The sequence below is a fragment of the Grus americana genome, chromosome 6, assembly GCF_028858705.1.
Source record: "Grus americana isolate bGruAme1 chromosome 6, bGruAme1.mat, whole genome shotgun sequence".
NCBI classification, from domain to species: Eukaryota; Metazoa; Chordata; class Aves; order Gruiformes; family Gruidae; genus Grus; species Grus americana.
In genome coordinates, this window is record NC_072857.1 from 41,812,749 (window position 1) to 41,954,800 (window position 142,052).

The window sequence follows — 142,052 nt, forward strand, 5'->3', positions numbered from 1 at the left end:
GCGCAGGCGAGAGCCCATGCGAACAATGGGGAGCAAGCTTGGGAGAATTATTATTATTTTTTTTTTTTTTAAACCCATTAAGGGAGTCACCTAGAGTTTTATGGTGCTCTGGTTTTAAAACTGGGGAGAGCCTGCATTTGATGTGGAACGTACAGCCTGCAGGCATCATTTCACAAAGCGTTCACTTTTTACCCCACGCTGCCATGCCAGTCGCCAGTTATCTCGCTTCGCTTTGATGTCTTCCGCGCCAACGCTGACAACGTGCGTGAAAGAAATCTCAGGAGATGCTTCATTACGAAAACAAGACCCAGAGATACAGCTGATGTCTTAAGATCATAAACATCCTAAGGTGAACAGGGATATTTTCCAACTTCAAGGGCTCTTGGGCTTTTCTACTTTTCAACTCACCAATTTCATCCGGGAGCGATTTGCAGCAATGCTAATTGTATGTTTTCCCTGAGCTGTGCAAAGTTACAGGCTAATTATTTCTCCTCCACCCCTGTGATGCATGTGGATTGCTGAAAAAAGTATGAAGGAAGAAGCCAAATCTTTTTTGACCAAGTGACAAATCAGCATAATTCCTTACAGTCAATGAAAAAAAACCAAACCAAAATATAAGCAAGGAAATGCAAGGTAGAAGCAGTTTTATGCTGCCATTGGTTTCAGCAGGAAAAGAGTTAAACTGATGGCAAACACTTCTGGAGATGAGGAGGCATGAGGGGACTTTGCAGCAAAGCTACACACGCGTTCTCTGTGTTATTAAAAATACAGAGTAGCTGCATGCAAAGTAGCTGTCAGAGAAACATGGCAATTTGTTCAGCTCCCTGTAGTCTCCTGTTTCAGAGTTAATTGTGTCTGCTGCATTTATAATCCCAAAACGTTGTTATGCTTACAATTTAACTTTCCATTTATAAATTATATTTCTTCTGAGTAACAAGAATACAATTTTACTCACATGAAAATTTCGGAAAGTCTGCATTTTCCCATTTTAGGATCCTTTGGGACACAAAAGAGGGTCCCAGCTTCAGAGAAGATCCGATTTGTAAAATGCAGGTGTACTTGCAGAATTAGCTAGGATATCCACCCCATTTCAAAGCTTTAAGTTTGAGGAAGATAATCCTGGGATTTTGCCCAAATCTAGGAAGCCAACTCCTTACTTTGAGTGGGAAATCCAGGTCTGCTTTAAGTGAAGATTCAGAATTTTAATCGTTACAGCTAAGTAATGGAGAAGGGAGAGGTAAGGGCTGTGAACATCTCCTAGGTCCACCATAAGGTTTGTGAACTGGCGTCTCCCAAATCTGTTTCCCGTGTTACACTAAGTGTCCTGAACGGCTCTGATGTGCAGCCAAAGCCAGGCTAATGGACTTTTACGACTGGCATAGAAATACGGTCCAGATTGTCCTAGGGTCACCCAGAGCATGGGTTTTACAAGGTTAGCTGATCTAGAAACTAAAGAAAACATATGGCATGTGCTATCATGTGGAGGTAGTAAGTACACCAGTCTCTTTCCCACATTGTCCCCTAACATTCCTGAGTCCCAGCACGTTGCACCGCGATTGCCTGGGAAATAGAGAAAAAAGACCTGCAGAGCCCCGTGTTCACTGCAGACACAAGTTACTCACTGGAGAGCAGTCCCATCGGAGGCAAACTGCACGTGGTTACAGTGACAGGCAAACAAACTGCCCACAACAGAGATAAAGAAAAATGATAGTAGAATATAATGCAAACATTATAATTAATATTTTCTGTATTGATTAATATAGCATATAGCTAACACAAACTCAACAACCTCTCCCCTTCCCCAAATCCACACTCTTTGGCTACAGCCTCTGGTGCATTAACGACCTCAAATCCGGATGCCAAGTTAATAAGCCTTCCCCCAGACACGCACAATTTCAAAGACCAAGCCTCACTGCGGAATTCTTTGAGGTTTTCCCTACAGAGGAGAAGGATTTGACCACAACAGCTTGCTAAAGCCGCTCACCTATGATAGGGCAACCCATCCTGTTCCTGCTGAGATCACAGTCACCAGTTGCTTCCAAGCTCAAACCTACAAAGACGCCAGACTCCTCCTCTCAGAAAAGAGACCCTTTTTCTCTGAGATAAATTTTCTGTCACCTCCTCCTTCCCAAGGAAGGCAGATACACACCTTTTACACTGGCAGAGTGTTCATACCTGATGCAGCTGGGCTCTAAGACCAGAGGTGATATACAAAAAGGAAGAACAACCAGTGCTAATAAAGCTCTGCAAAGATCTAATAGCATAGAGGATGCTCTCAAAAGGACAAGGCTGAAATTCCAGTACTATAAACAAACAGCACCAGGAAAGGAAGAAAGGCACAGATAATACAAAAATTCAATGCTTGGCCAATGGCAAGCCTGTTGATCAGACCTCTGAGAAGTCACGCTTGCGTCGCAATACCAAACAGCACCATCACGACATGACTTCTTTCTGTGTTGCAATGCTCTATCGGCTATTACTCGGGTCCCAGCAGAAGAGACGCCAAGATAAGCCATCTCTTGGAGGCCAAGGGAAGGGAGCGTGTGCCTCCCCACAGCATTTCAACCAGGAGAGCCTCTCTGGGTGAGAGGTTAGATGCTCCAGCTACACCGGTGCAACCCTGTTGAACCCAGTGACGTCATGCCAATGCGCATCTCATGCCCTGACAATTCCTTGGCATTTCCATTAAGATCACAAATCAGTTGCTTCTCTGCCATGACGACTCACTACAAAAAGCAGCAGCCAGCCAGGCTCAGAGAAATGATTTGGAGGTGAAAAGCTCCTTAACCTGCTTTGAAAACTCCACAGCCCTGAACTGCGCCATCTGAGATACAATATTTATGTGCAGCTTATAGATCACAATAAAAGCAAGTAGGCCAAAGACCTATCAGCCTTTTTATGTGTACTTGGCAAGGTTACAAGACAGCAATTCATTTCCCTGGGACCTTTTACTTGCCTATAAATTCCAAGAGCCGCATTTGAAAGTGAATTGGCAGATGCAATTTTTTATTGTAAGGAAATTTGTTTTGCTTCAGCAATAGGCAAGCATCTTCAGTCATAAACAATGAAAGGGAGGGTAGATTTCCCCCAAAGTCAGCCTTAGTAGGCTAGCGGCATCTTCATGCAGAAAAGTTGGATCGTGTGGTGAACTACAAAGAAGTTCTGCAGAAAGCTGAATAACAGTTTTTGTCCGGAAACCCGAAAGTGCAGGCGCTTTTGGAAGGCTATGGAATGTGTTACAAGCTGTAATCCTCCCAGCAGAACCTCAAAAGCCTTGGCTTGTTCTGCTCTTTTGAATTCAGAACTTGACAGCTATTTAACCAGAACCACAAGTGTTAGAGGTGGAAAAGGCCTAGGGATTATCTAATCTATTCCATGACTTGAACAGAGAACAGCAACATTAAAACTGTGCTGCAAAAGTGATGTGAAAATGCCTGCAGAAGAAAGAATCAGCAAAACCGGTGCTGGAAGTCCAAGGAAGGACATTCCCCTTGGCTTTCAACTCATTAATTAATCTTTTAGCTTGAGTAGCTGCTATGGTGTTGCTCTTGACCAGAAGGATGATGGCATTGTAATCTGCGCTGCTTCAAGGCTGCCAATGAATGCCCACCCATGGAGAATTAATCCTTCCAAGTGGCTTTAACCCACTCGGCAGGTTCCCAGCTGGGGAAAAAAGGTAATGGCATTCATCCACTACCAAAACACGCATCTTTTATACTTTTATAGCAATGTTGCTGTGAGTCTTAAGCAACAAACTCTCTATAAATCACATCATAAAATATATCCAGACTGATGGTTTACAGGAAAGCTCAGCAATGTCAAAATTTTTTTGGGGGGATAATTCAGCTTAAAAAAAAAAAAAAAGGCTTTTTTTTTTTTCTGATGCTGGAGGTAGGACAAGTTTATTGTGTGTGGATTAAAAGCCTTGCTCACAGTTTAAGTATTTGAAGGTCTATCAGCCACTGGCAACTGAATTTCACCATCACTCCCCCCTCCTTGTTTTATTGGTATTAATATTTGTGCTTTGCAGGTCTGCTGTAAAATGGATTGTGGTTTGCTGAACTTTTCACCCTACTTTTTCCACAGGGGAAGAGCTCAGTGAAGTTACTTGTGTACTGGTTAAGAGGAGAAGGTGATCTAGGTCCTGACCCAGGACTTTCTGAGTCTTCTGAGCGATGGCTTGAAGACAGCAGTCTCTTTCTCCAGTGGGGCAGGTACCAGGAAGGTCGGATAGCGGAGGAAGAAAGTCAGGCAGAAGTCACATCCTGGCAGATCTTAATGCTCTAAGGGAACAACACATAGAAACAATCCCTCCAAACACTCATCTTTAAGGACGGTGCCCCTCTCAGCTTACGTAAAGAGCTCTTCAGAAGAATCGTGCTGGGACGGCAGCCAAGGAAAGCCATGGAATGAGATAGCAACAGGAAACAGCGAGATCAAGTAAAGATTCACACAGAGTTAGAAATCCCTTCAACTCCTGGCTGCCCTCAGCAATAGGTCACAGCAACTGGTGGACACAGGAAGCCCATGCCACCCTGTGCTGCCACCAGCTTACAGACCCCTCCCCAGTGTCTTCTTTCCTGGATACACAAGCAACATACTGACAGTATCTCATCTCTTGTTTGATCCTTTTAAGTCCTTGGTGGCCTGAAGCAGATATTCACCCATGCGGGATCTCCTGTGCTCACAGATGACCTCGATGCCAGAGGTTGAAGCTCCTTCATCTGCACAGTACCCTTCACACCCACACATCAAGGCAAGGGCAAAAGTCTGCTTTTAGGTGTGTGAGACATTTAATTCAAACTGGTCCCACCCATGAGCCCCAGGTTAAAATCCAAGGCCTTCTGTGGCCATCTACATCGGACTGCAAGAAAATTTGGTTCTTCCCTGTATTTTGTCTCTTTGATGGGAACTTTGGCACCTCAGCACAACATCAGCTAGGACACACATCTCCTGGAAGGACTCCTTGGATGTCCCACTGCTCCCACCAACATCTACTCCAGTAACAGGGAAGCTTAACTCCACAGTGGAAGTCCGTTAAGGCAGAATCAAACTCGTTTTCTGGGTCACTCCCATTCCTCAGATCTTCAAAGGGAGAGTGAAGCTTTGCTTTCAAAGCAGGCTTTGGGTATGGTGAAACATGCTAGTCAGGTGGCCGAAGGGAGCTTGGTTAAGACCACACGTTGCAGCAACAAGGCAGCCCATCGCTGAAGCCTGCTGTGCCACTGATGCCGCTCGAAATGTGGATCTGGAGGCTTTGGCGTTAACATCTGCACTAAATACACAGTGAACCAACGCTTCCACGCATAGAAAAATCTGCAAGCAGATGGCCACCACCTCTGGAGCGTTCGGCAGTCCTTCCTCTGGCCTCGACTTTGCGTGCCACTGTCCTTATCGAAAGGAGCAATGACACATCCCCAGCTGGAACACAGGCTGTGCTGGCATCCAGCAGCCCAGATGCTTTGCTGAACTCTCCCCATCCCTCCACTCAGCAAGACTGCGCTGGGAAGATCAGGAGCAGATTTCTCCCGAGATTTCTGGCACTCTTCCTTCCAACCATGGCCGGCAACTCCAAGAGGAATGCCTCTCTCTCATGTTTTGGCACTTCCAGTGTTGGCAGGAGGCAGGAGAGAGGAAAACAAACCTGAGGCTCCCAGAAACTCCATAAACAAACAAAGATTTCTTTTCAATGAGGTTCTGAAGAGAGCCAGAGATATGTGAAGCAGAAGAAGGAGGGAGGATTATAGCCTCAGCATCGGCGAGTGTTTCTCCCAAAGGCAGAACAAAAATGAGGCTGCACCTCTCCTGCATGTTACACCATCGTGACATCCAGCTTGGATGGCAAGGTGCTCTAATTGCGAGGGGGAGAGCCCTTGCAGAGAGCACGAAATGTGCTCGCTTGAGGGTCTGCCTTGCCCGAGGGCATTAGTCAGTGCTGGCAGAAACACGCTGCTTCAGCCAGAAGAAGGATGGGCAGGCTTGGGCACATCAGAGCAGATCAGGGAAGTGCTTTTCCAGGTGTGGAGGCACATCCAACATCCCTGCTGGATTATCACGGATGAAAACGGAGCAACTTGGACTCTTGCACAGGAGCTCTTCCAGAAGGAATGTTTTTCTGTTATCCCTCTACATACTGAGGTGGTCCAGACAGTAGCTGCTCTTTGCTGAGCGTGTTAATTATGTTCCCGAGCCCAGCGGGCAGCATAAGGAGAGTCCACGCTGCTCCACGTGCCTGTTACGCTGAGGCTGTGAGACAGAGAGGAATTCACTCAGAAATGCATGCAGGCTGAGTTTGGGAGGCCACTCAGCTGCTGGTGAGGCAAGGAAAGCAGATGAGGGGCTGAGAGGAAACCTTTCTTTGCGAGAGGAGCTCCAAATACCTGCAGAGAGCAGGTTTTCCCAGCTGGAAGATCTCAGCAGACCTGCAAGCTACTAGATGTTCAGGAAGAAACTGCTTAATAAAATAGTTTCCTTCCTCCTAAGAGCTGCTGGGATTGCTGCTATTGTGAGAGCATCCTCACGGCCCTTATCCAGGCTCCTGCCACTTTGAAACTGCCTTAATAGCATATTCTTCTGGGGACTACAGCTTAATTTTGTCCAGGGCTATCCTCCTCAGGCAGTGCGGTCCGGTTTTACGCACGGATTAATTAATGTGATGCTCACACGTGTCGAGCTGCACAACTTTTGTGAGTTGTACCGATGAGCAGCTGCTGGCTCTGACCCTAATCCCTGTTGATAGTACTATTTTCTCACAAATCTAAACCAATTAAACGGATTCACTGTCACATACTATCCGTGCAGCCTAACGAAGTGCTTCTATACAACTTGAGCTTAAATAAATCTGATTTCTTTCCCCCTCCCACCCCCCTGGAAACGGTCATACCCCACAGAACCGGTTGTTAAAAGATGATTAGTTTGCCACATTGGTTTAAGAATAAGGTCAGGCAACCACAATCTCAAACGCACTGGTTTAGTAAAATGCTGCCTCCTGGCCAAGCGTGCTGTTTGGCTGTGGAGTCGCTACTAGACAGATGTGATCTGAAAAATAGCCAGCTGGTCAGATAACAAGAGCTCAGCTCTTAATCCCGTCATTAATGAACAAGTCAGTCATGAATGAGTCACTTTTACCTCTCTGGCTTAGTTTCCCTTCTAATAAAAATGAATAACCTTTTCTTTTTTTTTTTTTTTTTTTTTTTAAATTTATCTACTTTGCTGTGAAGTTCTGCAGACTGATTAATGAGGTGTTTTTCTGTGAAACAAGGCAAAAGGATGCTGGTTCTGGGAACAGTCTCGTGGAGATGCTGCTGAAGAAGTGCATATTGTCAGGGGTGACACAGCAGAGAGGCCAGAGATTCAATTGACTGCTCTGCAGCCTCAGGGCGCTATATTGCCTCTTCCCAGCCAATAATTTTCCTATTTTGGATTGATTTTGTCAAAAACAGCTAGGGATTCTTCAGATAGGCACCTCTTGCAGTGTAATGAAAAATGCTATTTAATAAGACTAACTCTATAAGGGCTATTCTCTCCTTTTAAAGCTCTGCGAAATACAACGTACAACTTGCTGCACCACTATTTAGGTATGCATTTTCCAGGAAATGGATGCATATATTTATATGTACATATATATTCACTTTAACATTGGCTTCTCTCTGCTCTGACTCCAGCACAACAGCTCAACCGCTCTTGGAAGCAGTTCACACAAGAGCACAAAGGGAATATTGCGAACTTCCGCGAGAGCTTCGCACGACCGAGGGGGCTCGCTGTCGGAAAGGAAAGCACACATGTACCCAGCCTTCTGAAGGTTCGGCTGTGTTTTCTGAGCCACAGGACTGGATCCTGGTATAAATTAACATTTTCCATTCCCAGATGTTTGTTCCGCCTTGTTGCGACACCTCTTACCTACTTTCAGGCTGACCTTGCGCTGGGCTCGAGACTGTTCACGAGTTTTTTAGTCATTGTTAAGAACAAGGAAAAAGAAACAAACATCTGGTTAGCAGAGCTGCCAAGCGCGCATTCCTTCGTTGTTTTTCAACCTTTCAATCCCTTTGTTTTTGGCCTGAAATTCCATTTGATAAATGCACGGAGAGCCACGGGGCACTGATTAGATGCGATTCCGGTCCTGACCCACACCACCGCTCCACCAGCATTGCCTCAGTGGAAGCACCGCTGACATCCACAGACCCCAAACCAGGAGTAAGACCCGAGCGGATCCACCTCAACTGTGTTTATGTATGGGGGGCCTGATCCTACTCCCACTGAGGTCAATGGGACCTTTGCCACCAGCTTCAATGGGAACAGGATGGGGCTTTCATGTTGTTACTGCATTGAAATGGCGTTCAAGCCCATCCTCTGCCAAGATGTGGGCTTCTCAGTTTCTATAGCTGAAGTGTGGGCGTTTTATTTAAACGGAAACAACAACTTTTTTGAATCTTGGCCCACGGTGCTGGCACAGCCTGACCTGACCAGGTGGGGTTGTTCCAATGAAGCCTCATGAAATATCAAACACAAGAGTGGCCATGTGACAACAACTTCACTTCCTTCAGCTCAGCTGCACAAGCTTCAACCTGCTGCACCTCCGCACGGGTACATCCTCCTGGACCACAACTGCTCAAAGTTAACCCTGGGTCCACCCTCCCCAGCTATGGGCACCTCTCTAAATGAGCTAAATTGAGGAACGGAGCTGCCTTAGATTTCACCTGTTGATAGACAGACCCCTCCAGGGGTTGGTTCAGACCTTGAGCAGGCTGTACCACCTTCCAGATGCACCTGCCTTTTGCAGGAGCCAGCTAAAGGGAGGCTAAATTTTTAGTTGAAGCCGGGAAACCAGGATCAAAAGCTCAGTGTGAAAAGCGGCTTTGAATCCCTTCAGGGAGATATCGCAGGGAAAAGGTAAGGCACGAAAGGACCACTATATTCTCACTCAATGGGATGTCTTTGCTAGGCATTGCATTAGCTGTTGCTTGGAATAGCAAGCGTCTGAGTCTTTTAAAAGCTTCCCTCTGTTTTTTATTTACGTGTGAGTGAGTCTGTGTCCCTGAAAACCAGATTTGAAGATCATTAATCTGAGACAAGAAAGCGCCAGACTTATACAATGCTGTCCCACCCAGTTGTCAATCCTCACCGACCCCAACCTACGCAACAACTGACGCTGGGAAGCGGGATTGTACTGGACTGGAAAGCCTCTTTTTTTCCGTCAGACACCAAATCTGCGGTGTGGCTTGATGATCCAAGTTGACACCAGCCATGAGAACAATTCCATTTCCTCCCCGCTGGTCATTTCCATAAATGCCAAGTTTTGGGCAACACAATGTACGGCATTTCCAGCAAACCGCTCAATGATCTCATTTTCATTGCCGTTTTTTTTTTTTTTAATGCTTTTTTTTTCAGCCATACATTTTAGATTAAAAAATAATAATCATGCAATCTCTCAGGAAATTGGGCTTTCAAAATCAGGACACAAAGAAGCATGGTCCAGTGGAGATTTGAGCAGGCAGACTTTAACAGCCCTGCAGCTGCTTGTTGGATACCCTTTTTCATTAAGATTAGTTTCAGCTTCTGGCCCCTGCTCTCCCTTCACAAATCAGGTTTTAACCCAATGCTTTTCCAAGGGTTCCCTCATTCAAGGGAACTACAAACTCAACAGCCAGTTATTAATTTCACTTGTGAATGTACAGTCCACGTTGAGCTTTGATTCTGATTTAAAGTGATTTCGGAGTGAAGAAATTACAGCCCAAAAGAGAACTATTGGCTGCCCAGTTCCTACACACAGGAGGTCTGAATGTTATCAGTGAAGTTGCTCAGAGAGCCTCCAATCTCGTATCTCTGAAGAAAAGGGATTTGGGGTGAGCTTGAGAATATAAATGCAGAAGGACCTTGGCATGCCGCGCTTGTCCTGGCATTCCATAAGCCTAGATGGCAATGTCCTTTTATAAGCTGGAAGGAGGAACAGTGCCACTCACAGCTGGAAATCACACAATATTTGTATCAAGCAATCTGGACAAGTACTGGGAAGTTCAGCTTTGTGGAAGGCAAATTGTTAAAACTTCCCTAAGCTTTCTATCGGTTCCATCTATTGAGTCCTACCAATTCAGAGTGGCTTAACAGACTCTGCAAACCAGCAAAAAGCACCCATAAAATCTTTAATAAAGAAAATGTTTTGGAAAGCCAATTTGACCAGGTCTTCTCCAAATGAAGAGACTACATTCAAGCTTTGGAAATTCTTCCTCTGTGTTGTACAGATGCCCTCTCACTGACCCATAACTTCATTTAACTCTCCTCAAGAGGAAGAAAGGAATCCCTGCTAAAATTATTAACTTTCACAAAGAATATTTTCTTTGAGGAAATGGCCAGCACACGTGCTTTGCTTTCTCAAAGGACTCCCATGAATGCAGCACAAACTGTGCTCCTGCAGCTAGGAGACTTCTTTTACCAGAGGCAAACACATATTGGTACCCTGTAATACTCCATCTCTCCTGTTGCACTTTGCATGGAGATGCCACAGAGCTCAGAATATAGACCTCCTGGAGCATATAGACAGGGTTTCATCCTGTCTCTCACAGATAATTTGGAGGCTTGGTGTCCCGTGGTCCCATATCCCACTTTTCTCAAACTGCCTTTGCTTCTGCAGAATATGAATCTGTAGGTGCAAAGGACAGGATGTTTGGTGGGTAGCAAAGATGCCCAACACCTTTCATTCCCTTTTGTTCAGCTGCCTGCCCACCCCCCAAAAAAAGTGTCATAAAGCGGGAGATTTAGACCTGAAATGCAGCCCAGGGACGTTAGCTGGAACCCCACCACAGCCTCCTAAGACAACATCTGCCCTAGCCTTTAGAGGGGAAAACCAAACCAGAATGAGTTTGCGCAACATGTAATCGAACACAGTTCTCTGAAGTGAGGAGGAAGAGATTCGTGCCGTCCTCCTAACATCCACCCAGGGCCCTGTGTCCCCAGACTCCACCTAATGTGATCTTGTTCAGCTTTTTGGTCGTATTTTCTGCCTGTAGCTGGAGAATTTTCCCCCTCGTGGAGGTTTGCTAACCATAAGGGTTGCAAAGAGTGCAGAAATATTAAGAGCAGTTGACAGAAGAGCTCTCCGGGGGACGCGAAGGCTCCTGGCTTCTACTCAGTGTACAGGCCCTTAGGATAATGCATATCATCTTATTGTTATAATTATTATTACTTTCATTAAAAGTAGAGGAGATGAGAGACCCATAAGGGGAGGAGAGCCTGAAATCATGCATACCTTTTTTATGACACCCAATACAAACCGCGGCCCCAGCCAAAGCACCCAGACAGCCTATCGCATCAAGTCCAGCAGTAGTAGGGAAAAGAGACCTAGAAGTTATTTGATAAAATGCCACGTTATGAGGTATCGTGGCCTCAGACACAGGGGACTTCAAAGCTACTCCCAGCTTTGACTGTTACACAGAGTTGCTGCATCTCAGCCCACGTTCAGCTTGCTATTTCAGAGCACCCAGAGCTGCTCTCCAAACTCAGAAAATGCTGCCCATTTTGAAGAAAGTGAGTTCCCTTTTCATTCAAGACCAGATCAAAAAAACCCCTCAACTCTCCATCTCCCCACAGCAAGGAGGAAAAGCAAGGCATTTTCCCCATGCAAGGCAGTGCTTTGACACCACGAGCTCAGTCAATTCAAATATTCCACCCTGAGATCGACTAGTTTTTGAGCCGAGGTATCTGTTCCACTAAATAAACCCGACAGCTGCTGAAATGAAAGCATGAAGCTAGATCCCGCACACCAAACCCCACTCTGGTCTGTTCCCACCTCCCGATTTTGCAGGGATGCAGGTTTGAGAGCAGTGACTCATGTCTTCTGCTGGCAGAGCCAAAGGGAGGAGATCTTTGGCAGCAAGAGGAGTCAGGGTAGGCAGAGTGAATATCTGCTCATGGCTGAAGCAGGCACAGCAAAACCATAACCTGTCACGCTATGGGGAAGACACAGCATTTCTCAGACTACTACGGTATTGATTCCAATGAGCGCTAATTAAGCCTGTCACATCACCTGGTCAGCATGGGTACAAAGTGTTCCTGTTTCCTAGTATAGCCACATGCAAGCTGAGATGATCTCCTATCATTGCACCTGCCCATCGTACTTCAGACCAGAAATCAGTACAAACCACAGGTTCCCAAAATGAGAGGAAGTTCGTTCACATGGATGTCAATCTCAGGCGTCACAAAACGTCGCCTTCTCGCTTCTTGCCAACGTTGTGCAAGTACCATCACCCCCAAAACGGCTGTTTCTCCATCTTCAAAATGTTCCTCACTCTAACATGTTCTTGGCAGCTCCACGCGGAGAAGTCACGCGCATGCAACTGACCTTGAGCAAGACAGAGTGTCACCTCCAGCGCTGCGTCCATCCCACATTCTTCAGCTCTGAGGTGAAACATCTCAGAATCTGCAACAAAGAATAGAAACATATTCATCTTTCTGACCCATCTTCCTCTAATCCACCAAGGATTGTCCTATAGCTTGTGACTGCTGGCTTATTACCCGGTCCTCCCAGAACTCATTCATTACTAAAGCTTTCTAATGAAGAACAAACTACAGCTGTTAAGAAAAAGCAAATGCTACACTAGCTTTGGTGGGCACATCGTATAGCAATGCTACTATGGGGAACTTCCTATTTTGATGCATGCAACTGACATTAATTAGCACAAACAGAAGGTCAGCTTTATGACTGTTTTCATACTTTCATTTTGTTTGATGCGTATGAAACACTGATGCTAAAGAACAATACACTTGCTGAAATCTCCACCGAAGTCAGTGGGAGGCAATGGTTAGGCAGCGAGGTGAACTCTTCAGCAGACTAGATTTTAGCCTGGGTTGGTAACTTGAATTAGTTCCAAAACATTAACTCCACATGCTTTGTCTTCACCTCTCTCAGTTGTTTACAGCAGCTATGACCAAGCTGCGCAAAGCTATGTACTGCAGAGATATCCTTGCTTACCTTGGCAAAGGTGAGGTAGTTCATGTAGAACTTGGCGTCATGGGAGTTGGACTGTTCCTGGTACCAGCTTGGTCTGCTGTGACTACGTGACATCTTCAAGATGTAGCCCAGGAAAGGGAACGGCAGGAGATCGAGGACACATGACCTACGTGGAAAAGTTAAAGGGAACCATGCTAAGCCCACCATCCAAGTAAAAGGCAAAGAGGGAGACAGAACATGGGGACAGACTGTGGAGTCACAGATACCAGTGGAAGCAAGGGGAAAATCAGTTTGAACATTAGGAAATATCTTCTATTAGTAAGGAGGGGAAAGCACTAAGTGAGGCTGCAATCACTGCTGGCCTCTAAGAACAGGTAAGACCTATCTGTTAGGACTGAAAAGGTTCCACTGGCCATGTGTTAGGGAAAGAAGAGGGACTGGGTGGCTTTCTGAAGTCCTGCGCAGCCACATGGTCCACCAGGAAGGCATACAAAGTACATGACATATTTTGGGGATCTAGGGATTGGGGATTTTTTGAGATTCATTCTTTTGCAGCATAACTAATTGTCCAGCGGTACTGCATTGCTTCTGGCTGAATTATAGGACTATGACCAATGCGAAACCCCATGGGTTTAAAGCATCATGCTGATCACGCTGGGATCACACCTACTAAACCACCTGGTCAGGTTTTACCTTAGGTTTATCTGTGCCAATCTGAAAAGTAATTTATATTCATCATCTGAAATAAGCATAATTTATTCCCATTCTCTCTGCCCCCCCCAAATCTTCTATACTTAAACTTTTCACCTATGATCTCTGCGCACACATTCTTTTGCAGAAAAACTGTCCTAAAGATCAAGCTAGATGGAGAAATACACACTCTTGCACATGGAGCAGAAGACATCTCTGCCGTGCCCCTCTTAGGACTCATTCGTCACCCATTTTTTGACCATTGGGCCATGAAACTCAACAGCCTACCCAGGTCCTGCAGTCATGCAGACCGAGGGTAGCCCCATTCCTCCTCCTGGAAGCAAACCTGGATGGTGTGGGTTCACATCTGACCCACAGGGTTGTTGAATAACCCTGCTTCTCATTTCTACCCATAGTAGCTTACATAGGGTTGGCTTTCGTGAAACCCAAAGTGCTATCTTGTAATGCCCTGTAGCATGCAGCCTCTGGCTACAAAATGCCTTGTTACCACCTAAGGTCACCATAAAGAACCTACAAGAGCCAGAAGATGTAAGGGGGCAAATGAACCTGACTACAGAGTTTCTGCAGCTTCACTTCAATGCTAAGGATTACCGACAGAGACTTGTGTTTGTGTACGTAGAGGCCAAATGAAGAACCTGTTTTTTTTCATTTCTGTGTGTTTGTGTGTGGACATGGGGAAGTTTATTCTCTTTCTTTGTGGGTTTCACTGGTATTTCCACCAAAAAGGACAGTGCTTTGAAGCTGAAGGCTGGGTATGTTCTTCAGAACTGGGGGTGATTCCAGAATGCAATTATATTATTAGTACAAATAAAGCATGACATTTCCTACTACAGCACATCTAGAAGGAATTTTTACATAGTTTTTAAGACTCCAGAGTCACTTCAGCCCGATGCAGGCAGCCAGTCACTCTGGAATACCAGCTGCTCAGAAGAGCAAAGACTAGTTAAAAAAGAGAAGTGTTTAAAATTTCATTTTTTAAAAAAGTGACTTTTCTTTGTCTTGCTTCACTGATTTTCAGTGAGTTGAATAGATTAAGTTACTGAGTCATGAACAATAGCTGAATTACGATCATGAACGTACTTTTCTTTGGTGAACTTGTAGGGAAAATGAATACCATTTTTCCACATACCTGAGGAATAAAAGCACTTGTGGAGAGGAATCTCTCCCACAGGGAACCCTTGTGTACTTTGCAGTAGTATTTTATTAAGAGCTGGAGAGTTCAAGGGTCTCACAAATGTAAGTTTTCAATTAGCTTTCCATTGTGTCCCAAACAGTCTCTAAATACTCAACTAAACTTTAATCCAATCACTTGATTTGACTCCAAGCATGATTTATCTTTTAATCATCATCTGTTCAATGAGGGGGAAAAGAAAGCAAACTTGTTCTTGGCCCATCATGACTCATACATGATTTTACTGCGATCAGAGTTGTGTTTTCCTTTTGGCTGATGCCTTGGCAATTGCAAGCATTGGCTTTGGCTTTCTATTTAGGTACGATCATTCCTGCTCACTTCCCCACCTCCCCAAAATATTGAACAGCACTGAATGTTTGTCCTTTATACCTTTTCCCACCGAGGCATGCAATTTTAATTTTTTTTTTTTTTTTGCAATGTCTCAATGTTGCATTAATCAAAAGTGCCTGCTATTTGACCTGCACTCAAAACACAAAACATGTTTTAAAGAGGAGCTCGCTATTTTAAACAAATGGCATTTTTCTGGAAGGACATATTACACAGAGAGCACAACAGTAAGACACTAACCAGCCCGTACCTTCTGGGCATCCACAAAGAGCTCAACTGTTGGAGCTGGGGCAATGGTGTCTCCTAGCAGACGGAGCCCGATGAGGTTTAATCCTTCCTCCACGCAGCTGGCTTGGTGACCTCCTGAGTGGTACCCATGGCATGCCTCGGTTTCTCCATCTGAAAATGAGACTTTGATGCAGCACCTTGAAAACACCATTCTCCCTTTCATAAGTTCTCTGTAACAGCCGAATGTTATACGGCCAACGCAGCACATAGATAAACTCTCTGGGGGGAACTGCACGCTGCCAGCTGGCCCTCCGGGAGCTGCAGCCCTCTATTCACCAGCCCCAGCCACACCATTTAATGACACCTACCTCCCAGAAACATCCCAGCCGCGTGCTTTTGTCTTCACGCAGTAGCCACAATTAAACGTATCCCTCCAGCTACACTAAGGAATGGACCCAACCTTTGGCCGTGAATGGCATGAACTGCAGAGCCTTTGAGGTCTGATAGCGTTGTGCAAGGTCTTCCCGTGCGTTATTATTCATGTCAGTGGCTTGTGCAACCCACAGTACCAGCTGACAGTGGGGACAGAGTTTGCAAAAAGCTGCTCTCACCACAATTTGCTGGCTGCCCAGAACTGTGAAGTGGCAGAACTCCCCAGAACATACAGGTTTCTCAAGAGATTTCCCATTTAAGTCTTCCTCACTATGGCTAGAAATTTCAGACAAATTCCTTGAAGACCGACTCAAATTTCAGTGCAAGGCTAGTAGTGCTTGACAGTTTTCTCTGAGTGCCAAGTTTTGGAAAGAGAAGATTTCATGAATAGCTCAGGGGTTTTTTTGGTTTGGTTTTTTTTTTTTTTTCCCCCTTTTGTGGGAAAACCAGAATACATAACCCCTACAGACTAAAGACAACTAGCCTCCCCAAAATGCATTCAGATGGAAGAGAGAGGAAAGGCTTTTTAAGCTAACATCACGACCTAATTGACCAATTCTGCTAGGCAGTAACAGATATTTGTCTACAGGTTTCACAGGAGCAGCTATACTGTGCCTGGCCAGGAGTCCACACTTTCCTGGCTCTGACGTAGCCAGTACCGGACTCTCATGGAAAGAGCACAGAAATCTGCTCACGCTAATAATTCCCCTGCCACCTCCCCCACCTTCCAACAACCTGCAATTTAGGGACTTCTGGAGCTGTGGCTGGTTCATGCTGAGGTTGCAACTATCTGAAAAGTCACAGCTTCTTTCCTCATGGGTTTGAGATGCAGCCTGAATATCTGGGCAGCAAAGGAGACATACATAGGTATGCAGAAGGAACCATGCATTTGCAGAAAATCCCACTCAGGAAGCTTCAGTAAATGGATTCGCTTGTGGGCCTGCTGAAAAGACTCGAGTAACAAAAAAGACCTGGTTTAGCAGCTTGTAGGCCAGCTTAGAGAATGCCAGGGAGGCTGTGGTCACCCTAAATGACATTAACCTCCTGGAAGCTGGTGTGGAGGTGTCCTTCTCCCATTTATACACAATTCGTCCTCCCCATTGCCTGCTTCCAATCTCCTGCCAGCATCGGTAAAGAGGGTCCATTCAGCCAGTTCAGGTATCAACATCTAACATGAAGTTAGCTTTACAAGCTGACTTGTCATCCAGCTTCCTATGCAGGTCCTTAGCTAACAGGCAGCAGGAACTGGGTGCCTCTCTGGGGAAGCAGCACCGGACTGTGCTTCCCTGGTCCGTCTCCATCTGCTTGCTCCTACGGCTGCTGCTGTGCAGCCCAGTGGTGCTGCTGGCAGGGGTCCTGCCTGTGGTCTAGCTCTTCCCAGGGGTTTTGCTCCTGGGGAGGGTGTCCTCTGCCTCCAGGGGATTTGCTGGTTGGTCCCACCAGTGCCGAGCCATGCTTCAAACCTGAGCCTTCTGACCGGGGTGCTTGGCAGTAAATTCAGGCATGGTAAGATCTTCGATCAGGAAATCAGATGCACGCCTTCAGCAAAGACAATAACATCCTGCCAACATTTGCAGATCCTTTGGTGGTCTGTCACTCAGAGACTTGGAATCAAGATTGGATGTATCCTTTTAAAAATAATACCCAACTACAAGAAGAAGATCCCACCTGGCTTGGGGCCAAAGTTGCTGGGTAACAACCAAAGGCGCATGCTCTCGCAGCGATCAGACCAGAGCATGTTAGTGATTCCTATCTGGCTTTAAATCCTACGAAAACTCGCTTCTTGTTGATGCTGAATTCATAGAGCAGGAATTCACACTTGGGACCGTACCCGAGACAACAGGCAGCCATCTAAACGCTTTACTGTTTTTTTTTACGGTGGGACACTGCATCTGTGCTGCTGGGAATGGTTCTCAGGTCTTCTGCTCTGATGCTTGTTTGTTTGCCACTGCCTGTTTCTCTCATGCAGTCTGGTAATCATGACCTTGCTCTTCTGCAGACCTGCCCCAGAAAATGGTGCCACTGCTAATCACCACTGATGCAGGGAGGGAAGGATTGGAGATGGTGGAATTCAGCTTATTTCTGACTTAGGGTGATTCAACTGATCCGAATCTTCCCCAAGATGCTGGCTCCCTTCTTTCTGTTGTGAGGCACTTGTCTTTCACACAGAGACTGCTGGCTCCTGTCTTTGACCCAGCAATCACCTGCCAGCAGGAAAAAGGAGGAAACACAGAATAAGACAGTGATACCATCATCATCACCAGCTCAGCACTCCTGGAAGGGGACCGTGGTGCTGGTCCTCCCGAGGCAGGGCATGCTGGTGTGGGGTCCAACTGCAGAGCTGTGTCCTCACCAGCCACGCTCAGTAAACAGCCCATCCAGGTGGTTCCAAAATTGCTTTTTATGACTTAATCTTTGCATTTCCCATGGAGTCCAGCAGCCCTCTCTCAGTCCTTTGATTGTCCCCACCTTCTTCTGCCTTTGTCCTCATGCAGATTTGGGAGAGAGTTTTCTCTTGCAGACCAGTTTGTTGTTGTGGCTGGTATTTGATCTTGCTCCCAGATTTCTGATTTTTCTCTCCTGATTTCTTAGAAACATTTCTGCAAAACAAAACAACCTATTGGAAAAAAAAAAAAAAGACTCCTCTCTCCTCCCCAGCGCAGCATCATGATAACACGGTGTGACAGCTCTCCATTAGAAACAGGTTTTGTGCGTGCTTGGTCTTGCCACTGTGTCCTCGGCAACGGTTGTGGAGCCAAAGTGGTTTGTTTTTTTTTTTTTCTGAGAAAACTGCCTGAAGCCATAATTTCTGATCAGCTGGATCAGTAACAAATGCACAATGGTGCTGCCACACTTCAGTGCGTTCTTAGCTTCTGCCCTAGTCAACCGAGGCTACGAGGGACCGACATGCATCCAAAGCACATCTAAGGTGGCTGGTAGCAGCCAGGAAGAACCACCTCCCAGATGGAGAGCGGGGCTGGAGCATCTCACGCACACGGAGGTTTTCCCAAGCTACGGTTCCTGTTTTATAGCGAGAACATGTGCTGGGTTCCCATAAAGTGGCAACAGCTGTCCGTCAAACAGACATCACTCTGTAAATCTGCCCGGGTGACTCCGCTTTCAAACCCGAGGTTCTCCAGGCAGGTTTATGAGGCACTGCCTGCGTGATTAACAAGTCCCGAGGACCGCTGCGCAGGTGCAGCGAGCAGGAGGGGAGCGGGGCTGGGGGAACACGGGGAGCGGGTCCCAGCGCGGCCAGAGCCCTGCCATCAGCCATGCCAGCCTGGTCCTCAGGCTCTGCTCTCTGCTTTGGTGCTCAGCGAGTGCCTTGGGCTCCAAAATCCCACAGAGATGACACGTTAATGGGAAATGTCATGAGATTTCTGACAGGGGTGGAAGCTGGAGCCGCACAAGCATGGATGTCTCCTCTCCCTGCTATCTTTCTGGCTGGTCCCAGCTGTGTCTCCTCATAAGCTCTCTCCTTAGGAAAAGCAGAAAGACTAATGAAGAAATCAGCCTCAGTACAGGTACGGGAGACAGAATTTGTGGCCTTTTATCTTTTTTTTTTCTTTTCTTTTCTTTTTTTTTAATATTTCTTCATTAAACCGAGACTACAAACAATGCAGATATTCAGGATTGCCTGTACCCAAAGAAAGGGCAGTTGGCCGACCGGAACGTATAACCCACTCCTTTAAAAACTGTTCATGCACCTTGCGGAACACATTTTCTGCGATGCTTTACAAAGGGGCTGAGATTTGTTTTCCTCAAGAAAAAAAGTGGCAGAATGATTTTCTGAGTTCCGGACCGGCTGAGTGCTGACCAAACTCACTGCTCTGATGACACCTAGATTTTAAGGCACTTACCCATGAAGGGGAGCGAGGTACCTAACGTCACCGCGTTGGGATAGCCGAATAAAACCACTAACAGCAGCACTAGATGTGACACAAATGGCAGTTTTTCCTATCCCTGGAGATATTTCTCATCGGTTATGGAGACAGGGCACTATCTGTGTCCCCTGGAGCCAGTGCTACGCTAACCTTGCTAGGGGTATGTTTCGGATGGATGAAGACAACAGTGAAATGCAGCACAAGCAGCCTTCCTAAGGCCATTGCACGAGGAACACCACTTCCTTTCAGAAGTTCCCATGAGCGCTTCCATCCCCCTGAGATCAAAACTCAGCTAAGCACAGGCTGATGTGCATGTTGTCTCCCAAGGATGACCGTTCACTCAAATAAATAGTCACAGACCGCATTGCAGTGACTTGGATGAGGAACTATTTGGCAGTAACAGTCCAGAGGTCATCCCTCAACTCATAAAAAACTCTGTGAAAAGGGGGAAACCACGAGTGAGTGTTTTTATTAGAGAAAATACCTTCCTTCTCCTAGAGACTGGGATTAATTTTCTGTAACTTTGCAAACACCCGGCAGAAAGGTTAAAGCGACTGTGTTCACTTTTAAACACCAAAGACTTTTAAAGCCAAAGACTGTCTTTACTAGTTTATACTAATAACGAAATAAATCAAAGCTATATTAACAATCATTCACCAGTGCCTTCCTCCACAAACTTTGTCATCTGATATTTCTACTCTGCAAATAATAAAGGTCCTGTTACCTTTTTCACTTAAAATCAACATCCTGCATATGCTACGAAGGTTTCATTTCACAATTATTTGAGCATCTCAGAAATAGCCATTATCCCTTTGAAATTCTCTTGCCCTGGAAATCCTTGTTCTGCTTTTCATTACATCGTTACGTTTGCTATTCTTTTAGCTTAAGAAGAAGCACATTCCACTGTTAAATAATAATACTTGCACTTTTCTTGCCCCTAGCACTTCACAAAAAATGTGCCCAGTAGTTCAGGTATCCCAGGCATGGCATGTGGTTCAAAAGAAAGCTATAGGAGCTTGGTGGTCCACCCTTTAGCTGTGGCTGTGAGGAGCTTAACCAACCAGTTACGAGGCCAGCACAGGTCCTGGAAATCCCTTTGCGTAGCTGTAGTTTGCCAGTGCCATTACTAACACGTGTTGACTGAGCCACACAACCAAAAGCTGCACTCTCCCACCTGGATAAAGCATTCTCAAAGACTCTTGGCATCTTTCATCTAGTCTTCTCTGTTCATCTGGGACCCAAGTTCCCAGCTCTGATGATGAGCTGCACAGCATAACATTGGATTAGCAGCAATGACATGATGGACTTGTACTTTGGAGTCATCTAACTTGAAAGTAAAGCATCTGGTCCTTTCTACATCTGTTCTTTGTCCAGACCAAGGACTGACTCCCTTTATTAAACAATTAAAGATGATGGAAACGTGCTCAAATTACATTCCCAGGAAAAAAATTTAAAAAAAAATGCCATTTTGCCAGAACTGGGAGGTTTCACTGACTCCACTAAAAATATAATTGGGAAGGTTCCCCAAGCTGAGTCTGAAATAAGGCCAAAGGGACAAGAAGGGGAGAGAAAAATCTACCTCCAAAATAACCTCAGGAGACCCTGTTATCTTTGAGATACAGGTACAGGGCAACACCTTTCAGGCACTGTGAAGGAAAAAAACTGCAGTGGAAATATTCCCTGAAAGCTGGTTTGTACCCCAAATTCTACGAAATAGTCAAAATTGCAGAGTCTGCTATGGGTGGATTTGTTTAGATGACAGAGAAAGGGGGACAGGACTGAGGAAGGTAGTTCCCAGCATGAGCGGGGAAAATTATAAAGGGAGATGTAGATATCTAGACCTGGAAGAATTCAGACTCCATTGCCCATCATGGATGTAAATCCAGGACAGTTTCTGACTCAAGGATTTGCTTTCATTAGACTCTACTGATTAAAAATGACCAGCAGCCAAATGTTGTTTCTGGATCCCACTGGGTCTGAAGAGGTTTTGGGGGAAACGGTGGTTGAGCAGATCTTGAAATTATATCGACATGTTATAATCAACAGCACCCCCAACTCAGCGTGGTACCCATGCTACCTCGTTCCCCGTTGGACACTCCTTCACCCACATCTTCCAGACAAGTGCAAAATTAGCCCAATTAGTTGTACATTCCCTTCCTCTCTGATGAACAGAGTTGCAGAAAGACTGGGAGTGCAACGGGTCTGAAGTTGTGGTAAGGGTTTTTCACATGAGGGATGGGAACCTCAGCTTCTCCTCTGAGACCTGACCTCTTTCATAGCTGGCTAAGGGGAAATATTTTCTTGCTTTTCTCTCTTTCTTCCTCTACCTTCCCCCCTTCTGCTTTGTCCAGAGTCTCTCTAAGAGAGCCAAATTCCCCTTGAACATGCTAAAAGTAGGCTTGCTGGAACATCTGCTCTCCATCTGTGGAGCCAGACGTATCCCCAGGCAACACTATTAGCAGTGATGGATCTGGAAGGGAACATTAAGCACTGAAGAAGCATCTGCTGAGAAAGAGGAACCCAGCACATAAAACTAACCATGTTATTTGCAGAGCTTCCTTGTCTCTGCCCATTGCTCCCAGTGGACAGCAACTGTCTCCTCCAGAGCCCTGTTCAGAAGACCTGCTGCTCTCGTGCTGATTTCGGTATTTTTAAGTGTCTTATGTTTGTGCCTAAGGTGGCCAAATGAGCCCTACCAAATGCTCACTTAAACAGTGACCGGAGAGCTGCAGAAGCATCTAAAAGAGAATCTGAAGTCTGGGAACAGCAAAGCGTTCACGGGAGATCAACAATGCAGCAGCAGCACTGCAGAGGTGTTTTGGGTGGAGGTGGTGTGGCGTGCAGGGAGCTGAGGCAGGAAGGATTGTCTGCTGCCTGTTTTCTGCAAGGCTGAGCCCAAATCTGCTTACAAGGGTGTAGAAGGGACATGCAGTACAAAATTTATGCCCTGAGCTGACCAAAGAAAGCAAGACACAGTCTCATTATTTAACCACTATTTGCCGTGTATTGTCACACTTGGTATTTTCCTTCATCAAGCAGATTTACACATAATGGGTTTCTTGTTTAATTTGCACAAGAAGAAAAGGGATAGTCCTAGTGTTTCACACACTGCAGCCTTCTCACAGCTACTCTTTTCAAAAATCTTTCCTGCAACCTGTTTTTTGTTGCCTTAAACTTCCTGGAACAGGTAGAATTGCCACAAGGCAAAACCCCAGGTTACTAAGAAGAGTCATTAATAGCCTATGCCTTATCTTAGAATAAATCCCTCTGTTCACAGGGCAAAGCTACCAGGCAAAGCATCCTAAGTCATTGTTAGATGGAGGGCCTGATCATCTTTTTGGATCCATTGAAAATGCAGGTCATTTTCTGCTTTCTGGCTCTTTATCTGAAGGTACTGAGGTTTGTGCTTTCAGCCGTCCTATCAGGAAGCTGTCTGTGGCTCAGAAACGTCACGGTAGACATCTCTTGAAACTTCACACAGCAGCAGGACATGAGTGTGCGCACGAAGTCAAGCACTCGATTAAGTGTCTTGATAAAAGTTCTTTATGACATGCTTCACGAAAAGCATTTAGGCTTTCCCTAACTTAAACCACGTTTCCATTTCATTAATTTAAATCCTAAAATATCACTTAAACTACTTCAATTTAAACACTGGCTTAAGTATTGTGGAAATCAAAAAGACCAAAGCACCCACTTATATTATGCACTTGCTTTTAAGTTCTGGCAGTGCTTAACACCTTCCACTCCATTTGGCCAGCATCACAGGGATGCTGGACACCTGCTACTCTCCCAGTTTCCAACACTTCTCAAGATGTGGCCCACCTGGTTGACCATTCTAGGACTGCACCCATTGTGGTTATGACAGCTGCTGTTATTTTCCAGTCCTTAGGACAGTCTGAGACAAAGCACTGAACGTCTGCATTGCCCACAAAATGTGTAATTTAAGTGTGCGTCAGAAAATGCAGTAATCAAATGAGGTGGTGCTGGCTTACTTAATATGAGGTTCCAATTTAACACAGCAGTGCATCCCATGTCTTTATCCCAACCATTCTCTTGCTAGAAGTGCAGAAGATGCCACTAGCTTCTGCTGTCAAAGAGGGCAGAATCATGTGTTTCTGACAGCATTATAATAGGGTTTTGTTTCTCCAGCCATGGGAGAATGTGGGGCTATTAACACTTTACCAAAAAGATAAAGGACTGTATTTTGTTTCTTCCTCCAAACACTCCTAACCAAAACCAACAACAATAACAGCAAAATCCCTGCATGAACCCTACTCTAAATAGCAAGTGGAGAGACTGAACTTGTGGAAGAACTCAATAATTGCTTCAGTGGATTTTCCAGGAGAAAGTCAATAGAAAATTCATTCTCTTGTTACATTCATTCATATTGTTTTGTAGTCAACAGCTAATAAAAAGAGAAACACGTGTACTAATTAGTTTTGAGCGGAGAAGAATAGGATCATTCCCCTGCTGAGGAGCCATGAAGTATTTAAATTGGGAGAAACGCTTGGATTTGCAGCCGGGGAAGCTTGTGATAGTCTTCCTCAAGGACACAACCAGGAGCTGTCCCTGGTATTTTTTTGGGGTGGGGCATATTAATTAAATCAGAATCTCATTTTCCTGATCATCAGTTTAGCCTGAAGTTGCAAATTAGCTTGCATTCATTACTTCCTTCAGGTGGGTCAGAGGATGGAGGAACTTTGTTACAACTTTGAGCAGGAAGACTCCGCTCCTGATTTTCTCTTCTGGGATCAGGTCGATCCCAACACTCAATTGGACAACTTCCTACCGGACTGCTCTTCCCTGGTCGACCAGTTCTCCCCTTGGCCCTCCCCGGGGGAGGCGGCGGTGGGAGCGGCGGGGGGTGCTGAACTGGACAGCTCCCCCTCGCCGCCGCCCCCCGGCCACCCCCGCCAGCGGCACGCCGCCAACGTCCGCGAGAGGAGGAGGATGCTCAACATCAACTCGGCCTTTGACCAGCTCAGATGTCACGTACCGACCTTCCCGTACGAGAAGCGGCTCTCCAAAATCGACACGCTCCGGTTGGCCATCGCCTACATCGCTCTCCTTGGTGAGATCCTCCTCTCCGGGTGCAATCCTAAATCCTACGTGGAGAAGTGCCTGAAGGATGGTTTGCGAAGTCAACACCGGACAACCTGGAATACAAGCGGTGAGTGAAGGAAGGGTTGTATTTTCGGGGATTTCAGCGCCACTTTGAGTTGCCAGTTGGAGCAAATCGGTCCAATTGCATTTGAACACCCACTTGTCACATTCGAATACCTCTGGCAACATACAACTTTCCTTCAAAACAGAGTAGCTCAGTAATGTCACAATAGAAAAAAAAATATCCAACCTTTTCTTCTAACTTTCTTTGAAGGAGGATCTTAAAAAACAAACAAAAGAACAACTTACTAAGCTCATGGGAATGGTTCCTTTTACAAATAAACTTAAAGATTTTGTTTATTCTCAGAGTACCTTTTTAGATTTTTTTTTTTATTCTGTGCAAAGTTGTTCTTTTATAACGCAAGATGATGGAGCCTTTATTTTCTTTACAAGTTTTCTTTAGCTTGTACCTGACTGAGAAAAACACTTGGCTTTGAACATAAACAGAATCCCATTCTTAAAAATACATATGTTCAAGTAACCAAAACTTTCTTAGAGATATTACAGTTTAACACTGAGAACCAGGATAAACAAGACAGCGCACTCCAATTTCAGGTTTGTTTCAAAGTATAGGGGAAGAAATGCCTATTTGCAATTTACATTCTTATAGAAATATTTCTATTTTAAAGTGAAGGACTGTTATTCTGTTTTCTACTTGGCTCGTACTTACACCTGACTTAGGTGGGACTGAACTTTGTGCTTGTTTCCACCAGAATACGTCACTTCATCAGTCCACTGTATGGTGAAGATGGGAAATTGCCCAAGTAACAGGGGGTCAAGTCTCGGATAGAAAGCAAGAGGTCTTGTGTTACTTAGTGCAGGGAGGAGCAGAGGGGGATTTTCGGTAGTTCTTGGCGCTTTGCATTACAAGGTAATTAAATCCCTTTCTAACTCTGTCCCTTTGCAGTGTAAGTTCCTTTGGATTTTGTCACTTTTTGGAAATGGGTCTTGAAGCATATCAACCTTCAAAAAGTTCAGAATAAGTAGAGAAAAATCATTGCAAAAAAATATTCCTTTTTCATTTCACAGGGAAGTGTCAAAGGGACAAAGCCTACAGGGAAAAAGCAATCAGTTTACTTTAGAGGAAAAGTTAATTAACTCTCTTCTCCTTTCCTATTAATTTCCATTCGCTACATGTCTGGGAAAATGAATCCTGATATACCACTGGTCATAGCTCTCTTGACTACAGAGAACATTTATACTTTCTTTTCCAGCTGCCCCCACCTTTAATAGATAAATGATGTCTCTCATAGGTATCGCCTTTTTCGCCAGGCTTCCAGTTAACTAATATTTCTGAAGAGCTCCACTTGGAAAGATCTAAATGAATGAGGCTGCTTTTTTTTTTTTTTTTTTTTTTGAGAGGCTGAATAGTTGACTTGTTAAACTCTAATTTAAATGATTTTAAATTCATGCGGTATGTCTTTACTTTGTTTTCCTTTCTTCCTTCTGTTCTGCACAGATCTGACAGCCCGCCTGTCTTGGGTAAAGTGGGATTAAGTGGTACCCAGAAGGAAGATCTTTAGAGGCAGCATATTGCAAAACGTGATGACCTGACTGCTGGGTACCGGCTGTTAAATTCTCAGTACTGCAAGCAAAAGCATGGCACTTACTTCACGTATTGTCACAGATCGCTTTCTCGACGCATGTCCAGCATCCGGCCTCTTTTGGCGTTAATTCACGGCTGTGTAGGGCCTTCTGCTTCTCTTTCTTCTAGTTTCTCACACGCTTACAGACTGCTCTTGCATGAAAATAACAGCAGATTAAAAATCAGTGTCGTTACAATCACAGCAACAACATTTTCTCTTCCACTGAACGAGAACTGTGTCCAAATTACATTTCCAGTGCGTGGGAAAACCTACCCCTATCACATGGGAAAATGAAGCACCACCTGTTGCAACCTACTGCTTGGCTTAGGATGTCCGGGGCCACAACTGTAAAAGTCACCAGTGATTTAGACCACAGAGACCAAGAAAGGCCTGGGGTTCAGGAGAAAAGAGGTCTTTCTGTCTGCACATCTCCCATGCCTTCCACCCGACGTGACAACTTTGGGAGGTCTGAGTCCAAGGCATTTTGGTATGAAAAGGCTGATGACTGCCAGCACTTGGGCACCTTCTCCTCCAATGACCTGATGCTACTCCGGCAACAATCAGGAAGGCTCCGATAAACTCTCCCAACATGAAATGTCCTCCACGTTCCCCCTGCAACAAAAAAGAGAGGCAAAGCAGCGTGTTCACGCTTGGAAAATGATTACCAAAGGGTCGTTTCCACAGAATAGCCATCGTCTTCTGCAGTCCGTGGTAATAACGAGGGTTTTCATATTAGCAAAAAATAAAAAACCACGAAGAAAATCCTGTAGCTGTTCCTGACACAATTCTCCCATAGTACATGAGTGTCTCCCAAAGCTCACATTGTGTCTGTTTGTTGAATGCATTTTTTTCTCCTCTCTGTCCCATACAGTGAAGGCTCTGAATCAATTTGTTGGTAAAGAGCCATTGCACATCTTGCACACTTCTCTAATGCCCTGCTAGTGCACTCAGAGATCTGAAACCATTCTCCCTCCATGTACTTTATCGTGGCTTTTCTTAGCAGGTAGGATGCTAGATCTAGATAAAAGAGAGTATATTTGTTTTAACATACTGATTCGTTCTCCTCATGGCTTTGATCTCTACAAAGCAAAACCATGTCAGGAACGGTGGTTTTGCTCTGGTTGAACTCTGATGGTTGTGGGGGGAAGTGAAGATGAAGAGGATCCTTTGAGGGGAAAATTGAAAATAATTTTTTTACCTTTTCAATTTTTCTGTCAAAACAAAAGGGGGAATTTCATCTGAAATGCAACAACATATTTCAGTCAATTTAAAATAAAACATTTTGTCTCAAACTTTTGACACTCTCTGCTTTTTCACCCACTTACGACACTTGGATGAATTTTTACAGGGAACAGTGCCTGAAAAGGTGAAAACCTTAAAAGAACCACCTGAAAATGCAATTTTCTACTTTTACCTACTTCTCTACTCATTATCATTTTAAAAACAAAATGAAACAACAAAACAAACCAAAAACCCATCACAAAAATACCTATTGGATTTTACTTGAAAAGTAAATAATATAAATTTCTATAATCTCTAAAATACAAAATCACTGGTTCTTCCAAATCCGTTCCTTTCCTTTGCTAGAAAGGCAGCAGGACCTGCAGACACGGACCTGGCTGGGAAATCAGGGCAGGTGGCTGAGGCTCCTGTTCCCACCTCACTGCCCTCAGTGGGGCATGTCACTGATGTGCCGATCCACTCCCCTCTTGCTCCTTTGTCTACCCGACAGTCCCCCCGAGCCCACAAACGCTTCGCTGTGTGTTCTTGGGTGGTGCCTAGCACACAGGAACCCAGCTGGGATCTCCAGCTGCTAATTCTGAAGTCACCTCTGTTTTTCCTGCAAGGGTGAAGCGCTCCCGATGGGGCCACACAACACTTCACTGTGTGTCAGTGCAGCAATCCTGGTGCTTTGCTTGACCTTTTAGATACGAGTCCACCTTTCTGCATCCTGAAAGACCTCAGGGTCTGTGTTATCACCCTGCTTCAGCTCACCTCACAATCTGAAGCGCTGAAGAAGGTGAGAACTACTTTAAATACTTACTGACTATCCACTCACACAAAAGCAATATGAGGAGATCATCAGGATCCACAGACCTTGAGAGGCCCCTATGCAAGACCAGCAGGACAAGTGATGGGCATGGAGGGTGTCCACACTGTCCTCCTGGCCCACAACTACTCACCGATGGCCTCCGTACTCATGAAACGGTGGGAAAATAACAGAATCCAGGTCTGCCTGGCAGGGAGACAGAAGCAGGAGGGTAGGTTTTTTTCTAGGAGCAAGAGCACATCTGCGAGCAGTGGTCACATTGCCACCTTCCTAGCGAGATGAAGGCAGGCTCAGGCTCAGCAGTGAGACCACAGCCATCCTCCCAGGGCTGAGAGACCTCCATACCTATCTCAGAGTCACACTCAGTAACCCAGGACCCACGGTCTCACGGAGGCATGCAGGGGCAGGAACAGCCGTGTGCCGTTTTTCCAAAGCCAGACAAGCCTTTCCACAGCAGACCAAGGGTGGCAGGATGTCCTGATGCCACATCCCCCAGCACCTTTGGCCAGAGGAAGCTCTTTCAACAGCCCAAGGCATGATGCTCAGCCATCTATGCAGTTTGGTTGCCAGCTTGCAGCTTTGCGCCAATGGGAAACGCAAAGATCTGCATGTCCCCATCAAATGGCACAATCTGTGTCAACGTGGGAAGGGGAGGGCTGAATCAAGCCAGTTATTATTTAGAAAGTGTCCAAATAGACCCAACAGGACTTTCTGCAAGTTTTCATTAGGAAAAACTTTTCATCATATTTCTCCAAGGTCCTTAATGACGGCAACAGGGACTTGCCACTCATCCCTCCAAGATGCTTTCAGACAGACCCCACAGGTCACACACCGTAGCCATCGTGGACCAATAACTGCTTCTCTAGGGTTGTCATAGCTAGTGGTGGAAGAGCCTCCCATTGGGAACGTATCTCTTGTAAAAGGTCCTTCATGCCAAGCTAATTTTGGGTGTCCAAAATCTCTGGCTCCAGATATCTCCTGTTTCAATGCTATCAGAGATGGGACTACCTGCCTTGCTTTGCTTTACACTGCAGCAGAGGTTTGTGCTGGACACAAGACAATCATGCCACGTCATGAAACAAATAAACATTTGCTGCAGGCACCTGGTTACAAGCAGAAATCTCTTTCTCTGCCCTAGAAATCCAGCCTAGAAATCCTGGATAATGACTTCTGAGGCAGGCTGGGTGTGTGCAGTAGCAGCAGGAAAGCACACTCACATAAAGGTAATGTCAGGTAATCTCTCAGGTTCATGCACTTCTTGCCGTGGACAGACAACTAATCTGGAGATTGCATTAGCATCAAAAGCATCCTAATGACAAAAGCAGGAAGAATTGTCCTGGAACGAAGAGATTTTCCTCTATGTGGTGACTCCAGCTAAGGAAGGAAACTAAAGCTGAAGTCCTCCTCTGAGATGCAGACACCCACCACTGATGCTGCATGCTCAAACAGCGATGCAAGGAAAGACAGAAATATCTGCTGGGCTTTCTGCAGCCCAGTGCCACCAATGCCACCATGGACTTCCTATGGGATTTGCCAGCTGTTTGAGTGCAGCTGGGCTGTGGTCTGCAGGCTGGCAAGCTCTGCAAAGCGTCCTGCTGCAGAGGTGCTCCCACCTGTCACTGCTGCTGTCAAGGGATCGCTGCACAGGGCATGACTTTGAGCAACAGGCTGCTGGAATTTGATGATGACTCTAAACTTGGAAAAACTCTAGCCAATAAATCCTGCAGCAGGATATGTAAGGATTGGGGTTTGGGTTGAAGTCAAAACCAGAAATAAAAATGTTCCTTTCGGGAGTTAAAACTGTAATCCTGGGCTCTTGAGTCAGTAAGTAGGAGTCAATACATTTATTGCCACCATTAAAACTGATGAAGCTGTTTCTCCTCATGCACACTCTGCTTTGACACCGGTATCTTTCCATCGCCTTCAGTGGAGCCACATTTGATTTATGCTGGCTGGAGGGGACAGTCCACCTCTGTCCGACCTCCCCAAGCTACCTGGAGTCTGACAGGCTGCTACAGCTGATGCACCAGACAAAGGTGCTAAACCCAAGGATATTCTTGGGTGATGTCTTGCTAAATCATTTGGATGGAACTGGCTGCTAAAATGGTGAACGTGTCGTGCCACCAGATCAGCCTCTGTTTCGTCCTCTCTGATGATCCCACTCATTTGGGATGAATAAAAGCAAATAAAGAGGGGATCAGCTCTCACTGGCCGAAGGAAGCCAAGCTGGTGATGTGGCCCTCTTTCTGCCGAATGGTACAAAGGCAAATTGGGATTTTTTTTTTTTTTTAATAGGACAGCCGTTCCCTCATAGCTCCAAGTCTGGCCACATTTGTTCTTAAATAAGCCTGCATTTTTCTGACTGAACTTCAGCTCCTGGAAGTGGACTATAAGGTGGAAAGACCCAGGGGGGCAATGATTTCTGTGCACTGCATTTACACTCCACGTCAATCCAAGGTAACTGCTGTGTGCAGACATGCTCCATGTCCACCCTTATTCTCTGCTGCCAGTTCTGGCTCATTCCCTGTGTCACGCTTGACAGCAGTTTGCCCAGTTTTCTGGTCTCCTGTCAACAGGCTTGATTGGCAGCACAGTGTGATTCCCTACTACTGATATTTACCCTCATTTTTCTGTTTCTTCATCTCACCTTCTGAACCCTGAAATTTTATTCCAGGAACAACAACTATAGAGTTCCCATAAATTATACAAATTCTATCATACACACACAACCTAATTGTACAGCAGCCCAAACCCCGTAGATTACACCCTAGCCAAGATCAAGATTTTAAGATGACTTTTTGAAGATGGAGACCCATGCGAGGCTCCTCAGTCCATCAGCACGTTCCCAAAGGAGCACGCTGACTTTCAAAGCAGCTCTCAATGACCTCCCTGGTTTGAGAGCCAGGCTCCCCCCTCCTGGTCTTTTCAGCTCTGCTTCCTTCACAATGCAGCACAGATCAGCTCCGCTTTTTCCTTGTCCATTAACAAAGCAGCAGGATCCTCTCACCAGATATTCAGTGGCCAAACTTCCTATGGAAGGAAGCCAGGAGGTGTTGAAGAATGGTACCCTCGTATCTCAACCTCAGCCAGGAGGTGCTGAAGAATGGTACCCTCGTATCTGAACCCCTGAGGACCAGCTTAGAGGTCCATCAACAGCAAAAGAATTGTTAGCTTGAAACACGGTCCCTGCTGCCAGCTCACCAGGGTCCTTGCCAAGAAAAGTGAGAATGATATGTTACACCTTCCTTCCTCCAGAACTAAACTACTGACCCTCTCTGAAACAATACACCGTGTTCTCCTGCATCAATTTGGAAACTCTGAAACAAAAGAAATCACATCCCCATTGTGAAGAAAGGAATTGTTCTTTTGAGAAAGCAGTGGTAATTTCTTTAAGGGACAGACCTGGGGGTGAAGGTACAATTTTTTTTTTTTTTTTTTTCCACAGACACACAGTAGCAAGCTTCATTTCCAAGAGCCCTACTATGGAAAAAGGACTTTCATGTTTCACCTGAAGCAAGACTGGACAAGTGATTGGACAACGTCATATTGCTTCTTAAGTGTTGCCAGAACTCGGCCACTGAAGATCTTGTGATTCACAAGCTGCTGGAGCTGTGGTGTTCAAGATTTGAAAGTTATTGAGGCAGGCCTGCTTTCCAGTAACCCAGAGCCCTAACTTAAAGAGAACCCTCTTTGGGTCACTTCCATACTGCCTGTACAGAAGTCAGACACTTTGCAAGGTGTTCTTCAAGTCTCTGGTTGACTGCACTGAAATTTTCAGGACAGAGACTAGAGAAAGGAGGCTAGACCCCCAACAGCAATGTGTTGCAACATCCTGCTGCAGTTCGTGGCTGTCTTGCCAAATCCTACTCCAGCAATGCAAGATCAGCCACAGTGGCTGGTTCCAGTTTGCACATGGATAACAATCTCTGAAGGTCAGACATGGCTCCACAGCCGTTGTCATGATGATGGATTACCCCAGGCTATAGCTGTCTGCGCTCATACAACCATACACATCCTACTAGATCTGTTCAGGAGGACAAGGCTGAACTGCAAGGAATGGATGTGTTAAAACTCAGCCCTGAGCCGAACACCAAGCACCGTGTCTTCGTACCAGTCCCTTTTCAGGTGATCAGGAAACACAATGTTTTTCCTCAAATAATGAGAGCATTTAGTACCTTGGGAGCAGAGCAGTCAACAAAGGAGCTCCCAGGTAGTCTTTTCTTCACTGCCTTCCTGTTGCAGAGAAAAATAAAGTTTCTCTGTACCTCTCGTGCTGAAACTCCCTAATTTTGAGAGCGCCACCAACATGGTCTGCCCTGGATCTATTTGCAGGTGGGATGGCAGCCAGAGCTGGTGCCGTATGGTGGCTGGTGGCGGTTCCTGCATTGTGCTCGGACAGCTTTGCAGGTCTCTGAACCTGAATCTCAAGCCACGCAAGCCCAGCTGGAGAAGTGTAGAAGCAGCAGCAGACCTGCTATTAGCAATTTGTATTGCTTCCCTGGCTCCACTGGCCACTTTCTTGGCCCAAAAGCTGATGTGTTATTCACATGACAGGCACTTCATCACTACCCTCATTCACCTTCAAAACCGATGATCTTAATTTCGTTCAGGATTCCCTGAGCTGTGGGCCATTCTCTCATTGCGTTGAGCATGGGCTGGTGTAAAGGCATGGAAACAACCCAGGAAGCTTGCCCGAGGAGAAAGCAGGAGGAGATTACAGCAGCCTGAGGGTTTCTTATAGCTACTGTTGTCCTATGGATCCTTGGGATCCATGGCAGAAGGTGTTTGGTCCTAATTCAGACTTTGGGAGGGAGGCAATGAACCTGCTCCCTTCACATGGCCACAGAGCAGCCTGGCTAAAGCCAACTCCTTGGTGAAAGCTGGACCTTGGACTCTCCCTGTAGATACTCCTTGGAGCAAAGTAGTCGGTTTGCACAGGTAGGAAAGGAGGCAAACAGGCAGTCTGTAGTGGCTTTCAAGAGAAAGTTAAAAATATATAGTCACCATCCTAAATGCCTTGTGGAAGTCCTCTTACAGCAATCCAACGCTTTGCCCTCCTTTCCCAACTGGATACCGTCAATAAATCCATGTGTAGGGACGCGGGATATTGCCATAGGGGTTACCAGCAAGCCCTGACCTTTGGGAAGAGCCTCCCAAGCCACACCAGCTCCTTTTGTGGGAACAAAGTGCAATTACAACCACCGCGTCTAATTTTAGATCACTCCCACCCAGTCTGTTTGCTTAAGTCCAAGTACGTTTGAGCAGGGAAACCTCAGAGCCAAAACGATTCCAATCTCAAAGGTCATTTCTTGCTAGGAGAGGAGAAAAGGGGGAGTGGGTGGGAGAAGGAATAAAATCAGATATTATTTTGCACTGACAACCCAAGCCTGCGTACCGGGAGGGGGTTTGAGCGGTGGGAAATCCAGCTGCAGGCACTGCCCTCTCGTGGTACGGGATTAATGTCTCGCTCTTCCAGGAGTGGAGGATGACTCCTGCCAGCATCCCTGCTCCAGCTCAGCCCCAGCAAAGCTGATCACCGCGGGGAACAGAGCAAACAAATGGCTGTTAAAAAAATACAGATCAAGCGTATGCATAGCTATCTATCTCTGCAACTACATTATGGTTTATGCCTTGCCACCCCAAAATCCATACGTTTTATCTTTCTGAAGCCATTTTCATGCATCTGTCTGCCCTCTCTCCAAGTCCTTGTTTGCACACCTTACATACAGAAAGAGCCCAATATATTATTTAGCCTTGCAATGCTCCCGTCCACAGCACCTGAGCGCTCAGAAATATCGGTGTGGCACTTGCACAGCACCTGGGGGAGCCAAGGCGATGCGAGCTGGCACACGAAGCCTCACGGGCAGAGCATCCGCTGGTTGTGAGCATTCCCAGGAAGCAGCACGCTGTTCCCCACGCACCCTGCTTTGGTTCTGGAGGCTGCCTGCCCCGCGTCGAGACGCCTCTTTCTCTCAGCGCAGTCTCGCGAATGGCTAAGCCATCTCCTCCGAAAGTCCTTTCCAAAAATAATCAGGACACCGAGCATGGAAAATTTTAGCCCAAGCAGTTCCCGTTAGACGCTGCTGTACACAGATGAAAAGGGAGCAAAGCAATGGGAAGGGCAATCACAGGTTTGGCTATTCGGAGTGCGCGCATGTGCTTGTGTACGCGTCCCTGTCTCTTGGAAATGCGGAATGGGAAAAGAGGGAATAATAAAACTTCGCATACAGAGATCAGCAATTATTATCGGTCAGGAAGCGACAACAGCCTGGTAGACCTTTCCTTGCAGTAACTGTTTTCACGGCGTTTCAGCGCCCGGCAGGTTTCTCTCTCGCCTGCCCCTGCAGCGACAAATCACGCTCGCAGACGAGGTTTTATCAAAAACCCATTTCCCAGGTCACGGAGCGATGTTTAAGTTGGGATTCCCAGAGAGGGACTTTTCCTAAATAGCCACAAAGCTCCTCAGAAGGGAACCTGATCCTGACACCCCCGACGCTGAACCGCGCGCCGGCGCGCACACACGCACGCATCCTGCTCGAGCGTACAGGAGAGATTTCCCAAGCTAACATTTACACGGTTCTCCAGAGGACAATAAAGTTATATGAACTGTAGCAACCGTTATTGGATGTTATAGCACTAGTCCCGGCCAGTGAGCTAATCTGAGACCTGGTTTTCAACAAACATCAAATAACTCCCGTTATTCAGATACCTGCGCTTCAGACCTGCGATTCCCAAGGTTTTCGACTTGCACACCCGCTGCTGCAAGCGCCTCTCTTCTCATGCTGTCTAAATCACAGCAGATACTTCTATCACCGTACTCGTTTCCCCCATCGCATATTTTTCTCCTCCTGTGGAGGTAACACACCACCCCACCCAAAGTCACCACCGCCATTAAGAGATGCAGCAAGACAAGTCTGCAATAGCGAGGCAGACTTTTTGCCCACCTAACGGGCTGGTTTGCAGCATTTCCACTCTTTAACCCCACTTTAGCAATCCAGGAAAGCGATGAAGCACGTGCTTAAATATAAGCGGGTGCTTAGGTTGAGCTGGTTTCAGCGGGGGTGAGCCGTGATTAGTACAAAGGATAGACTCCTGTGTTTTGATGGATCGACACTTTACATTGAGCAGCTTAACAGCTTTCCTTCCTGCTATTAAAATGCACGCCGCACTCTTAAATCAACCTTTTCCAGGAAGGTAATTCCATATTATCAGTAAGTTTCCTACAGACGCTATCCAACTCTCCTTTCTGACACGGCGGGCTAGGATAGGAGTTCTGCGGCATCGTGACAGCAGGAAAGCCTCAGGCTTAGAAACGTTACACTGCCCCAGCAGAACGATGGATCTGCCCTCAGGGGGGGGCAAAAAAATATCCTCAAGCCAAACAAAAACCAGCAAAGGGTCTTTCAATAACTTTATTTTTCCTTTTCCACACTATATTCTTCTACTGACTCCGTGGGGTAAAACATCAGCAAAACATGCAACTCTGAGCCAGCGCAGAAACTGAGCTGCTTCACAAACTGAAAGTAATACACAGTTGGTATCTTCCCAGTGAATTTAATTAATAATGTTAAAAACTGACAGTAACTTAGCAATACTATAAAAAAACGCAAAATTAAATCAGGGAAAGAAGTTGGCAAACCCTTCAAAGTTTTGCTGATAAAAAAATAATAATTAGAAATCGCCAACTTTCGAGGTGTCTTAATTGCACCCTATCGAAATAACTTGCTCTTAGAACGTTCAAGTGAAATCCGTAGTGTTCTTAACCTTGGTTATTCTGATGTTAAAATCTGCTGCCCTTATCTTTCAACAGAGTTCAAAAAATTAGATGTTATCTAAAGAAGAGCTGAGCACTCTCTCTTCTGGTGTTTAGCACAAATAGTTCGGAGCGAGACTAAATTCATAACTCATAGGTGCTGACCTTTTCAAAGCAATAAAAAGTAGATAGAAAACGCCATTGAAAAACTATTCAGGGAATTTAATTCTTCACTAGCACATGAATACAAAATAAGTATTTCTCAAAATACTCTCTCACTGCTTAAATAAATTTAAGATCCTGACCAAACAGCGACGGAAGTGATTTTTGGCTTACTCAAATTTTTTTTCCCCTCTTCTTTTTCTTTATTATTTCTGTTACCTTGCTACTTATTGCTAGCTCAAGTTCACAGCTGCAGGGAGAGCTTTTTTTTTTTTTTTCTTTTTCTTCTTCTTCCCTGCTTTGTGAGCAGATCAGCTTGAATCCGGAGGGGAATTTCATGGTTGTGGCTGTCTCCCTGCCTCCAGAGTTGAGGAGAAAGCTGTCTAGCCTCCCTTCGATAAAAACCGTGGTGGAGCGGATCAGTACATTTGAATCTCAAACTAAAAAGAAAAACGAACAAAAAAAAGCACCCAGATTTCATAAACTCAACCAGATGCCTTAAGAAGGGCAAATATCTTGTTCCTCTTTAATTAAAAGGTATAGCAAATAAAAATCTGGTTTTAATTAAACAGCAGGAATATAAGATGTTATCTCCCCAAACCAGTCTGCCGCAGTGAATTAACTTTTGCTATTTTTTTTTTTTTGTTTTTTGGTTTTTTTTTTTTTTTTTTTTTTTTTTTTTCCAAATCTGCCACATATCAATGTCTAAACCCAGCACACAGAAGGAGAATTTAGTTTCTGTGAGAATATTTATACACTCCAAGACAACAAGGCAGCAGCTCCTGAGCGGATATAAACCAGTGGGGCCACTGGTTTGTACTGGTTTAGGGTACCACCAAAACAGGTCCTTTAGAGTCGGACGATGCCGACCGCAACGCTCCGTGCAGACGCTAACGTAAGCAATACACGCGCTCGCGTATAAGCACGCTTCGCCTTTGCTTTACGTACTGAGGGATACGGGGAATTTCATTATAGCGTTTTAAATCCGTTTTCAATCAAGACCCAACAAACGTCTTGCTCCAGTCCCTCCCCGGGCTGTCCTCCTCCTGCAACCAGCACCTTCAGGGACGTGGCGCGCCCGCATGCTTGCACACGGTGGCTCCTGGATCGCAGGGAAAAATCGCTTTGCACGACGGCTTCCCTGAGCGGGGTTAAGTCCTGGCTTTTCCCAGCAGCGTGGCATCCCAAGACCAGGACCGAGCCTGCTTGTAAAATAGTGCAGGTGTGTTTATTGTAATCATCTCCCACTAAAAAGAAACAGGTTCAGGAGGTTTAAATATAATTAGCATGAGCTACACTCCTGCCTTTAATCACTACCTTGCTGGTTAATATAATCAGGAAGGTAAACAAACAAGGATTAAGTCCATTAAATTAAAAAAAAAATATATATTCTACTGGGAAGCTTGCAAAGGAATTTTGTTTTGTTATGCTGCTGCAGAGCATCGCTTTATGTCTGCATTACAGATTATTTTTAACATGAAAGTACTCTCCTCTCCCTGCCTCCCATAAGGAAAAGCCAAAATACAGCACCCTTTATTTTAATTTTACATTCAACATAACCACAACACCTCTCACTAGAAGACAATCCAAGTGCTTAAACATGTTTTATCGTACGTCAAACGTAAGATAGCAGTTGAATGACACACCTGCTGCCCTGACAATTTATCCAAAAATGATATGTCAGATAAAAATACAGGTTTCAGTATATTTTGGTGTCCCCAAATGTTCGGCTCAGTATATTGCTGTAATTACTGTGGCCGGACCCGCTCGTTTGGCATCCGAGAAAATGCCTGAATCTGAAAATGAGCATTGGCTGTTTGGACCCAGGACGGGATATTTTGTAAAACACGCTTCATCACAACACAGGAATCATTCCCCTATGAAATCACCGTTTATTTCACATGGAAAGCTCAGTTTAAACCATGCCCAGACACAGGAAACGCTCTTATCAGTGTAGATCGAGCCATAACGCTTTACCGTCAGGCTCGCGGACCGCTGCGATCCTGAAGTTTCGCGTTGGCGAGAGGAAGCCCAGATAAATACGAGCACATGGATATAAACCCATTTGGACGCGTACGTATTGTGCGTCTCCTTGCAGAGATAACAAATACCTAAACGCGCTCTCCCCCCTTTCCTATTTCCACTGTAAACCAGCCCTCAGGGTCTTCCGTAGGTAGATTTAAAACAACCCTCCAGCTCTCCCCGAGAAGGGAAAGTCAGCTCTGCCGGCGTGTTTATTGATACAGGACATTAAGTACCTGACTGACCGGCTTTTGCTTATAATAAAGACACTTTTTGTGCAAATTTTATGGAATACAGAGTGCCAGAGTTTAAAGAAAATGGGAGATTGTCATGGTAACAGCACACGGGGGGGGCTGCAATTGGGAGAGGTCCCTTTGGGAACCACACCACCAGCAGAATTTTAAGCATTTGTGACTTTTTATTTTATTTTTTTTTTTTTAATGACTTCATAGCTGTGCCAAAAAAACATCTAGGGGAAAAAAAGAAAAAAGGAAAACACCACAGTATTCTTCACCAGTTTGCAAATAAACATCTGTCCTTTCCACTTAGAAACTGCAAGGAGAAAAAAAAAAAACCAAAACATGAGAAGAAAATATTTCTACCAAAACACTGGGTTTTAGAAGCAACTCCGTCAATGCTGCAGGAGTCAAAACAGGTTAAAAAGATGTTCGGTGGATAGCAGCAGCTAGCTGAGGCCAGGAGCCTGGAAAGCATTACTGCTTATGACAGGGCTTTACGCACGCCGAGCCCGATCCTGCAGCGATTTATGCTATGTGCTCCAGTTTATTCCCTCCGAGCAGCTCCTCTGAGCTCAGGGAATCTCCTTGCACCGCGCAGTCTGAGATAAAAACCTCAGCGGAGTCCCCGGCACCCCGGTAACGCAGCTCACGGGGTCTTAATGTGCTCAGCGCGGGATTAAGCGGGACCCTAAATTAAGCCTGGTTTAAGCACGTCCCTGCACTAGGTCAAAGGTGAAGCAATGAGTCGAGCTGCTTGAAAATTGCAGCTTTTGCAAGGGAAACGTCCCTCATCTTTCCCATTTTAATTGCTGGTGTCAGGCAATTTACAAAAACCGAATTGAATGTACCTGCCCCCCCTCCAAATGCGATGTTTTCCTTCACAATACCTGTATTTCCAGCAGCCAAACACTGGTTTTACAGCAAACTGAAAATATTTGATTAAAAAAAAAGGTTACTTTTGTTTGTAACCAATTTCTGATTTTTACATTCCTAATTTTGGAATCGAAACGCAGGGGTAAAAACCCCCACCTTTTCCCATGGAAAATCTAATTTTGATTGAAAAAAAAGATCATGAAGAACTGACCAACCATTTCTAACAGCAACTGGGAGAGGATAGGAAGAAACGCAGGTCCCGGTTCCGCCTCTCATCATTTCTTGCATTGCCTAAGGCCGTCAGAGGCTGCAGAAGCCCATCTGTGCCGGCAGACAGAAAGGTGACTTGAACAACATCTGTCCAGAGGCAAATTCTACCAGAGGAAATTCTGTTTCACAGCCACGGCCATACATGCCGGTGTATATCTTTCATTGTAAATGCATAGTGTCAGGGACAACTTAGAGACTTACGTCAAGTAACGAGACACAGCCAAGCTTGACTTTGAGGACAAGAAATATTCATGCACTGTGTTTTTTTTAAATGAAAAGATATTTAAAATTGAAACAATATTCAAATTATAGGCTGATCATTTGAAATAAATTACAGATATTGCTGTGCAATAGTCATACGTCAGTTCATCTGCCTTTTGAAAATTACTTCAGGTGTTTATGAGCTGCTTTTGCTTTTTGCATGGGTTTGCTCAATTCCTGGGTCGCTTTGGAAGGGAGGTAGCGCCAGCGGGGCCTGGAGGGTCAGAGCTTCTTGACTCGCATTCATCCCCACGGTGCGTCCCAGCGTGGGCCGGCGGCACCATCAGTCGCCGTGTGCCGAGCCAGATCCCCGTCTGCTGCAAATCAAGAGCAGGAGGCGAGCGACATGCCACCCGCTCAGCGGCTGCAAAGCAAGCACGCAGCACGACTCAGCTGCGGAAGGGACCTTTTCTGCTCATTTTTAGCAAAACCTGCATTTCTTGAAACAAAGGTGGGGGTTTTTCCAAAGTGCTCAGTGTGGAGCCCGGTGATGTGAGCACCGGCGATTTCAACAGGAGCAGGGACAGAGTGCGAAACATTTAAAAACTCCCGCTGTCCTAACACCTGCAAAATCCCAAGGCTTTCCACGGAGTGGAACCAAAACCAGCAGGGACTTTCAAACAGTGTTAAAATAGGGGACAGGTATAAGAATGAAAGCAACTCCTTGTTACATCAGATCCTTCTTTCAGCAATGTGCTTGAGACTCAAGAGCAGACACGTGCTGATAGCCCCACTCCCGCAGTTTCCTGGAGCTCCCCACCATGCATTGCCAAGAACTGCTGATGCGCTGGAAGCCATGAGCTTCCACAACGTGACGTGGAGGATGACAATGGCATGAAGGACGGCAGCAGAGCCAGAGACGGTTGGGGCATGTTGCAGCAAGAGAAGAGTAGGGTTGGTTTGGAAATTGGGATCACAGAGGGCTGCTGTTGTCACCACTTGACGATGGTGATGCCCATCTGTGAGCTTTGAAGCACCAGGATCACTTCCCACCTCTAATCCATTTAGCAAGCAGCTGGAATCAGGTGGAAGAATATGGCAATTAATAATCATTTCCAGAGCTCTGAAAATTCATGGAAACAGATAAATTAAGAGTCAGAGGAGATGGTATAGTCATATCCTTCACATGCTCATGAGAGACCATCACTAGCAGGAATATCACCATAAAGCATTGAAACAAACGCTCTTGTCTATCAAGACCATGACAGTGAAAGCAGATGGATCCATTCTTGGTGAGGCTGAAATAAACCAGTAGTATTTTTCCATGTATTTCTTCCCCCCTTCTGGAAAATGTTCACTTTCTGAAAGATTTTTTTTTCAGATTTTTGAAAGTATCCTTCTACTTTTGCTAACCTGACCTGTCACCTTCATGTGTGCCTCAAAGCAGGAAAAAAAAAAAAAAAGAGTGAAAACAAGAAATAAAAGGCATGTTAAAACAGAAAAAGAAATTAATCTAATGTATTAAAATTCTGATTTTTAAAAGCTATGTTGTGAGAAAAGAATATGTATAACCTATTTTGGTAGACTGGCAAACAGGAAATCAACAGGAGCAAAGGCAAATCCCTTTTCTGGGCTTTTCCAGGTGCTTCAGCAAGAGCTTTGTAAAGCATTTATTTTGGGAGTTGGTGGTTGACCCCACCTCTTTCTTCCTCCCCAAGAAAACTCAAACAATATTTATTCTGTCTTGGATTTAACTCAAACATTTTTTTTTCTTTTATCCCTTAAACCAGAAAACAGTAGGGAAAGAAATGCTCAGATCAAACACGACATTTCATTGTATCTGAAACAAAATGTTTCAGTTTTGGCTTGGGGTGAATTTTGCACTATTTAAAAAACACAACATTTAACCAAATTTAGTCTCATAGTATCCTATTGAAATCAAAACATTTCCCTTCTAAAGTTTCAGCAAAACCCCCCAGTTTTAATTAGGGAAAAACCCATTCTTTTCAGTTAAACCTAACTTATATTCAACACCAACTCACAAACAGTTTTTGTCAAACCAGAAAATGCTTATTTTGAGCACATCAGCTAAACGTTGACTGAGCTCTGGTTTGTGCAGAAGCCTGGGGCCCTGACATGCACTTTGAGTACTTGACTATTGTGACGGTTTGAACATCGCTCTCCTATCTGTCCTGAGAACAAGGCTGCTTCGTGCTGTAGGAAGACTCTGAGAAAAATACAAGTATCTGCATTATTATTATTATTACTACTATTATTATTATGGGAGCCTGGATGCTGCTGGCTTGGACATTCAACCATCAAAAAAATCCAGGGAACAAAACACACCCCCTCGTTTCTTTTTATTTAAGCTATCTTTGGCATTCCCATTCCCCATCGTCTTAGCCGCTCTTGCAACACTTGAAAGGTTTGACTTTGCGTAATAGGATCAATAGCTAAGGACAGCAGAAAGAGATGATCATCAACACAAGACTATAATATCTGCTTTGGCTCTTCGGTGGCTCTGAAAACGTGCAAGTATGGTTGGGGAGATGGAAAATAATATGAAACACTCACTAACAGCATGTAGCATAGAAACTTAGAAAACCACTGTAGTCATTGACTCACAGATGGTCAAATGAACAACATGTTTCTATTCCTGTATTTAATTAAATCTTAATTATGCCACCAACAGGGTTCAAAACAGCATTATGAAACAGCTTGCATGAATACCAAAATACGATTGGCTGACAAGACTTTGAACTCGTGTAATTATCTTCCCGAAAAAGCGCACACGTTGGGTCTATAAAGCGTCTTCGTCAAGCAGCCCCTTGCACCACAGTGCAAGATTAAAAATAAATCCATGTAGAACATACTCTGTTCAAGATACGGAGCTGATAAATGGCGAGGCAGATTTCAAATTACCAGTGAGCCCAGTTGAAAGATGCTGGGAGTCAGAGGGAAGACTTTCCCAGTCTCCAGCCTGGAGCGGGCCTCTCCGTGGAGGCTTTGCCTCTTACCTTTGTCAGTCTGTAGATAAAATAGACCCATAATAAAATCAAGCAACTCTAATTTAATTCTTCCACCAGCTGATCACGTGAGTTAATTAAAAACAGCTGCCTGAAATATTCCTTTGAATTGTCTTTTTTGTTGCTGTTGAAAGAAGGCCCTTTATTGAAAAGAAATATTTTTGGACAATCTTTCTCTTTCATTTTTAATATGGCAGCTAAAAACCGACAACTCATAAGCGCGTTTTCCCAAGGAGTTTAGTTTTTGCAGTTTTTCCCAGAGCCGGGGGCTGGGAAGGCGCCTGGAAGGGAGCTCCATCCTAAAATTCAGCTTCCAGGCTCTTATTCCACCTTTTAAAGCCATTTCAAGCTGCTTTTCAACTTGATATTTGGAGCAGGCATTGTGTGGTGCCCCTTTCCCACTTGCAAAGCATCGCGTGGAAGAGCTATGTGTATCAGAGCAAACAAGCACACGGTCCAAGGCGTGCCCACCCTACGAGTCCCGGGTTCAAGAAAAAGCACAAGAGAAGTTAAAAACCCCAAACCTTACTGCTTTCAACTTTTATGAAAGGTTTTCTACTTTGGCAACCTTTACTTTGGTGGACGCACACAACACCTATCCAACAGTCCTCCAGGCTTGGTCTGAAAAGACACTTTTTCTGTGCAAAGCAGCGTGGAGGGGAAAAAGAAGGACAATGAAAAAGTCATTGTACTTTTTTTTTTCCAACGGGGTACTAAAATTTAAGCCATTCTGTTGAAAAATCATTAGAAAAAATGATGTGATGCATTTCATGACTGGGTACGTGAACTCTATATGTTTTATGGAGGTGATCAGAGCAAATAAAACAGAGAGCAAGGTTCTGTGTGGATTTACAACTTAAAAAAAGCCCCAAACTGGCCCAGTCAAAATTTTCCACCCAAGATCCATAATTTGTTGAGAGTTAAATTTTCAGTGAAAATTATAAGTGTGCAATGGTTTTAAACTTCAAAAAATTTTACCTCCTCCTCCTCCCACCTTTGGAGATATTTTAAAAGATGAACTCAAGTTTCTAAGGAAAGCAGAGCCTTTTCAGAAAAACTTTTGATAGTGCAAAACGTTCCATTGGGTGGGGGGGAAACCACTCTGCTAGAAAACTCGAACCTGTTTGAACCTTTTGGTTGGACCGCCTGCGTTGAGAAAAAGAAAAATACATCCATTGAAAATACAAAGGTTCTTCAGGAAAACGGAGGATGGGAAACACCGTGGATGGAAGAAATCCTTGCTGGGGACACCTTTATGCCTGTCTCAGAGAGGGGGTAGACCACAGAAGTCCCCAAAGTGTCCTCGCACCCTGGGTGATGGACACTACTGGGCATCTCCCATCGAGGCGCACTCACCCAGGGATGGAGGCTACCTCTGCCACCACCTTGCTGAGCTAAAAGCCCCGGGAGAAGCATGCATGGAAGCCTTCGTTCCCTTGAATTTTCATTCTGAAATGAAATATGACACAGACACACACTCAGCAGACGGCTGGCAGCGCTCCCGCTTCCTATAAAAGCCCACCAGATCTGCCGAGAGAGAGAGGGGGAACGTCTTTTTCACACCCGTTACTTGCGCTTTTTTTGATTTTCGACCTAATTTGATTACTGATTCACCTTAAAAGGACAGCGGAGTTTTTCTCGGGCTTTCCTTTTTTTTCCCCAGTGAGGCCTCACACTCCCTGAAATACCCAAAATCGCTGACACAGAGCGCTCCTCCAGGAATCCAGAGCCTTTCCCACTGAGCTACAAGCTGCCAAGGAGGCTATATTATAACAAAAGAAGTTTTTATATCCTCCTGTAGGCAGAATACTGGAAACTACCATGAAAATGTGCATTATCTGAACGGCATTTGTTGATGGTTAGAATCAGCTTATTTAGGAAATTTCCTGCTGAGATGTAAACACATCCATGGAGAAGGACTGAGACAGCAACAGCGATGCAGGCAGTGTCTGAGCCCTCTTGGCCCCGGTCCTGGGACTTAATATCTTAATAACTTGTCCTTATGAGTCACTGCAGTGGAGGAGCCAGGATTACTCTTGTCACATTCAGTAAGTGGACTGAAACGCAGTGATGGACCGTGCGGCAGCTCAAGATGGGGCTGGGTGGAACCTCTCCATTGCCATCGCTCACGAGGGACCTTGCAGAGGGGTAGTGGTCAAAGGGTTAAAAGGAGAAATGACGCAACTGGGTAAAGTTGGGATGGCAAGATGAAAGAGAGAGGTAGGAATGACAAGTTTTAGGTAGACATGTCAGTGGACTCAAGACAGGTGTTGGTGACCAAAGTGCTCCAGCCCTGCCATAAACAGGAGGGCAAAGTGATGAGACAGTCCCTTTTGGCATTAAACTTCTGAACGCTTGATTAAATCAGTGAAGAGCGCTAATGGCTCCCAGGTGGCCAGCCTGAATTTGCACTGGATCAGAGTGATTTGGCCCACCCCACGTTTCCTGTGTTTTGCTCAAAAGAAGGCCGCTGTACAAAGCGGCACCTGCAAATCCTGCCTCTCGGTGCGTTCTGCACCCAGCACTAAGCTGGGAAGGGAAATGCAAGTGCTCACAGCAAAGACAACCGGCAGCAAACGTTACTATTGACCAGCCCAACCGATCAATCCAGAGCCTAAAAATTTGGGATGATGGATGCCTTTCTCTCCTTTCCTGTGCTGCGTAACTGCCCACGTGGGTTTTGCAGACTGAGTTACAGTCTAAGCACTGCTATGCGCGTCCACTGCATCCTCCCCTTTGCGCTGATTTCCCTGAGCAGAGGCTGATGAGAAAAGACAAGACGCAGGGCACTAGCAAATCTTCATGTCTCTGAAAACGTTAGGCGTCGATGGGCAAGCTAATCCGCATTTACTGATGGCACCAAAAGAAAAGCAAATCTGAGAGCAAACTTTTCTCTTTGGGGGAAAAACAACGCATTTTACACAGGGGGGGTGGAGGTTTGCAGGGTAAACCCAAACTCTGAGTGACTTTGTAGTCAGCAAAGCGTCCGTGAAAACAGCACCTCCTGAGTCATCAGCTGCGATCCTTGCACATAGATCTGCCGACTCCAGCAACAAAACCAGCTTTCATGCTCTTGGGCGTGTTGAGCTGCAGATTCAGGCCGGCTCTGCGAGAGGGAGCTCCATCCCCCTCCGGCTCCCATCTTCCCAGGACACGTTATCCGAAATCCTCCCGCGGAGTCTGATTCCTGGCACGGACGTGGGAACAGGAAGGAGCCCTGTGAGATGTTCGGGTCCCAGCCCACGTCCTGCAAAGAAACACCAGGGCTGCCCAGATGAGGGAGCAGATTTTTCCCACCCCTCAAAAAAAAAGTCCCTAGCATGCGGCTTTCATTTGAAATTCGCTGTGAATTCGATTTCCTTGCCAAGAGGTGAGGGTAAGAGGGGAGAGGGTCTGTCATGCACGGGTGTTCCCTACTACCTCTCTCAACAATTCCTTCGTCCGTCTTGTTCTCAGAAGGAAAAAAAATTCAAAAATGAGAAAGAATCAGGAATTGCTCAAATATACAATAATAATAAAATTATTCTCCACACCCTGATTTTCTCTGCTCTATCCCTTTTCTGCTGACAGGGAGACCCTCCCAAAGGAAAAGCAAAGTAAAGGAGTAAAAAAAACCCCAATCAACTTGTCCCCAGAAATATTTCCCTGGTTTTCTTCTAAACTTAGGAGACTTTTATGTGAGTATTTCAAAAGTGAGGGTTTGAGTGGGGTTCCCCTATTTTTAAGAGGCAAGAAATAAAAATACAGGAAGTAAGGCTTCTTCCAAATTTCACATTTAATTATTCCCTGGAAAAAAGTGGAAGTTTTACATTAATTTCCCCAATTAAAAATGTAGACATATCAACACTTCATTAGCTCCTCCTTGCTTTGAAACACTGAGGGGAAAATATTGAAAATCGTAACTTCTAAAAAATTATGATCATGATTTGTCCGAGATGCGTTTTCCAGCAAAAACAAAAAAAAAGGAAAAAAAATCTTATCAGTGACATGTTTTGGTCCCCGCTATCCAACAGCCTCTTTATTTTTAACCCCAGAGATTTGTATCTGGGTCAAGTGTACAACCAATCTCCCTCCTCCCCCAGTACAAGATTTAGCCTATCGCTTCCCAGGTTAGAAATGTGCATTTTGCAAAACTCTCTTTGGGTCAGTGATTAGACTGAGTTCAAGGCCAATTCATATTCCATATGAATCGGTTGGTCCAGTCCTAGCGACAACAGCCAGAATATCAAATACACGACAAAACTGGCCTACTTAATGATATTTAAAACATATGGCACAACGATATACTGCACATTTCCATAGCTTCACATGCACGCGTTACTGATACGCCTTGCCTTATAATGAAAATATTAGTACACGTTGGATTGCCGTCTCCCTCCCCCTTCCCTCCCCATGGAAGGATTTCATCATACGTCTGCTCTGGTCTGATTTTGTTATTCATCCGTCCTGAGTGCCTGACAGATGTGCGCTTGCAAATTTCTACATCGGTCTGTACCAGCCCCACTTTGCTCCTGCTGCCTTCGCTCGGTGTTTGACCCCGTTGCGGACTGGCAGCAGCTGTGTCTGCCCGCCGCAGGGAGGTAAACCCAGCATGGCAGCGGTGAGATGCTATGCTGGGAACATGCACTGGGAGGGGGGGAAAGAAAAAAAAAAACACAACAAACCCACCATCCCATCTCATTCCTCTATATTCTTGGTCTCCAGACACAAAGAATGAGATGCCAACACAAAATGGTGCCCAGGTTGGAAAGTTCCTGCACGAAGCCCGTACCTGGGGACGGAGGGCTGGGAGGAAGGTTCCGAGGACATCGGGCTTCATCGGTGGCCCTTCAGCATTGACAGACCGAGCACATCTGCCTTGCGGATTGACCCAAAAGCGCCACTGAAAAAGCCCGCTCTGCTGTTAGCAGGCTCGCATCATCACAAGGACGCACATGAGAGCCGTTTCCTCCAGCGTCCCGCGCATCTCCTCAATTGCACATTATGGTTTTTTATGCACCTTTGCCAACCTTGCAAAGATTTCAGGTTAAAACCTCCCTCCATCCTTGTCCACAGAAGTAATTTTGTACAGAGAAAGAAGACTATATTAAAAGAGCAGTCACACTTTGGGGCTTTCAAAATTTTTGTATCAGTGAGGTCAGGCTGAAAATTCATCTTTTGTAATACTGCATGTAGCCTCCTGCTTTCCCCCAAATAAAACGTTTTATGCTTGTGAAAACTTCCTTTAGGAAGTTCTCAACTTCCTTGAAAGCAAGTTATTTACTTTCAACCAACAATTTTTTTTTTAAAGTTGCTTTCTGAATCATTTTTTCAGCATGTGCTCCCATCAAAAAAAATCAAATCCCACTAAAAAAAACCAAACAAAAAACCAAAGCAAACAGGGAGCAACTCCAATTACAAAATATCACTGAGCTCTGGTTGCACAACACGCCATGAGACGCTGGCGTTTCTAGCTTTTAATTTAAGCTTTGCCTCGTAAGCTAGAAGGTATGTGTCCCACCAGCCCCGCCAAAGCTTCAGACAGTGCTGTTTGTGCATACGTGGTGTTGAACTGGAGACTTTGGCTCTTTATTAGCCACCCAAATCTCCCAGTTCCCAAGGTGAGGCTGACCCAGGGCAAATCAGAGTCAATGGACGTGTCTCCATCACCCTGCCCAAGGGTCCTCATCACCCATTTTATTTTTGGTGCAACCAAGATCTCTGATCTCCTCAGGCTTCTTTCCCTGCTTAGGGAGAGAGAAGAGCTTTCCAGGGTAGGACATGGTTTTACAGAGGTGAGGTCTGAGTAAATGGCTGTTCACGTGCCTGAAAGTAAATCAATGCTTGCAAGGGACTTTGCACAGAAATCAGGTGGCTTTACTGGAATTTATCAGAAATGTCCCACCCACTTCTGGGTGAGAGCCCGGAAAATAGAGTGTGACTGAAAGTATTTCCCCAGTCTCACTGTGGATTTGGGCTGTCCCCAGGATGTCAGTCTTGAACAGAAGCTCTTTTACATGAGCAGGATGGTAAAGAGCCCTCAAACTAGGGATGCCCGAGGGACTCCTGTCCTTCCAGCAGCTAATGGATCATCTGTCCGGCCACTTGGATGTGAGAGTGCTTCCACACAAAACTGGTTGCATCTCCCACTCTATTCTCTACCATCCTCAAGAAAACGACTTATCACACTGCTTTACCCTCCCCTTCTAATCAGCTGAACAATTCTGGGAGCCTTCAATGGCATCCTTGTCCCAACCCTGAAATAACTACCTCCCAATGACGGTACGACGACAGAAGAACTGCGCTACAATCCCACCAGACACGTCTATTCTCAGAGCCCACGGCAACTTCTACAGCTAGGTGCCTCCAACGCTAATTCTTTCTAAATGAAAGACTGCCTAGCAGCATACTGAAAATTGAGCCTTTGAAGCCAACACACAGCTCCCCGACCTATTATTGCCTTTTTTTTTTTAGATATACTCCACTATATCAAAATTATACAGATGGTTCTGCCACGAGCGCAGAAGCAATGGTTTCAGCGTCTTCCCCACGTACGAAATGTAAGCCAGCTTATACAAAGGATCTTCCAGTTATATTTCCTCCATGTGTTATTTTTATGTATCTTCCAGGGAAACGCAACTGGAGAATTTGAATTTAATAAGTGCGGGATACGGGGCGCTATTAAGTCTTCAAAGCATGATCAAGCAACAGTGATGGATCAAAGGCCTACAAAAATATTGCAAGAAATTATTGGCCCTTTAGGAGACTGAGACATGACAAATGCCTACTGGATTCGTACTTCAGCCCCCTTGGGAGGGCAGAATTATTAAAGGTCGCTCTAAAGCCTGCCGAGAGCAACATAAAGTTTTCTGCTGACTTCGCAAGTTGTGGATCAGGCTCCAGGTCACCTGATAGAGTATATAGTGGAACAGACAGTAAACTATCTTTGCCAAAAGCGCAAAAGAGAAGGAAATGAAACATCACAGTAGTATTGATGCCAGGAAAAAAAAAAAAGGAAATCACAAAGCTCAACTGATAATGAAAAAGCTGGGGGAGGTTCAGGCTGAGGACAGGTATGCTTTATAGCTCTCCTCCTTCAACAATTAAACACAAGTTAAAAGACCTCTTGAGCTAAAATACCCAAAAATGCAATACTTTGCAATCCATTTCAGGTTGTGGTGCTCATCCTCGTAGCAGTGAGAGCTACTACTACTCTTTTAATTCAAGGATTGGATAACACGGAAGCTAGACCACATCCTGAGGCTGCAGCTGCTGTCCATATCACCTCCTCAACTGGGCTGCTCCTGGAGAAGGTTTGAATACACACATAACCCCCTTAACTTCCATACAATGACTTATATGCTTGAAGTTGACCACATAGGACCTTGCTCTCTCCCACAGAAACTGAAATATGCCCCACCATGAAGAGTGCAGTGGTGCATCCAGCCCTGTAATGCACCTTAAAGCTTCACCAAAAGGAATATTTCTCAAGCCCACTTCTCATCTGTAATGCTGAGGGTAGGACATGGGCAGCTGGGACAGACATACTCTTCCTGTGCCTTTGAGGGGCATAACTATTTCCCTGAAAATGCCATTTCCAGTGCTTCAGCTACTACACATTCCTTTACACCAGCTTAGGTGTCTATACAGCGGTGTGTTTACACCCAGGTCTACATCAAGAAGGCTTCTGCTATGGTTCACGATGTCCCAACAGACAATACGGTCTACACAGGTAAAGGTTAATATTTCCGGAGCAACAGTCCCAAACCAATGACAGTAATTTATGAATTTATGATTGCTTCCTTTAAATTCTACCAACCTTAACATTTGAGAATTTGTTTGGGTTGGGCCTTTTTCACCTAATTGTTTTTGAAAGAAATGGTGGGCCTTTCCTGCTTTTTCTCCCCAGATCTCACTAGGAATGTCAAGCCTGGTTTCCCCTGGATTTGCCAAGGGTCCCACAAGTGGAACATGATATTTGGGGTCCACTTGAGTCTTTAACAAAGCTATCTTTTCTCCTCAAAGTTTATTCAGGTGCTTGAGTTAAACAGGTGTTGGTAAAGACAAAGAAAAAGCAGAAGTTTTAATCAGTCTAAGAAAAATAATTTCCTCTCTCAGCTGAGCAGGTTTGGCTGACTGTCCCTTCTGATGTTGTAAGCATAGCTGCTCAGTTTTTATTTTTTCTATTTTAAATGGAAGTTTTCCACCTTTCAGCATCAAATTAAATACCAAAGTGAAATCAAATCAGCTGATAGGCAAGCAATTTGATCAGGAGGTACCAGCACTTTGCTGCAGCAAAATTCTAAGCAAGGCACTGGCTTTCCACATCTACTTCATTTGTGGCCAGGCAAACTGGGACATGGCAAACGAGCTCCTGCTCGGCTGCCATGGTCTATAGGGGATGTCCAAAGCTGGGGCAGCAGGCAGCTAAAGTACCCGGACACACAAATAAACCTAAACTACAACATTTGGAGGTAAAGCAGTCAGGGTGCCTGATTTTCCAAAATAAATCATATTTTCCTAGGAACGTTGGCATGTTTCACAAAGCTTTGTTGTATTTAGAAAACAAACATTTTCCCCCTCAATAACTAATTCTGTCAGGTTTTTCTTTATCTGCTTGGTGAGAAGTTCACCAGTCACTCAGGGGATTCTCCAAGGTGATACCCCTTCCCTCTTCTAGGCCATTTAAATACATCAAAGCAAGACACAAAGGACCTAAAACCAGCTCATTTTACTTCTTGGTTGATATCCATGGGATGCTCACCAGGTCCCACCCTCCTGCTAAGACACCAAACCACTGATGACATTAAACAGCACCATCAACCTTCACAAAGTGTGAGCCACAGTTCTCCTGAGGCTACACCATATTCTTCAAACAAAAAGCAAGAAGCAGGCTGGGGACTGGGATGTCATATTTTGTCCTGCTGCTGTGGGAACACCAGTGATGTCTAAAGACACTGAGAAAGCACAGAGAAGCACTGTTGGAAATGAACTTAATAAAAAGTTAAAATGTGGTTAAAAAAGTTGGAGAAGAAAGGAAGAACGGCTATGATTTTTGAGCAGCGTTTCCAGGAAAGGAAAAGATATAATAGGCATTTGTTTTTTCCATCAAGGTACGGGAGAACAGCTGTAATTTGGCTCATAACTAGCTCTGTAGCCTTTGAGGCAGAAGATGTAGCACTCTGTTTTAAGTATATGAATATTAGGAGAGGTTAGTCCAATTGCTTGAGTTGGCCCAACGGTGACAATGACCCAAGCAGTAGAGCTCATTCTTTCTGGTGCAGGAAACCCAGGTCCCATCTGTAGGATCCCACTACCAGGGTGATGGGGAGCAGGAGCACTTCAAAGGCAGGACTTTCCACTGCTGGGAACCATGATGAATGACCTGTCACTCAGCAGTGACCCATCCAGCCCATCAACAAGTGCTGCTAATTAGCTGTCCAGTCTCTCAACCAGAAGACACATACAACATGATACATAGCCTCAACTATGGCTTAACCCCTGGAACAAGTGATTGAAGAATTATAGAGCTGTAGGATGAGAAAAGAGGAGCCTGTTTTTATCTGAGTAAAGGAAAGCTCCAGGATTTGCAAACTATGAGTAGCTCAGCTGTTAGCCAAAGCCAAGGTAAAGTTCAGACCTGGCCACAGACAGTACAAATGGTTTATTTTAACTGACCCCATCCTCTTCCTCTTGAAAATTCAGGTTTTCTCACTTCAGGAAACTTAACAAGTTTCCCCTTGTTTTGCCCTGGCATTCAAAATTGTGATTTTTCCAAATTCTGACAATTCAAAAGACCGCCATGGACTCCAGCACATCTGTTCCTGGGGCTGTAATGGGGCCACCAGCAGATGCATATCCAGCTCCTAGGAGGGGTTTGCCTTCTCTGGACAGATCTATCTTACAGCTCTCTGCGTCCAATTTAATCATTTTGGCTTCCACTCTACCCAACATCTGAACTGCAAGATGCTGTACCTCGGTGATTAAATTGCAGAGGTAGCCTCAACAGTTAAAACGTAGTTGGCTAACGTTCAGGGCAATGAGTCCCTCCTCCTACATGCATATCTGCTGAGTGATAACACCCAGGCAAACAAAGCTGCTTCTGGATCTGCCCTTGCGCACATCATGCAATTTTTGAGGTGGTGTCTGTACAGTTAGGAGGCATTTCTCTGGCCAGCAACAAGGAGACGTGTCACCAGTACCACGTGTCCCCCTGACATAGCCTTCAAAGGGGTTTAATTTGAGGGTAGATTGGGAAAGCTGATTTGTAACATGCTTTGAGAAAGATCCTTATGTGGACCTACAGGGAAAAACATTTATTTCAATAGCAGTATAATTGCCCAGGGCTTTGCTTTCCAGTAGCTTCTTGCTATCTTTTCACCTCCCAACGTAGTTAACTAGAAGGCTGAATTAACTCTCTTGGGTCCTGGTTAATCCTCAAAATTACTGAAAGGCAGAAATACAGGCAACAGTACTTTGAACTTTTTCACAGTGGGCTTCAAGACATGTGAATTCAGAATAACTATGGGCTTCAAGACACGTAAAAAGAGTCATTGCACCACAGAGTACTGTGCTCAAGAAAACACCACTACAGTCAGCAGCTGGATCCGAAACAGGAGATAGCGAAAGGAGCACGGTGTTTGTAAAGGCAACCTGCGCCCAGCAGGAATGGTTTTCACCTCGGGATCCTGCTGACCCCTTCGGAGGGGGCTGTGGAAGGTGGCTAAGCGAGTTACAAGCCTTAAATCTGCTTTGTGGGATCAGTGCCTTCCTTACGCTGTTTCTGGGGCTTCAGAGATTAAAGATGACAGCAAAGCACTGACCCGAGGCCACCAACTTCTGTGGACCTGTTTTGTAACCCACAGGGAGAGGATCCACCATGGGGACCCAGAAAGGACAGTCCCTCTCTCCATGGCCTGGACAGGGAGATGAGCTCCATCTCCTTACACTAGTGTCAGCCTGGCCAAACCCTTCCCAGACCAGTCTGCACTTGCACTGCTAAAGTCAACCAAGGGTTCATCTCAGGAGCAAGCTCTGGTTCCTCAGTGGAAGCAGTCCATCTTCCGGAGATGGAGCAGCTGTCAAGCAATGCTCAAAACCAGATGCCAAACTTGATGTTGCTCTGAATCTACCTGCCTTGAAGTGGGTGTTGCAGTCCAAGAAAAATGAACAGAAGCCCAACCCTTCCCAGCAGTGCCCGAATGTTGTTGGAACACCCAGCCTGGTTTTGGATTCTCCTTGATGTTGGTAGGAAGCCCTTCCTTCCCATTTTAATGAGGCTGGAGTTGGGGCAGGGGGAAAGGCAAGGAGAACAAAATATTTCACGTGCTTTGATTTTCCAGTTCATGAAACAATATTTTAATTTTCCCTAGCCCAGTTTTTAAGCTACAGTTACTACTGCTGCAGCCACAATTGATATTTCACCTTCAAAAAGAGGAAAAAAAATCTGTCTTCCCCACAGATTCCCAGGGAGACATTCTGCTCCGACCTGCAATTAGTGGTGGCCTCGGGTAAACGATCTAAAATAGAAATGTTATTTTTAGAATCATGATAGCCATTACTTTTTACTCCCCCAAATGCCAGTTCTGCTTTTTGTTTTGCACTATCATTAAGAATAGAATCCACAATTGCAAAGCCACTGCTTTTGGGTTTCTTCCTATAGCAGGAGACACGCTATCTTCCCAATACTACTGACATGAGAAATTATGCGGATTTCTAATCTTACTAGCAATCAGACCTGAAACACTGCACCCAGCATTCGAGGCAGAACTGTGTCTGGTCTACATTATCATTGTCCTACTTCCAATGGAGCTTGGATGACCAGGAGATGTGAACTGGTCCTCCAAAAACTTAATGCTTGAGACCCTGATCCAAAACCTGTCAAAGCCAATGAAAATATCTTATTTCAGGGAGGGTTCAGATCAGAAATTCAGACCTGTATTTAGCACATATGCAACTTTAAACACCTGCCTATGCCCCACAGAAGTCAGCAGGACTCCAATGCACCTCTCTTCTCCAAGGCATGCTCCAGTGCTTTGCCAAATCTGGGCCTCGTTTAGAAAAGCTGTGAATTACAGTGCATTTTAACAATCCAACTCACCATAGTATTTTTTGAAGACTGATTACGATTTGCGCATTTATTACACTGTAGACAGTTTCTCCTGGCAATATACACAGCAAATAAAGCGAGCTCTGGAAAGATGTCCCTTGCAATTCACACGTTGCTTGGTCAAAGCTCGGATGAAGCTGCCAGCTTCATAAAGCAGATGGACAAAGGGCCTGCAGGAGTTTCTCAGGAGAAAGATCTCCACTGGGAAAAATCTTTAAGCCCTTCCTTCCCTTCTCTGTTTTCTGTCATTCTCCTGTAAAGTCATCCCTAAAAAGGTCCTCTCCCAAGGGAGACCTGATCGCTCTCTACAGCTACCTCAAAGGAGGTTGTAGCCAGGTGCTCTTCTCCCAAGTAACTAGCAAAAGGACAAGAGGAAATGATCTCAAGTTGCATCAGAGGAGGTTTAGGTTGGACATTAGGAGAAATTTCGTCACTGAAAGAGTGGTCACGCATTGGAACAGGCTGCCCAGAGAGGTGGAGGAGTCACCACCTCTGGAGGTGTTCAAAAAACACGTAGACGTGGCACTCTGGGACATGGTTTAGTAGACATGGTGGTTGGACTTGATGATCTTAGAGGTCTGTTCCAACCTTAAGATTCTGTGATTTTATGTATTTCCAACTGCCTCAAGCACAAAGCTGAGGAAGCCAGATGGAGCCATCAACCCATGCACAGGGAGAAGATGCTACCTTGCTCCCCATGAGACCGACATCGGTACACCCAGTGGCCCCAGCAACGCCTTTGCAAATCAAAAGCACGCCTTGCCCTTGCCTGCATTTGTTGGCAGGATTAACAAGCCATAGGACTCAGTGTCCCCGGGGTCAGGCTCTCCTTCGCTCGTGTCTGCTGCTCTGAGGGTTCATAACTGAGGCAGCAGAAAGGAAGAGCGGGTGCATCAGCTGGTAACAGTTCAGAAACAGATGTACATTCCTGCGCAAAACTCCGACGTTAGCGTATCCAATTACTTTGAAACCGTGCTCCGCTCCAACCGCCTTATCCCTAAAGCCTCACTCACCGTACCTCCCGCCTCTTATCTGCCCTGCTCGCTCGCTGCTACTTTGCTTTTAATTATAAACTTGTCACTGCAGGGTGAATGCTTTGGGAAGCATCCGCCCACCGTGGCTGGACGCTGCTGCGGCGCAAGGCGAGGAATAAGAGAACAAAGCCCAGAAAGCAGAAGTGCAAGGAGAAACATGATGTTTGGTGGCTGCTGCATGAGCTCTAAGGAATTATCCCTTAAATCACACCAAAGGCAAGGGAAAAAAAAAATCAGCTTAATTAGACCTAGCTATAGTAAATGCCATTCAATGCTGGATGCAATTTGCAACAGGATAGTTACTGGTAGGACAGATGATGCTTTTCGCTATAGCTGTACATAGTGAGGAAGAGGACAGCAGTAAGCATAACAGCATCTTTCTTCTTTCCATTTGCTCTGAAAATTTGCATTCCTGGCAGCTCCCCCAGCAGAGAGGGGCTAGAAGAGCAGCCTGAGCATGTTGAAATGCTGTCACCCTTACTGCCAGGGCACCCAGCCCTTCCCGCTTCCGACTGCAGGCAGAGGGAAGGGTGGCAGGGGCAGAAAGCCAAACGCTCTCCTCTGCATTTGCTGGCCAAGCCCTGGACCACACGCTTCCTACGGACAACAAGCACTGCCCCCAAAGCTCAGTCTGTGCTCATCGTTTTCCTCTAAATTAGAAATTTTAGGAGCCAGATAATGGCAGTGCAATAGCAGCAGCATCATAGTCGACGCCACATTTAAACAGGGCATTAAACTTTCACCAAAGCTATTGTCTATATCGTAGTTTTTATTTCATAACCTCTTTTCCACCCTGCTGTGGCAGCAGAAAGGATGCATCCACCCCATCCTCCTTCGCCAGCGGTACCTTCGTACCACGTGGCTCCCCCACAAATCTCTCAAACTCCCTCTTCCTTCAGGACAGTCAGCTCACATTTCACCCAGGTCTGCGCACACGTAGACCGTGCCTTTGGTCTGCTCCGAGGGAAGATATTTGCAGTATTGTCAACACCGGACTTAGCTCTGGCACTAAGTACTGCCAGGGGACTCGGCGGCCGTAAAGAGTACACACATACACAGCAGCTCTGGAGCGATGCTCATTGGAGCCGGGCTCATAGCCTTTATAATTATGACACAGCCGAGTTCCACCATAAATTTCCCCTAATGAAGCCTGCCTGATACTAAAAAGCTTTGCACATTTAGAGGTTACGCACAGCAACAGCCCCCTTAGGGAGAAATCCTGCCTCGCTTGCCGTGGAAACGCTCCTTTGGGCTTGTTGGAAGAAGCCAAGCAGCGGGCTGGGGCTGTTCATTTATTTGTTCCATATAGCTGTGGTGTGCGGAGGAGCAAGGGGCTGCTCTGCCATGGCAGCCCGGAGAGGCATGGCCAAGAGTGCCAGGAGCAGCAGTGGCTCCTGGACCAACACGCCAGCATGATGCCCAGGAGCTGCACGTCTCCTGCCACACTTGTATGGGACGGGTCCCTTGGGTATCACAAAGGCAAAAAGCATGTGCCAGCTGAGAATTCAGCATTTTGAGATGCACCCACACAGTCCGCCCCCAAAACCTCTCTGTCCCCCACCCTTGGAAAGACCTCGCTCCCTGGGAAATCAAGTCCTGCCTTCGGTGGTCACGGCAGGGCAAAAGGAAGGTGCAGAATAAGTATTAGCGTGCATGTCAGCAGGGTGGGGGGGAAGAAGAGAGGCAGCAAGGAGCAGCTCTGCTCACTCTGGCAAGCTCGGGTCTGCTCCCCTTGCTCCTGGTGCTCTCAAACACAGCCCAAAGCGCAGCCCTGCTTCACCCCCAACAGCCTTTTGCAGGCACCTATAGCACCTTCGGGCAGTCCCCACTGGGCACGCAGCCCCACAGCCCAGCTGCCTTCCCATGCCCCACTCATCCCTGAAATCCACGGCAGCTCACCACCAGCAACGCGGTGCATTCAGTATGGAACCTGCTTGCTGGGAAAAGCGTGCTCTTTGCAGCTGGAAAGCGGAGGTACCCCTCTGGTCTTCGGTGACGGCTTCTCTTAATGTTTGGAAATGATCCCAAGCACTAAGAGGAGACTTCTAAATAACTCGAGTGCAAACCGAATACCCCTTACAAGGCGCATTTTGCCCTCCGAGGCGCGGTTTCACATCGACACCGCTATCAACAGCAGTTTATTTCGCTTACGGGACAAGCAAGGGGCTGTTACTGGGGTTTCCCCAGCACAAACATTGCACACCCTACATCAGCCAGGGGCGGCATCTGCCTTTGGGTCCGCGGGGCTGGCAGACACCATCCCAACCCCTGTACTCACGGACCTCCAGGTCGCAGATGCAGAGCAGTCGCCAACCCTTGGCCCCATCTGCCAGCCCCGAGCCCTTCTGGAAACCTGGCTTTGGGGTGTGAGTGGCAGAGGCACCCGCCCCGTCCGACTCGCCGGGGTCTTAAATTGGATTAAAAATCTATTTGCAGAACTGCCTCGCTTTCCGACTTCTGTGCTGCACCTGAAAACCTTTCCTTTTGAAAGCAAACACAGGCTGTCCCCAGGGGCTGCCTGGGGAAGTCTTTCCACTATAAACATTACCTACCAGTAGTGGAGTCAGCCCCAGGCAAGCCAAAATTCCTTCTCCTACCAAGGAACACTTTCCAATCAAACCAGACATTATTTTTTCCATTAATGAGTGTTGATACCTACTGGAAAACTTTGCAAAGAAATCTACTCCAAATTAATTCTTCTGAAACAACATCTACATTTTTTATGAGTTTCTTTCGTCTTATTTATTTTTATTATTATTGTTTTATTTTATTTTCCTGCTCTGTATCGAAAACATGATCTTTGCTGCTCAGGAATGCGTCTGTTCCTGCAATTTGGGCTGTAACTGAAATCAGAGGTCCAAATCTGATTTTTGCTCTGCCTTAGCTCCACGGAAGCAAGCAGAGTTTTCCCACATTTTCCCTGGTGTGATGGAGAGGAAAAAAGATCCCTTGTCTTCTGTTTGATACATCAGAAACCCCGGAGCCGCTACCATGATTTTTATGCCCTGGGATACCACGATTTCAGCGGCAGGATAGACCACAGGAAAACACGTCCTCCTACCTACCTCGGCTCTTGCTTCCCCAAAAAGTATTATTTAGTACTTAACGGAGGTGGGGGGTGTGTGTGTGTGTGGAAGCAAGGAGAAAAGCGGCAGGCAGATGGGCTGCGTGGCCAGCGTCGCCCCTCCGTGGGGTTTTCTACAAACTATTAGCTGTTTTCCAGATGACCCATATTTTGGGCTCCACTGGGTTAGTCTGGGGGGGCTCTTTCCATGCCCCCCATAAGTAGGGGGCTTGAAGGGGCTTCTCCTAGTTGTCCCCAAACCTCCACCTGTCCTGCAGCTCAGCATGCCCCAGAGGACTTCTGTCACCCCCGTGGGACAGGGGGGCAGGTCCCCACCCCATCTCCACAGGGGTTTGGGGAGCAGGGTGCCACGAGGGGGGTTTGCAGGACCCCCCAGGACCAGGAGGGCAGCAACCCCAGTGGGGGCAAGAGCAAAACGGGGTGTCTTCTTGGGCATGCAAGGGCTCGCACACCCTGCACCCTGATTCGGGCAAGATACCGCTGCAGCCTGGCCAGGGAGCTGGGAGCCGTCCCCTGGGCAGCACGGGCTGGGGGGCAGCTTGCAAGCATCAGCACCCCAAAAACCCTGGCTGTGCATATGTGGGGGGGTTACCCTGCAGAGATCCCTTCCCCAGATGCAAACTCAGCATCTACAGAGGTGGGGGAAGCGATGGCAGGAGGGGTGGTAACCAGCTATCTTTTATCCGAGGTGCATTCCCAAGATTTTAGTTAAGTGTAACATAAAACTGTGAAAGTTTAGCAGGGGAAAAGCTTTCCTCCCACTGACCTGGGCGGCCAATCAGAAGGGAGCCCCGCACCTCCCTCGCTTCTGACAACTATTTAGCAACTGAGCTCAGCTAAAGTTTCCAAAAAGTTAGAATAACTTCCTCTCTCCAAGACCTCAATTTTTTTTTTTAAAAATTTTTTTTTTTTTTTTTTGCACAACCCCAGTCCTTGAAATAAGAGCCCTTCAAGCAACCTGGAAAACGTTTGGTCAGCAAAAAAAAAAAAAAAAAAAAAGAAAAAAGCAGCCCTCCTGTTTTTCCAAAGGATCTGTCTCAGGAATTTAAAGCACATTTAAGACACACACACACTCACATAACATAAGGAGGGGGGGAAAGTCTCTTCCCCTCCCCTTCTTGCAGAAAGCATGGAAGAAAGCTCCAGTTCTCCTGTTTCCCCTGTGGATAGCTTGGGGACCAGTGAAGAGGAGCTGGAAAGGCAGCCAAAGAGATTTGGCAGGAAGAGAAGATACAGTAAGAAGTCCAGCGAAGATGGCAGCCCCAACCCAGGGAAGAGGGGGAAAAAGTCCAGTCCCAGCTCCCAATCTTATGAAGAACTACAGAGCCAGAGGATCCTGGCCAACGTCAGGGAGAGGCAGAGGACTCAATCGCTCAACGAAGCTTTTGCTGCCTTGAGGAAAATCATCCCCACTTTGCCCTCTGACAAACTCAGTAAAATCCAGACCCTCAAGCTGGCAGCGCGGTATATAGACTTCCTCTACCAGGTGCTACAGAGCGACGAGATGGACAGTAAGATGACGAGCTGCAGTTACGTGGCTCACGAGAGGCTGAGTTATGCCTTCTCCGTATGGAGGATGGAGGGAGCGTGGTCCATGTCTGCGTCCCACTAGCCACCGCCTGGGCCAGGCGAGCCCAGCTGCCGAAGGGGTAGGTACCGATTTCTCTTCTCCCGTATGATGCTCTGCATGCGTCTGGCCGCGGGATGGGGCTCCCCGTGCTGACCCGGCTCGGCTGCGGGGCTCGGTCCTGCCCTGGGAGAGGCGGCGCAGCTTGGTGGTGTGCGGGGATGCTGCTGGGCAAGGGGTTTGGGGCTAGCAACCCAGCGGTGAGACAGGCAGCACAGATGTGTCTGGTCCCCTCCCGCTCCCCTGTGCCATGAAAATTCAAAAGACGAAACTTCCAGGCAGACAAAAATCTGAAATGCCCCATTTTTAAAAAAAAAAAAATCAGTGCATTTCTGCTCTGCAGGGATGGGGGAGCCGAGAGGGGACCCACATTGAGAAGTGGCTGATGAAGGCCAGGGGGCAAACCATCGCTGCGTGAGATTTGCCAGAAAGTGCCGCTTTGGGGAAACGTTTTCAGGGAGGAGAAGGCGATCAATCAGTAAAACAGGCTGACGTAGGGATCCAAAACAGCTGCCGCCCCGCTCCACAGGCACCCCAAAATGCCGGTGCCCAGCCAGCAGCTCTCCTGCATCCTCTCCCAGCTGGGGTGGTGGGGGGGACGGACGGGGACACCCAGGGGTCCAGCGATGAGTTCGCCCCAGGTTGCATTTCTCTTAAAAGAAACGAGCAGCAGATGTCGGCTGCAACCCCGGGCTGCGCCCCTTCCCCCTCGCGCAATAAAAAGCGAACAAAGTTAGAAGAAACTTTGCCAAATTTTCGTATTTGTTCAGTTTCCCTTCCCCAAAGTGCCAATAAAGCGAAGGCTGGTGTTAGACTTTTCTAGGCTGGGACTTAGTTTCTTATTTACTCTCAGCGCTAAACCCTTCCTCATCGTTTTCCATCAGCAGAAAACTACTTCCTCTTATGCTGCCTTTGTAATATTCGGGGAGGGAGGAATAAACAGTAAAGGGGGGAGGAAAGAAAAAAAAAAAGGCCTTTAATAACACCTTCATCTCAAGCTAATTAAGCAGAGCAGCTCTGCATTGTGTCAGCCAGAGTTTGCATACGGCCGGTCGCTCTCGGGGGCTCAGTACATAAAGCAGAGCCCGCGAACCCATTTCGCCCAGCAAACGCTCGAAGGGGAAATGTGCTTCCCCCCCCCACCTCCTCGTAACGTCGTGCGTGATGTAAAATGAAATAATTTTATCACGCAGAGAATCGGCTCCTTAAAGACGAAAAGAAAGTTTATCCCAGCCCATTGGCCAGGCTTATTTAAAGAGGCAAATCCATCTTTGTTTTAGCAGCAATAAATGGCTCATTTAAAAAAAAAAATAATCTTGATGCAACTACAGTACTTTGTTTGAAAAAGCAAAAAAGTGTTCCGTCAGGGCTTACTGGGGGTGTGAAATGCAAACTTAAAACCATTTTATCAACCACATCAAGGAAATGTTTTACTGGCGCCCTGAAATGGTTTGCATTTTGGTGCTGCAATTTGGGTTTCCACGCGCCCTTCTGGGGAGCCCCCAAAATGTTAGGCTGTTCAAAATTTGCTTACTCTACCCATTGCACAAGCTGCCTGTTGTTTAGTTTGGTTTGAATAGGTAATGCTGCTGTCGTGGCTATTGCTGGTGTTACTATTTTTTGCATGCTGTGCCCTAATTTCTGCAAAAAGGCAGAGTTGAGTCGTTTTTTTATAAGGATAAACCCTCCGTTTATAAAACAAAGTGCCTTTTCCCATGCTAATCTGTCTAAAAAAGTGTAGCAAATAGACTAAAAAAAAAACCCCACACGCAAAAACCCAGGCTTCTTGTCAAAAGCAGATGTAAAATGTCCCGAACACATATTTCTTCAGCGGTTTAGATTGGCTGAATAGTAAAGTACTGGGATGGAACAATGCATTTATTCTGTTGTTTCCCAAATGATGTGCTGCCATTAGCCAACGATGTTTTTAACTGTTATCTAATACGCAAGCCATTCCTCTCTATCACACAGTACTTTAGCAGCAAAACCTGCCTTTATTTAAACCATATTTAAAAATCACCCTCGCTTCAATTATTATTCACATCACTCCAATGGGGCAGATTTTATGCGTAGACGCTCAGATTGATCCTACCCAAAAGAAATCACGAGCGAGAGAGCAGGCTGCGCGAAAAACCGTGACGTAGAGCCAAACCCCGACGCGTTTTCGGTTTGTTTCGCAGTGAATCGGTATTCGGCGCCTTTATCATAACCCGACTTCCAACCCGGCGGGTAGAAGTGGCTCTTTCCTCCACGTTTGCATGCCTTGCAGAGGAAGGCTGCCTTTCCTTGAGCCCCCGGATTTTCCCCTCCACTCACGCCCCCCTCCCCCCCTTGCTTCTCCTTTCTGTGCCTGTGCGTGCATCGCACACGCGTGCGGTTGAACTGTTGAAAACGTTGTTGACAAATGGCCTGGTGTGGTGCGGTGTCAAATTCTATCGTTTATGGTGACAAAAATTACGTCTGCTAGCAAAAAAAAATATGACAAGATCCTCGAGAAACCCTCTAAAATAGGCAAATTTAGGTGGGTGGCACAACATGGACTTCTGCATGAGTCTGTCCCAGCCAGAGGAGTTTTTATGCATAATAAGGGAGCAGCCTGTGCAGGCTTGGTGGGAAAGAAAAACTCCTAAGAAATAGCTATCTGAATTTGGGATCAGGCCCTGCTTTTCCTAGGGAGTAGCAAGCGCTGCAGACAGTGGGTGAGCATGGAGGGTGAGCCCCGCTCAGGCTGGATTGCTGCCGCCATCCTCCCTTTTCCCTGGGTTTTTTGGGGAGAGCTAGGCAAGGAAGGGTTTTCTCCTTGGAGGAACGGTTGTTTCCCTTTGGCTGCAAAAAAAAAAAATAAATCAGGGGAGCTTTTTGATTAGAAAATCAGAGCCTTGGGAACTGGTAAAATGCCACCTGGCTCCTGCCAACACCAGCAGGTCACTGCTGCTCACTCCTCTGGCCACGAGAGCTTTTCCTGTTCTGCTCCGTGTAATTATGGACAACTTACTCCAGTAGTTTCCAGAGAAGCAGGCGCAGCTTTGCACTGCAGTTAGTCTGCTGAAACATCCTATTGCATGCGCTAAGCTGAGCCTTCCTCCCCCAAATCTCCCTCTCCTCAGCACCAGCACCTGTGCCCCTTCCCTCGCCGCCACCTTTCTCTTGTTCCTTCAAAATGTTCAAGATGCTCTAAAACCACAAAAACATTCAGGAGGAAAGAAAATGCCTTTCCAGTCATTCCGTTTAGCAGGAAAAATCCCGTCCAACCGGGACGGCCAGGAGCATCAGCAAAGTGTAAAGGATGACACAGCCGTAAACCCCGCACCAGTAAGACCAGTCTGTCTGCATCCCCTTCTCCCCACTCACCAAACAGGGCTCAGCGACAAGCCCTTTGCCTCCCCGGGGCTGGCACTAAAACACCTTTCCCATCTATCTTTTTTGTGCTGGGGAAGCCGCATGCAACGTGTGTGTGTGTGCGCGATCCTCAGCCCTCTGACATCGCTCCTTCAGGGCCGTTTCTAGTATGAAACGCTAGCATCCTATTTCATTTTGTCCTGCAAGAAGCAAACAGATGTTATCTCTGCTGGCCCTGGGAACAACCTAATTCTATAGTTTATAAGAGCAGTACAGTTAACTGGGGGTGTTGTGACACTGGAACTAAGCCCTTTTTGTCCCAAAAGCCCTATTTTTTTATACGCATCCTCAGAAAAATGTAAATAAGTTTCCTTGACAGGAAGGATTGTAAAGTTTGGTATTTACATTAATAGGCTTGTAGCAGGGGGTTTTCATCTCGGTGCATTTAAAAGCCCAGCAAAATGCATTTTGGATCTTCTGTTTACGTTCGTGTCTCTTCTCGGGAAAGAATAAATCTGTTACACAGCGAGCACCAAATACATTGCAGTCAGCCAGAAAATGCTTGGGCTCAGAGACCTTTGAAAGAAAGGGTGTAAGGAAAAAGCTCCGGAGAAGGAGACGTGCAAAAGACAAGTCTGCCATGGGCTAGATGCATATAAACTAATTACCGATCATAAAGAGTTAGGGACACACAGGGTAGAGGGAAAACATTGGATCAAAACCCAAGGACCACTTAGAAGGGCAACAAAAGCCTGTTATTACTTAATTAGCCAGGGCTGCGGTGAAAGTCCTATCAGGAGAGATGTGCATGGAGGGATCATTAAGGGAGCAGTCAAGGCATACATTTTGGCTAAGTAGACCTGATTTGTCTCCAAACTAGTCATCCTCACACCAGTCATCTGTGCGGAACAGCTCTAATTTTAAGAGCATACGAAGCATCCTCGTTAGAACAAAGGGGAAGATTGCAGTGCCGCTCCTTTGCGACCTCCCTTCTTTCAGTGTTTTTTGAGGCACATTTCATACAGTTACAGGTAGCAGTGATAAATTAGCCTTGGAGAACACAGCAGCCTCTTACAGAGCCAGGAGAGACCCTGTAACCACTGCCGAAATCTTTTGGAGACACTTCTTGTCACTCTTTCCCCTTAGCAATATAATTATATTTTTATAGCTGTAGCTCTGAGAATCATTTCCATGTGGTTCCACACGACTTTGAAATCCCCAGGCCCGAGATCTCTATGATTTATGCCTCACTGCAGAGCCGTAGGAATAGCTTGATGAGGCCATGAATACGTAAGGGAACGCCATCACGACCCCGAGCACGACATGCAATCAGGGAATTACCGCTGCTGGTCCGAGAAAGCACGCATTTCGGGGAGCTTTTTTTTTTTCTTCACCCCCCTGCCTTCTCCAGGCTTTGCAGAAGATAAGGCGGGGGAAAAAAAGCTGATTAAAACGAAGCGCTGTGCTATGAAAAATGTGCTGGGCCAGATCCTCAGCTGGCTCCGAGCAACCTTGCTGCTCCTTGCAAGCTGACGATCCCATCAGACATCTCAGTGGGTTGCTCTAAGTGGCTTGGAGAGCGTTATACACCATCACTTATGATTTACTTCTCCAGCAAATTTGGAAGTGAGGAAAAACAAGACGACCTCCAGCTGGATACCAGCAGCCTCGTGCTAATTAATGATTAGTTCTCAAGAATTAAAACAGTAGAAATATTTGCCAGAAAAAAAAACCCAACCAAACTCCAGGCACCCCAGCATTTAATTAGATTTGTAGTTGTAGAAGATGACCACTCAGCAACAACTAATCATACACAAATAGCAAATTAACCCAGCCAGCCAATAAATCAGAGCAAGGCAGCCCTTACCCTCATACCCGTCCCTTTAACCACTTCCACGCCAGACCCATCTGACTGCAGCCGGTCCATCCAGCAACCACGCTGTCAGGACCAGCTTCTGCAATGTCCTCGTCCCTCTCCCGGCAAGGGGACCCAGTTCAGCAGCAGAGAGGCTCTTCTCCAGCAAGCATCCCCTCCCCTGGGCTCTTTGTTAGGCTCTGCTCAACCTCCCCGGCACTTCTATTTTCTCTGCGTGGATGCGGATGGATGCACGTGGAGGGGATCAGGGCTCTGCTGGCTCTTCGGGATGTGCTTCTCCACCTGCTTCACAGCAGGGCTTTCAACTTTGCGGGGGTTGCCTGGTAAAATAGAGGACTCCTTTTGATTTTTTTTTGCCATGATCTGTCACCCTTAGTCTGAGGCTTTCGGTGTTTAACAGTAAAGGAGGGTTTTCCCTTAGGCAATGGCGGGGAGGGAATAAAAAAATCAGCCTTTCTCCCCTGAAAATGAGCTGTCACATCATGGGAAGCAGCATCAGGATGTGAGCACCTTGCTGGAGGAGGGTGCAAATGCAACAGGGAGGCTCCTAGCACCCCTCCTGTACAAATGTCAAATAAGCAACAACAACTGTTAAGCGCTCTTGCTAACAGAGAGTTTCAAAGTGCCATTAGACCCCTGGAAAAAAAACCCAACATTTTGATCTAATCCTCCAAAGCAAACCCAGGAAATGCAGCACCAAACCAGCAGCTGGCAGGCGTTTGTCGGTGCACAGGCTTTGTCCTGCCTGCACCTCCCCTGGGCTGGGGTCTCCCCGGGAAGGGGCATCCCCCATCCCTCCTCCCAGGGGCTGCGTTTGGGAGCCTTCATGGGATTTGAGATTTTTTTTTTTTACTTCTACATTTCAGCAAGGGACAGGAGTTAGGCAGAGCCAGTCTCGCACAGCTTGCACAAGTTACCAGACATCAAAAAGAAAAATAACCCCCGTGCCCTGCGCTGTACGGTGAGCTGGAAATGACCTACAGTCCTTCCTCTTCCTCCATCCTTCCCCTCTCCATCTTTTAACAGCTTGGAAAACAGAAAGGGAGGGAGTGGGGAGAAGAGACAGATGTCTACTGGTTCAGCTTGATATATATTTACTGGAAGAGGTCCAGTAAGCCTGTACTAGCTTTAATTGAACTCCTAATAAGATCATTTTGCCTTGTTAACTGCCACCCCCAAGAAGAAGCTTTACCATTTACTTAAGAGATACGAGACCCGCCAAATGCACGCTTTAAAGTGTAGGAACTAGGTATTGGATTAATTTAGCCACCAAAAATCCTCGCGCAGTAATTTATGTGATTATGCCTTCAGTTTAAGCTGTTTGGGCCTCCTTTAAAAATCATATGTTTGTGCTTAAATGTAAATAAACCTAACTGCTCAGCTTGGAGAGATGGGGGTGGGATCACGGCTGTACTGAGGATCCTGTTAAAAAAATAATCAGCTGATCCCACTTGGAAAATTCAAGAGAGGGTGAGATGGAACCAGGGAGAGGTTTTTGTACAGAAAGTGGCATTTTTGCACGGCCAGGGGATTCCCCAATGCATTCGCATCCAGCGTCCCTGAAACCAAGCTCCTTAATAAAATTAATAAAATTAATCTGCCAGAGGGATCTCACAGAGCCACAAAGAACACGCATTTAAGACCGACCCTTAAGGCATGTTTCACACACGCCGTGATGAAATCTCGCTGTGTAATATAGCTTATATGAAGAAATTCCTGGCTAGGAGGGGAAGCTCAGAAAATCACAGGGATTTTTCCCCCCCCCCCCCTAACAAAACTCAAACCAAAAACCAAGGGTAGCCTGAGGAATAAGGCAAAGGATTTGTCATTGGTAACAGGGTGGTTTATCTTTAGTTAAGAACAAGAAAGGACTTTAATCCCTCTGCGCAAAGCACACGCAGGGAGCGCTGTGGCACCCCGATACTCAAGTGCCATCACCCCACGGATGCGGTGGGAAGCGTGGTCGCCCTAAATGTGCTCAGGACAGGGAAGCAATGAAATGGCATTTCAATGTTGGAAGGAAAGCAGTGAAATGCAGAACATGAGCAACACTGTTTCTTTGCTCATCCTCTGCATTTCACCGCTTTCCTTCCGACATCCAAGCAGCCCCATCCCTCCGTGCCGGCTGTGAGCTGCTGCCAAGGACAATGCATATATATAGCGCATATAGAAAAAAGCTGAAGACCTAAATGGGAGCCTGCAGAGCAAAGATCCCGGGGAAAAGCAATGCTGGAGGCTGACTTTGCACACGCGGCCCGGGAGAAGCCCCAGCATCCGTAGGTGCTCGGCAATGCCACCCACCCCGAGCACTGGGTGTCATCCCCCCCAGGAGCACATTGTTGGATGGGAGAGATACACCCTCATACCAGCATCACTGTGTGAACAGAGAGGCACCGAGAAAAGCATCTGGGACATGATCAAACCATTAATCAAAGGAGTCAGGATGGGGAAAATAGCTTTTCGGTGGGTCAAAACTGAGCGCCAATCTCTTACGTGCTTCCCACCAGGATGCCCAGCACCACCTCCATGCCACGCACACACCAAACTGCATCCCATCGGAACCTCTTCTCAATTCTTGTGAGCTTTTAAGTCTTACTTTCCCCAAACAGAGACAAGCTTGCCCGGCGTGCTGCAGCACCCCAGGCATCAGCAAGTGCCACGGCATGGGGTGGGTGGCAGGGACTGAGCCCGCACAAGAGCATCCACAGGGAACCAGACATGAATTTTCAGCTAAAACAGCATTTTTGGGAGCACCAGGAAACCACCACTGTGGAAACTTAAGGCACCACACATAAAACTATGTGATAAAAGCAGGCCAGGTTATTTTTCCCTGAGGAGCTCAGGAAATTTCTAATATCAAGTCCTTTTCGCTGCCTGTAATCACAAACGCGATGCTTCGGGCACGACCCTGCAGTCTCCACGCTCAGAGCCGTCCTCCAGCTCAGTGGGGTTTTACGCGCTCAACCACCAGCTATTTTGCAAGAGGTTTTTCACCCTTTGCCACGAGATTTGTTTAATAGATTCCCATTATTACCAGCAGTAAACAATCTCTCCTTTATACCATACGGGTCCAAAATGTCCTTGTTGGAGGGGAGCTGGAATGCGGCTGAGCATCTGCTTTCTCAGCACCCTCCCCATCACGATGGGATGAAATCGCACTGGGGTTTTGGTGCGGAAGCAGCTCAGAGCAGCCAGGTTTGAACCTCTTGAGTCTCAGTTTGTGCCTCAGGATGAAGGGAGATTAGGGCATTCCTTTCCAGCGATCCCCTTGGAAAGTGTAAAACCCAGCAACCAATATTTCTTACGATAACAACGCGCACGAAGGGGTAACTCACCACTGTTTTATGTGTTCATGCCAAGGAAATTAGTGGTGGTGAACACCACAAAAATACCCTGTCACCCCAAAAATATAATTATAGGTACCCCCTGGCCAATTCCCTGTGCCCAGGGATATGGGCTAGCATTTCCAGCAGTGAACTGGGAGCTCAGAACACACTGATTTTTCAATAGGACCGAGTTAATCTGAAAATTTTTACTCATAAGCACTGTTATTTTGTAAACCAGGCAATACTTTCACTCTCCATGGGTGGCAAAAAGTAAGTATTTTAAAGTGGTCAAGGAGCCTAAGGGAAACAGACATAGCTTTGAAAACTGTAGCTATTTCTTAGCTGTGAATTATGTCAGAATAAGAGAGAAAAATGCCTGGCTTTAAAAGCAACAGTCTTCAAATGTGTTTTGTTTTTTTGGTACCGGTTTATTGTTCCTGTATACATCATTACCGACCAATTTTCTGCTGTGATTAGGAAGGTTTTCATGCACGCCACAATGCCGGGCAGGTACGTGTACAAGTCCTCAGTACATTTATTAGATCTGCCCACTCATCACTGCTCCTACAGAAAATAAAGCTCCTCTTTATAGACTGTTCAGCGCAGTTTTCTAATGCCACAACTTCACCAGCTGTGCAAATCGGTTGCGATATATTTTGTTCCCTAGTGCTGCTTTTTCTTAATCTTTTATTTAAATGCTACTGCACAAGTTCTCACACAGCTCCAGCAACATTTGCATTATTATAAAATAAAAAAACCCCTCTTTCTAGATAGGAAATCCATGGGCTCTCCCCCCTCAAATTACTCATCCACTGCACTGATTAGCCTGCCTTTCAGCTCTTTATTTCAGGCACATCCTTAAAATTGCACACGCGGCCAAAATATTTCAAAACGAGGGGCTTTTCGGTCATTCCTGCTGTGCCACGCCAGCAGATCCAGCCTTGACAGAGAAGCTTTGAGAACCCCAGGGGAGCAATTCCACGCAAGCTTCCCCGTTGCACGCAAACATGCGGCTCATCCGCACGAGCTGCGGCACCCTACACCAAGCATCCCCAGTATAAGCCCATCTTAAAGACATCCTCCAAACTGCACCCTCCCCGTGCAAAGGTGATTTTGGCACCACCGATTTGTCCCTTGGGGCTGGTGGGACCCTGCAGTGAGGATGAGCTGTAGCAACCACGCAGCAGTCTTGGGGCAAGCTCCTGGGTTGGCAAGGGCCAACGCTGCCATGGGGGTGCAAAGGGGGAAGAGGAGGAGAGGAAAGCTTCTTGGACCTCTTCAGGAGAGCGCAGGCCAGGAGTTGATGCCTAAAGCTTTGCAGGGGATTTGGTGGCTGGGACTGTTTGGGCCACGGGTGTTTTGTGCTTTGTGGGTGCAAACGTGGCTGGCGAGGCACCTGCAGCTCCGCAGCCGTGGCACGCTCAGTGAAGCGACTCAGGAAAGTTGTTGGTGCGACATGCACCTTCCCTTCAGCAGGGAAGGGAAAGCAGCCCTGAGCATGGCCCCAGCCCCTCACAGGCACTGCTGGCACCCCAGCCTTCAACCCTGGTCCCCCTCAGCCCCAGCATCCCACAGTAGGACAGGAGCCCTCCTGAATTTGGGGTCTCCACCCCCTGCCCCGACTGCCAACATCCCAGCACCACGTAGGGATGGAGTTTTATCCCCACAGGTCCAAGAGACATCAGATGGGGCTGCGAGGCAGACGAGGCTCTTCCTCCCATTTTCATTTTCTTAGGAAACTAAAAAAAAATTTTTTTTAAAAAAAGAAAAACAGCATTTGGCAGCAAGCAGAGGGTGGGGAACCCTGCCAAGGCCTGGACAGCTGTACCTTCTTCACTAGCAAGTTGTGCGATCAGCAAGGGCTGTGCTGAACGCCAAAAGGAGTTACCATAGCTGCCACATCGCATTTTGTTGATCCTCCCTCTGGGAGACACCTTAAAGAAACAAACCCACCCTAACAGCTACGCCAGCGCTTGCGCTCCACCGTGCATCAGAGGAAAACTATGGGTGACCTCTCAGGGTTTGCATTTTGGGTTGGTTCTCCCCCCTCCTTCCCCCAATCTCCAGTGCTTCTGATCCAAGACAAGGGGACAGGGAGGAGGAGTAGAGGAGTTTGTACAAAACTGTTTTTCCATTCTCTGCAGCCTTGCTCATGCACAAAAAAGCCGCCCGCCCCTCCCATCCATGGCTCCGGCAGCGCTCCCGTGGCCGGACCTTCCTCAATATACTTGAAATAACCCAGGAAATTGTGCAAAACCCCCAGCGGGTCCAATCCTGCGTGGCTGGAGGCACGCACAGCTCTGTGGCCAGGACCGACCCGCCCCAGCCCATGGCCTTGCATTGCACATCTCAAAGCTTTGGCCTGGCAGGGTCTTAAAAATAGCAGAAGGGAAGGGTCATGTCAGGAGGGAGGAGGGAGATGTGCTGAGCGCTGATGGGCTGTGCCCAGCCCGCAGCAGATACCGGCCGGGAGAATTCCTGTAAGTCCTGGGGGAAACCTCTGCTCCCCTCCCAGCAGGGCTGGTAGCAAACCAAAAGGCTCTCTGGTTTCTTTTTAAAGAGAAAATTATTCTTGCTTGTCTTTAGGGAAAAAAGCAAGAGACCTGTTCCCAGGTGTTATCCCTACTCTGTCCATCCCCTACATTACGGCCAAGCACTCCCCAGACTGCAAGATTTACTCTTAAGCTCATCAGTGAGGCAACCTTCTGACCTCCAAAGCCTTCTTTCACATAGCCTGCCATGTGTATTCTTTCTGTTATAAAGCTCATTTTCCTTGAAAACATCTCCAAAAAAGATACTTCCAAGGGGCTGTGCTTGCTCCAAAGCCGTACTGAGGTACCCCGTCCCCCCAGCTGTTGCGCAAACATCCCAACGATGCACCAACAGATTTAGGCAGCTCTCCCCATCCTACCCACCCTGTCACAGCAGCAACTTCCCAGGCTCCGAGAACACCTTTTGATGAAAAAGGTGGAAAGTCGCAGGAGCACAGCACAGCCTGCTCTGGGGCTCTTGCTGACTCAGCATCTGCTGGCACTAGAGGGCAGGATACACTGTATGAAAGAGTGAGGTGGGTTTGATGTCACATCCAAGGGGCATGTCTCATGCATGTCTAACAGGGAGCAAGCGGTGTATCTGGGAGCAGCCTCACTGCAAAAGCGAGGACCCCCCGAATTTAGCATGGAGCACATCCCACAGCGGTGACCATCAGGACAACAGCTTCCCAGGTTATTTAATTTAGGGTCAGAAAGCCAAACAGCATCAGAGGCCCCTCCACCACATTGCAGTCACAGCCACAGAATTCAAGGTGAAACATTCTGCCTTGCAAGGGGGATGCTCCGGGCAGCATCCCCAACACCATGCGGTGGTTTCTGATCCAAAGCCTTTAGCAGATCCACGCAGCAGGCACAGACAACCTATGCTGCACATGTCGCTGCTCAGATTCTTGGCAATAACCTTTCACACACATCAACTAGATGATGCTCAGGCAGTTGTCAACATACTCATTCTATATAGAAAAACTGTTGTTTTTTTTAAAAAACTCTCATTACTTTCTCTGTTGTGGCTTTTTATGTGTGTGGTTGTAACAGTACTGTCCTCATCTTAATAGCAGATTTTAGACCAGCTCCAAACAAAACAAGTACAGGTTTACTCCATTCCTTTATCAACAGCCACTTCAACAAACAACCCAAATTTTATAAGATTACTCCAAGCGGGTCACACAGTGCAGTCCTTTCATTAGTGAAAACCTCAAAGAATTGGCAGGCTGCAAGAGCAAGGTAATTTGTGGTCTAAATGCAAGAAAAAACTTCTCTCAAGCCTCCCAGGCCTTCTCGCAGGGAGGCACTAATCCTGCAACCACAGCATGCTGCCCCCCAGCACGGTGGATGCTGATACCCTGTACGTGACTGCAGAAAATATCGTGGGCTGACAGCCAGGAGCAGCAGGTCGCACCCTAAATAAGCGATATTTGACATCACAACTTGTACTACGCGATAGCAACTGAGCAGATCAGGTTGTACCAGTGTGACAAACCCCTGCCAGGATGCAGCACGTTCCCAGCAGCAGCTCAAACACAGTGCGGGCACAGGATGCGACGAGCATCACTCCCAGCTGCTGGTACCCACGGGTCTGCCAGAAAGCATCTACTGAGGGACCAAACTCCTTTAAAGTGTAAGAACTGGGGTGCATGCTAACAAGCTGACCCCTGCCAAGATGCTGTAGCCACGGGGCTCTATGCACTGCAGCACTTCAGCACAGGGCCAGACCCAGCTGTGTCCCAGCAGAACCAGTCTGCCCAGCAGCCCCTGGCTCAGAAGCTGCATTTTAAGCTGAGAACAGCAGAGGATCAAGATATTGGGTTAGGGAGATAAGGATAAAAACCAAAATATGGCTGTTCCATGATTATTTTTTTTTTTTTTTTAAGAAGAGAATGACCAAGAGCTGCTGAAGAAAAAAAACCATGGGGGTTTGGCTGCAGTTTGGGAGTGGAGATGTCTCACCCCTGCTTTGCTGCTAGGGAAAAAAGGGGGGGGTCCTGTAACTATGCACTTGGCTGCTGGGAAACAGGGTGTTCTGCAGGACAGCACATTGGGAGCCTCCACAGAGGTGATGGTTGAGGAAGGAGCCCCCCACCTGCTCCGCTCATATCCAGCCCATCTTGCACTGCTGCTTTGGGAGGGGACGGGGACAGTGCCCCGAGTGCCATGGGGTGCTGGGGCTGGCTCTGCTCAGGGTCCCTTGTTCAGGCAATTTATACCAGAGCCTCTGGGCTAATTGGACAGACAGCAGCTCCTTCATTACCACAGGCCATCTGATGTGTGTGACCCAGCAGGCTTTACTCTCCTTGCACCCATAGCCTGTCCTGGGGACACTCATCTCCACTGCGCTCTGAACAAAGGGGCCAGGCTGAACCTAGTCCTGGTCCAGACCCATCCAATTTTGGTCGACGGAGGGTGCCTCAGTTTCCCCTCTGAGACACTTCTCCTTTGAGCACCTGTTTTTTGCCTCTGCCCAGCCCTGTGCCTCCCAACCAGCCCATCCTCCTTGCTGGTTGTCCCTCCTCCAGCACAGAACATCCACTCGGTACCCCATATTTTTAGGTGCTTTTTGCATCCCAGAGGGATCTGACTGCTGCCAAATAGCAACCAGCTCTGCACCAGGGCCAGGCGGAGCAGCCTATCTACAGCAATGTATATGCATTTCACAGCTTCTCATTTCAGTGATCTAAATTGCAGATGTGCGCTTCAGATTTGGAGAGAGACAAAACGGAAGGAAAAAGGTTAAGCAGCTCTGTGAGTCACTCCAATACACGACCTACTGTTGATTTAGAAACCTACCTCGGCAGTAAATACAGAATAAAGTTCTCCAAACTGTTTAACCTTTTGTATTCTGGCCAGCAAAACAAATAAATGAGAACAAAACACCTCTCCAGAGTCAGAAAAGCAACAAATCTGGAAAATCCTGCAGTGGAGTTAGTACCAAGACAAAAGTGACCCAAAACAAGTGACCTAAAGAGGTTAAGGAAAAAAAGCAGCAGACATGAAAGGCAAAGACGCAGGCACACGCATTAAGGGAGCAGATAAAGAAGAGAGGGCAGAGCACAGGCTGTGCTGCTCTCCGGGAACCCTTCCAGGCAGCACGATGCAGCAAAGACGAGCAACAACTTTCCAAACAAGCGGTGGGAGGATGCACAGCCACGGCACAATGAAAAAAGAAAATACAGCCAGAACCCTGCTCCTGCTGAAGCCAGTAGTAAGACTCTGGTCCAAGAGGTACCAGCACCCGCGTCGTGCAGGCACCCAGACACTCCTTGGAGTTGCACAGACTCAGCATGTCTGCTATAATCCCAAATTAGCTATCCACAGGTGGTTTGGTTGCAGCTTTTTGGGGGGCTAGAAGCACCAGGCTGAAGGCAAAGGGCATCTCAGCCGCGTAACTCAGGACAAGCTCCATGCAGAATTGCCAACGGGCATCGCATGCAGCTAGACAGGAGCACTCGTGGGAGAATTAGCTTTACTACAGGCAGACAAGTCTTACTACACAGGCAGAGTATGCATGCAGTGTTGAGGAAGCTCTGCAGAGGGCTGGCACTGAAGACACAGGGCAGGCTGTGCACAGAGGTGTCCTTCTCCCCACTTTGGAAACCCCTGTGAATTTCTGAAGGCAGCTGAACCATACAAACCCCCAAGATCTCATTGAATCATTTTTTGTCTTCAAAGCAGAGGGTGTAGCAGCGGAAGGAGAGCTTTCCCTGGGATTTAAGGCACTGAGTGGGAGTTGAGAGAAAGGCCAGCATCTGCTGATCTCAGGGTACCACCAGGAGAATACTGCACAAGGATCTCGAGGAGTTCACTTGGGCCAGAGCCATCCCGAGGTCTCCAGTTAAAGCAGAATCACTAAAAAGCTGTGCAAAGTGACTGGGGGAGCCAAGGGGGCTTTAGAGTCCCAACAGTTGCAATGATTAAAAGGAAAACTGATGAGCAAGCATTTACAGCATAAATCAGACTTTCCTTAAATATTTAGGCATGCTTTAAATCAGCAGTGCTGTGGTTCACAAACCACCAGAGATTTTTTTTTGTGGAGATGGGGATGCACTTAAAGTCACCATTATGGTCAGCACACAAAGGCAAAACTCAGGGCAGAGACAGAATAATAATTCAGACCCAAACACCTCTTGGACTAGTTTTCTCCCCTGATTTCCTAGATGAGGGATGCAACCCTCCTCGCTTCCATTTGTACAACAGCAATAACCACTGCTGAATGCAAAACTGAATGTCTTTGTTAAAAATCAGGGTGGTACCCGAAGCATTTCTCCCCACCTTGCTGTGAAAGCCCTCCTGTGTTTCTGCAGCTTTGAACAGCCTGTACCCCCGGTTCTCCCCCAGTTCCCAGGAGGTTGCCAGCCCCCCACATCAGACACAAATAGGACTTCAGAAACCATACTTCAAACTCTTTTTGCTAGTTTTGAACCCTTCAAAGATCATGCAGTCAAGCTTTTTCACCTAAATCTGGAGGCTGGAAACATACTCTATTAAAAATACTACATTAATTGATCAAATAAGGCACTACATGCTCTGTTATCATTAAAATTTAAAAAAAAATACATGGGACTTTAATAAAATACCAATAAAGTAGGGCTAGAGCCAGACATTACAACAGCAAGAGAAGTTTCTGGTGCAGAAAGGAAAGCAGAAAACATCAAGATTTTTGCATTTCAGGTTTTGAGCCAGTGGTGTTCCCAAATTGTGGGCATTTTCAGATGTGTTTCTGTACCTTCACCAGTTCCTTTCCCCTCCCCTTTGCTGTAGATCCTAACACACGGGCATTCCCTTGCTACAAAACTGCAGGATCCTCTCTCCTCCTGAGAAGCAGGGTGGGATCTCAGGAAGATGGACCTTCTTGCAGGGCAGCTATAGCAGCAGATGCCTGGTGGTGGGAGGGAAATAGGGGGGATTTAAGCATCAGCTTCCTCTGTGGCAGGACAAACGCACACTGATTACACAGGAGGAAAATTCCGTGCTGCTTTTGAAGTTCTGTGCAAAGAGGAGCCATGAGAAGCGTGATCAGTGACATTAGAGAGCTGCCAGGAGCACACGTGCTCACACACATCTCCCTACCCTTTGCTGGCATTGAGTTGAGCCTGACAGAGCCCAAAACCAGGAGAAGGCACAACACAAAGCTGAGGGAATCTGAACCAAGAGCTGGGATCCATCTCCCATGCTCTCATCTTGGCAGAGGCAAGCAATGGAGCAAAGCGCAGAGAGAGCAAAGGGATTCGAGGGGGAGGAAGGAGGAGCAGACCAGGAGAAGAAGCCCAGGAGACCAACAGCAGAGGAAGCAAAGGGCCTCGGAGAGCAGGGAAGAGGCAACAGGCAGAACGAGCAGCTCTGGCTGGGATATGTCACAGAGCGAGGCTCAGACTGAGCAGGCACCACACTAACGTGAGGAGCCTGTTCACAGTGGGGATCTCCACTTTGCTGCGTCACATGGACATTGTGGGCACAATGATTGGGATGAAGGGGGAGCAGCCAGACCTGCTGTAGCATCAGGGTCCAGAAAGAGACAGGCTGGAGGCAGAAAGACTCCCAAGAGCCAGCAACATCCTTCTCACACCTACACATCCTACAGGGTACAAAAAAAATCAGGGAAGCAGGAAAGATGTAAACAGGGTTCCCAGAGACTGGCAGCAGGGTACTGGGAAGGTTTCCCCACTTTCTCCCACTCTGGTCCCAACCTTAACCCAAAGTTGAGCTCAAACACCACTGAGTTGAAGCACGATAAAGCTGTTTCACCCTCACAGTGTGAAAGTGCCCACTCCCCACCAGAGCATCACACTGAACTTGGCCTTCAAACAGCAAGACTACCTTCCTCTCATGAGTTATTAGGGAAGTGACAGGGTCTGATGAACTGAGCAGAGACATGAGGCCAGAGAGATTCAGGGTCCCTCCAGAGCTGAGATTTTTATTTTTCTGAAAGGCACTAAGTTTCCTTGATCCTTTTGAGAATGCCAGCCTATGCTCATGTCTGAGAGTCTTTATCATTCAGTTGCTCATCAAGTCTCTTGGTAAAACTTAAATCCATATCATACAAGACCAACACAATTAGGGATGAAGCAACATTTTCAGGTTTGAAGTTTACAACTGGAAGCCCAGGAGAAGACACGAGCTAGTTCAGAGCAGCCCCTACATGTCCTGGTGCTGCAGGGGCCCAGGCCATCACCACAGACATTTCTGGTGCCTGGACTGGAAAGGCAGCTCCCAGGCATTCCCTCAGCTCTCTTGTGCCTAGGAGCAACCCTCAGCCAACAAGATGACTTGGCTGGGTCTCAGAGGTGGTCCCTGGCCAGGCAGTGAGTCCCCAAGAGCCAAGCATCTCATCCACAGCCCATGCACATGGGAGCATCTTTGCAGACATGGAAAAGGGGAGCAGATTCACCCAGAACAGATACAAACCACCGATTTCTGCAGTCAGAGCCTAGCCTGCGTAACGAGGCACAGCTCCACTGAAAGGAATAAACTCGCCTCCTTTCATTAACAGAGCATGGATGGAAATAGTCTGCATGGTTTAATACTGGAGAAGCCCAAGAGCCCCATCCCCTGGATTTAAGGCCACGCCATAATGAAACAGCCACGTGAGGTGATGGGAGCAGAGTAAGACATCTCTGGAAGGAAAAGCAATGCCAACAGCTCTCCCCAGTCTCTGGAGCTGCTGTGACATGGCATGCTTCAGCTCGCTTCCTTGTCCCAGCCCTACCCAGTCTGGGAGCAGCATGCAGACACTTGGAGATGAGCATAGGTCCTTCCTTCAGACACATCAGGATGCTTTTGCAGCGTGCCCTGCCCTGGAAGGGAAAGCACTCCAGTGGAATAACCCAGGAGCGTTTGCCAAAGAGGGGCTGAGGGGAGGGAAGGAAAGGAAGAAAGTATTTCATAACTCCCAAATCATTTTTAAAAATTCATTAGCTATTATTTCAGCTGTGTGACCTCCTGAAGGGACTTTCTAGAGGGCCAGATTATGCAGTCAACTAAAAATATAAGTAAGTCTGGAAAGGGCAGAGATCACTTCATTAGGCCAAATCGCGTGGGATGCCAGGTTAAGTTTCCTGCAGGGTGCATCCGTGCGCAGGGTCCAGGAGACAAGCATGGCCCAACAGCTCCCCCAGCCTCAGGACATCTCCCCAGCCGGCGGGCACGGCACAAGCAAAGGAGTTATTTTCATTTGGGGAATGCTGATTTCTAAAGGCTCCCTGCCACTCCCACAGGGACAGAAGCACATTGCATTGCTGCAAGATTTCCAGCTGCAGTTCAAGCTGGCTGCAGCATCAGACACATTGCAGAGACTCACTCCCAGACAGGATCTGGGCAAGGGTCTTATCCTTCCTAGCTGCAGCAGCACTTGTATTTGGGTAGGGGAAACTCGTGAGTTCCTTTCCATTCGCATTTCTTTCTTCTTCCACCTTCAAGAAAAAAAATGTGTGCTGCAAGAACCAGCCAGTCTCCCTGAGCCTATCTCCTAAAGCTTCATTTCTTGGATTCATTTATTGCTGTTGATTTAAATAACTGCTGGGTTTAGGGAGCCTTTAAGAAACCTATTTACCTTTCAAGTGAGGATGTAGGAAGACATACAGCTAAATCACATGGGCTAAGAGCTGAGGGTCAGGTGGAGGAGGAGGCTTTCTCTGCAAGGTGCAATGCCTAAAACCAGTATCTCTCTGGCTGTCAGCAGTATCCCTATGGTTGTGCTCCCTAACAGCTGAACACCAGCTTTACAGTATTGCCTATATCAGTAAATATTGGTTGCATGTGTACATGTAAGTGCTGTATTCTAGGTGCATGCATGTGTAGGGGAAGCATACAGCATACATATACAGTGAGACACAGCTGTGCCTGAGTAAGAGTGGCAATCAGAAATTTGAAAAGAAAAGCATCTTTAACTGGTAAAAAGCACAGAGGAGTGAGAAGTGCTTAATTTAAAGTCTCTGCAGACATCCTATGCTGCTCCACACCCACAGTATGTTTAAAGTCTAAAGCCGGTACCAGAGATGCTCTGGATGCTGCATCTAGCACACACACGCACTTCTCTAGCCAGAAGCAGATCAATACTTCCCCAGACCCTACCTGCCATTTGATTTCTTAATGAGCCTTTAAAGCTTCCACTGCAATTACTAGATATAACATCCAGCCTCCCCAATGCTTCACAAACATACATGTGCAGTTTTAACCTGGGGGGCGGGGGGGTAAAAAGCTTAAGGATACGTTTTGCTGGACTGCAAACAAACTGCATGTAAAACCGGGGTGTACAGAGCAGAAAAGCTGTTCAGCACCGGTCGCAAACCCAAGCAGTCAGATGAAAAGCCCAGCAGCAGCAGCTTCAGAGCAAGCCCCTGATTCCCAGGAGTACAAGCTTAGCCCAGGTCTGCATGTCCTGGGACAGTTTGTGAAATTCAGAGAGGAACAGCATTGCCAAAGTCAAAGCACAAAGGCTTCGCTTGGAACGGATGCAGAGAGCGCCTCTTCCTCCCCCCAGAAAGCAGATTGCATCACATCAGTACCACAGTAATACAGGTTATTAGCTCAGTGGGAACCTAGCAGAGTTCAGGCTCAAAGGTTCAAACAAGTCCAGCTTGCAGCTGGCAAACCTAAACAAGACCAGCCAGCTGGCGTGGAGCTGAGTCATCCACACTAATTTGGTTGAAAATGTTGATTTAACCCATTCATTTAATCACCAAAATCCAGAAAACCCTGACAGCTGGAGACAAGGAAGCACACATCTGCCTTTTGCAGAATGACAGACTGGAAAAGACCATGTAAACCAATTTTCCAGAGCTTTTTCCAGGCTTCTGCCTGCATGCTGCATACAAACCAAGCTCTCGGTAGTCATTTGCTAGCCGGTCCCAATTCAGCAGAGCGCATTAGCACCGGCACTAAGGGTGTGCAAACCCCGCTGAAGTCAGCGGGGCTAACAGCACACATTTAGACACACCAGGCATGTGATTAAATACTTCACTAAGTGGAGACAAGCTAAGGACACACTGACTTTTTTGCCCCTTTAGCAGAGAGATTTTTATCTCTGCGTGTTTCTTCCTCCAGGAGTTTAAGCTTGCTGGAGTGAGACCCTTTGAAAAACAGCAGCGAGGGAGCCATCAACTTTGTTTTACCTCTTGTGAGGCCATAAACTCCAGAAGCGTGATGAAAAACTGACGTGAGATCTCCGAAGTAGATAGCTTATTCATAGGAAAGAAACATGAAGCTGCAGCAGAGCAAGCCGGCAGGCAGCAAGCAGAACACACTGCCTTCCATGCCCACTCCTAGGTCACTGATGCATGTTAAAAAAAATAATTAAAAATTATTAGTTAGCCATTGCAGAGGAGATTAAAACCGTCAGGATGTTAGTTTATGGGAGTGGAGGCTCTTCCAAGGACCTCAGGGCACCATCCAGACTGGAAACGCATTGCTAACAAGGTCATGAGTAAGATCATTCCCTCTCCTGTTTCCCGTTACTTGCCCAGCATCACCCGCAAAACAGTTTCAGGAAAGCCCGTAAAGCAGCCAGCCAACCTCAAGCCAAGTTATAAGCAATGATGCTTATGAGTCTTGGAAAAATGAGTGATTCACCATTGCTCAGTGCCCAGACAGGGACCAGCAGCTTACTGCTAACTCCTCAGGAGATCACGCTCCTGAAGTAGGATGGCAACATCAGAAACCACAAAAATAAAGATAAACTATTTCACCCATGACCTGCCCCAGGGGAGGTTCACTGCCATATTAATCCCTACAGCTGCCATGTTATTGCCCTCCTCTCCAGAGAGCCCTGCCACTACCCGCATCAGGAGCTCCCCCCCCCAGTAGCCACCGCAGCCAACGCCACCAAAAACCAACACAGACCTTCAAACACTTGTGGGATCCAAGCCAGCCAAGAGGTCTGAAGCAAAGCAAACAAGACCATACCAAAACACAAACACCCTCCCCCAGGCTCCAAAAGCCCTCCAAGCCATATGAGAAATCTTACCTCCCACTGCTGGTCCTGCAAAGGTCTCCTCATGCAAAGGTGTGCTGGGCAGCAGAGCCAGCTTTGAGAAGAGCCTGGCAAGGAGCTAAGGGAGAGGAGAGAAGGTGGCCAGGGCTGCTTATAAACACCAAGGCGGGGGAGGAAGGGGCTCGTTAAACTAAGGAGCAGCAGCAGGGTGAAAGGGCTCAGGCTTTTCAGAGGGCTGGTTTTAAGCATGGGCAATGCCATCTGCGTGGAAGGTAAAAGCTGTAAAGTTTATGGGAAGGATTGGGTAGCAAAGGCTGGAAGAAATGCCCCAGGAGAGATGCAGAACCCCAGATGGCTTTTGCTAGGCTTGTGGCCATGTCAATGCAGCAGTCGTACTATTGAAGACAGAGAGAAAAAGCCTCCGGGCACCAGCAAATGAGGAATGCAAAGCAAGCTGTGGTCTACCAGCACTTGTATTCAGAGTCACCGCTGTCCCCCGAGGCACGGCGTTAGCACCCGTCACTTCCAGGATGCCTAAAAGGCGAACGCAGCTGAGCTGGTGTGCAGCGGGGGCTCCTGCCCCCAGATGTGCTTGTCCCAGCCCCGCACCTCGGCTGGTGGCTTCCTCTGCAGCACAGTGTGGCTAGCATCACCGGTACGCGCTGGAGTGCCTTGCTCCATGCCAAGTACTTCTTACCCCGGCGGGATTGTTTGGCGTGTAAAAACGTAACTTCCTCTGCATGAGGGCAACACCCTGTAACGCCATGTATTTTAAAGAGTTGGACTATTCTTGCCATAAAAAAAGATCAGAGTGGCTTTATTGACTGCAGCGGAGTTAAGCCGGTTTATTCCAAGTGAGAATTTGGCCCCTTGACTTCAATGAAGCCGTGTTGATTAATCCCAGATGGAGACCCGGCCTGGTGCAATCCCCTCCAAAAGTCCTGGGAGATTAGTAACGCTGAGACTGACTCACGGCCGTTACTCAGAGCCTGGGTGGTTATCAAAAACCTGCACCTGCCGCCCTGCGAAACGTGGCTGGGATGGGGCCGAGCGATTGCGATCGCTGACTTCAGGGACCAGGGTGTAGTGAGCGAGGGGACGTTCTTCAAACACTGCCTCATGCTGGCGGGGGGGGAGATGCCAAAGCAGCACCCTTTTCCTTCTGCAAACATCTGGGAATGGCACCCGGGATGCGAGTCCCAGCTCTGCCAAAACCCGGGCGTTGAGGACGCTGGACAAGGAAACAGGGGAATCCTGCTTCTTCATGTTAAGGGCTTTTTGTGATGCCCTGTAAAGATCTGTAAGTGTAAAAATTGAGGATGAAATCCACTGAGCTTCAGGGAATCTGCCCCAGCATCTGTTTGCCAAGTTTGAAGAGCAAACACAGCTTCTTACGGCAAAACGAAAACTTTTTTCCCTATTGCAAATGCAAAAAAACCTGGGGTCTTTTTTCAGCAGTCACCTCCAAGTCTCTCTCCGGGCGGGCAAAGTTTTGCTTCCCAGTGTTATAGGTACAAGTGCTGTACTGCTAGCAGGGAATGAATTCTCTGAAAATTAAAACTGCTTGACTTTCCCAGCAGTTCCTTTACGCACGCGCGTGTGTCCGTAGAGAGACGGTGAAGCCGTGCAATGCGTTACAGTGTGGAGAAATACAGAATAAACCAATTTGAAGGTGGGTGTTGATGGTTTTTTGGGTCTCAGGTGGTAGAAACACAGGGCGTAGCCCATCTCCCCAGCACATTACTCAGGCAGAGGCGTTATTCCTGGCTGTAGGATGCCCGTGTCTCTCCCCAGATGCCCGGCTGAAGCTTCCCCTCTATTTACTTTGAGGTTGCATCACACAAGTCATGCTGACAATGAAAGGGCTGGGCATTGCGTGTGGAGGAGGCACGGCATCGCCGTCGGGAAGAAAGAAATGCCAAAGCTTGTAGTTTGCTCGCTCCGGCTCTGCCTTCCGCGCATTTCTGAAGTCAGGCATCTGGAGCGTGATGTCATCTGAAGATTGATCAGCGGCAGTGCACGTACAGCTGCGCACATCTGGCCTACAGGTGTTTCAGCTGCTATTTGTCAGTGACCGTATCGAACGTTAAAAAGCACCCCGAGTTCATAAGGCAATCGTACCTGTCCCGTGGATTATTCACAGAAGCCCACGAAATGCCATTGATTTTATACAAACTGTCTCTGCTTTTTACTGGGTGGCCCCAGAGGGGTTTTTTTGGTGTGGTTTTTTGTTTGTTTTGGGTTTTTTTTTTGAAGGAAGTAGTTTAAACCGTAGATGCTTTTAAAGCAGGGGTTTTGGTGGCGGTATTAATTCCGCTGGCATTAATCCGCAGAGGTGAGTCAGTCATAACGGACGGCTGCTATCATCCACTTGCTGATTTACTCTTAGGAGTCAACGTTACTACGGAGTCCTGGTGCTGCACTGGTGAAAAAAAGCTGAGGCAGTTCCTCCTTGTGCTTGGTTATGTACAGGTACAACAGGACTTGCTCCCAAAATACCTAATCTAAACAGGGCAGGGACAGGTAAAGTGGGGAGATGGGTAGGAAAGGTCTCATCCGTGGGGTGGGACCTGTTGGTGCCCAGTCCTGGAGCCAGGGGACGATGCTTGTCATTTCCCACAGGGATGCTGCAGCTCTTGAGGTTTGCAAACCTCAAGCTGAGTAGTTGCTGCACACAGGAAAAATAAGAAGAGCGGGGAAACTGCTGGCTGAGCAGGCCACACCGAAAGGGTTCCTTTGGAAAAAGAATAAAGCTGCAGGTGTATATATTTATTTTTAGAGAAGGTGTTTTTCCTAGAATTTGTATTATTGCAGCAGAAACACAGAGGGGAGGAGAAAAGGTTTCCTTTTTTTTTTTTCCCCCCAATACCCTCTGCTATTCTAAAATGGGGTAGAGGCAGAAGAGTATTTTTACAGCCCATTTCATATCTCAGTTGTGTTTATCGCTGTAGATGGCCAGGGACCAGAGACACGTGTCACGCTGACTGCCAGCATTGTCAGAGCACGCTGCACACCACGCTGCACGTGGTACCAGCTGCCCTGAGCCACCGTCTTCACATATTCCTGAGAGGAAGAAGAACCACAATATCCTATCGATATTTTGCTCCCAGACAGTCTCAGCCTACACGAACATGTTTGTCTTAAACGCTGATATATTTTACTTTCCAAACAGCTTAGCGCAGATACACGGTCAGTTGTCGTAGCCCAGCCAATGGCATAAGTCATTAAGCTGTAACAACAGGTCATGCAACTGCCTCCTGAAATAAATGAAGCCTGTATTAATTAATTAAGCGGTGTTTGTGCAGGATATGATTTGCACGTGGCTTTTGCTGTGAGCAGCTCAGTAATCGTGTATGGCCCATCCATAACGACTTTGCCTTCCTCACCTGATTTCTACATAACGTATTTCCATCACTTTGGCACTGCTTGGGGTGTGTGTTTCAGGCAGGGAGAACCAGTTGCCTGCCCAGAATTGCTTGTGGTCTGGCAGCTGGAGCCTGTGTTGATCGGAGAAGCCCAGAGGCTGGAGGATGGGGGGCTCACGAGGCAGAGGAAGACGTGAAATGACTGCCTTCATCCTTGGCACGAGCCTCACCACCTTCAGAGCCACTCCTTAGGGACACGTCTGCGTCTGCGCCTCCTCTCCTCCCCAACCCCATATATTTCACTGGAGCTGCCCGAGAAGAACATTTCATTCCCTGCCTTTTCCCCCTCTCACTGCTCCTTTATTCCACACCTTTCTTGTGCAAAGCCTGTCTCGCATGTGAGCGCCTCTGGGGAGGGGAGACGAGCCCAAGGAAACAGCGGTGGGTTTGCTCTGCTGCTCCGTTGGCTGGGAGGTCTTGGTGGTGGCCAGCTCCCTCCTGCCCTTCTTTGCGCCCAGCCGCTGGCTTTCCCTGGCTGCTTGCCCTTGGAAGGGTCAGGAGATGCTGGTGGGGTCCCCAGCGCTTGTTTTCCTGAGCCACCCACGAGGCAGCTGGGCAGAGCCGAGGACAGAGCTTGGATGGTCATTTCAAATGTCGAAGCAGCTCTGCTTTTTCCTGCTCCAACTGCTCATTAGCAAGCTTCCGCCTTTCGGCAATTTCTAGCGGCGCTTTCAGTGATGTGCTGCCAAGATTTTAACAAGGGGCTCCCACAAACCTACCTCCTCCTCCTCCAGCTGCGACGAACCCCACTGCCCCGCAGAGGCCGATGCTCGGGGTGTGGAGGAGTGGAAGGCTGTGGAGAATGTTCCTTTGTGGGGGGGTCCTTCCTGTTTAAAGCTTTTTTTTAAAGCACTTTTTTTTTCCTTTTTTTTTTTTTTTCTGGTTTAATTTTCTGGTATGGGAGGAACATAGCACCTTGGAGCGAATGTTTCTGACTGCCCGGAGGTTGCTGTGGAGAGGCAGGACATAACACAGAAACCCTGAGCAAAATGCTTCCTTGCAGAGCTCTGGCTTCTCCTCCCTACGGCGAGGCCAGCCCCCGGTGACTGGTTTTATCTGGGCTGGGACAATCCGCTGCAAGCTGAAGAAGTGGCTTTCTCTAGGTGTTTTGGGGCCCCAAAAGGCAAGTTTTTCCACGGGAAGTTGTTGAGCCCACAAGTTTCTGGGTGCGATGAAGGCCACCTCGGCTTTCTGGCATTGATGGGCACAGGCAAGCTACCCCGATTTGCATCTGGTTTCCCAGAGGACCTCTGAGCTTGCGGGTACCTCGTGGGTCCAGGATGGGGCTGCACCACCCCCTCAGCTTCTCCCTTTGGTGAGCATCTCTCTCAGCTTCTCAAGTGGGAAGGAAGCGAAGCTCCAAGGAAAGCCCAACAGCTCGGTTACCAGGAGCTAAGGAAAAAAATCGAGATCAGAGCACGCAGAGGCGTTGTTAAATTTTTTTGCGAGGGTTGCAGCTTCCTCTGGTGCTCCAGAACCTGAAGGTGGAGGAATGGGAAAGCTCGTTTTCCACCTGTAAATACGAACTGGGTGCAAGAAGGTCAGCTGCATGATAGGTACCAAAATAGGAAAGTATGTGGCAGTCAAAAGCAGTCAACTAACTGCTGATTAATATGTCAATAGATAAGTCCATAGATTAACGATTAATAAAGAAGTTTTAAATACAGGCTGTTCTGGTAAACACAGCAGTGTCAACTGCACTGGATCCATGCAAGCAAATGGTATCTCCTGCACTTCTAAAATGTCAGTTTTCTAGTTTTTGTTAATTTTCTTCTATAATTAAAACCATTTTTTTATTAAAAAAAACTCTGGAAAAAAGGAAGGAAAAAATAAAGTGACAGCTACATTACAGCATTGTTAAACTGGACTCGAGCATCTTACAGGTCTGGCAGCTCTTACAGGACAGCGTGCCCTGACATCTACTCCATAGGTAATGGGCACCAGTGAGCCTTTCTGCAGCAGAGAGAGGGGGGAAAGAAAAAAAATTATTCAGTCATTTCAATCAATATTGGCTGCTTGCTGACATTAGACTTATTTTGAAAAAAACTGAATTTAGGATCTTTCATCGCTGCAATTTTTCCCAGACAGTGAAGTGCGAGCAAGCCATCAACCTTTCTCGATGGTGCGCAGGATGGGTTGGGGAGACAGAAACCGTCTTGGCGGGAGGAGGAAAAAGCTTAAATCTCCATTTTCTTATGCCACATCCCCATCAAACGCCTAGTTATGTTCCTGATAAAAAACCAGGGAGCTGCTGGACGCAGGGAGGATGTTTTCCCTCAGACCAGCCATGGGCAGATAAATCCTCTGAGGTCTGAAAAGCCTGGAGTAAATTAGATTAGAGGCTTTCCTCTAGACGGCGAGGGGTACGTTTGGTGATAGCGGGGGGGTGTCCCTGCGGCTCAGGAATGAACAACTGCGAGGAATATGTTTTTAAATGGTTTCCCAGCTGTAAGATGCACATAATTGTGGCTTTCCTTCATCTGGGAGACTTCAAGAGCGGATGGTTGATAAGGGTTCATACCAGCAAAGGCAGAAAAACACAAGCCATGGTATCTGGTTTCACTCTGTCCGTACCCACAGCATTAGATCTGATTTTGGCCCTCTCTCCCACCCCCCAGCCTGCATGTACACAATTATCTGAATTCCTTTCTCCGCTGCTTCCTCCCCTCTGAAGCCTTGCAGACTGGCCCTGCTGCCTTTTCCGCTGCTTGAGGGACAGCCGCGCACTGATGCATTCAGGCTCTCTCCTTCCCTGGCCCATGGAGGAATCTGTGCTGCAAGGACCGGCACTCCTCGGAGGGCAAGAAGCAACCCACGATGATGAGAATTTATTCCCCATCCCCATCTTTTTTAGCCTTTTCGTGGTGGGAAACGCCCTAAAAAAAATCAAGGGAATTTCTGCTATTTTAAAGTGCCGTTCCTTTGTGCCTCAGTTTCCCCTTTGTGCCTCACCTCTGCTGCTTGCCTCTGGCTGAGGTCCCCCAGCCTTTTCCCGCAGGGGAGGGTAGGTGCTTACCTGCTCGCAAAAGCTCCTGCTGCTGATAATATTTTTTTCCTAAAAGTTGCATTTTTGCACCATCCGAATCACAAAAGATGTTTTAAATTTCAAATATACGCTACCACCCATTTTGGCTCTGGGAACAGCGGACAACTCTGTAAGATAATTTGAGAACATCCCTTCGGTAGAGATCCAGCCAATGCCTGCAACGCAGAACAGCATATCCCGTCTTCCTTTGACTTTTGCTATAAAAATATCTGAGCATATATTAAACCATGCACAAACACAAACAAAATGTGCAGTTAGGGTATTCTCATCCTTAAACAGAACAGAGCCCCGTGTTTCCATAATCACACCTAAAGATTTGACGAATTCAGCTTAAATTCTCCGTGTGGGTTTTAGCCTTTTTCATACAAGTTATATGTAGAAATTTCAGCACGGGAACTGCAGAATTGAAAAGCATTTGAAAATTCCTCTGGGATCACTTTCTGATGTCCAGATTTTGCCTGACAGAGCAAAAGCGTCTCTGCAAACTCTAGAAGCAGGCGGAGGTGCCTTCAGCTACGGAGCAATTGCTCTGGTTTCGGGTGAGGCAGGCAGAGGCAGGACAGCATCATGGGGAGAGCATCCATTGCAGGAGGGCTCGGTGGGGTTTGAGGGCATGGCAGGAGAGAGGCAAGGCTGCACGCACACACGGGCTGCGTTTGGGTGTACCTTGCTATGGGACACCATGTACTTCTTCAGGCAGGAGGGAGGCCACAGGCATCCCACCTCTCAGGGTTAAGGGGCCACGCTAGTTTGCTAAAGCTTGGCCCAGGCACTCTGCTGGGAATGCGTTTTATCTAATCGAGGTGTGAAATACCTGGTTTCATAGAATCAGAGAATCTTTAAGGTTGGAAAAGACCTCTAAGATCATCAAGTCCAACCACCATGTCTACTAAACCATGTCCCAGAGTGCCACGTCTACATGCTTTTTGAACACCTCCAGGGATGGTGACTCCACCACCTCTCTGGGCAGCCTGTTCCAATGCCTGACCACTCTTTCGGTGAAGAAATTTTTCCTAATGTCCAATCTCAACCTCCCCTGATGCAACTTGAGATCATTCCCTCTTGTCCTTTCTCCACTTACTTGGGAGAGGAGACCAACACCCACCTCACTATAACCTCCTTTCAGGTAGTTGTAGAATGCGATCAGGTCTCCCCTCAGCCTCCTCTTCGCCAGACTAAAAAACCCCAGTTCCCTCAGCTGCTCCTCATAAGAGGTTTGCTCGTGTACGTCCCAACCTGCTGGTCGTGAGTCGGGCTCCTGGCCGCCACCACCTTGCCTCCACTCTAGCACATCTCTGCTGCTTCACGGTGGCTGCAAGTTTGACGGCACCGCGATAAAAGCCAAGCCAAAATAACTCCCCGTGCTTCCTGCCTTAGGTCTGCTTCATATGGCTCACAGAAACACTCAGCCTGTGCATAGTTGGAAGGCAATTTTGGGAGGCTCAGAACTAGGTCAAAACAAACTTAATTTCCTCCAGGTCCAGGTGGGACGGTGCTTTGGAAGCCGGGCGATTTGCATTGCTGCCTTTCAGCTTTCCACCCGCTGCCGTCCCAGCTTCCAACACACAAGTCACGGAGAAGCCCTCAGCATTTTTGGAGCGTGGCTGTTTTCCACTCTCCCCGTGCTCCGAAACAGCTGGACCATTTTTGCCCAGGCTCCAGAAAACAAAAACAGCGACGAGAAAGAGGAATCACCGTTGGGCATGGAAAATTTTCAGCTCAAGCAGCATAACTTTCAGCAGGTTTTGAGCAGATAAAAAAAAAAAAAAAACAAACCACGGGATGCCTGAAGGCAAAGCGTACAAACCTGACCATGGATGTTAGGATTGATATTTGCCATATGCTTTTTAAATCAGTCATTCCCAAGGCAGCTTGGAGCGATGGTCCCCGGTTCACCAAGCTCAGGAATGAGCAAGGTTAAGGACTGAACTGAGGGTGTGTGGCAGCGAGCACATAAACCTAAAGCACCTCATCTAGGGACGTTGCCCGTGGTGGTGACAAGCCCTGCCAGGTTAGGTGATTGCTCCCAGCAAGATCCTCCTGGGCATCTCAGCTTCAAGCTGCCATGTAGGTCTTAACGGCAGCGAAATCCGAGGTTGAGTTGGGGCACAGGTGCTGGGGGAGAGCAGCACGGGATGCTCTCAGGAACCCAGGTCGCCTGCCACGGGCTGCATCCAGCCCACTCTCCCGCTAGCCAGGTGAGACAGGGCTCTCGTGGCCAGAAATAATCCAAATTCAGACTTTTTGGCCCAAGAGTCAAGACGCTGAAATTCATCCTCCCTTCCAGCTTGGCGTTTCCTAATCTCAAAAAGAACAACTCGATTTCTGGAGCTGCTTGCTTCGGCATTTCAAAAAATCTCGCCGCCAGCCCGTGCTGACCTTTTCTCTCCGAAGAAGGCACGGGGGCCGACACGTGCGCCCCTGAGTCACGTTTTACATTGTTCCCTGTTGTTTTTCCCTGTCCCCGACCACTGCGTGCCTACGGGGCAGGACGCAAGCAGCACTGGTGCAAGCGGGCGGGCGTACCGGGGGTATGACATAATGCAATACCCGAACTAGCCGCATTTATTTACTTTGAAAAAAATATTAAGGGCAGCTGCTACTTAGCGCCGACTGAAACATTTTATTGATTTTTCTAAAGCGGGAGCATCCCCTTTTGTGTTGTAACCCAGCATTGCTTGAACCTGGTGGTTGGACTATTCCAGAATAACTCATCTACAGCACATTTTCCTCCTCTTGATAAATGTGTAGAGGCTGTCTGGCCCTGAAGGTACACACCTGGGTAACAACCAGAGAGGTTGCTTGCTCGGCCCCGTCTTGCTTAGGCGTTATTTCCAAGCAAATCCGACTCAACAGGGGACTTCTCCTTCCTGTAATGCCCCCGTAACATCTTACCAGCCATTCCGCAGCACCTAGCACAATAAAGCCTTAATTATCAGCCAGGACTAGTGATAGCCGGAGTAGGCTTTTGCGGTATATCTCCCTGTATTTAACCCTTCTGGTTATTCTCATTTTGGAATGATAAATTTTGAGACGGTGGCGATGACGATCTCCAGCTGAGTTTGTTCGGTGCTTTCTTGTGGGCCGGTTTTAATGTTTGCTTCCTCGGTGCGTGTTTGTTTCCCAGGGAGGAAGATCGCAGAGCTTTTTTGTCACCCGTGCCCGGCAATGCTGCCTGCTCTGCTTGTGTCTTACCCCCTCACCCCGTGCAGCCCTGCTGCTCGCCAGCCCATTGGAGCAATGCCGCTCCAAACCTCCACAGCCTGCAAAAAAAGCAGCCTTTGAAGCTCACATCCCATTAAAATGAATGTTGTGGGGATGCTTAAAGAGCAGGCGCAATCTGGGGAAGGAGACTTCAAAGGAGGCAAAACATGGCAGCAGGGACTGTGCCGGGGCAGTGGGGCAGCTGTCTGGGACCGGCAGGCACACATGGGGTCGGTGAGGAGCGTGCCCACCGGTGCCACTTATAAGAAATTTGTTATTGCAATTCAAACTCCTTTCAGCAAGGATGTTCGGTCAGAAACCACATCCACTCCGGAGGCACCCGAAGGTAGCAATGTCAGCCCACAGGCAGCGTGCCTGCACCAACCCACCAAGCGGGGCTGGGGTCTCCGCTTTAACCCATGCTGGTTTTTACTTCCCCAGGCTGAAGGGGAAGGGCGGGAGGAAACAGTCTATAAAATTCTCGGCCACTGCTGAAATCAGTACCAGCTGGCGCAGGGCGAGCAGCTGGTGTGCGCTGCGCTACACCGCCGCTCGCACCCGTCATCGCCCTGCTCGCTGCTGGACCCCAGCCCCAAAGACAAGGCAAGAAGGTGGGCTGGCGCCTTCCTGGCAGGGATTCTGGCTAGCCAAAGCCCATGCGCAGGGAGAGAGGCTGGGCCCCGGGCGCAGAACCATTTTTTTACATTCCCAACTTTAAGAGAAGTTGCAAAAGCATCCTTTAAAAAGAAACAAAACCAAAACCGAAACAAAAAACTCAAATTATTTTGCTGCATTTCCTATTTCATTTGCACTCTTGGACATGTTATGGAAATTATTTCAATCCCTTTGCAACCAAACTCACCCTAATTCTCCATAAGCAAGGATTTCAGGGACCTGTTTCAAAATTTCCTGCAACCAGGGCTGTGCTCTTGTCTCCACCTTACATAACGCCTGCAGCTCTCAGCTGTCGTGGTTTCCGTGCTGTGCTCTTGGGCTGGGAATGCAAGGGAAAAAATAGAGCAGCAAGCCCTCAGTTCACTGCACGGTGCAAAGTGCATCGGGTCTGCGATACAGCAGTGTTTAACAACTATACGCTGTGCAACAAGCTACAGGATAAGAGAAATGCTTGGAAACTATGTTCAGCAGAGAGCTTCACCATGTGTCACCTCCCAGTCCAGGTATTATGATCGTGTATTGTTATAATATAGTCTTGTGCCCTTCAGCTATACCTTGAGAATCATAAGTGCCTTACGGGCACCGGTTGATTAAATCCCACATGTGCTGTAAGAAAGGAATTTCCCAACCAGGGAAACCGAGGCACATGAGAACAATTACATAGCAAACCTGTGCATGAGCTGGGATTAAACCTAAGCTCTGCAAGGTCCTGCTGTGCTACCACACCAGCTTAGTGCCAGGAAGAAACTCTGCCTCCTCCCTGTGACATCCGCTATGGGCATTGCTGCTTCTTTTAAGAATAAGTCCTATAGATCCATACCTCATCATCCAGCTGCCGTGGGAAACCCGCAGCCGTTCCTGCAGGAACGCATGAGGAACCCTCCGTGGGAGCGGACCTGAGGAGTGCCGCAGGAGTAGCTGCCAGTGGAGCGCCTTGGCAGGCTTTGACGAATGCCTTGCTGAGCCCCTTGGGGATTAAAGGGTCATCAACATGAAGCTCGGACCTTGGGGGGGGGGGTCCATTAAAGCACAAAATCATTATGGAAAAGCTCTCTATAATTGAACAGGGGATGGAGCCAGAAGGGCCCCAGTGACTCATTTTATAGCTCCTGAAGACAAGCGGGGCCGTGCTTCCCCTTTTGGTGCATGCTGTTTTAGGGGGGGTCAGAGCCAGCCCTTCTGGGGTACCAGGCACAAGAAACTGGGATACTTCAAGATGGGCTCTCCAGAAACGAGGGGCAGGAGCAGGCAGCCACCACCACGGGTCTGGCTGTGTGCTGCGGCAGCACTGGGTAGGAGAGGAGGAAAGCCCAACCCGCAGGGTTTTTGGGGTGTTATCCCTCTTCCTCAGCCAGGAGATGACCCTCGTCCCCCCGGCAAGATTCAGACCACAGCGAGCAAGGCCCAGGTTTCCAACAAGAGGTTCACAAACTAGATTCAGAGTATAATTTCTCCACTATACGTAGCACTCTTAAACAGAGAGGCCACTGAAGTCTCCTCACCTTATTAAGCTCCGCGTGGGATGCTGTCAGGTTTTTAGCACAGTACTCTTCTATTTGAGTGACCTGGAGGGGGCAACTGAAGAGGAACAGGTTGGGTGCAGCCATCACACATCTCATTGCTTCTCTGCCTGCAGTGGACATGTTTCCACACATCCCACCACCAAAACATGTCCCTCACGCAATGAGCAGATGCCCACCTCCTCCCATTACCTGTGTTTTCAAAATTGCTACTAAGAGCCAGATTTTCAAAAGCAGTCAGCATCCAACATCCCAAAGATCCAGAGAAGAAGAAATGCAGGGAGTGGGTCAGGGCAGCGTTTCTCATCTTGTCCTCTTCTTTCCTTCTCTCGTGCTGACAGATTGGGTCTGGGAATGAGGGGGTTTTACTCTTTGATGTGGATCTTACATAGAATATGTGGCAAGAACAACCAGCAAAATGTTACACAACATGAACTGAAACACAAATACACATCAAGATGGGGAGAATAACCCCTTTGTGGCCAGGTATAGCAGCTTCCTTTGAGTGACCTCTGTATCTGGTCAAAATCTTGCTCCATTGGCTGAGATAGGCTGCTTTAACGTGCAGTGGGCAATCACAGAAAATAAAAGTGGAAATAGCCTACCACATCATCCAGTCCTACCAGGCACTGGCCAAGTGATGTCTGAACAGCAGCCACATCTGCCCACCATGACCCCGGCACATGGGATAGGAAAGGACGGATTAATCCCTGGGAGCATGGGGGATGACCTGGCAGAGCAGTGCCAGAGCTGTGGGGCACAGCAGTGCTGCTGTCCGATGGGTAGGAGCTCGCTCGTTCATCTCAACCTAACGGGGAAGCCAAAACACCCTGTTAGCACTGAGCTGCTGTGAAATTCCCATTTTTCCAGTTGGCCGGAGCCAAAAGAGCTGCTGGAAACCAGCAAAGACCAGTGGAAATGAGATCCCGCACTGCAGCAGCAGCAGCCAGAGCAGCGCATCTCACCCAGGGTTAAAGACATCGGGGCTTGCGAATCGCCAGCTTTGCTCTAAGAGCAGCTTTGCGCCGACCTCTCCAGTTTTGGGTGGCATTTAAAAAAAAAATCAGTGGAAATAGATCAGCCTGGTATTACTTTCTACTCACTTTCATGTTGTTTTACAGGACTGACGGGTTCAGAGAAGAGCAGGACATTTGGCAGTGAGCATCCTCCATCCCTTGCTGGAGAAAATAATTTAAAAAAAAAAAAAAAAAGAAACTGAGCTTGAAGGTTACCCCAGGCTCAAACAGAAAAATCTCTCCACCATATCTTCCTCCTCCCTGTATTTTATTTTCCTTTCCTGAGTCCCTCCCCAGCCAGGGCTGCGGCAACGCCAGCATTAGGAAAGAGCCAGCCTGTCATCGGTCAGACGTGCGCACACACAAACCGCCGCCGCTCGCGCACACCAAGCAGTTAAGCTTTCCTAAGTGGTCCTGGGCAGCCTGTCAAGTCCTGAGCTCGTCTGCAGAATGTGGTTGTAATTAGATAATTAATAACTTTGAGAAGGAAAGGAAAGGAAATAAGCTAAATGGAAGCTTTCCTTAGTGGGAGGAAATAATTATATCTGCTTTTTGATATATGAGCTGAGGTGGCTTTCTGAAGGCAGAAAAAGCATCTTGCCTGCAAAGCCATCCCTCCCCCAAGTTAGAGGGGCTCTCCCGTGGGCACTGCTGGGTCACAGAGTTTGTCCCACCAGCCCTCAAACAAGCAGCCGTGGGTTGCTGCAGATTGGAACAAACCCCGCAGGTAACAGGGCTCCCCGATGTGTTGCCCCATCTTGTCATGTCCAGATGAACTGGGCAGAGGAGAGACGATACGCGGGGGTGGGTCACCAGGAACTGCATGGAAAACAGGGGTTTAGCACAACATCCCTCGGGGCCGGAGATGCTGCTGTCAGCACATGGACTTTTTGATGGCTGCATCGCTCCTGCCTGTGGATTTACCATTACAGTACAATGAAAAACAGGCTGTGACATTACCAGACTCTGAACTTAGGCTATACATCCAAAAGTCAAAAGAACTGTTAAGTTTAGGTTGATTTTTTTTTTTTTTGGTTGGTTTTATATGTGCTTAGATATTGCATAAACATATTACCCCAGAATGGAAGGAATACGTATTAATTTCCAGTGGGGTTTGCCTGATTTTGCAGGAGGAGCTGAGAGTTGCTGTGGGTGGGGTTTCTAAAGCCCATCTTGGGCACCTGAGCATCCGATCCCCCCGTTTCGCTTGCTTACGAGGCATTGAGGGCTGCTCCTGGTGCGTTGGATCTCGCCTAGCTGCTGGATTGACTCTGTGCCCCTGTGCTGCTGGGACTAGGGGCAGGTTTCAACACGTGGTTCTGGGTGTTCATGAACCACAGCCTTGATTTGTAGGGGAAAAGAACTCATGAGACAATACATCTCAGAAAGATGTCCTGTATTCGGTGTATTTATTTTTACTTTTCTCTCTTCTTTTTTTTTTTTTTTCTCTTCTCTTCTCTCCAGACTGTCCAGTGTCTGAGGCTGAAGTGGAATTGGGATGTCTCCAAGTTTGTAGCTTCTGAAACCTTAACGACCTCAAGTAAACTGGTCCAAAAGACCCCTCTTGACCTCCCTCGCTCTGAACTCTTGCGGAGCACTTAGACTGAGCAGAAAACAGCACCAAAGCTAACGGTCTGAAATTTTGCAACATCTCTCCCCAAGCGACTGACCAAAGAGAAATGAGAAGCAACATTCCTGGTTGTTCGTTGTTGTTGGGTTTTTGTGTGTGTCTTGTCTGTGTGTTTGGTTTTATTTCTTTTTTCTTTTCTTTTCTTTTTTTTTTCTGAAAAATCTTAATTCAGGAATACATTTATGAGAAATCTTTGGGTTCGAATTTTACTTCCCCTTAGCTGTATTCTTTCTGGGGTGTTTGGGGGGGGTGTTTGTCTGTTTTTTTTTAAAATTCAAAGCCTGATTTCTTGTACAGTAATGTCAAAACTGGACCAAGGCTCTCAGAAAAAAAAAAAAAAAAAAAAGAAAAAAGCCCACCATGTCCCCAGCTCCCTGCATGATTTGTTTCAAGTACAGCCTGGATTACAGAGTGCCCTCCACACTCTACCGCCTCTTCCTTATTGCTCCATGATTTGCTACCGCTCCCCTCTCCCCCCCTTTTTTTTTTTCATTTTCTGTTCCAGTGTATATGTTGCTTATTTGTTTTATTTATTGAGATATTTTTAACGAGCTAAGAGACTGCAATGTCGCTGTGTATACTGCTTCTCTTGCCAATAAAAATAAAGATGTCATGCAGCTACTGGAGGTACGAGATTTACGTTCTTCACTCTACAGCTGCTTTGTTGCACCCCGCAATGTTTTGAGACTCACCGATTTGGCTAAAATCTGTTTCCCAGGTGATGGGGTGCAGAAGGTATGAGCATCACCTGCCGGGGCTGATGTCTGCCTTGCATATTGTGCCCAGAGGAGATGCATAACCCACATTTCTATAGCTGCACTGTAGAAATGGTCACCCGGAGTCTCTGACCTGCTCCTCCATCCCACTTACCTTCCACCCTGTGAGCAACCACTGCTCGGCTTTGCTGGTGCTCGCCAACCGTCCTCCACCGCCTCGCAGAGCCCCGTCGGTCATACACGTGCTGAAGCCAGGTTTCAATTTCCAGGTCATAAATAACATGTTTAAAAAGAATTCATTCTGGGGAAAAAAAAAAAATCCTTTACAAAATAATCGCAGTGTATCTGGAAACATGGGGCTAAACTATCCCAAATGACTTTTTGTTCTCACACCCATTCCCTGCCGGATTAAGAACGACGCTGGTTAGCTTGAGAGCATCTGGGCTGCAACACCGAGGTGATGCAGAGACACTGATGAAAGGGCAGGTCTCTGGCAAAGGCGCTTTGGGAGCCTCAGCGTTTGTTGTTGGGATTATCAACTCAGCTTTGCAAAGCAAGAGGCAAAACAGATCTTTGTGAGAAAGATCTGCTCAGAAACTGGCAGGGAGTGAAGTTCTTGGGAGGGCGGAAGAAAAGATGGTGAAGGATAATTGATTATGGGGGAACAAAAAAAAAAAAAAGCAACTCTGTGGCGTCTAGAGCCATTAAAAAATAAATCATGTCATTCCATCTACACCGGCTTCAGAGAAAAAACATTTTAACATGCCAAATCAAGAACATGCATGTGTGTATCAGATGCATTAATTGCCTGATAGGTTTCAGAGCTTGAACCTCAAATGTTTATTTTAAAACAAGCACAGTTGCATAGAGTAAAAGACATCCAATCCATTAGAAGCTCTTACTTTCTTAAAAATAAATGACATCTCAGTCTGGGCTTTTGGTACCAGCAGAGCCAAAAATGCCATTTAAGAAGGTGAATTTAACAGCTGTCATGCGATGCAGCATGTCATGCAACAAATGGAATATTTTTTCCCCCAGGGGTGTGCGTGTTTGTGTGTTAGTTTCTGCAATTTCCCGAATATTTGACGATGCTCCAGATTGCGCCAAACTGATTTTACCACAAGGACCGACATTTTCCAAGCACGGGCACCCAAATCTAACTTCAGCCTTATTAATGGCTCGTCAGAAAAGCCTGTTGTGCTGCCCTGCTCTCCCAGGACAGGACAGGACCAGGACCAGGACCAGGACCAGGACCAGGACCAGGAGGGGATGGCCAGACCTACCCAAGCCATAGGTCAGACGTGTGCAGCTGTAAGTGCCACCATAGATGCCATGTGCCTTGATGCTACAAAGGGTCAGGGCTGCTGAACCTCGTGCTCCAATGTCATGCATTTAAGGACCTGGCATGGTAGATCAAAGCATTTGATGTCTTCGCAAAGTGCACTACCAACTACTAGTGGAAATAAATACTCACAAGCACCAGTTGGTACCTTTTCTGTGAATTCTGCGGGTTAGCCAAGGCTCCTGTGGGTGATCGGCCTTGGAGAGGTAAATTTGGAGCCCAAAGATATGATGCAACTTTTTTTTTTTTTCAGGCGGAAAATGTAGTAACTGTAAAAGCTGAGCAGGCCAGTCAGAAAACAATCATGCCACGGGGCTTGGATGAGTGGTTTCAGTTCCCGAGGGGAGAACTGAACTGAGACTATCGAATGCTCAAAAAAGTCTTGACGATTTGAGAGCTGTAAACTCTTCGGATAACAGATTTTTAACAGAAAACACACTTGAATTGATGAATAGAGACACACGCCTTTCAATCAGCTGCTGAAAAGGCTTTTCATTTGGGATGGGTTCATCTCGCATGAGCTGCAGCCCACAGCCAGCAACGTGGGTCAGCTAGGAGCAAGAGGTAAAACCCAGATACTAAAACTGCAGCTGTGTTGTCGTGCACAGGACATCACAGATATATTTGCTTTTCTTTTTCATACATAGGAGGTTTTTTTTTTCAATAACGTTTCTCACACCATTCACCCCAGTTCCCAAGGTGACTCAGTTTGTCCTTCCCAAGCCCATCCCTGCACGAAACCGCAGGGGTCCTGTGAGAGACGGAGAGATGTGCCCGAGGGCAGGGACAGACTCTCTTGTGCAAAAGAGGATGAAAACAAAAATCCCTTAATGCAGCAAGCTCAGCCGCAGACAATAGCTCCTGACAACAGGGTTGCTCCTTCGTGGCAGCACGCATGAATGTGCGGAGCCTGGCTAAATATTGGTCCTGGGCTGTTTGGTCTCTGTGCACATGAAAGGCTACAGAAAGGACCCAGCGCATCCTATCTTGTGCAGGGGTCCAGCTAACAGCAAAGCAAAATATTCACTGGAAAGAAGCCAAGTGCTGAGGTGGTGATGTAAAGCGTACTGATTGTTTTTTTTTAAAGGTGGTTTGGTTTTTTTTACTCAATCTCAGCTCAGCTAAGCACTGCCAAACCCAACCCCATTTTCAAAAGGGGGGAAAAAGTCTTCAGCTGCCACTCGCATGTTCAGCTAGAGTCTTTGATATAGACCAAATGAAAAAATAATAAATAAAATGCCAACAAACAAATCCAAACCCCAAGTCTCACCCCTTGGGATCTCTTTTCTCCCTGGCCTCCCCCAAGGTCACCCCATTTTCACACAACCGGGGAACACTGACAGCAAGGAAGGATCGGGAAAGGGGGGAGCACTGACAATTTTTCCCAGGGATGCTTGTAAACTTGGAGTCCTCGCTTGGCTGGGACCACCCAGGCACCGTTTCTGGGATAGTGAATTCACTCCCCCTGAAAGAATGACAGCAAAAAGAGGTCTATGTTGGCTAGCATCGTCTCAGCACTGAGACCTGGGCTTGCGTCCCACCCAAACCTGGGAGAGAAGGGAGACCCAGAGCCTTCCGGGGCACCCATATGCAGTCAACTGTATGATCAGGATAATGATAAATCTATTTACTGCAGTTATGAAGTGGCCTTTATCAGGGTTAAACATAAAGATAAAAATTGTACCCAGAAATCACAAGTGACGTGAAAGTGCTGTTGCCTGACATTTTTGCTGAAGCTAGTCTCACATGTCACCTGGCCAGGCTTGAGGAACAAAGCATTGCAAGTGGTTGTCCCCCATACAGCACATCACTTGTATGGATGTGGCCTCCATCTGTTCTGCCTAGCTTTGCTCACAGCATTGGCCAGAAATCACAGAATCCCAGACTGGTTTGGGTTGGAAGGGACCTTAAAGCCCATTTTGTTCCAACCCTCTGCCATGGGCAGGGACACCCTCCACTAGCCCAGGTTGCCCAAAGCCCCATCCAACCTGGCCTTGAACACTGCCAGGGAGCCAGGGGCAGCCACAGCTTCTCTGGGCACCCTGTGCCAGGGCCTCAGCACCCTCACAGGGAAGGATTTCTGCCTCACATCCCATCTCCATCTCCCCTCCTGCAGCTTCAGGCCATTCCCCCTTGTCCTGTCACTCCCTGCCCTTGTCACCAATCCCTCTCCAGCTTTCCTGTAGCCCCTTCAGGGACTGGAAGGTGCTCTAAGGTCTCCCTGGAGCCTTCTCTTCTCCAGGCTGAACAATCCCAACTCTCTCAGCCTGTCTCCATAGGACAGGTGCTCCAGCCCTCAGGTATTTTAAATAAGGGCTCTGTTCATTGCTGGATTCAACCAAACATGGATCTCAAAACCCACAAATGACTTCTGGGTGCTTGGACTTTGGAGATCCCTTTCGAAGTGCTCACTGAGAGGAGAGATTGCAATTACTGACACCAAGAAGTAATGCTCACCACCCCAAGACAGCTTCACCAGTGTTTCCCTGGGACTCCGTGTTGAGCCTCATCTGGCTGGCCAACATGCGCAGTGGTTTGGGAGGATCAGACCCTTCCCGTGGAGCCTTCCTCCATCTTCTTCAGGCAGACAAAACCTCTTCCAGCAGCTGCTTCAGCAGCAGATGGACTGCTGGAAGCCACTAAAGGCAAAGGGAGAGGCCAAGCCCAGCAGAAGACCCTCTTCCACAACCCATCCCTTCATCGCTCAGGCATGGTCTCTTCACAACGCATTAAAAATCATGAGTTTATGTCTCATCTTTAACCCTTTCTCCCAGTTCTAGCACCAAATCAATAGCCAGAAACTGGTCACCTAAACCCCAATAAGAAGAAAACGCCATACATTACCAGCATTTCACCCATGTTTTAATGGAATAATTCAAGCTGATGTAGGCTTTCCAGCTGTATCTTGATGCTTTTTGTGGTCTCGATGCCATTCCACCCGCCTTTGTAGTCTCAGAATTTGTTTTGAGCGTGGTAAAGTGCACTCAGCCCTTTTATGATTTCCTGTCTTGTTTCAGAGCCCTGCACTGAACGACTTTAGTTGCCTCCTAAATCTTTTTCCAGAACTCTTCTGTCACTTTAAATATTGGCCAGCATTTTGTTAGCTTCAAGACTTTGAAATAATATCAAAGTAAACCTCAAAGGAAAATAACACAGTAAAGAGTAAGGTTGGAGCTTAATTCATATTTAAATAAAGATCTTTCACTTCAGCTTGGGTTACTGTGTAAAATGACTGGGAGCAAATGGAGCTTTTAAAGGCCTTATTCCCCCAGGGGTCTATTTTAAAATGATTGGTGAGCCTACCAGGCAGAGGAATAAAATTGCCTTCCCATGAAAAATTCCCTACCATTGGGAAGAAAAAAATTTGAAGTTCTCCAGAATCAAGATAGACTTTTTTTCTTCCTCCCCTCCTGAACTGTGACCCTGGACGACATTTACAAATGGCGCTCTCTCCCTGCGGGCGGACAGGAACGTTGTCAAAGCCTTTGCAGAAGGAGAGAAGGAGCTCAGGACTGATTTGCAAGTGCAAACGTGGCTTTTACTTTCTTTCTTTTTTTTTTTTTTTTTTTTTTTCTGTGGTGAAGCACACATTTTCTGAAATACCAACAGGAGATATCCCCCCTTTGCCCCTCCCAAAAAGTTTTCAGGAAAGAAAGAAGGAACTAGGGGCTGGTTTCCAACAAACCTCAGCACCTGACAGGGATTTGTACAAGGCAGTAAAGACAGATTTGCAAGCTGACTGCCCAGTGCGGGTACGTTTGCAAAAGCAGCCAAGCACACAGCTCTCCTTGACTTTATCTGGGGATCTCCTTTGAAATTCGCCTTTAAGCTTCATATCCTGCCGCAGCGTGGAGCAGAAGTGGTGATGGATTTAGCCTTCCACGTACCCTCTGCCTTTATTTCTTATTTCCTATTCAAGCCCCAGGAACAGTGGGCGGGAGGGACAGCTTTTGCTAACGCCAGCACCTCCAGATCTGCCAAAACCCGAAACAAAGACTGTGAGAAAAATATTTCTGCAGGAAGCATTTGCTGAAACATGATTCATTTTTTCAAGATAAGTCATATTTCCTCCAGCCAACACTTACAAAAGGGTTAGCCTTCTTTATCTGTACTCCAGCCTGGATGATGAATATGGACGGAGCATGTGCTTCCAGTTGAGCCTTTCCAATGTTGGCGTGCTTGCACCGCGCTCGACGGCATGGCACGCCAGCATAAATTTGCTCTCATGCGAAGGTAGCTTGAGGCTGGGGACTTGCACGGTTTGCTCTGAGTTTTTCCTTATTGTCAGTGGTGTGTCCCCTCCCCTGCACCAAGTCACACTGCTGAAAGGGACTCTCCCCCCCCCCACTCCCCAGCTTCATGCCACCACTTCAAGCAGCATTGTTTTCAACCCGGGTCTGACATCCCTGCCTCGGTCACTGTGGCTTTTTCACCAGCTACTAGAAACAATGGGCTCAGTGGGTCATTTGCAGTTCATCACGTCTTTGAGTTGTCCGGGTAGTTATTTGAAAAAACCATTCCTGCTTCGCACGTGGCCGCAAGATACATAATGAAATTTCCTAACATCCCTTATTTCAGAAACGTCTTTCAAGAGCGGCCTGCCAGACTGCAGCTTGCTTTCCCAAATTAGTGATCTGGTGGAAACTCAGCAGGAACTGGGCGAGGGACCAGCTGGCATGGTCCCGGCGATGTGCGAGACAGCGGCTTGCCGAGCGCTGTGGGAGGTGGGGACTCATGCCATGATCCCCCAGCCCGCCTGGGTCTGGCACCAAGGCTCAGCTCTGGCACCTGCACCACTGGTTTTTGACCCTGTCCCCTCTCCTTCCAACAGCCCTTTGCTTCCTCATGCATGGCATGAGGAGCTGGCCAAGCATCTTCTTCCTCCTCACCCCTCTGGGCACTAAGCAGTGGCTGGGGGCTGCGTGGGGCTCTCCAGCCAAGCAGCAAGCAGAGCAAGTCCTGGTGAGTGATGGACCCAAATTGCAGGGCATGGACCTCCTTGGGCACAGCCCCTTCCGCCACGCTGGTGTGGCTCATGCCAAAGCTGGCAGATCCCATCCATCCATGGGGCCAGCCACACATCTGCCACATCTAGCCATGAGCCTCGCACATGGCCAACCTTAGCCGCTCTTTAGCCACAACATCCATCCAAGATGAGACCTCTGACCTCCATATTTGCTCTGCTTTTTCTCCATCGCTTTCCCCTGGACACCTCTATACCGTCCCACTGGTTTCCACCAGACCACATTTCATCAGAGCTTCCTCTACACAACAGTGACAATCACAGCCAGTGCCTGTTCAGCCCCATGGCCACCACCCTGCCCCACCAATGCCACCTTCCCTCTGATGGACACGTGGCACCAGGCTGTAGTACCTGGTGGGCACTGATGCTCCTGGAGAGCATGAGGATGCCTGACCTCAGCCAGCTCCTTGCAGCTCGGTGGCAGTGATGCAACACAAGGAGTTGTGGTCTCCTGGTGGCGCCGTGCCATCCCAAGCCCCCCAGGTAGGATGTTAGGAGAGGGGACAGGAGAGCATAGATGCTGTTTGCTGCTCCACCCCAGAGAGGGGTGGATGTGGTTGTGCCTGCACTCAATTTTTAACATCTTGGCCATGAAGGGAAGCTAATTTCCTTCCAATTGATTTTCTTTCTGGGTTTGTTTGGTTTTTTTTTTTTTGGTCCCCAGGGATATATGAAGTCAGAGGAGTTGGCTGAAGAGATGTTTGCATGAGTTATTACCTGGCTCGCTCCCCTGCAGGCAGGTCTCCCTGCGACCTCTCGCTCAGCAACAACAGGGCTGTGTCATCGCCATCAGCTACATCCAGGCATCATGCCCCATGCCACCACCATACATCTCTGGGTACATTGCCACAGCTCGGGGCATCTGGTGGTCCATGTACCACTCGTGCTGGGGTTCGGGCTTGTGCTTTAGTCACCGGTTGCCACTACAGAGCATCCTTGTCTCCTCAGGGTGCAAGGACAAGCTCAGCTACCGGGCTTGCACCACCTAAAAGCCAGCAGAGAAATAAATATCCATCAAATCTTGAGTCCCAACCTTCATACAGTATGGCACTGGGATGGGGTGAGATTTGTCCCTTCTGGAGAAACAACACTGAGCACTACCTTCCACAGCCACAAAAAAGGAACTGCAAGAGCAAAAGGAGAGAGAGGTACAGAGGAAGAAGAGGATTAGCGTGCAGTGCAGAAAGGAAGGCAACGGAAGACCTGCCTGCTCTTATGGACCACACATGAATACATCAGTGTGGAGATGGGTCACTCATTCAGTCTTCAACCCAGATCCATTTTCTGTATATTGAGTGTTATAGCTTCATTCATGCTAAACTGTTGCTCTACACCAGGACTTCAGCACTGCCTTTGTAAGCCCATACTAGTTAATGCTGCATTAAAATAGAATTAAATCAACGATGCTGTGTTGGGTTTGCATGGCAAGGTTTTGGTAGCAGGGGTGGGGCTACAGGGGTGGCTTCTGTAAGAAGCTGCTAGAAGCTTCCCCTGTGTCTGATAGAGCCAATGCCAGCCGGCTCTAAGACGGGCCTGCCGCTGGCCAAGGCCAAGCCAATCAGCACCTCTGTGATAACATATTTAAGAAGGAAAAAAACCAGAGAGAGCTTTTGCAGCCGGAGAGAGGAGTGAGAAGATGTAAGAAACTCTGCAGACACCAAGGTCAGTGCAGATGGAGGGGGAGGAGGTGCTCCAGGTGCCGGAGCAGAGATCCCCCTGCAGCCCGTGGTGAAGGCCATGGTGAGGCAGGCTGTCCCCCTGCAGCCCATGGAGGAAGGATGAGGGGGTGTAGAGATTCCACCTGCAGCCCGTGGAGGACCCCATGCCAGAGCAGGTGGAGGCACCTGAAGGAGGCTGTGGCCCACGGGAAGCCCACGCTGGAGCAAGCTCCTGGCAGGACCTGTGGACCCGTGGAGAGAGGACCCCATGCCAGAGCAGGTTTGCTGGCAGGACTTGTGACCCCGTGGGGGACCCACGCTGGAGCAGTCTGCTCCTGAAGGTCTGCACCCTGTGGGAGAGACCATGCTGGAGCAGTTCATGAAGGACTGTAGCCCGTGGGTGAGACTCATGTTGGAGAAGTTGGTGAATGACTGTCTCCCATGAGAGGGACTCCATGCTGGAGCAGGGGAACGATGAGAGGAGTCCTCCCCCTGAGGATGAAGAAGCAGCAGAAACAACGTGTGATGAACTGACCGTAACCCCCATTCCCCGTCCCCCTGTGCCGCTGGGGGGGGGTGGAGGTTGAAGCCGGGAGTAAAGTTGAGCCCAGGAAGATGGGAGGGGTGGGGGGAGGTGTTTTAAGAGTTGATTTTATTTCTCATTCCTCTACTCTGTTTTGCTTAGTAATAAATGAGATGAATTCCCTCTCTAAGTTTGGTCTGTTTTGCTCGTGACGATAATTAGTGAATGATCTCTCCCTGTCCTTAACCCACAAGCTTTTCTTTATACTTTTTCTCCCCTGTTTGGTGAACGAGGGGAGTGATAGAGTGGCTCTGGTGGGCACCTGGCCCCCAGCCAGGGTCGACCCACCACAGATGCCAACATTTTTGTTGCAAACACTGCAGGAGCAGTGTCTTCCCGCTAAAGGAGTGAGAGGATATTTTTATGTTATTAAAAACTGCTCTTTCCTGCCAGCTCTTTGCAAGAAATTCCTCAAAATGTCCATGAGAAGTGCAGAGTTCTCACTCTGCACACCTCTGCAACCACGTGGGACCGAAACCCTCAGTGGATGTGTCCCTACCCTAACCTCCAGCTCCTGTCCCGTGCGACGTGGTGCACGGGGTCTCCTCTGCCTACATCCCCCACATCCCTGCGACGGATGAAGAGAGATTAGGTGAGAAAGAGCAGGACACAAAGCCAAAAGCTCTCTGAAAGGAGGCTGCAGCACACACATCCTACCCCTGCTAGGGGCAGGCCCTCAAGGCAGGATGGGGGGAGTCCAGCCCCAGCACCACAGCACAGCGTGGACTGGGAACAGCTACCTCTGGTACAGCTCTGCTGGGCTGTAATCAGATCTTACCCCGCTGAACTTCATGCTGTGACTTGTTTATACGACCAGACCCTTTCCCCTTCATTAGTATTGTGGTCAGGAGAAGCCAAAGGTCAGGCTTGAAGCCGGTGATTTCACTTCTAAACAAAACCATCGCCTTTCTCTACCTTGCTCCTCAAACAGTTTGGCTCATAAATTTTCATTTAGTACCACTGAGCTGACTGCCCCCGCCCCCAAACATTCTCTTTAACAAGAGGGATATTTCATTCCCCCAAACCAGAGGGCAGTTCCTTATTACCCCGAATTCCAAGCTATTGGGGAAGCTTTGGCCGGTATCCTGCCCCATGCTTCAATTCACAAAGTGCCAGTCAGGATTGCTAGAAAAATGAAGGTGGCAGAGATGTGAAACCTCATGGCTGTCTCTCACTGGGTCAGCAGTCCTGAAGCCCGGTTTTAATGGCTCTGCCACCCGTGTTCCGACAGCATCAGTGCCCCGTTTGACACACTGGGGGCTGGAAAATGCAAAACCAAACCCCATTGTCATAAATGCACGTGCTTGCTTCTCTTTGAAGAGAAAACAAGGAGAAAAAAAAAAAGCAGAAAATGCAGCTGGCTTTCAGGTTTGCTGCTTGCACTCGTTCATATCCTAGAGTCCAGCTAAAGCTTAGTGTCAAAGAGCAAACCAAACCACATGAGCCAAAGTGCAAAGCATCTGTGTTTCTCCTTGAGAAACTGCATGTCCTGGAGAGGAACGGCGCTTGCTGCAAAGCCCCTCTGCCCTCTGCTGCCACGGATGGCTCTGAGTCTCCCAAAAGATTCAGCCTTTCTATTGCTTTACAAATCCTGGACTCCCTTATTGCACTTTTTCAGAAATCTCAGCAGCGATGGTTCTTGGTGCTTGCTTCTCTAACAGTACCCTCCTGCTTTGAGGGAAGTTTCAGAGCTCAGCTGGCATGGGAAAAAAAAATTGGCTCCAGCCATGCAAGGAGGAGGTGGTTTAGATATTTTCAAAAGAGGTTAAGGGATATTGGGTGCTCAAATCCTGCTGAGAGCAAGGAGCTGCTTTTCACAGCTGCTTGTGAAAAGCCCACTGGGACAACCTGCCCCTTCCTGGAGCTGAATGCACTTTCTGCCCCGGAGCTGCAGTTTCACATCCCACAGTGGGGGGGGGCGGGTCACAGTTAAAAAACATGTTTGGTGGTTTCAGCTGGGTCTCAACTCCCATTGACCGCACTGAAACAGGACAGTTCAAAACCAGCAAGTGATTCCTGAGCTGCAGAGCCTCTGAAGTCTCGTGACAACTTCAGGCTAAGGGTGCACATCTTCCTGCGTCAACCTGGACCAAACTCTTGCGGATGACTGCTCAGCAGTTACTGCAATCCCTGTGCAGCCCAACATCTTTACTTATGCCCTGCTGAGGCATAATCAATGTGAACAACTGCCCATCACAACCAGTGATGACCTTGCTAATGACATTACATAGAATTCCACCCTCCCAACCAGGAGTAAATGTGCACGACTCCCACCCAGTGCAAGTGCTAGGGGTCATACCCAGCTCAGCCAGTTCTGCTTTTCCAGCCCAATCGGCCACGGCGGTTAAGGAAATTTTCTCCCGACTAGGTCATCTTCACCTCCCCAGCCTAGCTCAGCATGAAGGACAGTGCCTGTGGGTTGGTGCCATCATGTGGATACAGCTGCAATGGAGAGGAGGAGGAGAGGTGGGAGGAAGAACTCTGGGAAAAGGACAAATCTGGTGTTGTCCATGTCAGGGTCTAAGCCTGGTTTCCTCCTTGTGGTACTAATAGGCTTAGGTGGGACCACGCTGCTTCCTCCAGCAGTCTGAATGAATATAATAACAGCGAAAGCACGTCACCTGCACTGTACCTACCCTATGACATCTCCTGTGGCTGACAGCAGATCTGCAGAGGGAGTTTTCCCAGATGATGCTCTAATGAAAGCAGCAGCATTTGAGATTAAGATCTTTGCTGTGCTCAAAAGGCTCAGAAGCTGAAACGGAGCTGTGAGCGATACTCACTCTACCTTATCTGGGCTTTCACGTAGGGAAACGGGGCTGGAACACAATCATCCCCTCCAGCATCTCCAGGACTGACTGGTCTACCAACACAAACATACTGTTGAACCTGAAGGAAAATCAGGCTGTGGATTTTGGCTAGTGGCAGAGGGTGGGTTCTTTGCTTTGGGCTTGCATCCTGTCCTGGAAGTCACACAGTCCCCAACCTCCAACTCTCTTGCAAAATTGAAAAGCAATCTGAGCCCAGGATAAAAATAAAGGGTCCATGGGGCCCTGTCACTCTGGGGTCAACTGACGCAGTGGACGTGCAATCAAGCTCCTTCATGTAATTTTTCCACCGCCTTTTACAGGCAGGATCTGAAATGGAGCCAAATGACGAGCAGGGGGGATAACGAATCATGAGCCTGGGGTTTCCTTTGTACAGTCAAAATCCCAAGCCAAGTTCTGCTGGCTGGGATGTTCCCGTTATCTTGCAGAATAGAACCCTGAACTCTGATGGGCTCTTTCCAAAACCCCATCCGTTGTGATGGAGAGCAACCTGCCCCAACTCAATGCTTCACTCCTTCCGGAATGAGGATGGTGGACAAGCTTGGTTCCCACAAGAAGGGGGGGAAGTCTGTGAAGACCCTGTGCAGGCACTGCTTGGCCTCCCTCCCTTCCGAGGCAGTCGTGTATCCATACTGACCTCTGCACCTCCCACATGCACGCTATGTCTGTCCACCGTTGTCATGTTTTTGGCTCCTCTTGAGTTCACACTGCCAAGGTCTTTGCAGAGCGCTCGTAGCCCTGGAGTGGAGCAACTTCCCACTCGCAGGCGTGCTGTCTCTGCCAGGATGGCTCTGGAGGAGCTCTGGATCTCGGCTCTGGAAGAGCTGGCCAATGGGGACCTCCTTGAACGAGGTGTGAGAGACACACAGGTGGCTGGCGCTCAACCCATGTGCCAGTTGCCACGGGTCGGACCACCAGCCTGTAGGTGCAGGTGGGATCTCCTTTGGCGATCCATCAGGGCGCATCCATCCGTAGCTAGCTGGCGCCCCGTTCCAGCCGGGTTTGCAGCATGTGGATGACTGCATCCAAGATTCATTAATGACCCAACCCCACGTTGCTGTTTCAGATTAAATTGTTCCCAATGCTATGCATTGTTATTTGGGAAATGTATGAATTTTTCCCATATGTCTTTGACCTATAAAATGAACATCCCTCAAAACTGAAAGGTTATTGCCAACTACGACGTGTTTTCATTTCTCGTCTTTAAGCACATTTCATGGTTTGCCAAAACTTTTTAGGAGGTTGAAACTGAAGGCCTTGACTCAGGAAAGCGCTTCAGACACGTGCCAAATAGGACTTACGCGCACACTTGCATCTAAGCACATGCTACAGGCCTGTGCTAGACTGAGATGATTTCCCAAATTGGTGCCAAAAAACATCCTCCTCTTCATTAACTCCTAGAATCTCAGATTCTGTCCTCGGCTTTATTGACAATCACCTACAGGTGAAATTTGGCTTGCAGATGTGCAGCTCCTAGATTGCACACAGCAGCTAATTATTTGGGGATTGCTGGCTGGGGCTTTGGGAAGCCATAAAAAGCCAGAGAAAGTAGAGGCTGGTGATATTTTTTAAATGGATATTTTTAAAAATACAACAGTTTGCTGAAATTTCATGGGGTGGTTGGTTTTAACAACAACAAGATCTGGCAAAAAACCAGGATGGCGTACTTCAGGAGTTTCTAAATTATTATTTTTTTTTTTTAATTTTACAATATAAAATAGTCAGTGTCCAAGTAAAATACTTAATTTCAGGCTGACTGAAATATCTCACTTAAAAAAGAATATACGGGAGGTTTCATTATTATTATTCTGGTTTGCCAGAAATTTCCAACATTTCAGTTTTCAGTTCATCCCAAATCAGTATTTTGACTTTTTGAAATTTCTGTAATAGAGAGGTCAATGCTCACATACCTATATATATTGCGAGAACTGAAAACGGAGCTGGGTAAATGAAAAGGGAATGCGAAAGTCTGACTCTAAAGTTTGTTTTTAAGAACTTGCCAGTCATCCAGGAGGAATTCAAGCTATGGCAGATACCATGGGTATCAAAGACAAGGGAATCTGTACTCTGCTTCCAGGAAAGAAACATTTCATCGTTACAAGGAAAAATACCGGATGGAGACCAGCCCACTCCCGAGGTTTCAGCATTCCTACCTGTGCTGCTAAATCCCCAAATCAAGCCTCTTCTACAGCGTGCCTTTTATCTCAGCAGCATGACTCTCTGCATGAAAGAAAACCTATATTCTGCTTCAACACATTTCTAACATAGTTACGCCGTTAACCCACAGAGCGCAGTTCTCACAGGAGATGTCTGCGATGGGGAATGGATGGCTGTCGCTTCCCTCTTGCAAGAAGCCGTCTGTGTTTTTGAGGCGAGGTCTCCAGTCCAAGAGGTCAGACAACTGTAGCAAGGCTTTGCTTGCCCTTTCCAGCTATGGAGAGCAGGCAGAGAAGTGTGTTTAGGTAATGCCCATGTGTGACTTGACCCACCTTAGGAAAGGCTGCCAAGATGTAAGATGCAGGACCACGTAGTTCAAAGCACACAGCAATCCCCCCCCCAGCCCCGGGAGTGTGGTGCAGTGCAGAGACCGAGCAGAGCGGTGATAGCAGCTGCCTGCGGTGATGGCAGCTGCCTGCGCTGGCTGCTCTCCTGCCCAGGTTAACCAGCCTGTGTGGAGCAGGGAGCATGCACCCATGGGTGCACCCACATTTCCCTCTGCTGGGACCCTTCACCTCCTGCCCTTCCCCAGTCCCAGCCTCCTGAGCTCTGGTCCTGTTTTTATCCTCTAACCCACCCCACTAAGCCCAAATTCCCATTGCAGAGCCCCCTGGGCTTGTCAAATGACCCCTCTGGTGTTTATTGGCACGGGGGACTGGTGATGGCAGGTAGAACAAGAACCATGCTGTGGTGTCTGCAGTCTGACCCATCTCCCCAGAAAAACATTGCCCTCAAATGCAAATCATGGAGTAAAGACAACACTGGACTTTGTGTGAATTAAACCCAAAGTTTTTATCTCAGCAAGATAAGGGTCAAGCAAATACACTTGGTGATCCCCACCGTCAGATCTGGTTCCCCTCCTCCTGGGACCAACGTGAGCACACAGCTTCAAGACTCCTCTAAAAGACATCAACACCGCAAACACTGAGCATCCCACCTCTGAGCCCAGTCTGAGCAGGCTGGAGAGGGGGCTTCTCCACCTACGTGCATCCCAGGCAGGTCTTAGCCATGGACAGAGCTTACATCAGCAGAGCAGCCAGAACTCTTCCACCCATCTGGCTATTATACAAGATGGCAAACAGAGAGGGGGAAAATGCCCAAATCACTTTTTTTTTTTTGAGAGGGGGGATCCGAAATCATTAAAAATGGGGTTTCCTTTGTACAGTCAAAATCCCAAGCCAAGTTCTGCTGGCTGGGATGTTCCCGTTATCTTGCAGAATAGAACCCTGAACTCTGATGGGCTCTTTCCAAAACCCCATCCGTTGTGATGGAGAGCAACCTGCCCCAACTCAATGCTTCACTCCTTCCGGAATGAGGATGGTGGACAAGCTTGGTTCCCACAAGAAGGGGGGGAAGTCTGTGAAGACCCTGTGCAGGCACTGCTTGGCCTCCCTCCCTTCCGAGGCAGTCGTGTATCCATACTGACCTCTGCACCTCCCACATGCACGCTATGTCTGTCCACCGTTGTCATGTTTTTGGCTCCTCTTGAGTTCACACTGCCAAGGTCTTTGCAGAGCGCTCGTAGCCCTGGAGTGGAGCAACTTCCCACTCGCAGGCGTGCTGTCTCTGCCAGGATGGCTCTGGAGGAGCTCTGGATCTCGGCTCTGGAAGAGCTGGCCAATGGGGACCTCCTTGAACGAGGTGTGAGAGACACACAGGTGGCTGGCGCTCAACCCATGTGCCAGTTGCCACGGGTCGGACCACCAGCCTGTAGGTGCAGGTGGGATCTCCTTTGGCGATCCATCAGGGCGCATCCATCCGTAGCTAGCTGGCGCCCCGTTCCAGCCGGGTTTGCAGCATGTGGATGACTGCATCCAAGATTCATTAATGACCCAACCCCACGTTGCTGTTTCAGATTAAATTGTTCCCAATGCTATGCATTGTTATTTGGGAAATGTATGAATTTTTCCCATATGTCTTTGACCTATAAAATGAACATCCCTCAAAACTGAAAGGTTATTGCCAACTACGACGTGTTTTCATTTCTCGTCTTTAAGCACATTTCATGGTTTGCCAAAACTTTTTAGGAGGTTGAAACTGAAGGCCTTGACTCAGGAAAGCGCTTCAGACACGTGCCAAATAGGACTTACGCGCACACTTGCATCTAAGCACATGCTACAGGCCTGTGCTAGACTGAGATGATTTCCCAAATTGGTGCCAAAAAACATCCTCCTCTTCATTAACTCCTAGAATCTCAGATTCTGTCCTCGGCTTTATTGACAATCACCTACAGGTGAAATTTGGCTTGCAGATGTGCAGCTCCTAGATTGCACACAGCAGCTAATTATTTGGGGATTGCTGGCTGGGGCTTTGGGAAGCCATAAAAAGCCAGAGAAAGTAGAGGCTGGTGATATTTTTTAAATGGATATTTTTAAAAATACAACAGTTTGCTGAAATTTCATGGGGTGGTTGGTTTTAACAACAACAAGATCTGGCAAAAAACCAGGATGGCGTACTTCAGGAGTTTCTAAATTATTATTTTTTTTTTTTAATTTTACAATATAAAATAGTCAGTGTCCAAGTAAAATACTTAATTTCAGGCTGACTGAAATATCTCACTTAAAAAAGAATATACGGGAGGTTTCATTATTATTATTCTGGTTTGCCAGAAATTTCCAACATTTCAGTTTTCAGTTCATCCCAAATCAGTATTTTGACTTTTTGAAATTTCTGTAATAGAGAGGTCAATGCTCACATACCTATATATATTGCGAGAACTGAAAACGGAGCTGGGTAAATGAAAAGGGAATGCGAAAGTCTGACTCTAAAGTTTGTTTTTAAGAACTTGCCAGTCATCCAGGAGGAATTCAAGCTATGGCAGATACCATGGGTATCAAAGACAAGGGAATCTGTACTCTGCTTCCAGGAAAGAAACATTTCATCGTTACAAGGAAAAATACCGGATGGAGACCAGCCCACTCCCGAGGTTTCAGCATTCCTACCTGTGCTGCTAAATCCCCAAATCAAGCCTCTTCTACAGCGTGCCTTTTATCTCAGCAGCATGACTCTCTGCATGAAAGAAAACCTATATTCTGCTTCAACACATTTCTAACATAGTTACGCCGTTAACCCACAGAGCGCAGTTCTCACAGGAGATGTCTGCGATGGGGAATGGATGGCTGTCGCTTCCCTCTTGCAAGAAGCCGTCTGTGTTTTTGAGGCGAGGTCTCCAGTCCAAGAGGTCAGACAACTGTAGCAAGGCTTTGCTTGCCCTTTCCAGCTATGGAGAGCAGGCAGAGAAGTGTGTTTAGGTAATGCCCATGTGTGACTTGACCCACCTTAGGAAAGGCTGCCAAGATGTAAGATGCAGGACCACGTAGTTCAAAGCACACAGCAATCCCCCCCCCCAGCCCCGGGAGTGTGGTGCAGTGCAGAGACCGAGCAGAGCGGTGATAGCAGCTGCCTGCGGTGATGGCAGCTGCCTGCGCTGGCTGCTCTCCTGCCCAGGTTAACCAGCCTGTGTGGAGCAGGGAGCATGCACCCATGGGTGCACCCACATTTCCCTCTGCTGGGACCCTTCACCTCCTGCCCTTCCCCAGTCCCAGCCTCCTGAGCTCTGGTCCTGTTTTTATCCTCTAACCCACCCCACTAAGCCCAAATTCCCATTGCAGAGCCCCCTGGGCTTGTCAAATGACCCCTCTGGTGTTTATTGGCACGGGGGACTGGTGATGGCAGGTAGAACAAGAACCATGCTGTGGTGTCTGCAGTCTGACCCATCTCCCCAGAAAAACATTGCCCTCAAATGCAAATCATGGAGTAAAGACAACACTGGACTTTGTGTGAATTAAACCCAAAGTTTTTATCTCAGCAAGATAAGGGTCAAGCAAATACACTTGGTGATCCCCACCGTCAGATCTGGTTCCCCTCCTCCTGGGACCAACGTGAGCACACAGCTTCAAGACTCCTCTAAAAGACATCAACACCGCAAACACTGAGCATCCCACCTCTGAGCCCAGTCTGAGCAGGCTGGAGAGGGGGCTTCTCCACCTACGTGCATCCCAGGCAGGTCTTAGCCATGGACAGAGCTTACATCAGCAGAGCAGCCAGAACTCTTCCACCCATCTGGCTATTATACAAGATGGCAAACAGAGAGGGGGAAAATGCCCAAATCACTTTTTTTTTTTTGATCCTTAAAAAGTTTGGTCACTCCTGAAATCAATTAAAAATGAAGAGGATTTAACAGGGATTTGAAAGAAGCAGCAGGGCGGGTCACTTTTTTTTATTCCTATTGTCAAATGGTAAAATTGTTCTCTTATTTAAGATGTCAAAAGCCTGTGAAGCAAACAAACAAAGCCCAAAGCGCCAGCTTCCCAACACCCAACCACAGCGAGATGTTCATGGACACAAGGAAACAGGCTGCAAAACTTGCACAAAAAAATAAACCTCCCTGAGAAGGTCTCTGCCAAAGTTAAGGGGAAAAGCGGTTACAAGAATTTGTGGGAAACAGTGCTAAAAGGGAAGGATAAAAGAGACCAAAAAAAAAAAAAAAAAAAAAGAGAAGAGAAGAGGAAAGAGCAGAGGGAGAGAGGACTGGGGCTAGGGCTGTGCCAGTCAGGAGGGATTTGGCCGGATGGTGGTTTTACTGCATTTAAATGTGTAAGATATACTTTGATTAATTCTAGTAGACTACACCAAAGTCATATTTGCAACTCCCAGCGCGCTAATTATGGAGAAGAGGCGGACAGTGACTCATGTTGGAAACTGTCCAGCTTCCAAAGGGGGGGGGGGGGAAGAAATTTAAAAAAAAAAAAAAAAAAGGAAAGAAGAGGAATCTCAATGCTCAGGCGACCATGACAGTCCCTGGACCCGTGCTGGGAGAAAGGTCAGGGCAGGCATGGCTGCAGGGAAGGAGCGCCGGCTGGGCTGTTCCCGAGGAGGATGGGGGACACGGGGAGACGTGGGGGTACCCGGTTGTGGGTTGCCTCTTGAGAGCTGGATTTGCCTCAGCATCTCCATGCCTGTGCAGGCAGGACAGATATTTCCCTCCCCATCACCTGTAGGCAGGGATGCTGCCATCCCAGCAGAGATGCCCATGGGACGATGTCAGTGACGTCTGCCCTGGGTAGGTCAGTTCTCCTCCCTGACACCCAAAAAACCCCTTCTGCTGGGTGGTGAAACAAACAGGGCAGGATCTGGGGGATTGTTACATGCCCCTGCCTCTACCACCACCCCATCACCAAGTCAGGGTGCTACTTGGCTTTCAAAGCCAAGCCCAGCTGAAGTGCTGGAGCCATGGTCTCAGAGAGACACGAATGGAGCCCACCAGCTCCAGGTTGCACGAAGGCCCAGTCTGATGGGTCACAGAGGGAAAAACAAAGTCACAGACCCCATGTTAAGCCTCAGGCACTCCACTCGGCTCCTACATGGTGAGGGGCTCCCTCCCCTCAATGCAATATTTAGCAAGAAATAGGTGCACACACACACAGATGTTTGCTTAGCAATGATTACTGCCAGCTCTGAAACATCTCTTGGGGCAACAGGGGAGAAACTAAGGGGGGTCCTTGCCTGATATTTATTATCCCATCCCAGCTCTGTTCTCATCTACTCATTTTTAACTGAGAAGCTGACAGCATCAGAAACCGAAGCCAGAGCATCAGATTAACAACATCTTTCTTCTCCAGGCTTTCAGCCACATGTTTGAATTGGTTCAGCCTATGAATAAAACTGAAACCCCATAATCTTACAGGCTCGAGACAGAGGTGGGGGGCTAGGAATGACAGATTTAATGCCTTTTAGCCAATTGTAGTTTCATTTCTTTAGCTTCTTTCTTTAGAGAGTAACGTTAATTACTTATTTTTACATTTATTTATATGTTTTTTAAAGGGAGCTACAGGGTCTGACCCCCATCTCCCCACCCTGGCTCACGGCTCAGACTGCACCTTAGCAATGCCAAGAATGTGTTGCATGGGTGTGCATCTCTTTAGACCTGAGCAGGAACCCATCTTATGGCCTTCAGATGGCATTAACGATGAAACGAGTCATTAACAAGCCATTACTCTGTAACACTGTGCTCCTCTCTGCCTCCCTGACTCCACCAGAGACTCAGCTGGCTCCATAACCACTAGAGGGGGGTGGAAGGTTACTAGCTGAGGACATGATTTGCTCCTGCTGTGTCCTCCTGGAAAACACAGACATCAGTGGGTTGGGGAGCTCTGCAGTTCCGAGCAGGGTATGGATGTCCACCATGCTCCGAGTTCACAGCATCCACACAAGGAGCTTTGCCCCATCACCCACAGCACCAGCACGCTACTGAAGCAGCCTTCAAAATGGAGGAACTATGAGAAATGTCTTGGTGTGGAGCTGTAGCCTGCAGGCAGTCAGCCACAGAGGAAACCCTCCAAGCTTTCAGAGATGCTGCTTGCTCTGCTTTCCCTTTCCCTACTCTCTCCAGTTTTCACTCCTTGCTATGGCAGCTGTTGGACAGCGGGCTGATGAGACAGGATTAGGTCCAACCCCAGTTAGTCATTTCCCAGTAATTAGTTTGGGTTACCAGAAAAAGGACACCAATGTTTTCTCAGGTTGCTGTCAAGACTCCTAACCACAAGTATGCCGGGGAAAACGGGTGATGCTGGTATGTGGGGTACTGAGCCACCCAAAAGCAGTGCAGTCCTCCGCTCTGGGCCTGGAGACGGTGTCCTGCTGCCTATAGCTCTTCTCTAGCACCCAAAACACCTTGTTGCATCAGGGATCATCACACCTTTAGTGCCTGACCCAATCCCTGCTAACACTCTCATTGCATATTGGGATGTCTTATCTACGCATTGCCCATGATATATTGCCTGCAGTGACATGGGCAGGCACACACATGCTGCATCATATCAATCATCGTCAAAATGACAAAAGATCACAGCCATCTGGAGGCTGCTGACATTTTGCTATTTATCATGGAGACTTCCTTCAGCCATTGGTGTCTGGGTCCTAAAAGCAGTGTCATCCTATAAAAAATATCGTCCTGTAAACAATGCAATATAGCACAGCTCAGTTTAACTTCACACCAAGATGTTCTGCAGGTTAGGCTGGTCTGAATGTCCATTTGTCTGGGGAAACACTGGTAGGAGTCAGACTAAGACAGGCAGATGCTCTGCAAGCACAGCGAAGCATGACATTTTCGGAATGAGAAGAACAGAAAGTGTGATGTGCAAGAGGTACCTTGTAGCACATTTTGGGTGGCATACTACAGTTCCACCGCAGGGATTTGGGCCTCATGTCTGTGTGCAGCCCAAATGTGAATGGGGCTGTGCGAGGCAAACTGAGGGAAGTTTCAGGCCAGGCAGCCCTTTTGGGGCTGGCACCTTTGTCCTGGGAGCAGGGGCTGGACGTTTGCAGTTTGGAGGGTGGACGCTGATTTTGTTTGAGAGTGACGTAAGGCGCTATGTTGAGCTCTTGCTCGACTAGGCGACCCCGCAGCCCCAATGTGAGTGGGTGTGTGCGAGGGCCGCTGAGGGAGGTTTGAGGCCAGGCAGCCCTTTTGGGGCTGGCACCTTTGTCCTGGGAGCAGGGGCTGGACGTTTGCAGTTTGGAGGGTGGACGCTGATTTTGGTCGAGATTGACGTAAGGTGCTATGTTGAGGCCTTGCTCGGCTAGGCGAGCCCGCAGCCCCAATGTGAGTGGGTGTGTGCGAGGGCCGCTGAGGGAGGTTTGAGGCCAGGCAGCCCTTTTGGGGCTGGCACCTTTGTCCTGGGAGCAGGGGCTGGACGTTTGCAGTTTGGAGGGTGGACGCTGATTTTGGTCGAGGGTGATGTAAGGCCCTATGTTGAGGCCTTGCTCGGCTAGGCAAACCCGCAACCCCAATGTGAGTGGGTGTGTGCAAGGGCCGCTGAGGGAGGTTTGAGGCCAGGCAGCCCTTTTGGGGCTGGCACCTTTGTCCTGGGAGCAGGGGCTGGACGTTTGCAGTTTGGAGGGTGGACGCTGATTTTGGTCGAGAGTGACGTAAGGCTCTATGTTGTGGCCTTGCACGGATATGTTAGCCCGCAGCCCCAATGTGAGTGGGTGTGTGCGAGGGCCGCTGAGGGAGGTTTGAGGCCAGGCAGCCCTTTTGGGGCTGGCACCTTTGTCCTGGGAGCAGGGGCTGGAGTTTTGCAGTTTGGAGGGTGGACGCTGATCTTGGGCGAGAGAAACATAAGGCTTTATTTTGAGGCCTTGTGCAGCTAGGCAAGCCCGCAGCCCCAGTGTGGGTGGGTATTTTAAAGTACCACTTAGATAAGTTTCTGTGTAGAAACTTCTCCATGAGTAGTATTTTTGTTGTGCTTTATGAGGAAATCTTCACAGCTGTGTGCCAGGGCTGTGCAGCCCAGGTGGGTTGGATGAGAATGGGCTTAGTTTTTAAAAGCGCTGCAGGTGGCCAAGGGTCAGGGCTGCTCTTTTTGTAACCACTATGGCTGAGGATTGGGCTGGCCATGCTGTTTCTAGGGCTCTAGCTAGTGAGGGGATTGTCTGTACTTGCCTGTCCTTGGTAGCTGGCCTAGGAGAGAATCAAAGGGGCTGCCACAGGCAGATGTCTCTTACAAGGAGCAGCAGGTCCCTGTGGCAAGGCTGGATCCCTCCCAGCATTCAATGACCGTGTGCACCTTCAGCACACAGTGCCAGAAGTCGGTGCCTCCGTTGGCTATGCATGTGAGCTGCCGTGTATCCGGGAAGCCTGGTGGGAGAGGAGCGTCGAGGCACCTGCCACCTGCTCCTGGGTGGGTGAGGGTTGGGCAGCCTGCTCTGTGGAGGAGGAAGAGGTGGAGGCAAGAGAGGCCTTGGGGCGGTGAAGGTCTCCCGTCGCCGCCAGGAGGTGCGGTGAGTTGTGTGTCCGGGCCCATCCCTGCTGTGCTTCTCCAGATCTCTGCCTTCCTCCTTCCTCTCCCAGGCTCCATCACCCTTACAGGCTGTCCTGATGCCCCAAGATTTTTGCTATTCTGCCAAAGCTGCCGTGTAACCTGCTGCCTTCTGCTTTTCCTTCATATGATTCTCATGTTCTGGTAGCCCACTGCTATTTACCACTTTTTCTATTACTTCTGAAAAATGCATTTCTATGTCTCTGTCCATCAAGCAACCTGTCTCTGTCGTCAGTGTGTCCTCCAAACTGCAGCTCCTTCTTCTTCCGAGATCCTTCTGGCTGAGACTGTATGCTGGGTTCCCTCTCCTGACGTTTGAGAACTTCCCTGTCTGGATAGAAACGTTGGAGGTACGGAGAGAGGTAGGGAACTGTTACGTGTTAAAGATGAGCCTGCAGCCCCACTATGAGAGTTGCTGTGCGAGGGCCACTGAGGGAGGTTTGAGGCCAGGCAGCCCTTTTGGGGCTGGCACCTTTGTCCTGGGAGCAGGGGCTGGACGTTTCAAGATTGGAGGCAGGACGGTGAAAGCTGAATTTGGACGAGAGAGAATTAAGCCGCTAGATAGAGGACGCGCGCTGCTAGGTGAGCCCTCAGCCCCAATGTGAGTTGGTGTGTGCCAGGGCTGCTGAGGGAGGTTTGAGGCCAGGCAGCCCTTTTGGTGCTGGCACCTTTGGCATGGGAGCAGGGGCTGGACGTTTGCAGTTTGGAGGCAGGACAGTGAAAGCTGAATTTGGGGGAGAGAGAATTAAGCCGCTAGATGGAGGACTCGCACTGCTAGGTGAGCCCACAGCCCCAATGTGAGTGGGTGTGTGCGAGGGCCGCTGAGGGAGGTTTGAGGCCAGGCAGCCCTTTTGGGGCTGGCACCTTTGTCCTGGGAGCAGGGGCTGGACGTTTGCAGTTTGGAGGGTGGACGCTGATTTTGGTCGAGAGTGACGTAAGGCTCTATGTTGAGCTCTTGCTCGGATATGTTAGCCCGCAGCCCCAATGTGAGTGGGTGTGTGCGAGAGCCGCTGAGGGAGGTTTGAGGCCAGGCATCCGTTTTGGGGCTGGCACCTTTGTCCTGGGAGCAGGGGCTGGACGTTTGCATTTTGGAGGGTGGACGCTGATTTTGGTCGAGATTGACGTAAGGTGCTATGTTGAGGCCTTGCTCGGCTAGGCGAGCCCGCAGCCCCAATGTGAGTGGGTGTGTGCGAGGGCCGCTGAGGGAGGTTTGAGGCCAGGCAGCCCTTTTGGGGCTGGCACCTTTGTCCTGGGAGCAGGGGCTGGACGTTTGCAGTTTGGAGGGTGGACGCTGATTTTGGTCGAGAGTGACGTAAGGCTCTATGTTGAGCTCTTGCTCGGATATGTTAGCCCGCAGCCCCAATGTGAGTGGGTGTGTGCGAGAGCCGCTGAGGGAGGTTTGAGGCCAGGCATCCGTTTTGGGGCTGGCACCTTTGTCCTGGGAGCAGGGGCTGGACGTTTGCATTTTGGAGGGTGGACGCTGATTTTGGTCGAGATTGACGTAAGGTGCTATGTTGAGGCCTTGCTCGGCTAGGCGAGCCCGCAGCCCCAATGTGAGTGGGTGTGTGCGAGGGCCGCTGAGGGAGGTTTGAGGCCAGGCAGCCCTTTTGGGGCTGGCACCTTTGTCCTGGGAGCAGGGGCTGGACGTTTGCAGTTTGGAGGGTGGACGCTGATTTTGGTCGAGAGTGACGTAAGGCTCTATGTTGTGGCCTTGCACGGATATGTTAGCCCGCAGCCCCAATGTGAGTGGGTGTGTGCGAGGGCCGCTGAGGGAGGTTTGAGGCCAGGCAGCCCTTTTGGGGCTGGCACCTTTGTCCTGGGAGCAGGGGCTGGAGTTTTGCAGTTTGGAGGGTGGACGTTGATCTTGGGCGAGAGAAACATAAGGCTTTATTTTGAGGCCTTGTGCAGCTAGGCGAGCCCGCAGCCCCAGTGTGGGTGGGTATTTTAAAGTACCACTTAGATAAGTTTCTGTGTAGAAACTTCTCCATGAGTAGTATTTTTGTTGTGCTTTATGAGGAAATCTTCACAGCTGTGTGCCAGGGCTGTGCAGCCCAGGTGGGTTGGATGAGAATGGGCTTAGTTTTTAAAAGCGCTGCAGGTGGCCAAGGGTCAGGGCTGCTCTTTTTGTAACCACTATGGCTGAGGATTGGGCTGGCCATGCTGTTTCTAGGGCTCTAGCTAGTGAGGGGATTGTCTGTACTTGCCTGTCCTTGGTAGCTGGCCTAGGAGAGAATCAAAGGGGCTGCCACAGGCAGATGTCTCTTACAAGGAGCAGCAGGTCCCTGTGGCAAGGCTGGATCCCTCCCAGCATTCAATGACCGTGTGCACCTTCAGCACACAGTGCCAGAAGTCGGTGCCTCCGTTGGCTATGCATGTGAGCTGCCGTGTATCCGGGAAGCCTGGTGGGAGAGGAGCGTCGAGGCACCTGCCACCTGCTCCTGGGTGGGTGAGGGTTGGGCAGCCTGCTCTGTGGAGGAGGAAGAGGTGGAGGCAAGAGAGGCCTTGGGGCGGTGAAGGTCTCCCGTCGCCGCCAGGAGGTGCGGTGAGTTGTGTGTCCGGGCCCATCCCTGCTGTGCTTCTCCAGATCTCTGCCTTCCTCCTTCCTCTCCCAGGCTCCATCACCCTTACAGGCTGTCCTGATGCCCCAAGATTTTTGCTATTCTGCCAAAGCTGCCGTGTAACCTGCTGCCTTCTGCTTTTCCTTCATATGATTCTCATGTTCTGGTAGCCCACTGCTATTTACCACTTTTTCTATTACTTCTGAAAAATGCATTTCTATGTCTCTGTCCATCAAGCAACCTGTCTCTGTCGTCAGTGTGTCCTCCAAACTGCAGCTCCTTCTTCTTCCGAGATCCTTCTGGCTGAGACTGTATGCTGGGTTCCCTCTCCTGACGTTTGAGAACTTCCCTGTCTGGATAGAAACGTTGGAGGTACGGAGAGAGGTAGGGAACTGTTACGTGTTAAAGATGAGCCTGCAGCCCCACTATGAGAGTTGCTGTGCGAGGGCCACTGAGGGAGGTTTGAGGCCAGGCAGCCCTTTTGGGGCTGGCACCTTTGTCCTGGGAGCAGGGGCTGGACGTTTCAAGATTGGAGGCAGGACAGTGAAAGCTGAATTTGGACGAGAGAGAATTAAGCCGCTAGATGGAGGACGCGCGCTGCTAGGTGAGCCCGCAGCCCCAATGTGAGTGGGTGTGTGCGAGGGCCGCTGAGGGAGGTTTGAGGCCAGGCAGCCCTTTTGGGGCTGGCACCTTTGTCCTGGGAGCAGGGGCTGGACGTTTGCAGTTTGGAGGGTGGACGCTGATTTTGGTCGAGAGTGACGTAAGGCTCTATGTTGAGCTCTTACTCAGATATGTTAGCCCGCAGCCCCAATGTGAGTGGGTGTGTGCGAGGGCCGCTGAGGGAGGTTTGAGGCCAGGCATCCGTTTTGGGGCTGGCACCTTTGTCCTGGGAGCAGGGGCTGGACGTTTGCATTTTGGAGGGTGGACGCTGATTTTGGTCGAGATTGACGTAAGGTGCTATGTTGAGGCCTTGCTCGGCTAGGCGAGCCCGCAGCCCCAATGTGAGTGGGTGTGTGCGAGGGCCGCTGAGGGAGGTTTGAGGCCAGGCAGCCCTTTTGGGGCTGGCACCTTTGTCCTGGGAGCAGGGGCTGGACGTTTGCAGTTTGGAGGGTGGACGCTGATTTTGGTCGAGGGTGATGTAAGGCCCTATGTTGAGGCCTTGCTCGGCTAGGCAAACCCGCAGCCCCAATGTGAGTGGGTGTGTGCAAGGGCCGCTGAGGGAGGTTTGAGGCCAGGCAGCCCTTTTGGGGCTGGCACCTTTGTCCTGGGAGCAGGGGCTGGACGTTTGCAGTTTAGAAAGTGGACGCTGAATTTGGTCGAGAGTGATGTAAAGAGCTATATTGAGCTCTTGCGCGGATATGTTATCCCACAGCCCCAATGTGAGTGGGTGTGTGCGAGGGCCGCTGAGGGAGGTTTGAGGCCAGGCAGCCCTTTTGGGGCTGGCACCTTTGTCCTGGGAGCAGGGGCTGGACGTTTTGCAGTTTGGAGGGTGGACGCAGATTTTGGTTGAGATTGACGTAAGGCTCTATGTTGAGCTCTGGCTCGGCTAGGCGAGCCCGCAGCCCCAATGTGAGTGGGTGTGTGCGAGGGCCGCTGAGGGAGGTTTGAGGCCAGGCAGCCCTTTTGGGGCTGGCACCTTTGTCCTGGGAGCAGGGGCTGGACGTTTGCAGTTTGGAGGGTGGACGCTGATTTTGGTCGAGAGTGACGTAAGGCCCTATGTTGAGTCCTTGCTCGGCTAGGCGAGCCCGCAGCCCCAATGTGAGTGGGTGTGTGCGAGGGCCGCTGAGGGAGGTTTGAGGCCAGGCAGCCCTTTTGGGGCTGGCACCTTTGTCCTGGGAGCAGGGGCTGGACGTTTGCAGTTTGGAGGGTGGACGCTGATTTTGGTCGAGAGTGACGTAAGGCTCTATGTTGAGGCCTTGCTCGGATATGTTAGCCCGCAGTCGCAATGTGAGTGGGTGTGTGCGAGGGCCGCTGAGGGAGGTTTGAGGCCAGGCAGCCCTTTTGGGGCTGGCACCTTTGTCCTGGGAGCAGGGGCTGGACGTTTGCAGTTTGGAGGGTGGACGCTGAATTTGGTTGAGGGTGATGTAAGGCGATATATTGAGCTCTTGCTCGGATATGTTAGCCCGCATCCCCAATGTGAGTGGGTGTGTGCGAGGGCCGCTGAGGGAGGTTTGAGGCCAGGCAGCCCTTTTGGGGCTGGCACCTTTGTCCTGGGAGCAGGGGCTGGATGTTTGCAGTTTGGAGGGTGGACGCTGATTTTGGTCGAGAGTGACGTAAGGCTCTATGTTGAGCTCTGGCTCGGCTAGGCGAGCCCGCAGCCCCAATGTGAGTGGGTGTGTGCGAGGGCCACTGAGGGAGGTTTGAGGCCAGGCAGCCCTTTTGGGGCTGGCACCTTTGTCCTGGGAGCAGGGGCTGGACGTTTGCAGTTTGGAGGGTGGACGCTGATTTTGTTTGAGAGTGACGTAAGGCGCTATGTTGAGGCCTTGCTCGACTAGGCGAGCCCGCAGCCCCAATGTGAGTGGGTGTGTGCGAGGGCCACTGAGGGAGGTTTGAGGCCAGGCAGCCCTTTTGGGGCTGGCACCTTTGTCCTGGGAGCAGGGGCTGGACGTTTGCAGTTTGGAGGGTGGACGCTGATTTTGGTCGAGGGTGATGTAAGGCCCTATGTTGAGGCCTTGCTCGGCTAGGCGAGCCCGCATCCCCAATGTGAGTGGGTGTGTGCGAGGGCCGCTGAGGGAGGTTTGAGGCCAGGCAGCCCTTTTGGGGCTGGCACCTTTGTCCTGGGAGCAGGGGCTGGACGTTTGCAGTTTGGAGGGTGGACGCTGAATTTGGTTGAGGGTGATGTAAGGCGATATATTGAGCTCTTGCGCGCATAAGTTAGCCCAGAGCCCCAATGTGAGTGGGTGTGTGCGAGGGCCGCTGAGGGAGGTTTGAGGCCAGGCAGCCCTTTTGGGGCTGGCACCTTTGTCCTGGGAGCAGGGGCTGGACCTTTACAGTTTGGAGGGTGGACGCAGATTTTGGTTGAGATTGACATAAGGCCCTATGTTGAGGCCTTGCTCGACTAGGCGAGCCCGCAGCCCCAATGTGAGTGGGTGTGTGCGAGGGCCGCTGAGGGAGGTTTGAGGCCAGGCAGCCCTTTTGGGGCTGGCACCTTTGTCCTGGGAGCAGGGGCTGGACGTTTGCAGTTTGGAGGGTGGACGCAGATTTTGGTCGAGAGTGACGTAGTGCTCTATGTTGAGCTCTTGCGCGGATATGTTATCCCACAGCCCCAATGTGAGTGGGTGTGTGCGAGGGCCGCTGAGGGAGGTTTGAGGCCAGGCAGCCCTTTTGGGGCTGGCACCTTTGTCCTGGGAGCAGGGGCTGGATGTTTGCAGTTTGGAGGGTGGATGCAGATTTTGGTTGAGATTGACGTAAGGCGCTATGTTGAGCTCTAGCTCGGCTAGGCGAGCGTGCAGCCCCAATGTGAGTGGGTGTGTGCGAGGGCCGCTGAGGGAGGTTTGAGGCCAGGCAGCCCTTTTGGGGCTGGCACCTTTGTCCTGGGAGCAGGGGCTGGACGTTTGCAGTTTGGAGGGTGGACGCTGAATTTGGTTGAGGGTGATGTAAGGCGATATATTGAGCTCTTGCGCGCATATGTTAGCCCAGAGCCCCAATGTGAGTGGGTGTGTGCGAGGGCCGCTGAGGGAGTTTTGAGGCCAGGCAGCCCTTTTGGGGCTGGCACCTTTGTCCTGGGAGCAGGGGCTGGACGTTTGCAGTTTGGAGGGTGGACGCTGATTTTGGTCGAGAGTGACGTAAGGCTCTATGTTGAGCTCTTGCGCGGATATGTTAGCCCGCAGCCCCAATGTGAGTGGGTGTGTGCGAGGGCCACTGAGGGAGGTTTGAGGCCAGGCAGCCCTTTTGGGGCTGGCACCTTTGTCCTGGGAGCAGGGGCTGGACGTTTGCAGTTTGGAGGGTGGACGCTGATTTTGGTCGAGACTGACGTAAGGCTCTATGTTGAGCTCTTGCGCGGATATGTTAGCCCGCAGCCCCAATGTGAGTGGGTGTGTGCGAGGGCCGCTGAGGGAGGTTTGAGGCCAGGCAGCCCTTTTGGGGCTGGCACCTTTGTCCTGGGAGCAGGGGCTGGACGTTTGCAGTTTGGAGGGTGGACGCAGATTTTGGTCGAGAGTGACGTAAGGCGCTATGTTGAGCTCTGGCTCGGCTAGGCGAGCCCGCAGCCCCAATGTGAGTGGGTGTGTGCGAGGGCCACTGAGGGAGGTTTGAGGCCAGGCAGCCCTTTTGGGGCTGGCACCTTTGTCCTGGGAGCAGGGGCTGGACGTTTGCAGTTTGGAGGGTGGACGCTGATTTTGGTCGAGAGTGACGTAAGGCTCTATGTTGAGCTCTTGCGCGGATATGTTAGCCCGCAGCCCCAATGTGAGTGGGTGTGTGCGAGGGCCGCTGAGGGAGGTTTGAGGCCAGGCAGCCCTTTTGGGGCTGGCACCTTTGTCCTGGGAGCAGGGGCTGGACGTTTGCAGTTTGGAGGGTGGACGCAGATTTTGGTCGAGAGTGACGTAAGGCTTTATGTTGAGCTCTTGCGCGGATATGTTAGCCCGCAGCCCCAATGTGAGTGGGTGTGTGCGAGGGCCGCTGAGGGAGGTTTGAGGCCAGGCAGCCCTTTTGGGGCTGGCACCTTTGTCCTGGGAGCAGGGGCTGGACGTTTGCAGTTTGGAGGGTGGACGCTGATTTTGGTCGAGAGTGACGTAAGGCGCTATGTTGAGCTCTTGCGCGGATATGTTAGCCCGCAGCCCCAATGTGAGTGGGTGTGTGCGAGGGCCGCTGAGGGAGGTTTGAGGCCAGGCAGCCCTTTTGGGGCTGGCACCTTTGTCCTGGGAGCAGGGGCTGGACGTTTGCAGTTTGGAGGGTGGACGCAGATTTTGGTTGAGAGTGATGTAAGGCTTTATGTTGAGCTCTTGCGCGGATATGTTAGCCCGCAGCCCCAATGTGAGTGGGTGTGTGCGAGGGCCGCTGAGGGAGGTTTGAGGCCAGGCAGCCCTTTTGGGGCTGGCACCTTTGTCCTGGGAGCAGGGGCTGGACGTTTGCAGTTTGGAGGGTGGACGCAGATTTTGGTCGAGAGTGACGTAAGGCGCTATGTTGAGCTCTTGCGCGGATATGTTAGCCCGCAGCCCCAATGTGAGTGGGTGTGTGCGAGGGCCGCTGAGGGAGGTTTGAGGCCAGGCAGCCCTTTTGGGGCTGGCACCTTTGTCCTGGGAGCAGGGGCTGGACGTTTGCAGTTTGGAGGGTGGATGCAGATTTTGGTCGAGAGTGACGTAAGGCGCTATGTTGAGCTCTTGCTCGGCTAGGCGAGCCCGCATCCCCAATGTGAGTGGGTGTGTGCGAGGGCCGCTGAGGGAGGTTTGAGGCCAGGCAGCCCTTTTGGGGCTGGCACCTTTGTCCTGGGAGCAGGGGCTGGACGTTTGCAGTTTGGAGGGTGGACGCTGATTTTGGTCGAGAGTGACGTAGGGCTCTATGTTGAGCTCTTGCGCGGATATGTTTGCCCGCAGCCCCAATGTGAGTGGGTGTGTGCGAGGGCCGCTGAGGGAGGTTTGAGGCCAGGCAGCCCTTTTGGGGCTGGCACCTTTGTCCTGGGAGCAGGGGCTGGACGTTTGCAGTTTGGAGGGTGGACGCAGATTTTGGTCGAGAGTGACGTAAGGCTCTATGTTGAGCTCTGGCTCGGATATGTTATCCCACAGCCCCAATGTGAGTGGGTGTGTGCGAGGGCCGCTGAGGGAGGTTTGAGGCCAGGCAGCCCTTTTGGGGCTGGCACCTTTGTCCTGGGAGCAGGGGCTGGACGTTTGCAGTTTGGAGGGTGGACGCAGATTTTGGTCGAGAGTGACGTAAGGCTCTATGTTGAGCTCTTGCGCGGATATGTTAGCCCGCAGCCCCAATGTGAGTGGGTGTGTGCGAGGGCCGCTGAGGGAGGTTTGAGGCCAGGCAGCCCTTTTGGGGCTGGCACCTTTGTCCTGGGAGCAGGGGCTGGACGTTTGCAGTTTGGAGGGTGGACGCAGATTTTGGTCGAGAGTGACGTAAGGCTCTATGTTGAGCTCTTGCTCGGCTAATCGAGCCCGCAGCCCCAATGTGAGTGGGTGTGTGCGAGGGCCACTGAGGGAGGTTTGAGGCCAGGCAGCCCTTTTGGGGCTGGCACCTTTGTCCTGGGAGCAGGGGCTGGACGTTTGCAGTTTGGAGGGTGGACGCAGATTTTGGTCGAGAGTGACGTAAGGCGCTATGTTGAGCTCTTGCGCGGATATGTTAGCCCGCAGCCCCAATGTGAGTGGGTGTGTGCGAGGGCCACTGAGGGAGGTTTGAGGCCAGGCAGCCCTTTTGGGGCTGGCACCTTTGTCCTGGGAGCAGGGGCTGGACGTTTGCAGTTTGGAGGGTGGACGCTGATTTTGGTTGAGAGTGACGTAAGGCTTTATGTTGAGCTCTTGCGCGGATATGTTAGCCCGCAGCCCCAATGTGAGTGGGTGTGTGCGAGGGCCGCTGAGGGAGGTTTGAGGCCAGGCAGCCCTTTTGGGGCTGGCACCTTTGTCCTGGGAGCAGGGGCTGGACGTTTGCAGTTTGGAGGGTGGACGCAGATTTTGGTCGAGAGTGACGTAAGGCGCTATGTTGAGCTCTGGCTCGGCTAGGCGAGCCCGCAGCCCCAATGTGAGTGGGTGTGTGCGAGGGCCACTGAGGGAGGTTTGAGGCCAGGCAGCCCTTTTGGGGCTGGCACCTTTGTCCTGGGAGCAGGGGCTGGACGTTTGCAGTTTGGAGGGTGGACGCTGATTTTGGTCGAGAGTGACGTAAGGCTCTATGTTGAGCTCTTGCGCGGATATGTTAGCCCGCAGCCCCAATGTGAGTGGGTGTGTGCGAGGGCCGCTGAGGGAGGTTTGAGGCCAGGCAGCCCTTTTGGGGCTGGCACCTTTGTCCTGGGAGCAGGGGCTGGACGTTTGCAGTTTGGAGGGTGGACGCAGATTTTGGTCGAGAGTGACGTAAGGCGCTATGTTGAGCTCTTGCTCGGCTAGGCGAGCCCGCAGCCCCAATGTGAGTGGGTGTGTGCGAGGGCCGCTGAGGGAGGTTTGAGGCCAGGCAGCCCTTTTGGGGCTGGCACCTTTGTCCTGGGAGCAGGGGCTGGACGTTTGCAGTTTGGAGGGTGGACGCTGATTTTGGTCGAGAGTGACGTAAGGCTCTATGTTGAGCTCTGGCTCGGCTAGGCAAGCCCGCAGCCCCAATGTGAGTGGGTGTGTGCGAGGGCCGCTGAGGGAGGTTTGAGGCCAGGCAGCCCTTTTGGGGCTGGCACCTTTGTCCTGGGAGCAGGGGCTGGACGTTTGCAGTTTGGAGGGTGGACGCTGATTTTGGTCGAGAGTGACGTAAGGCTCTATGTTGAGCTCTTGCGCGGATATGTTAGCCCTCAGCCCCAATGTGAGTGTGTGTGTGCGAGGGCCACTGAGGGAGGTTTGAGGCCAGGCAGCCCTTTTGGGGCTGGCACCTTTGTCCTGGGAGCAGGGGCTGGACGTTTGCAGTTTGGAGGGTGGATGCAGATTTTGGTCGAGAGTGAAGTAAGGCGCTATGTTGAGCTCTTGCTCGGCTAGGCGAGCCCGCATCCCCAGTGTGAGTGGGTGTGTGCGAGGGCCGCTGAGGGAGGTTTGAGGCCAGGCAGCCCTTTTGGGGCTGGCACCTTTGTCCTGGGAGCAGGGGCTGGACCTTTGCAGTTTGGAGGGTGGACGCTGATTTTGGTCGAGAGTGACGTAAGGCTCTATGTTGAGCTCTTGCGCGGATATGTTAGCCCGCAGCCCCAATGTGAGTGGGTGTGTGCGAGGGCCGCTGAGGGAGGTTTGAGGCCAGGCAGCCCTTTTGGGGCTGGCACCTTTGTCCTGGGAGCAGGGGCTGGACGTTTGCAGTTTGGAGGGTGGACGCAGATTTTGGTCGAGAGTGACGTAAGGCTCTATGTTGAGCTCTGGCTCGGCTAGGCGAGCCCGCAGCCCCAATGTGAGTGGGTGTGTGCGAGGGCCGCTGAGGGAGGTTTGAGGCCAGGCAGCCCTTTTGGGGCTGGCACCTTTGTCCTGGGAGCAGGGGCTGGACGTTTGCAGTTTGGAGGGTGGACGCTGATTTTGGTCGAGAGTGACGTAAGGCGCTATGTTGAGCTCTTGCTCGGCTAGGCGAGCCCGCAGCCCCAATGTGAGTGGGTGTGTGCGAGGGCCGCTGAGGGAGGTTTGAGGCCAGGCAGCCCTTTTGGGGCTGGCACCTTTGTCCTGGGAGCAGGGGCTGGACGTTTGCAGTTTGGAGGGTGGACGCTGATTTTGGTCGAGAGTGACGTAAGGCTCTATGTTGAGCTCTTGCTCGGATATGTTAGCCCGCAGCCCCAATGTGAGTGGGTGTGTGCGAGGGCCGCTGAGGGAGGTTTGAGGCCAGGCAGCCCTTTTGGGGCTGGCACCTTTGTCCTGGGAGCAGGGGCTGGACGTTTGCAGTTTGGAGGGTGGACGCTGATTTTGGTCGAGAGTGACGTAAGGCGCTATGTTGAGCTCTTGCTCGGATATGTTAGCCCGCATCCCCAATGTGAGTGGGTGTGTGCGAGGGCCGCTGAGGGAGGTTTGAGGCCAGGCAGCCCTTTTGGGGCTGGCACCTTTGTCCTGGGAGCAGGGGCTGGACGTTTGCAGTTTGGAGGGTGGACGCTGATTTTGGTCGAGAGTGACGTAAGGCTCTATGTTGAGCTCTTGCTCGGCTATGCGAGCCCGCAGCCCCAATGTGAGTGGGTGTGTGCGAGGGCCACTGAGGGAGGTTTGAGGCCAGGCAGCCCTTTTGGGGCTGGCACCTTTGTCCTGGGAGCAGGGGCTGGACGTTTGCAGTTTGGAGGGTGGACGCAGATTTTGGTCGAGAGTGACGTAAGGCGCTATGTTGAGCTCTTGCTCGGCTAGGCGAGCCCGCAGCCCCAATGTGAGTGGGTGTGTGCGAGGGCCACTGAGGGAGGTTTGAGGCCAGGCAGCCCTTTTGGGGCTGGCACCTTTGTCCTGGGAGCAGGGGCTGGACGTTTGCAGTTTGGAGGGTGGACGCTGATTTTGGTCGAGAGTGACGTAAGGCTCTATGTTGAGCTCTTGCTCGGCTAGGCGAGCCCGCAGCCCCAATGTGAGTGGGTGTGTGCGAGGGCCGCTGAGGGAGGTTTGAGGCCAGGCAGCCCTTTTGGGGCTGGCACCTTTGTCCTGGGAGCAGGGGCTGGACGTTTGCAGTTTGGAGGGTGGACGCTGATTTTGGTCGAGAGTGACGTAAGGCTCTATGTTGAGCTCTTGCGCGGATATGTTAGCCCGCAGCCCCAATGTGAGTGGGTGTGTGCGAGGGCCGCTGAGGGAGGTTTGAGGCCAGGCAGCCCTTTTGGGGCTGGCACCTTTGTCCTGGGAGCAGGGGCTGGACGTTTGCAGTTTGGAGGGTGGACGCTGATTTTGGTCGAGAGTGACGTAAGGCGCTATGTTGAGCTCTTGCTCGACTAGGCGAGCCCGCAGCCCCAATGTGAGTGGGTGTGTGCGAGGGCCGCTGAGGGAGGTTTGAGGCCAGGCAGCCCTTTTGGGGCTGGCACCTTTGTCCTGGGAGCAGGGGCTGGACGTTTGCAGTTTGGAGGGTGGACGCTGATTTTGGTCGAGAGTGACGTAAGGCTCTATGTTGAGGCCTTGCTCGGATATGTTAGCCCGCAGCCCCAATGTGAGTGGGTGTGTGCGAGGGCCGCTGAGGGAGGTTTGAGGCCAGGCAGCCCTTTTGGGGCTGGCACCTTTGTCCTGGGAGCAGGGGCTGGACGTTTGCAGTTTGGAGGGTGGACGCAGATTTTGGTCGAGAGTGACGTAAGGCGCTATGTTGAGCTCTGGCTCGGCTAGGCGAGCCCGCAGCCCCAATGTGAGTGGGTGTGTGCGAGGGCCACTGAGGGAGGTTTGAGGCCAGGCAGCCCTTTTGGGGCTGGCACCTTTGTCCTGGGAGCAGGGGCTGGACGTTTGCAGTTTGGAGGGTGGACGCTGATTTTGGTCGAGAGTGACGTAAGGCTCTATGTTGAGCTCTTGCTCGGATATGTTAGCCCGCATCCCCAATGTGAGTGGGTGTGTGCGAGGGCCGCTGAGGGAGGTTTGAGGCCAGGCAGCCCTTTTGGGGCTGGCACCTTTGTCCTGGGAGCAGGGGCTGGACGTTTGCAGTTTGGAGGGTGGACGCAGATTTTGGTCGAGAGTGACGTAAGGCGCTATGTTGAGCTCTTGCTCGGCTAGGCGAGCCCGCAGCCCCAATGTGAGTGGGTGTGTGCGAGGGCCGCTGAGGGAGGTTTGAGGCCAGGCAGCCCTTTTGGGGCTGGCACCTTTGTCCTGGGAGCAGGGGCTGGACGTTTGCAGTTTGGAGGGTGGACGCTGATTTTGGTCGAGAGTGACGTAAGGCTCTATGTTGAGCTCTGGCTCGGCTAGGCTAGCCCGCAGCCCCAATGTGAGTGGGTGTGTGCGAGGGCCGCTGAGGGAGGTTTGAGGCCAGGCAGCCCTTTTGGGGCTGGCACCTTTGTCCTGGGAGCAGGGGCTGGACGTTTGCAGTTTGGAGGGTGGACGCTGATTTTGGTCGAGAGTGACGTAAGGCTCTATGTTGAGCTCTTGCGCGGATATGTTAGCCCTCAGTCCCAATGTGAGTGGGTGTGTGCGAGGGCCACTGAGGGAGGTTTGAGGCCAGGCAGCCCTTTTGGGGCTGGCACCTTTGTCCTGGGAGCAGGGGCTGGACGTTTGCAGTTTGGAGGGTGGACGCAGATTTTGGTCGAGAGTGACGTAAGGCGCTATGTTGAGCTCTTGCTCGGCTAGGCGAGCCCGCATCTCCAGTGTGAGTGGGTGTGTGCGAGGGCCGCTGAGGGAGGTTTGAGGCCAGGCAGCCCTTTTGGGGCTGGCACCTTTGTCCTGGGAGCAGGGGCTGGACGTTTGCAGTTTGGAGGGTGGACGCTGATTTTGGTCGAGAGTGACGTAAGGCTCTATGTTGAGCTCTTGCGCGGATATGTTAGCCCGCAGCCCCAATGTGAGTGGGTGTGTGCGAGGGCCGCTGAGGGAGGTTTGAGGCCAGGCAGCCCTTTTGGGGCTGGCACCTTTGTCCTGGGAGCAGGGGCTGGACGTTTGCAGTTTGGAGGGTGGACGCAGATTTTGGTCGAGAGTGACGTAAGGCTCTATGTTGAGCTCTGGCTCGGCTAGGCGAGCCCGCAGCCCCAATGTGAGTGGGTGTGTGCGAGGGCCGCTGAGGGAGGTTTGAGGCCAGGCAGCCCTTTTGGGGCTGGCACCTTTGTCCTGGGAGCAGGGGCTGGACGTTTGCAGTTTGGAGGGTGGACGCTGATTTTGGTCGAGAGTGACGTAAGGCTCTATGTTGAGCTCTTGCTCGGCTAGGCGAGCCCGCAGCCCCAATGTGAGTGGGTGTGTGCGAGGGCCGCTGAGGGAGGTTTGAGGCCAGGCAGCCCTTTTGGGGCTGGCACCTTTGTCCTGGGAGCAGGGGCTGGACGTTTGCAGTTTGGAGGGTGGACGCTGATTTTGGTCGAGAGTGACGTAAGGCTCTATGTTGAGCTCTTGCTCGGATATGTTAGCCCGCAGCCCCAATGTGAGTGGGTGTGTGCGAGGGCCGCTGAGGGAGGTTTGAGGCCAGGCAGCCCTTTTGGGGCTGGCACCTTTGTCCTGGGAGCAGGGGCTGGACGTTTGCAGTTTGGAGGGTGGACGCAGATTTTGGTCGAGAGTGACGTAAGGCGCTATGTTGAGCTCTTGCTCGGCTAGGCGAGCCCGCATCCCCAATGTGAGTGGGTGTGTGCGAGGGCCGCTGAGGGAGGTTTGAGGCCAGGCAGCCCTTTTGGGGCTGGCACCTTTGTCCTGGGAGCAGGGGCTGGACGTTTGCAGTTTGGAGGGTGGACGCTGATTTTGGTCGAGAGTGACGTAAGGCTCTATGTTGAGCTCTTGCTCGGCTAGGCGAGCCCGCAGCCCCAATGTGAGTGGGTGTGTGCGAGGGCCACTGAGGGAGGTTTGAGGCCAGGCAGCCCTTTTGGGGCTGGCACCTTTGTCCTGGGAGCAGGGGCTGGACGTTTGCAGTTTGGAGGGTGGACGCAGATTTTGGTCGAGAGTGACGTAAGGCGCTATGTTGAGCTCTTGCTCGGCTAGGCGAGCCCGCAGCCCCAATGTGAGTGGGTGTGTGCGAGGGCCGCTGAGGGAGGTTTGAGGCCAGGCAGCCCTTTTGGGGCTGGCACCTTTGTCCTGGGAGCAGGGGCTGGACGTTTGCAGTTTGGAGGGTGGACGCTGATTTTGGTCGAGAGTGACGTAAGGCTCTATGTTGAGCTCTTGCTCGGCTAGGCGAGCCCGCATCCCCAATGTGAGTGGGTGTGTGCGAGGGCCGCTGAGGGAGGTTTGAGGCCAGGCAGCCCTTTTGGGGCTGGCACCTTTGTCCTGGGAGCAGGGGCTGGACGTTTGCAGTTTGGAGGGTGGACGCTGATTTTGGTCGAGAGTGACGTAAGGCTCTATGTTGAGCTCTTGCGCGGATATGTTAGCCCGCAGCCCCAATGTGAGTGGGTGTGTGCGAGGGCCGCTGAGGGAGGTTTGAGGCCAGGCAGCCCTTTTGGGGCTGGCACCTTTGTCCTGGGAGCAGGGGCTGGACGTTTGCAGTTTGGAGGGTGGACGCAGATTTTGGTCGAGAGTGACGTAAGGCGCTATGTTGAGCTCTTGCTCGACTAGGCGAGCCCGCAGCCCCAATGTGAGTGGGTGTGTGCGAGGGCCGCTGAGGGAGGTTTGAGGCCAGGCAGCCCTTTTGGGGCTGGCACCTTTGTCCTGGGAGCAGGGGCTGGACGTTTGCAGTTTGGAGGGTGGACGCTGATTTTGGTCGAGAGTGACGTAAGGCTCTATGTTGAGCTCTTGCTCGGCTATGCGAGCCCGCAGCCCCAATGTGAGTGGGTGTGTGCGAGGGCCGCTGAGGGAGGTTTGAGGCCAGGCAGCCCTTTTGGGGCTGGCACCTTTGTCCTGGGAGCAGGGGCTGGACGTTTGCAGTTTGGAGGGTGGACGCAGATTTTGGTCGAGAGTGACGTAAGGCTCTATGTTGAGCTCTGGCTCGGCTAGGCGAGCCCGCAGCCCCAATGTGAGTGGGTGTGTGCGAGGGCCGCTGAGGGAGGTTTGAGGCCAGGCAGCCCTTTTGGGGCTGGCACCTTTGTCCTGGGAGCAGGGGCTGGACGTTTGCAGTTTGGAGGGTGGACGCTGATTTTGGTCGAGAGTGACGTAAGGCTCTATGTTGAGCTCTTGCGCGGATATGTTAGCCCGCAGCCCCAATGTGAGTGGGTGTGTGCGAGGGCCGCTGAGGGAGGTTTGAGGCCAGGCAGCCCTTTTGGGGCTGGCACCTTTGTCCTGGGAGCAGGGGCTGGACGTTTGCAGTTTGGAGGGTGGACGCTGATTTTGGTCGAGAGTGACGTAAGGCTCTATGTTGAGCTCTTGCGCGGATATGTTAGCCCGCAGCCCCAATGTGAGTGGGTGTGTGCGAGGGCCGCTGAGGGAGGTTTGAGGCCAGGCAGCCCTTTTGGGGCTGGCACCTTTGTCCTGGGAGCAGGGGCTGGACGTTTGCAGTTTGGAGGGTGGACGCAGATTTTGGTCGAGAGTGACGTAAGGCGCTATGTTGAGCTCTGGCTCGGCTAGGCGAGCCCGCAGCCCCAATGTGAGTGGGTGTGTGCGAGGGCCGCTGAGGGAGGTTTGAGGCCAGGCAGCCCTTTTGGGGCTGGCACCTTTGTCCTGGGAGCAGGGGCTGGACGTTTGCAGTTTGGAGGGTGGACGCTGATTTTGGTCGAGAGTGACGTAAGGCTCTATGTTGAGCTCTTGCGCGGATATGTTAGCCCGCAGCCCCAATGTGAGTGGGTGTGTGCGAGGGCCGCTGAGGGAGGTTTGAGGCCAGGCAGCCCTTTTGGGGCTGGCACCTTTGTCCTGGGAGCAGGGGCTGGACGTTTGCAGTTTGGAGGGTGGACGCTGATTTTGGTCGAGAGTGACGTAAGGCTCTATGTTGAGCTCTTGCGCGGATATGTTAGCCCGCAGCCCCAATGTGAGTGGGTGTGTGCGAGGGCCGCTGAGGGAGGTTTGAGGCCAGGCAGCCCTTTTGGGGCTGGCACCTTTGTCCTGGGAGCAGGGGCTGGACGTTTGCAGTTTGGAGGGTGGACGCTGATTTTGGTCGAGAGTGACGTAAGGCTCTATGTTGAGCTCTTGCTCGGCTATGCGAGCCCGCAGCCCCAATGTGAGTGGGTGTGTGCGAGGGCCGCTGAGGGAGGTTTGAGGCCAGGCAGCCCTTTTGGGGCTGGCACCTTTGTCCTGGGAGCAGGGGCTGGACGTTTGCAGTTTGGAGGGTGGACGCTGATTTTGGTCGAGAGTGACGTAAGGCTCTATGTTGAGCTCTTGCTCGGCTAGGCTAGCCCGCAGCCCCAATGTGAGTGGGTGTGTGCGAGGGCCGCTGAGGGAGGTTTGAGGCCAGGCAGCCCTTTTGGGGCTGGCACCTTTGTCCTGGGAGCAGGGGCTGGACGTTTGCAGTTTGGAGGGTGGACGCTGATTTTGGTCGAGAGTGACGTAAGGCTCTATGTTGAGCTCTTGCGCGGATATGTTAGCCCGCAGCCCCAATGTGAGTGGGTGTGTGCGAGGGCCGCTGAGGGAGGTTTGAGGCCAGGCAGCCCTTTTGGGGCTGGCACCTTTGTCCTGGGAGCAGGGGCTGGACGTTTGCAGTTTGGAGGGTGGACGCAGATTTTGGTCGAGAGTGACGTAAGGCGCTATGTTGAGCTCTTGCTCGGCTAGGCGAGCCCGCAGCCCCAGTGTGAGTGGGTGTGTGCGAGGGCCGCTGAGGGAGGTTTGAGGCCAGGCAGCCCTTTTGGGGCTGGCACCTTTGTCCTGGGAGCAGGGGCTGGACGTTTGCAGTTTGGAGGGTGGACGCTGATTTTGGTCGAGAGTGACGTAAGGCTCTATGTTGAGCTCTTGCTCGGCTAGTCGAGCCCGCAGCCCCAATGTGAGTGGGTGTGTGCGAGGGCCACTGAGGGAGGTTTGAGGCCAGGCAGCCCTTTTGGGGCTGGCACCTTTGTCCTGGGAGCAGGGGCTGGACGTTTGCAGTTTGGAGGGTGGACGCAGATTTTGGTCGAGAGTGACGTAAGGCTCTATGTTGAGCTCTTGCTCGGCTAGGCGAGCCCGCAGCCCCAATGTGAGTGGGTGTGTGCGAGGGCCGCTGAGGGAGGTTTGAGGCCAGGCAGCCCTTTTGGGGCTGGCACCTTTGTCCTGGGAGCAGGGGCTGGACGTTTGCAGTTTGGAGGGTGGACGCTGATTTTGGTCGAGAGTGACGTAAGGCTCTATGTTGAGCTCTTGCGCGGATATGTTAGCCCGCAGCCCCAATGTGAGTGGGTGTGTGCGAGGGCCACTGAGGGAGGTTTGAGGCCAGGCAGCCCTTTTGGGGCTGGCACCTTTGTCCTGGGAGCAGGGGCTGGACGTTTGCAGTTTGGAGGGTGGACGCTGATTTTGGTCGAGAGTGACGTAAGGCGCTATGTTGAGCTCTTGCTCGGCTAGGCGAGCCCGCAGCCCCAATGTGAGTGGGTGTGTGCGAGGGCCGCTGAGGGAGGTTTGAGGCCAGGCAGCCCTTTTGGGGCTGGCACCTTTGTCCTGGGAGCAGGGGCTGGACGTTTGCAGTTTGGAGGGTGGACGCTGATTTTGGTCGAGAGTGACGTAAGGCTCTATGTTGAGCTCTTGCGCGGATATGTTAGCCCGCAGCCCCAATGTGAGTGGGTGTGTGCGAGGGCCGCTGAGGGAGGTTTGAGGCCAGGCAGCCCTTTTGGGGCTGGCACCTTTGTCCTGGGAGCAGGGGCTGGACGTTTGCAGTTTGGAGGGTGGACGCTGATTTTGGTCGAGATTGACGTAGTGCTCTATGTTGAGCTCTTGCGCGGATATGTTAGCCCGCAGCCCCAATGTGAGTGGGTGTGTGCGAGGGCCGCTGAGGGAGGTTTGAGGCCAGGCAGCCCTTTTGGGGCTGGCACCTTTGTCCTGGGAGCAGGGGCTGGACGTTTGCAGTTTGGAGGGTGGACGCTGATTTTGGTCGAGAGTGACGTAAGGCTCTATGTTGAGCTCTTGCGCGGATATGTTAGCCCGCAGCCCCAATGTGAGTGGGTGTGTGCGAGGGCCGCTGAGGGAGGTTTGAGGCCAGGCAGCCCTTTTGGGGCTGGCACCTTTGTCCTGGGAGCAGGGGCTGGACGTTTGCAGTTTGGAGGGTGGACGCAGATTTTGGTCGAGAGTGACGTAAGGCGCTATGTTGAGCTCTTGCTCGGCTAGGCGAGCCCGCATCTCCAATGTGAGTGGGTGTGTGCGAGGGCCGCTGAGGGAGGTTTGAGGCCAGGCAGCCCTTTTGGGGCTGGCACCTTTGTCCTGGGAGCAGGGGCTGGACGTTTGCAGTTTGGAGGGTGGACGCTGATTTTGGTCGAGAGTGACGTAAGGCTCTATGTTGAGCTCTGGCTCGGCTAGTCGAGCCCGCATCCCCAATGTGAGTGGGTGTGTGCGAGGGCCACTGAGGGAGGTTTGAGGCCAGGCAGCCCTTTTGGGGCTGGCACCTTTGTCCTGGGAGCAGGGGCTGGACGTTTGCAGTTTGGAGGGTGGACGCAGATTTTGGTCGAGAGTGACGTAAGGCTCTATGTTGAGCTCTTGCGCGGATATGTTAGCCCGCAGCCCCAATGTGAGTGGGTGTGTGCGAGGGCCGCTGAGGGAGGTTTGAGGCCAGGCAGCCCTTTTGGGGCTGGCACCTTTGTCCTGGGAGCAGGGGCTGGACGTTTGCAGTTTGGAGGGTGGACGCTGATTTTGGTCGAGAGTGACGTAAGGCTCTATGTTGAGCTCTTGCGCGGATATGTTAGCCCGCAGCCCCAATGTGAGTGGGTGTGTGCGAGGGCCGCTGAGGGAGGTTTGAGGCCAGGCAGCCCTTTTGGGGCTGGCACCTTTGTCCTGGGAGCAGGGGCTGGACGTTTGCAGTTTGGAGGGTGGACGCTGATTTTGGTCGAGAGTGACGTAAGGCGCTATGTTGAGCTCTTGCTCGGCTAGGCGAGCCCGCAGCCCCAATGTGAGTGGGTGTGTGCGAGGGCCGCTGAGGGAGGTTTGAGGCCAGGCAGCCCTTTTGGGGCTGGCACCTTTGTCCTGGGAGCAGGGGCTGGACGTTTGCAGTTTGGAGGGTGGACGCTGATTTTGGTCGAGAGTGACGTAAGGCTCTATGTTGAGCTCTTGCGCGGCTAGGCGAGCCCGCAGCCCCAATGTGAGTGGGTGTGTGCGAGGGCCGCTGAGGGAGGTTTGAGGCCAGGCAGCCCTTTTGGGGCTGGCACCTTTGTCCTGGGAGCAGGGGCTGGACGTTTGCAGTTTGGAGGGTGGACGCTGATTTTGGTCGAGAGTGACGTAAGGCTCTATGTTGAGCTCTGGCTCGGCTAGGCGAGCCCGCAGCCCCAATGTGAGTGGGTGTGTGCGAGGGCCGCTGAGGGAGGTTTGAGGCCAGGCAGCCCTTTTGGGGCTGGCACCTTTGTCCTGGGAGCAGGGGCTGGACGTTTGCAGTTTGGAGGGTGGACGCTGATTTTGGTCGAGAGTGACGTAAGGCTCTATGTTGAGCTCTTGCTCGGCTAGGCGAGCCCGCAGCCCCAATGTGAGTGGGTGTGTGCGAGGGCCGCTGAGGGAGGTTTGAGGCCAGGCAGCCCTTTTGGGGCTGGCACCTTTGTCCTGGGAGCAGGGGCTGGACGTTTGCAGTTTGGAGGGTGGACGCTGATTTTGGTCGAGAGTGACGTAAGGCTCTATGTTGAGCTCTGGCTCAGCTAGTCGAGCCCGCATCCCCAATGTGAGTGGGTGTGTGCGAGGGCCGCTGAGGGAGGTTTGAGGCCAGGCAGCCCTTTTGGGGCTGGCACCTTTGTCCTGGGAGCAGGGGCTGGACGTTTGCAGTTTGGAGGGTGGACGCTGATTTTGGTCGAGAGTGACGTAAGGCTCTATGTTGAGCTCTTGCTCGGCTATGCGAGCCCGCAGCCCCAATGTGAGTGGGTGTGTGCGAGGGCCGCTGAGGGAGGTTTGAGGCCAGGCAGCCCTTTTGGGGCTGGCACCTTTGTCCTGGGAGCAGGGGCTGGACGTTTGCAGTTTGGAGGGTGGACGCTGATTTTGGTCGAGAGTGACGTAAGGCTCTATGTTGAGCTCTTGCGCGGATATGTGAGCCCGCAGCCCCAATGTGAGTGGGTGTGTGCGAGGGCCGCTGAGGGAGGTTTGAGGCCAGGCAGCCCTTTTGGGGCTGGCACCTTTGTCCTGGGAGCAGGGGCTGGACGTTTGCAGTTTGGAGGGTGGACGCTGATTTTGGTCGAGAGTGACGTAAGGCTCTATGTTGAGCTCTTGCTCGGCTAGGCGAGCCCGCAGCCCCAATGTGAGTGGGTGTGTGCGAGGGCCGCTGAGGGAGGTTTGAGGCCAGGCAGCCCTTTTGGGGCTGGCACCTTTGTCCTGGGAGCAGGGGCTGGACGTTTGCAGTTTGGAGGGTGGACGCTGATTTTGGTCGAGAGTGACGTAAGGCTCTATGTTGAGCTCTTGCTCGGATATGCGAGCCCGCAGCCCCAATGTGAGTGGGTGTGTGCGAGGGCCGCTGAGGGAGGTTTGAGGCCAGGCAGCCCTTTTGGGGCTGGCACCTTTGTCCTGGGAGCAGGGGCTGGACGTTTGCAGTTTGGAGGGTGGACGCTGATTTTGGTCGAGAGTGACGTAAGGCGCTATGTTGAGCTCTTGCTCGGCTAGGCGAGCCCGCAGCCCCAATGTGAGTGGGTGTGTGCGAGGGCCGCTGAGGGAGGTTTGAGGCCAGGCAGCCCTTTTGGGGCTGGCACCTTTGTCCTGGGAGCAGGGGCTGGACGTTTGCAGTTTGGAGGGTGGACGCAGATTTTGGTCGAGAGTGACGTAAGGCTCTATGTTGAGCTCTTGCGCGGATATGTTAGCCCGCAGCCCCAATGTGAGTGGGTGTGTGCGAGGGCCGCTGAGGGAGGTTTGAGGCCAGGCAGCCCTTTTGGGGCTGGCACCTTTGTCCTGGGAGCAGGGGCTGGACGTTTGCAGTTTGGAGGGTGGACGCTGATTTTGGTCGAGAGTGACGTAAGGCTCTATGTTGAGCTCTGGCTCGGCTAGGCGAGCCCGCAGCCCCAATGTGAGTGGGTGTGTGCGAGGGCCGCTGAGGGAGGTTTGAGGCCAGGCAGCCCTTTTGGGGCTGGCACCTTTGTCCTGGGAGCAGGGGCTGGACGTTTGCAGTTTGGAGGGTGGACGCTGATTTTGGTCGAGAGTGACGTAAGGCTCTATGTTGAGCTCTTGCGCGGATATGTTAGCCCGCAGCCCCAATGTGAGTGGGTGTGTGCGAGGGCCGCTGAGGGAGGTTTGAGGCCAGGCAGCCCTTTTGGGGCTGGCACCTTTGTCCTGGGAGCAGGGGCTGGACCTTTACAGTTTGGAGGGTGGACGCTGATTTTGGTCGAGAGTGACGTAAGGCTCTATGTTGAGCTCTTGCTCGGCTAGGCGAGCCCGCAGCCCCAATGTGAGTGGGTGTGTGCGAGGGCCGCTGAGGGAGGTTTGAGGCCAGGCAGCCCTTTTGGGGCTGGCACCTTTGTCCTGGGAGCAGGGGCTGGACGTTTGCAGTTTGGAGGGTGGACGCAGATTTTGGTCGAGAGTGACGTAAGGCTCTATGTTGAGCTCTTGCTCGGCTAGGCGAGCCCGCAGCCCCAATGTGAGTGGGTGTGTGCGAGGGCCGCTGAGGGAGGTTTGAGGCCAGGCAGCCCTTTTGGGGCTGGCACCTTTGTCCTGGGAGCAGGGGCTGGACGTTTGCAGTTTGGAGGGTGGACGCAGATTTTGGTTGAGAGTGACGTAAGGCTCTATGTTGAGCTCTTGCTCG

The 142,052-nt window shown here is 49.5% G+C and overlaps 2 protein-coding genes across 4 annotated transcripts; both read left to right on the forward strand.

The window, feature by feature from the left end:
• Positions 1-24,409: 24,409 nt before the first annotated feature.
• Positions 24,410-26,380, forward strand: LOC129208323 (helix-loop-helix protein 13-like). The gene is made up of 2 exons (XM_054830851.1): positions 24,410-24,890; positions 26,343-26,380. Exons 1-2 carry the CDS (start codon positions 24,410-24,412, stop codon positions 26,378-26,380), a joined length of 519 nt encoding a protein of 172 aa, XP_054686826.1.
• A 33,698-nt stretch (positions 26,381-60,078) lies between these two features.
• Positions 60,079-97,037, forward strand: TWIST2 (twist family bHLH transcription factor 2). 3 transcript variants are annotated; one of them, XM_054830182.1, is made up of 2 exons: positions 60,079-60,921; positions 96,265-97,037. In XM_054830182.1, exon 1 carries the CDS (start codon positions 60,402-60,404, stop codon positions 60,882-60,884), a length of 483 nt encoding a protein of 160 aa, XP_054686157.1. In that variant the 5' UTR covers positions 60,079-60,401; the 3' UTR covers positions 60,885-60,921; positions 96,265-97,037. The 3 variants fall into 3 exon arrangements, with proteins under 3 accessions (XP_054686157.1, XP_054686159.1, XP_054686158.1); XM_054830184.1 differs by lacking the exon at positions 96,265-97,037 and adding an exon at positions 84,848-85,223; XM_054830183.1 differs by lacking the exon at positions 96,265-97,037 and adding an exon at positions 84,866-85,223.
• The last annotated feature ends 45,015 nt before the right edge of the window (positions 97,038-142,052 follow it).

Coding starts and splice junctions, on each gene's coding strand:
- LOC129208323 (XM_054830851.1), top strand. CDS start 24,410: ATGGAGGAACTTTGTTACAACTTTGAGCAGGAAGACTCCGCTCCTGAT. Junction 24,891..26,342: donor GACAACCTGGAATACAAGCG/GTGAGTGAAGGA, acceptor TGTTCTGCACAG/ATCTGACAGCCCGCCTGTCT.
- TWIST2 (XM_054830182.1), top strand. CDS start 60,402: ATGGAAGAAAGCTCCAGTTCTCCTGTTTCCCCTGTGGATAGCTTGGGG.